This window comes from Molossus molossus, unplaced genomic scaffold (genome assembly GCF_014108415.1).
Source record: "Molossus molossus isolate mMolMol1 unplaced genomic scaffold, mMolMol1.p scaffold_m16_p_2, whole genome shotgun sequence".
Classification (NCBI taxonomy): domain Eukaryota; kingdom Metazoa; phylum Chordata; class Mammalia; order Chiroptera; family Molossidae; genus Molossus; species Molossus molossus.
This window is the reverse complement of record NW_023425355.1, coordinates 136,175,474-136,292,740: the sequence shown is the minus strand read 5'-3', so window position 1 is coordinate 136,292,740 and position 117,267 is coordinate 136,175,474. Positions and strand designations below refer to the sequence as shown.

General features: G+C 38.7%; 1 protein-coding gene and 1 pseudogene across 1 annotated transcript; both read right to left on the bottom strand.

Moving 5' to 3' along the window:
• Positions 1-28,286: 28,286 nt before the first annotated feature.
• On the bottom strand, positions 28,287-28,892 carry LOC118635549 (annotated as a pseudogene).
• An 11,443-nt stretch (positions 28,893-40,335) lies between these two features.
• Positions 40,336-115,705, bottom strand: SCML2 (Scm polycomb group protein like 2). The gene is made up of 14 exons (XM_036271058.1): positions 115,663-115,705; positions 112,217-112,282; positions 107,537-107,607; positions 106,207-106,441; positions 103,858-103,946; positions 94,042-94,285; positions 77,506-77,714; positions 72,879-72,999; positions 61,811-62,014; positions 53,425-53,607; positions 46,541-46,654; positions 45,217-45,462; positions 41,553-41,704; positions 40,336-40,476 (listed from the first exon to the last, which is right to left on the bottom strand). The coding sequence occupies exons 1-14, from the start codon at positions 115,682-115,684 to the stop codon at positions 40,336-40,338; spliced, it is 2,097 nt and encodes a 698-aa protein (XP_036126951.1). The 5' UTR covers positions 115,685-115,705.
• Positions 115,706-117,267: the final 1,562 nt, after the last annotated feature.

Sequence of the window (117,267 nt, the reverse complement as noted above, 5' to 3'; positions counted from 1 at the left end):
ATTGGGGGCCACTTCTAGTTCAAAGAGACCCTGGAGTATATAATTATATGTCTGAACTTTCTGTAGATGAAAACAAATGTCTCTAAAAGGATGACTTTTAGCTAGAAAATACCTTATTTTCAAGGGCAATAAGAGCATTGCTCTGAGTGACTGAAAGTCTTGCAAGGCAAAAGTATTATCGAAGACCACTCAGAAACAGAGGAAAGTTTGTTGCTGGTGGATGCGGAGATGTCTCATCAGTATTCCGGGCCCTGGGTAGATATTTGGGAGTGGGGTCTGGAAAGGAAGACAAAGTCATTGCTTGTTAGTTTAGCACAGTGGTTCTCACCTGGGGGTGATCATAGTCCCCAGGGAACTTGTGGCAATACCTGGAGATACCTTGGGTTGTCACAGCAGGGGGAGAAGGTGCTATTGGCACCTGGTGGGTAGCATCCAACAATGCGCAGGATAGCACCCCCCAGAGAGAACAATCCAGCCCAAATGCCACTAGTGCCGAGACTGAGAACCCATTTATGCCATTTCTTGATGGGCAGACACGATGCACCTGGAAGGAGGGAACAGCACACTGCTCTCCTGGAACAGCCTAAAGTCATTCACACATGTGAAGAACTGTGAGTGTGCATTTCAAACAGACTTGCTAGGTGCTACCTCACACTTGTGTCTGAAACTGTGCTGGCGAGAGACTGATCATAGCATGCCTGCTTTTAAACTTAAAGCTCTTTCTTTCGCTTCTTGCAATTAGTATGTATCCAGCTGTTACTATGAACATGAACAGGAGGAAAAGCAGTTGCGAGACTGTTCTTTTATTACCAGGCCCTCTGTGTATAGGATTACAGCTTTAGCTGGTCCTGTACCATACACCCAGAATGGCTTTTCTTTTTCCTGTGTTGTTAAAATTTCTTTTTCCAAGTGGGACACGATGGTAAATAACCAAATAACTGTTTCTCGTCAGGCTAATTAGTCGGTTCTTTTGCCCCAGCCAGATTCCATCCTTTCAGCTTCTACATGGTGCAGTCTTTTTCCATTTTTACTCCCATTGTGGGTTTCCTGAGCATGGCCCGTGTGTTCTAGTTTCAAATACAACCAACACAAATGTGCCTAAGGACTAGCATTTCCCATCCACCCGAGATATATTCTCACCATGTTTGCGGTTGTTTCTGCTGCCCCTACAGCATTAGGCAGTTCTACACCGGCCAGCAGAGCCCCTGGATTCACAAGAGTACTGGCAAGAGCTGCTTCGCCCCTGGCTTTGAGGGAACGGAATTCTCCATTTGCCCTTTAGAAGCAAGTGCTTAAAGCTGAGTAACATACAGGTGGAAAGGAAGGCATTGGTAGGCTGTAATTACATTATAAAACCACATATTTCTCTTTGTTGTATCTGGCAATGCCCCCCCCCTTTTTAATTCTTATCTGAGGATACTTTTCCCATTGATTTTCAGACAGAGTGGGAGGGGGAGAGAGAGAGAAAAACATTGATGTGAGAGAGACACATCAATTGGTTGCCTCCTGCACCACCCCAACCAGGGCCAGGGATCAAATTGCAACTGAGGTACATGCCCTTGACTGGAATCGAACCTGTGACCCTTTGGTCTGTGGGCTGACTTTCTAACCACTGAGCCAAACCGGCCAGGGCATGCCCTTTTCTCTTCAGATGTCAGCTCTAGTTGGGTGAGAAATGTTGGCTCCACAGCCAACGATGGGTGTTGAGTCACTGTGGGCTATCCCCCAGCCCTGGGATGGATTTCTGTAACAGGCCTTTCCCACCCACCCCAGCTTCACCCATCCATGGTCCTTGCCATTTATCTCTAGGGGCCTCTGGGGAGCGGCTATTGAGGTGGGGGCCAGGTATAGCATTGGAAGACTTGCCCAAGGTTGTGCTACTACGGCAGTGACATCCTCTGCCTGCCCCCATCCTCTGCCTGACCCCATCCTCTGCCTGCCCCCATCTTCTGCCTGCCCTCCTTCCAAGCCTTTGATGGAAACTAGAATGCGCTTGGCTACATGCAGCCCAGGTAACTAGGAGAAGGGCAAAGGGCTTGCTGTGACCAGAGTGATCCTAGGGTTCCCTGATGGTTCATGCTTCCACCTCAGTAAGAAGTTTGCAGCCTTTCACACAAACCTTAAATAAAAACCATCAGCCTGGAACTATGGTGCCTGGTCTGAGGCACGAGATCCCCACAGGACTCACAGAGTGGGTCATTGGCAAACTCTCAGGCCCCATCATTTTTCTGCTTAGTGCAGGCAGCTGTGGTGACTCTTATGTCCCTGCCCCTTACAACTATCTCCAGCTAACCCACTTGTAGGTTTCAGCCATTCTCGATTTCCATCAAGCTTTTTTTCATGACTTAATAATTTATCATCTCTACACACACACACACACACACACACACACACACAATGTTTGGACCAACTAACCTAAAGAACAGCCTTTCACATACCCAGTGAGGGCATGGAAGGTCTGCATCTCTTTCCCATATCTTACCCTATGCATCTCTTCCATTGGGCTGTTTCTGAGTTGTATCCTTCTATATATTTATATTTATATATACAGTATATATATTTATTACTATAATAAAAAGTAATAGTAAGTAAAAAGAAAGAAAGAAAGGAAGAAAGAAAGGAAGAAAGAAAGGAAGAAAGAAAGGAAGGAAGGAAGGAAGGAAGGAAGGAAGGAAGGAAGGAAAGAAAGAAAGAAAGAAAGAAAGAAAGAAAGAAAGAAAGAAAGAAAGAAAGAAAGAAAGAAAGAAAGAACAGCCTTTCAGAGTCATTTAGAAAATAGGATTAGTCCCCAGGAATGTTGACATTTGCTCAGACTTGTCAAGATGGCTTCAGCTGGCTTCAGTTCAGAAATGATAAAAAATTAGAATAAGTTACAAAGATCCATATTTGGGGGTACTGATCTTGCTTATAAAGTAAAAACTAGTTTATCTAGAGGAAAAAAGAAAGATTTAAAGAGGATACAGTTCATGTCCTAAACAAGGAAGTCCTTGACAGTGAGTAGAAAATTCTAAAATGAAGTAAAAAATTTACTTATATTCAAAGGAAAAACTCTCATACTTTAAGCATGAAAAAAATATGTTCTCAATGATGAAAACTCCAAACAAAAGGAAGGGAAGGGAAGGGAAGGGAAGGGAAGGGAAGGGAAGGGAAGGAAGGGAAGGGAAGGGAAGGGAAGGGAAGGGAAGGGAAGGGAAGGGAAGGGAAGGGAAGGGAAGGGAAGGGAAGGGAAGGGAGGAAGGAAGGAAAGAGAAAGGCAGCCAGCTATTGACAGAGCATGTCAATATGTTAATAAATAATCATAATTAATAGAAAACAGGAAAGGATTTAGAGTCCATTTTACAATTGAGGAAATTGAGACTCAGAAGAGTTTTCTGCTTTCAGTTTTTAAGCATCAACAACTCAAAAGTATGTCCTTTGTGATGATTCTTAAATATTGGGTTTGAAGCCCAATGAACCCACAGGAATTTGAATCCTTTGGGGGCAAAAACCAGTATAAATTAGTGAAGAGTATGAATTACAGATTTTTTTCAATTATTTTCAAGACCATTCCAGTTAACTGGAATGCCCAGAGCACTTGGCACAATGGTAAAGGGGAGATTTCGAGCTGAAGGATAGGGATGCCAAGCCTCTAAAAGCCACACTCAAAAGCTGCTAAGCTGAAAACTTGAACAGCAGGGAAAAAAGCATTAGAAGTCATTCTGGCCGACTTTACTCCTCATTAAATAAAAAGGGCAATTTTCCAGAACAGCTCACTATCACCAGGTCAAATAACTGACCTCCCACATCAACGAAACAAAATAGGGTGTGTTTGAGGTCCTTAGGGTGCCATTTTAATAAATTGGTATTTTATTTTAATTAATATATTGGTTTATTTTATAGCAGTAGTATATATGAGTGCTTGAAATAACTAGTTCCAAAATATTACAAATAATTCATCTGCAACTGTTGTTAAACCAGGGGATTTCTAAGCAAAGTGAGATTTTAGCTATGCCCTGCTGAAATTATGAACAAATTCAAGTTAAAAGAAATGAACTGTTGAGGTTTACTATATAATCCCAATTAGTAGATTATTTTCCACCCAACTATAGTCTATACATTCAAACAAAAGTGTAGGCTCACTCTGCTGATAAAGATGATAAAGGTCACCTGGATACTGTCCTCCCTCTGTTAAATATTTTTTTTAATATTTTTTATTGATTTTTTAGAGAGAGAGGAAGGGAGAAAGAGATAGAAACATCGATGTGAGAGAGAAATATTCATCCGCTGCCTCCTGAACGCCCCCTACTGGGGATCGAGCCTGCAACCCGGGCATGTGCCCTGACCGGAAATCGCACCCCTGGACCTCTCAGTCCGTGGGACAACACTCAATCCACTGAGCCACACTGACCGGGCACTAAATATTTCTTAAATATAAGGTTTGATAACCCAGTCTACTAGTAAGAATGTAAAGAACCAATTTACATTGATAGCACCATGCTGTCATTCCCAAATGATATTGGGAAATTTGGTTTTAGTTATAATTATTTCAAATAAGGAACTTAAAGAGTTTCTTTTTCAATGCATAAACTTTCATTAGCACACATTTCAAGCCATATTAAGAAAGGCCACGATGAGCAGACAAAATTCTTTGAGAGCAGGGACTGAATCTTAATTCATCTCAAAGTTTCTCCACCTCAGCACTATTGACATTTGGGACTGATAGAGCTGTAATTTTAATGCAGAGAAAGGTTTCTCAACCTCAGCACCCCAGACATTTTGAGCTGGATCATTCTTTGGCGGGGGGGGGGGGGGGGCTGTCCTGTGCACTGTGGGATGTTTAGCAGTATCTCTGGTCTCTACTCACTAGATAGATACCAGTAGCACTCCTCCACTGCCTGATTGTGAATAAAGATCTCTCCAGACATTGACAACAGTCCCCTGGGGAGCAAAGTCACCCCTGGTTAAGAACCACTGTTTCATCTCCAGGTTCTCTTTTACACCTAGCACATAACAGGAGCTCAAACTTCTTTGAAGACTGAATTTAATTAAGAAACAATCAGGAAGAGAGATCTGTAGCTGTGGTCTCTGGTGCTCCTGACATATTTTCTGGTTTACTACCATGAGGCTGATATGATCAGGAAAATATTATTTATAACCTCCAATCATCTATCTAAAGGGCTATCACTCGTCTAGCATGTGACAGTGCTCTCCAGAAGCTTCTCCCTAGTAAATGGGGTTCAGCAGGACAACATTTCACAGAAAGAGCAGGTGCTCGCCTGTTCTGAAAGGATGCCTCATTATTGTACCAACACCATGAAACTGGAATAACCATTGTTCAAAACTCACCCCGTGATGACTGTTTATGTATTATTTCCAAGGGCAGCGTAACCCAGGAATTTACAAACATTGCCAGGAAGTTGGGTGTTTTTTCCCCCTCATGTTTTACCTAAATCCTCTTGCTGTAATCAAGCCCAGTTTTTTGTTTGTCCTTAATGGAAACATAGGCCAAATCCCATCCTTTTAGTAGTTCCCTATTTTAAACACTAGATCTTTCCGCAGCCTCCTTCCCTAGGACTCAAGAGTCCCATCTCTTCTCATGCCCTCTGAGCTCCTACTTTATAATCGTCTTGTCATCTTGGTTGCTCTTTCCCCAATTTCTCCATTTACTCGATAGAGTTAAGAATCCCAGGTAGGTGATGATACTGGTCTAAAGTTGATAGTGATGATGGTTGTATGACTCTGTGAATATACTTAAAAAAACCATTGAATTGTACACTTTACATGGGTGAATTAATTGTATATGTGAATTATATCTCAATAAAGCTGTTACCTTTTTTAAAAAATAATAAAAGAACCCCAGATAGAAAATGAGAATTGACTGTGGGTTCCAGCAAAGCCTGCTGGAACTGAATAGTTACTTCCCATCTTTGATCAGTTATATCTCTGTTAGCATATTCTCACTTCCCATTGGGCCCCCCATCTTTGATTAGTTATATGCCTGTTAATACATCCTTACTTCCCTTTGGACCCTACCTATCTAACTTTCCCAGGCTTCTCTTTATAGTCCAAACTTTGCTTGGAACATCACCCCCCCATGTCTCATTTTTTAGAATCTGGAATCTCTTCCTCCAAGTGGTTTGCCCTGAACAGGCCTTCCTGGACCTTCAGTTTGGTCCTCATCATTTCTCTACCAGGGTCAAACTATATTTGGCTATAGGCATCTTAATTTGAACAAAATCACATGAATGACCAGTGTATAAAAATGTCACAGAACAGTAGCTGCTCTGGTCTGAATCCTACTTGATTGCCCCCTTGTCCTACAGGGCTTGTATGCATGCTTGTCAAAAGCTACTGCACAATGGTGGCACCGTACATGCCCCAGCAATGAAGCTTTTGCCATCCCGCTCAACATCTTCATCAGGACTCTGGATACCAGGGCAGTGTGCCTTCTACTGTCTTATCTTACATCTTCTCCAGGCATAGAGGGTGCATTCAGGGCACATATTATCTAATGACCTCTGAACTCAGAATTAGGTGAGCAGGTTCCCAACCATCATTCCTTCCTCCAGAAGTGGGGCTTGGTCCCAGGGCAGACAAACAATCAAGGATCCAAGCACTATCCTCACAAAACCAACACTGAGCCCCTAATTACAGGATGACAGCTGGCATCAGTCCTCAAGGTGGCCACAATGGCAATGGAGACTATTGACATACCCTGGGGAATTCAGTCTTCCTGGAGGCAAAGCCAGCACACAGTGTTAACAGGTTGTTGTTGTTATTGTTAAGAAATGATGTTTTTTAATGCAGCTTTATGATTTCAAGTACCTTACTAATGGAAACCAGCTAATATAGTCTTGTCTGGCAGAAGTCCTTGGCGAAATGGTGGTGACACAGGAATAACGTTATTTGTAAAGAGGTTATCAACTCTTTATAAGTGAATGGGTACTCCCACGGTACTTGAGGCTGGATGAGAACAGTCTGTTTTCTTTGTGTAGCTGGGGAATGTGACTAGGCAGGCAGTGGGAGAGCCAGGGTAATTCTTTAAGATCTGAGACCTTTTATTGCAACTGTTTTCAATGGGAATCTTTTCAAAATACATTAAGCATCTCAGCAGAGAAAACCTTTCCTTGAATCTGTCAATACTATGGGCATTGGTGGCTGGGCTGGAATGATATGATGCCCTCCAGGCTGTTAAGGGAAAGAGTTGTTGTCTCTAGCTGGTGTTAGCTCTCCTGTCCCCAGTGCCCACTCCACACTGCTGCCTCTCTTCTTTTTCATTTTTAAAAAAATCTTTTCCAATTGTGTCCCTTCTCAGCTTCCAGGACAGCAAGACATGCCTGGATAGCCATCACTGGCCAATTGGCTGTCATTCATAACCAAACCCAGAGCATGAAGTGGTACACACTCCCCTGACAAGTGCCTCCTCACCACCCTGCAAGGCTCAGCTCCAGTGCCACCTCTGGGAAGATCCTCCCCAGCTCCTTTCCTCCACAGGCTTCTCTGACCCCACAGCGGGGCAGTGGCACTGCTAGGAAAGGCCTCTCCCATCTTACTGAGGAAGTCTCCAGTGCTTTGGCTCTAAGCTCCCTGAGACAGGCCCCTGTAGAAGTGATTGCTGTGTCCTCAGTTTTTGGCCCACAGTGCAGAGTAGCTGGGAAAGTGTCAACAATTGCTTATTGAATTGAAGCACAGTGTCTTCTTTACTCTCATATATCACTTCTCGGCTGTACTGGCCCTTGCTCCAAGCTCAGCCACTGTCAGGGCCTTCTGCCTTAGACTCTTCTAGATGCTTGTCAAGGTGATTTGTGTAAGACCCAGACAGACATGACAGTGTTTTAGAAATTTCACTTATAGCACACCTGTCCTATTTATTTACTTCTTAAACCCTTTCCTTGTTGCTATCATGAAGGTCAAAATCCAGCAGAGCCCATTTGAGCCTTGCAAATTTCTAAATTAAAGAAATTTTAATGAATGCTTTACTGGAGCTTCTTTCTTTCTCCCTCCTTTCTTTCTTTTTCTTTTTTGAAAACTCCCAGAAGTGCTGCTTCTCTTTAATTTTACAAGTTACATTCTCTACTCAGGGAGCCATTGTTAGCTCTCAGGCCTCATCTTCCTGACCCCCCAGAGATGCAGTGTACTGTCCCTTCTCTCCCTCCTTAGCTCTCCTGGCTCATTTCTCTTTGCTTTTTCTGCCTCATCACCTCCTCCTTTCGCACCTCTGTCTCTTTCTCTCTCCATAGGAGTCTTTCCATAGCAGACAGTGCCTCAGGCATATATTTCTCATTCCATGTGCTCTCCTACAGTGACCTCATCTGCTGTCTTAGTTGTTTCCAATATCTTTATTATGTTTATTTCCCTCTATCTCCAGCCCTAATTCCCTACCCTTCCTCTCTTCAGACTCATCATCCCTAAAACTGAACTCAGCATCTTCCTTCCTCACCCATGCCCTGGATCCAGCCATCTGGCACATTCTCTCCTCTTCCCTCTTCCAGTTTGCCCAAGCAAAAAATCTAGAACTTCTCCCTTGCTTTCCCCTCCCACATCCCCCATCTTTCCGACTTTGCCTCCTTGATAGTCTTCAAGTCCATCATTCCTTTCCTCCACACTTACTGTTCTTGACCCAACTCATATCATCCTCTGCCTAGACTTTTAAAATGGCCTCCAAACTGGGTGGGCACCATGCCTTCATTTTAGCCCCCTGCCTCCCGAATCTGCCTTTTATCCTTCAACCAAAATTGTTTTTTTATTAATTAATTTATTTTTGTTACAGATGTTTCTTCCCCCCTCCCCCATATACCCTCTTCCTGATCCACACCCCAGCATTGCTATCTATATCCATTGGTTATGCATACATGCATATAAGTTCTTTGATTTATCTCATCCCCCCCCCCCCCCCCCCCCGTTGAGGTTTGTCAGTCTGAACCGTACTCCTTTCTATGTCTCTGGGTCTATTTTGTTCATCAGCTTATTTTGTTCATTATATTCCACAATTAAGTGAGATCATGTGATATTTGTCTTTCTCTGATTGGTTCTTATTTTGCTTAGCGTAATACTCTCCAGGTCCCTCCATGTGGTCTCAAAGGATAAGAGATCTTTCTTTCTTACAGCTACATAGTATTCCATTGTGTAAATGTACCACAGCTTTTTTATCCATTCATCTACTGATTGACACTTGGGCTGTTTCCAGATCTTAGCAATTGTAAATAGTGCTGCTATGAACACAGGGGTACATATATTCTTTCTGGTTAGTGTTTCGGGCTTCTTAGAGTACATTCCTAGAAGTCCACCAGAATTGTTTTGATAAAAGCCAAGTCTTACCATGTCATTCTGCTGCATAAAAGCTTTTGGTGTTGGATATATCCCATATACTGCATAGGCCTTCCATGTCAAGCCTTCTGAGATCAGGCCCCAGACCACCTCTGTGGCTGTAACCCTGCTTTACCCCCATGTGTAAGCTCCAAGAATACAAAAGGTTAATAGTTGCCAGCACAAGTCTCTGTGGTTCTACCTTTGAGTACTCCTCCACATCTTACTCTGGGTGATTCTTTAAGATTTAGCTCAAAACAACACCTCCTTCATAAAGTTCTCCATGACTGTTCCAACATAAGCCAAGAGCCATCTCTTGCCCTCTCATGGTGACATGTGTATACTTATATCATCTTGTTCACCATTCAATTGGAAGTATGTCTCTGTCCACCACCTCACTATGCCATAAAGTCCTATAGGGCCAAGGTCAAAGCCATGGCATTTCACATCCCTAGCACAGTGGTTGGCATTTACAGGGCCCTTGATAAATGTGTGTGGACTGAACTGAGCCCATGGGGAAAGTGCAAGTATGCCCCTCTTAGCCAGACCAGTGCAGCACATGGAAATACAGACACACAAAACAGAAAATATCTGGAATTTATAATTCACTTTGAAAAAAAGGATATACTGTCCTGGACATTGTGGCTCAGCGGTTAGAGCATTGGTCCACGGACCAAAGGGTTGTGTGTTCGATTCCCAGTCAAGGGCATGTACCTTGGTTGCAGTTCCACCCCTGGTCCTGGTCAGAATTGTGCTGGAGTCAACCAATCAATGTGTCTCACACTGATGTTTCTGTCTTTCTCTCTCCCCCTCACTTACCCCCTTCCACTCTCTATAAAGCAATGGAAAAAATATCCTCAGATGAGGATTAACAACAACAGCAAAAAGATATATTGATTGGTTCTTTTAAGTCATAGAGTTCACTATGCTTGAAAACAAGATGTATTCTTCAAAAGTGGTGTCTACATTCATATAAATATACTTAGAAAATAAAGCCAGTAATAGTCAAAATCTCATTGGTGGTATACAAAGAAAAATTTTTTGCATGTACTTTCAGAGTTTGTGGATTTATTTATCTTACATGCATGGATTATACATACATAGATGATAAAATATGCACAAAAATCAAAAATTTAAAAATGAAACAAATATAGAGGTTCAATATTTTCTTTTTGTGCCTCAGTTCATCATCTTATGTATCCCACTGTGTTATAATGAAAAAAGGATAGTCTAACTCTTTCAACTGATGGAATGAACCTTTAAATCCTCGTATAGATCCAGGCATCCTTCTGTCTTGAAATGTGGAAAATACCTAAGCACAAGACATTTCTGTGTCAGAACTAAGAATAGTGTGTGTCACTGCACCAAAGTGGCTAGGGACCCAGGGTAGAAGTTAGGAGTTGTTGGCTTTGAAGCTACAGAATCTGGGTCACTCCTACCTTCACTCCTTTCTAGCTGTGTGACTTTGGGCAAGTCACTTAACCTCTTTGCCCCATTTCTTCATCTGTAAAATGGGGGTAATAAAATATCTGTGAGTACGTGAGTTAGTATATTTGAGGCACCAAGGATAGAGTGCTCAATTAATTAGTTTGTATTATACTTTGTTTACAAATAGTAATAGAGAGCAAGGCCAATAAAAGTCATAGAAATTTCTGATTTTACAAAGTCTTTAATTTCAGCTAGGATATATATTTTTTTATTTTATTTTTGCTACAGATGTTTCTCCTTTTTTACCCCATTGACACCCACCTCCCCATCTCCACCACCCCATCCCCGGCTTTGTTGTCCATGTCCATTGGTTATGCGTACCTGCATATAAGTTCTGTGGTTTATCTCTTCCCTCCCCCCACGACCCCCTCTTCTGAGGGTTGTTAGTCTGTACCCTACTTCCACGTCTCTGGGTCTACCCTGTTCCTCAGACTGTTATGTTCATTATATTCCACAAATAAGTGAGATCATGTGGTATTTGTCTATTTCTATTGGATTATTTTGCTTAGGATAATACTTTCCAGGTCCCTCCAGGTCGTCTCAAAGGATAAGAGATCTTTCTTTCTTACAGCTGTGTAGTACTCCATTGTGTATATGTACCACCACTTTTTTATCCATTCATCTACTGATGGACACTTGGGCTAGTTCCAGATCTTAGCTATTGTAAATAGTGCTGCCATGAACATGGGGATGCATATATTCTTTCTGATTGGTGTTTCAGGCTTCTTAGGGTATATTCCTAGAAGTGGGATCACTGGGTCAAATGGAAGTTTAATTTTTAATTTTTTGAGGAAACACCATATTGTTTTCCATAGTGGCTGCACCAGTCTGCATTCCCACCAGCAGTGTTCTAGAGTCCCCCTTTCTCCACACCCTCGCCAACACTTGTTTGATGATTTGTTGATGGCTGCCATTCTGACAGGTGTGAGGTGACACCTCATTGTTGTTTTAATTTGCATCTCTCTGATGATTAGTGATGTTGAGCATTTCTTCATATGTCTCTTGGCCATTTGTATGTCCTGTTTGGAGAAGTGTCTTTTCAGCTCCTCTGCCCTTTTTTTTTTTTTTTTATCCTCACCCGAGAACATTTTTCCATTTTTTGTTCAGGTAGAGTGGGAGGGAGAGAGAGGAACAGAGAGAGAGAGAGAGAAACATCGATGTGAAAGGGACACATCGAGTGGCTGCCACCTGCACGACCAACCAGGGCCAGGGACAAACTACAACCGAAGTACGTGCCCTTAGCAGGAACCGAACCCGGGTCTCTCAGGACCGCAGGCCGATGCTCTAACCGCTGAGCCAAACCGGCCAGGGCCCTCTGCCCATTTTTAATTGGGGTCTTTGTCTTCCTTTTGTTGAGTTATATGAGTACTCTATATATTTTGGAAATTAACCCCTAATCTGATGTATCATTGGCAATTATGCTCTCCCATACAGTGGGTTGCCTTTCTATTTTGATGGTAGTTTCTTTTGCTGTGCAGAAGCTTTTTAGTTTGATGTGGTTCCATGTGTTCATTTTCTCCTTTGTTTCTGTTGCCTTAGGGGATGTATCAATGAAAATTCTGCTGCATATGATATCCAAAATTTTGTTGCCTACATTTTCTTCTAGAATTTTTATGGATTCACGGGTCACATTTAAGTCTTTTATCCATTTTGAGTTTATTTTTATGTATGGTGTAAGTTGATGGTCTAGTTTCATTTTTTGCATGTAACTGTTCAATTTTCCCAACACCATTTTAAAGAGGCTGTCTTTACTCCATTGTATGTTCTTGCTTCCTTTGTCAAATATTAATTGAGCATAATGTCTTGGGTCCATTTCTGGGTTCTCTGTTCTGTTCCACTGGTCTATATGCCTATTATTGTGCCAGTACCAGGCTGTTTTAATTACAGTAGCTTTGTAGTATAACCTGATATCTGGTATTGTGATCCCACCTACTTTGTCCTTCTTTTTCAAGATTTCAGCTAGGATATTTTCAGATTGTGCTTTGTTCCACAAAAGTGGGTTTCTAGCCAGGGACTTTCATGCCTTCCTCCAGACTAATAATTAATAGTTGAAGCAACATAAATGTCATCTCATGTTCCTTTCTTTTGGCCTGAGAGAAGAGTTCATCACTTGGCCATCAGCAAGAATATGGACTAGATAGAAAAGGAGAAAAGCATGGACTGGGATTAAAACATCGCAAAGGCAAGATTGGCCACAGACCCAAACTGGTGCCTGTTCTTAAACCTCACTCTGCTTTTGGCCCTGGACTGTTTTGCTCAGTGGTTAGAGCATCAGCCCACAGACCAAAGGGTTGCAGATTTGATTCCCAGTCAACGAAGGCAACCAATCAATATGTCTCTCTCACACTGATGTTTCTGTTTCTCTCTCTCTCTCTCTCTCTTTCTCTCTCTCCCTTCCTCCCTCCCTCCCACTCTAACAGTCAATGGAGAATATCCTCAGGTGATGATTAGTAACAACAACAATAACAAACAAACAAACAAAAAAACCTCACTCTGCTTTGGATTCCCTATCTGTGAAACCATTACACAGCTGCCTGTCTTGTGGGGACTGATGATATAATGCACATGTTGAGGGCACACATGGGCCACCATTTCCTTCCTTTCCTGCAGTGGATAGGCCTTCAGGGTGAGCATGGGGCTCTGAGGGGGCTCCCAGAGAAAGGTTTGTGCAGAGGCCACCACCCAGCCCACAGCCTATTGAAGGCCATGCTCCAGGAGCAGCTCTATAGTGGCCTCATGGGGATGTGCAGCACCAGAAGCCTACAACTTGGTGAGCAGGGCAATTGGGCTTTCCTCAGAGTTAAACATATAAAGCTGTACTCCTTTTTTTTTATCCTCACCTGAGGACATTTTTTTTTTTTTTTTTTGCATTTATCTTCAGACAGAGCAGGACGGAGAGAGGAAGGGAGAGAGAGAAACATAGACATGAGAGAGACACATCAACTGGTTGCCACCCACATGACCCCAACCGGGGCTGGGGACAAACTGCAACCAAGGTATGTGCCCTTAGCAGGAATTGAACCCGGGACTCTCTGGTCCGCAGGCCAACGCTCTAACCGCTGAGCCAAACCAGCCAGGGCTGTACTCCTATTTATCAAACCCATCTTATTGCTCAGCTGATGTGGCTCAGTGGATTGAGTGTCATTCCATGCACCAAGAGGTCACTGGTTTGATTCCCAGTCAGAACACATGCTTGGGTTGCATGCTCAATCCCAAGTAGGGGGCATGCAGTAGACAACTGATCGATGTTTTTCTCTCTCTCTCTCTCTCTAAAAAAAATCAATGAAAACATCTTTTTAAAACCTGTCTTAAAATATCTGATGTCTGAGAGCAGATAAACCTTTATTTGAATGAGAAATATCAATTCATATTACAAGAGATAATAGCAGTTTCTTCTTTCAATGACAGAGCTTTCTTAAGTGCCCTTTAAACATGATCTATCATGTGGGCAACCTCTCAGGAACAAAGCTACCAGATAAATTGGGGCCAATTGGCCCTGGCCGGTTTGGCTCAGCGGTTAGAGCATCGGCCTGCGGTCCGGAGAGACCCGGGTTCGGTTCCCGCTAAGGGCACGTACCTCGGTTGCAGTTTGTCCCCGGCCCTGGTTGGTCGTGCGGGTGGCAGCCACTCGATGTGTCCCTTTCACGTCGATGTTTCTCTCTCTCTGTCTCTTCCTCTCGCTCCCTCCCACTCTATCTGTACAAAAAATGGAAAAATGTCCTCGGGTGAGGATAAAATAAATAAATAAATAAATAAATAAATAAATAAATAAATAAATAAATAAATAAATAAATAAATAAATAAATAAATAAATAAATTGGGGCCAATTGTATTTGAAATAAGTGCAGAAAAGGGTTTGTGAGGTAAGCACAGAAAAGGAATCCTTTGTTCACACCATGTAAGAGCTGCTGACCTCTCCACCACCAGAAAGGGAGCCTTTGTAGCAAAAGAATTTTCAGAAACTCAGAAGAGCCACTGCTTCTCCATCAGGATGCTGGAGGAGAAACCACCCTGTACCCAATCCTTCTGAGGTGGGGAAACAGAGCCCTCTGCTGGCAGCTACAGGGACAACCACAAGGCACTCCTGCACATAGTGGTCCTAATCCAGGTACCTGAGTGGTGATCTTGGTCTTTGTTGAAAGCTAGTCTGTGAGCATCTTATATCTTGGGAAAATCCAGATTGAAAATCCTCAAGGGTCCAAGTTTTCAGAAAGGATCTTCCTTTCCATTTAGTAACAGAAAACTATGTTCCAGCAAAGCCGGCGAGAGAGGCTCAGGGCCCAGGCCTTTCCAGATTCCCTTACAGGCTAACATATAAGCTGGGGGAGGGGGTGGGGCACACGCTGTAGTGTATGCAGCTAAAGCGACAACCTCGATTTGGAGGGGACAAGAGAAATAGAGCAGGGTAAGGTTGGTGGGGTTCTTGGGGTGAACAGAGAGAAAGACAGAAAGTGCTGTCCCTGAAGGAGCTGGAAGAGGAGAGGCTGGCTGGCTGGGAAATACAAAGCCCAGACTCCAGACACTGTACCCAAAGGAGGGCAGGCAAAGGGCCCAGCAGTGTTACCACTAGCATTGGTCAGTCTTCTATATGCCTGTTCCCCACCCTGGCTGCACCCAGAATCATCAGGGAAGCTACAAGAACTCCTGGTGCTCAGGACAGGGCCCCAGAGACTCCCATGTCACTGGTCAGGGGGGTGAGTGCTGGACTTGAAAGGTTCCAGAGGATTCTCACGGGCAACAGGCTGAGGTGCACTGCTCTGACACCATGCAGGGTCAGTCACAGGATCGTCACACTTCATTCTCACACCACCTGGGCAGGTTTATGTTACCAAGCTGGTTTATGTGCAGCAGAAGTGAGCAGGCCAGACCCACAGTGTAGGCAAAAAGAGCGTATGAAGTGACTTTAAAGCAACCTGTAGTACCGCCACCACCTCACACAAGACACAGGACAGACACAACCTCATAGAACAGCATCAACCCTTACTGCATGTCCTTGACTGCATGACATACACTGATGGTTTTTGTTCCACTCCAAAACCCAGGGGCTGGATTTCACAAGGCACCGCCAATTGCCAGTGCCCTTGTGAAATGCTGGGGGCTGCAGAAGCCAGGTGTGAAGCTCCACACTTGACTAAGACCTGTGTTCTTGATGTCCACACACACACACACACAGAAGCCACAATGGGCTTGTTGGCTCAAGGCCTTAGAACACTTCTCAGGGGAGGGGCCGAGAACTCAGGAGCAAGTTTGAGGAACATGTTTTCTTTGTAAGACACAGAAAGGCCCAGAAGAGGCAGCGTCCTAGGGGTGGTGAGACTGGATCCCATTGGCTCATTAACACCCAGAGAGGTGTGCATACATGTATGTGTCTCAGTGAGTGTCTGTGTGTATGTGGTGGGGGGGGATCAATGTGTGTGTGAGAGACAGAAGAGACAGAAGAGAAAGGAAACTGGAAAGGAGACCAGACCAGACATAAAAGCGACCACCTCCCATTGTTATGTTATCTACAGTAAATATGTGGCCTCGGAGAGGTACATCTGACTGACAGAGGCTGGTCTGTCTCCCAAGCCCAGTCCCGGCCTGTGGACGCTAAGGAAGCCTAGGAGGGAAGGCGGCCCAGATCTGGGAGCAGGTGTCAATGTGTGTGCCCCAGGCTGACACCTCGTCCCACCCCATGGGACTACAATGGCTGCCAGGTACAGAACTGGGGAACCTGTCCTCATTAACCTTCTTTACAGTGGTGACGTGAGTCCTATGTCATTTCCTGGCCCCTAGGAGCCTGGGTTAAGGGGGACATCCACACCCCATCACCATTCACACCCAAAGGAGTGTCCACAGGACACAAGGCCTTCCCTGCTGGGCCCAGAACTTTGCTTCTGAGGAGCACAGCAAGTCTGCATTCTGAAATCCAGGTCACAGGTGGCCCAGGCTTCTGGTTGCCTCCCCATGTCCTTAATCTGACATTTTTCTTGTTGTTATTACAGACGTTTCTCCTTTTTCCCCCATTGATACCCTCCTCCGAATCCCCCCCTCCTCCAGCATTATTGTCTATGTCCATGGTTATACATATGTGCATATAAGTTCTATGTTAACCTGACATTTTTTAATGTGGAGAAAGCAAATGAGAGAAACAGTTATTAATGGGCTCTGCCTGAAAGTTCATCTAAGCCCTCTGCAAAAAGCTGGGCTTCCCAGACCTCAGGCAATCTTTTGTTTGTTTGTTTGTTTGTTTGTGTTACAGATGTTTCTCATTTTTCCTCTATTGACACCCTCCTCCCCTTCCCCCCTGGCCCATCCCCAGCTTTGTTGACTATGTTCATTGGTCATGCATACATGCATGTAACTTCTATGGTTTATCTCTTCTCCCCCAAACTCCCCTTCTCTGAGGCTTGTCAGTCTATGTCTCTGAGTTAATTTTGTTCATCAGTTTGTTTAGTTAATTATATTCCACGAATAAGTGAGATCATGTGATAGTTGTCTTTCTCTGCTTTGCTTGTTTCGCTTAGCATAATACTCTCCAGGTCCTTCCATACCATCTCAAAGGATAAGAGATCTTTCTTTCTTATAGCTGCATAGCATTCCATTGTGTACATGTACCACAGCTTTTTTAAAGGAGCTGCTGCTACAAGTTGAAAGAGAAAGGTGGTGGCACTTGACTGTTTGCTGGCTGTAATTGACCCAACAACCTGGGCCACCCTCAGAGAGTCACCTCCTCTTCTGAGAACAGTTCAGAAAAAGGTAGAATGAAATCGCTGAAGTCATCCCCAAGGGAAATACCTGGGTGGATTACATGGAGGGGAATGTGCAGAGTGGGTGACAGGTACTATTCGCTGAGAGCTCTCCTCCCCACACCCAGTGGCTGCCAGAATGATCTGTCCAGGATGCAGGTCTGGCTGAGTGGGCACCTCCAACCCCATTTATAACCCTGTCATTGCTTCCCACAGCCTTTGGGGGCCCGTCCAAAGCTGACAGGGACTTCCTGTTCCAGACCTTGTTCAGCTCTCCAAGATCATAGTGAGTGCCCAGCCCTTGTGTTTCAATCGCTCTCAACACTGTGGTTTCCCAAATGCCTCAAGAGTTCACAGCCTGGCAGTGACCTGGAGTGCAGGGAATCTGTTGTCCTCTAAGTGTGGCCCCAAGTGCTCCCGTGGTCAGCTGAGCATGGAGTAGTGCCAGGATGAAGGATTTGAACCTGAACCAAGATGGACTTGAGGAAATGCTCACAGGCAGAGCCAATATTATTCTTAGAAATTTGGGGTTAACACTACCATGCAGATATATACAGGGCCATTCAAAATCCAAGTTCCTAGGCCACAGAGCTGAGCTCTTCTGCTGGCAGCACATAGGTCAGATTAGGCCTGCAAGCACCTGTTGTTTGGATGATGTTTTCATATACTTAAGCCTACATTTTAAAACTTGGGAGATTTTACATATACATCTGCATTTCTACGCCTGGCCAGGTAGCTCACTTGGTTAGAGCATCATCCCGATACAACAAGGTTGTGGGTTTGAATGCCGGCAAGGGCACATACAAGAAATACAAGAAGCAACCAATGAATACATAAATACGTGGAACAAGTCAATGTTTTTTCCCTCTCTTTTTCTCTCAAAAATCAATCAATAAATTCTCTTAAAAATATTTATTTCTACTTACTTCTGAAAAATTAGAAGATCCATAACATAAGATTCAAAATGTTGCAGGGCAACAAATGCAAGGATTACTACCCTCCTTAGGAGCAGCAGATGGGCTCCAGCCAGACACAGCCCCTCCAGTCACCTGTGCACACCTAAGCACTACACCCAGCCAGCTTCTCAGTTTGATCACCAACTTGGTCCAACCCCAAAGCATGTCTGCAGTCATTTTAGCTGGAAAATAATGTTGAAAGCCTTGTGGTAGAGACAATGCTATGCGTTCACCAAATCTTCCATTTCCTCCTCCTCTTCCTGGGAAAACCATCTAAATAACTAGTTTGCACTTAAGCAGGGCCACATGGCTAGTTCTACCAGTGGTCTGAGTAGAAGTATCACAGGTCACCTCTGGGCTGAAGCAACAAAGAGAGTCTTGGAGATCATGTGATTCATGGGCAGGGCTGCACAAAAGCAGCAGCAGCTATGGAGAATCAGATTTTACCTGGGAGAAAAGCAAAGCCAGTGAGGTTTCAGGGTTGGTTTGTTATGCAGCATAGCATAGTTTATCCTGACCAATACAAGCACAGTGACCAAAACCACATTCTAGTCATGCAGTTTACTTATTATATCGTAAGAAAGCTTAAATCCTCTGCATGACTGTCATGAGTGTATACATTTAGCAGATAATACAGACATTTGACAATGCCTAGAGTGGAACTCAGTGCTGATTGCAACCATTACCCATGCTGGCCAGAGCTTCTCTACAGTCCCCTGATGGAGGGAGGCTCATATGTCACTGACTGACTCAGCAATTCAGGAAGGGATTCTATCAGGGTGCTGTTTTCCAACCAGAGTTATGTCTTGTGTACCCACTTTTTCTAACATAAGCATTGCTATTGATTTTGCCAGCATCCATGCTAACTTTTGGAATACACTGACACCTAAGTTAATAAGCAAGATGCAACATTACAAACCAGAAACCCTCACTCAATGAATATTTCCAAATGGTGACACTCATGCTGATTATTCATCACAGATATATTTCCATATAAACAAGAGATCTATACTCATGTATGAGAAAAGCAAACAACAAAATATGTTTAAATTAATAACAGGGAAACAAGAAAAAGAATAAATATCCACGTATATGCAGAACTTCCCCGTAAAGATTATGCAGGAACTCCTAGGCTTCGTTGGAGCTGACCTCATTCAGTCACACACAAGCATTGAAAGACAGGTGAAAACAAGACCCAGGTACTTCATCAGAGAAAAGATCTAAAAATAACCACCAGAGCAGGTTGCACATATCAAATATTTCATGCACCAAGAAGAAACTTTGCATATTTTCCTTTTCAAGGAAGAGACTTCACTCCTTCAAAATTTCACTGGGACTTTGGGCAAAGATTTTCACAGTTCAGATTTGAGAGATCAGCACTTTGAACAGCAAACAGATAACAAGCTGGCAACAGACAGCTTTTCACCAGATTTTGTGGAGGGAGGGTACCAAGAGGAGAATGGCTTGGCAGTGAGATTGGGAAAACAGAATAATAATCAAGAAAAACATAATGCCTTTAATTGAAAACTGGGCAGATGCAGCCCTGGCCGGTTTGGCTCAGCAGTTAGAGCGTCGGCCTGCGGTTCAGAGAGACACGGGTTCGGTTCCCGCTAAGGGCGCGTACCTGGCTGCAGTTTGTCCCCAGCCCTGGTTGGTCGTGTGGGTGGCAACGACTCGATGTGTCCCTTTCACGTCGATGTTTCTCTCTCTCTCTCTCCTTCCACTCTATCTGAACAAAATATCAAAAAATGTCCTCGGGTGAGGATTAAAAAAAAAAAAAAAAAAAAAAACTGGGCAGATGCAGAAAACATTGTTTTCATATAAATTGCTGTATAACAAAAAATATTTGTTATCTCACATTTTTTGTGGGTCAGGAACTTAGGGGTGACTTAGAGGTTTCCTCTACTTCAAGGTCTCTCATGAGGTTGCAGTCGAACTGTCAGGTGAGGCAGTGATCTCCACTGAAGGCTCTATGTGTGATGGAGTGGGAATTCACATCCCTGCTCACTCACAAAGTTGTTGGCCTCAGATGTCCAAGGGCTGCCATATGATGTGGCAGCTGCCTTCCTGAGAGGATGCCTAAGATAGAAGCCACAGTCTTTTCGATCTGATCTCAGAATTGATATCTCATCACTTCTGTACTCTGTTCAATAGAAGGCAGTTAGGAAGTGCAGCCTAAACTCAGTGGAAGGGAGGTACACAAGGGTGTGGGGACCAGGGAACAGGGATCATGGGGACATCTTCACTAGTGAGGAGAAAGGAGCTGCTTTAAATATTTATAATGGGATTTATGAGTTTAATGAGGTGGGAGAAAGGCCTGTGTATAGAAAAGGCCTGAGTAAAGATGAGTTGGCTGATATGAGGTGTGTGGGCCAGGACACAGCAAGAAAAGAGATTAGCCAGGTAGGGGAGAAGAGTATTAGAGTTCTGAGGGCCACTATTTAAATATGCATTCAGTCAACATAAAATTTATTTTAGATTCATGGTATATAACATCCTGGGGAAGAGAGGAATTATTGACCATGAATACAGGTAACTAGTGTCTATAAAATGATGTAGCAAGAGATGATGCCAAAGGGATTGGCAAAATCTGCTCTGTGATAGAGAAGGAAGCAACAGAACCTGGTGTGTGTGTGTGTGTGTGTGTGTGTGTGTGTGTGTGTGTGTAGAAACAGAAAGGGGGTAGAGAGATTTGATACCTACTTTATGCTGTGTGTTGAGATGTTCAAAGCGACTGAAGTAAATATCACCCTTCTTTCCCCTGCTCCCAGGTTGTGAAATGTTGGTAAATAAAAGATTGAAGATGGAGGCTAAAATAACATCTTCCTCATACTAGACCTAAGTTGGAAGGCATAGCTCAGAGTGATAGGCCAAGGAGCTGGCAGGTGGATTCCAGTGTTAACTGGACTCATCCACCCAGGAATCCCACCCTGCCCGCAGTCTTTCTCCTGGGAGGAAAAGGCAGAGCTGACAGATGTAGCCAGTTATTCTTCCCAAAATCACCAATTAGAAAAATCCCCCACTTCCCAAGTGAAGAAGTGAACAAAATGGGGACAGAGGCCAGTAATGAAGCTGCCTCCACTGTTAGGGGAAAATGATGACCCTACCCCAGGACACTGTGTGGAGCCATCCATACTGATGGCCGTGATCCTCCACAGAAAGGGAAACAGGGACAAGACTGCACAGCTAGTGAACTGCTAGTAACTCCAGAAGCCATGCTGCAATTGATCCGAAGAACAAACTGAAAATCTTCCTTAACATCAAGCCACTCAGCTGCCTTCCTGGGCTCCCGTATAATGGGGTGAGCTGTGGAAAAGACAGTAGCAGGGACTGAGGGGAGAACAAAGCAGGAATAAAGGAGCGCACACTTTCAGCCCTGGCCCTGTCAAGCTGCTTCCTCAGCTGCATCTCCCTGAATTCTCACACCGCTAGGGGAATGGGTGATCCCTAGACTCCGAGAACTAAAGCAGTGGGACCAGTCACACAGACAGAAACTGGCCCATAGGGTTTGTGTATCTAAGCCCATGTCCCTTGGTACATCTTTCTATCTCAGACCTCTTTGTAACTAACCTGGAAAGACTCTGATGCTCTTGCACCCAGGAGATGCTCCAAAAAGAGACAAGGAAAGTGGCCAGGGTGGCTCAGGAGGCTCCTGGCCTGAGGACATGGGGCTTCAGCACAGCCAGTGGCCTACACAGACCCCCACGCCAGGGCCCTCGCCATGGAGCTTAGAAGGTCACCTTCTATAATGTCATCCTCTCCCGTTAAATTCAGATTTTGTAGTGATTTTAAGTGCGTGTACTGACCTTCCGTCCTAGATTCCTCCTCCCTGGTTTCCCAGGGCCGAGCCCCACTGGCTGCTGCCCCACTACGTGCATGTGCCCAGGATGGCTCCAGAAGCCTCAGAAACATCCCATCCAGCTCCAGGACTCATTCCATCGCCAAGAGAGGCTGATGACCACTGGACCCTCGCCCTGACCGGCCCAAGACTTCCACCCAGAGCAGATCAAGCCTCCTCCTTCTGCTGAGCCTGAAGCTAGCACAAGTGAAGTCCATCTCAGCCAGTCCTCCAGCCTCTAATCTCCTTCTAGAGAAGTTGTCCTCCGAACATCTTTACTCCAGCCCGGCTCCTCTTCCTTCCTGCTGGTGTAAAGCAGCGAATTTCAACCAAGGTGCCACAAGAAATTTTAAAACATGCAATACCTGACTGTTTACTCAGGGGCACTGGCCTCTTTTCCCTTCGATTGCCAAATAAAAAAAAAAATTACAACAGGCAATACAATTTCCGTCTGGTGTGAATGAATCAAAATTATACCTATTTTTGTCAGATCAGCAAAAAATATATTTTTTGTTGTGCCACAGAATTCTAGTAATTAGTTTGTGTGCCATGACATAAAATTAGTTGACAATTGCTGGTGTAAACAGAAGGGCTTCTTGACTTAGGGTGGTGAGCACACAATACATTACACAGATGATGTATTATAGAATTATACCCCTGAAAATGATATAATTTTATTAACCAATGTCACCCCAATTAACTCAATTTTAAATAAATTAAAAAATAAATTTCAGACCATCAAGGATAAAGTGAACATTTCAGAGAAAATATAAGTTTTCTCCAGTAACAAGAAGTAGATAGACATATTTCTTGTCACCAATAAAATATGATAGGGAAAAGAGAGAGAGAGAAGGGCTCCTTGAGCCAGAGGCCAAGCCCTCTGTCTACACACCAGAAGCCCCAGGTCCGTTCCCCTGACCAGAGCTCAAGAGCAGGGCCAACCTACCCCAAAGGAGAACAAAACTTGTGGCTAAAGACTTACTGCATCCCTTTAGCTATGATTGTTCTTCCTTGGCCACCAAAACATTCCAGTTGCTGGAGGAAAGATGTGACAGTGTGATTTTCGAATCTCTCTCATCCCTTCTGTACTCCATTCACACCTCTGCTGGACTCACTTCCGAAATATCAAAATTACCCACAAGGCCCGGCCGGTGTGGCTCAGTGGTTGAGCGTCAACCCATGTACCAAGAGGTCGTTGGTTCAATTCCTGGTCAGGACACATGCTCAGGTTGTGGGCCTGATCCCCAGTGGGGGACATGCAGGAGGCGGCCAATCATTGTTTTCTCTCATCAATGTTTCTATCTCTCTCTCCCTCTCCCTTCCACTCTCTCTAAAATCAATTTTAAAAATTACCCACAAGATTTTCTCTCTGTGCAATTCTTATTCTAATTTTGGGACACAAAATCATGTCCAACCTAACCTGGAGAGGCTTTCAAAGAGACAGGTCAAGGGCACTGTAGCACCTGCTCTGGGGAGGGGAGTAGAGAAGAGTCTCCTGCTCTAGGGTGAGGGTGGTAGCACGTGCTCTGGGCGGGCTGGGGGCTGGGTGGTAGACAAGGGGGCTTGGGTTGGGGCCAGCATCCAGGTATTGGATGGCACCGGTGCAGGGTTGGGGCTGGATAGGGGTCTCTGGCCCAGCACAGTGGGGGTGGGGCAGGATATGTGCTGGGTTGGGGACAGTGGCCTGGCACAGGGAGGGGTATTGAGGTGGGTTGGGGACTAGGTTGGGGACAGGCAGTGGGGGGAAGTGTAGGGAAGTAGGCTGGGTTGAGGGCAGAGTTGGGCACTGGGGGGGTGCCTGTGCCAGGGTGGGGGCTGGGTGGTGGGTCGCAGCATAGAGGGGGGGGGGACACCGGCTGGCACCTGGAAGGTGGGGAATGGGGGCTGTGCAAGGGGGAAATGCTGAGGCTTTACTGCCAGAGTACTTGGTTGGACAAAATTGGAGCAATCTGCTCCCTCCAGTTGGGAAAATAAACCAAAGAGAGAGAAAAAGAAACAGGTCAGAAACCAAAAATAATTGAAAACAAATTTTAATATTCATTTGCCTTTACATTACATTGAAGGGGCCACCAGTTACAAATTCCTCCTAACTCTTCTCAAGTTCCTGTCCTTTACAGCCCATCCACCGCGGCCCAGCCTCCCATGCTATGAACCTACTGACAAAACTCAGCCTTATCACATTGTCTACCTTACAGTTTTCACCCACCACTTAAGCTTCAACTGTTATCTTTACATGAATGATGATGAAATATATGTGAGACAGAGAATGCTGGTTTTCTACAAAGTCAGGCCTCCTATTTTGAGATTAAGAGCCTTTTGTCTAGCATAGGGCCTCCTAGCTAAAGACTCCCCAGAGGCTAGGAGTGGCTGTATGCCAATGTGAATGGAATGGCAGGTGTCAGAGCAACCGCACTGAGCCAAGAGATGGAAGCCACATGCCTAGGAAAGCAGAACAAGATGGAGGAGTGTGGATCCCTGATAACATGGAACACCTTCTACTATCAACATGGCAACAAGAGAGAAATATGTTTCCATCTTTGTGAAGCTCCTGGGATGTGGGGTCTCTTTGTTAGAGCACCCAAACCCATATACTACCTACTACAAAAACAAGTGAAGGAGAGAGGAGGAAGGCGTGTTACCACTCTGTGTTTTCCTTCCTTGCGACTCCCATCCCGCCAGGTTTGTTTTAATCATCCTAGGCCAGGGATTGCAGGTTTCAACTGGCGTGCCGCAAGAATTTTTAAAACCTGCAATACCTGACTATTGGATCAGGGGCACTGACCTCTTTTTTGTTAGATTGTCAAATTAAAAACTGACAACAGCTAACACAACCATAGCAGTACAATGTGAATGAACCAAAATTATACCCATTTTTTGTCAGACTGGCAAAAAATATATTTTTGGTGTGCCTCAGAAGTTTAGTAATTAGTTGATGAGTGCCATGAGATGAAAAAGGTTGAAAATTGCCGTCCTAGGCCATTGAAAAAGTGGGAGGGTTAACACAGGCAGCTAGGGGCTCAAGCAGGTGTCCTGATGATTTGCAGCACTAGGTGGAAAATCCACAATCCTGACAAGACTTCTGGGGTGGGGAGATGGCTTGGCTTCCATGCTGCTTGTCAAAGGGGTCACACATCTTATTCTGTAGGCTCTATTCTGTCCCGCTCCTCCAGGCCCACTCCCCCTCCTTCCTCCATGCCACTGACACTCTCTAGGCTCCCATTGGCAAGATGTCACATTAAACCAGATGACTGGTTGGGGATTTTAGCATTTTTAATTTTCTTCAGACACACTGTTCTCCAATGATTCCTTCTTTCTTCCTATAGCTCCAATGCCTGGCAGTATATATGTAAAACCAACCAGAAGATTATCTAAAGGTCAAATGGCAATTTATGGCACTAACTCTCAAACTTATGGAAAGGCCTGGGATGAATTGGGTACCAAAAAATCAAGTTAAATTGGATTCCAGGAATACAACTCAGTCAAAAAATTCTTGGGCCTTACCTTGTGCTAGGTGCCAATCTGGAGTCAGGGAACAGCAGGAAACAAGCTAGTGAGACTCGCTGCCCTTATGAAGAATTCATTCTAGCGGGGATGACATCTAATGTACAAATAAACACAATGTCAGGAAGTACATCAGCTATATTTCACCATATTTTTTTGAGCTACAGTACTAAGTCCCCAAAACCCAGTAGGTTACAACCACACACCTCGACATCCAGCTCACATACTCCATAAGAAGTGACGGGATGGTTTGGCCCAGCCCCATATGCCATCCTGCTCCAGAATCCAGTCTGAAGGAGCAGACCCAATTTGGCACACACTGTGTTCATAGTACAGGGGAATGGATGAGAGAGATGATAAAGAAGTCATTGTGAAGCTCCTACTGGGACCTTATGTGCTTCAGGTCCGTTTACATCCCATGGGCCAAAACAAGGTTCAAGGCCAACAAAGGGGTGGGCACTAGATTTTGCCTTCACGGAGGAACTGCAAGGCCCATGGCAATGGAGGGGATGCAAAATCCTTTTACAGGGAAGGGAGGAGTCTAGGACTGGAAACATAACATAACCAACCCCAAGCTTAAGTACTATGATGAAAATAAAGCAGGGAGAGTGGATTAGAAGAGATAGGTGTATGAGGGTAATTGGGGTAGGGAGTGTAACAGGGAAGTTGAAAAATTTCAAAGAAGTATTAATGTGTTATGTTTTGTTATTAGGATCATAGTGTGTGATCAAGACTGCTAGCTACTTACCAGATATCCACTTCCCCATCTTCCTGGGCACACAAACTTTTCTAGTCACCATTATAGTCTGGTATGGCTATGTAACAGAGCCTATCAAAGGAATGGGAAGAGCCCAGCCAGTATGGCTCAGTGGTTGATCATCGACCCATGCACCAAGAGGTCACTGGTTTGATTCGTGATCAGGGCACATGCCCAGATTTTGAGCCCAGTCCCCAGTGGGGGGCATGCAGGAGGCAGCCAATCGATGTTCTCTCTCATCAATGTTTCTATTTCTCTCTCCTTTTCCCTTCCTCTCTTTCTTAAAAAAAAAAAAAAAAAAAAAATCAATAAAGAAAAAAAAAAAAAAAAGGAATGTGAAGAGAAGTGTGCCATGACCTCTACTACCTGGACTCAAAGATCTCAAGGCCCCAGAAGAAGGTGGAGCCACATGATGGAAGGAGCCTGGGTTCCCAAATCAACACATACAAGTGGGACATCTGCTTGGGATTGTGAGCAAGAAATACGCTTCTATTGCATTGAAGACAGAATACATTTGGGGTCTATTAGTGCCAGCAGCCTAGGGTATTCTAAGACACCATGTTACCTTCCTAAAAACCCATACATGGCAGATACTTTACTTGCAGCACTTCAACAAGAAGAAAACTTGGAAGAGGGTGTCGCGCAAAACTTCCAATTCCAAAACCAACTCTAGCTCCTCATGTAACTGTGATATCAACTGCTAATGTAGTGGCAAGGACTAATTAGGGCACCTAAATCAAAGGCCATGCTCTTAGAAAGTGGGCAAACTATCAAGGTTACAACAGGAAATTCATGACGTATAGAAATCCACCTCATAGTGCCATCATTCACCGTAATGTCAATTTAAGTGGACTCTCTGGGAGGGAGAGGCTTGCGAACACGGGGAACAGGGTATATTGGCAAAAATGAACTTGGAGGGGCTTTTCGGGTATATGTAAGAGACATGCTTGTGTCTATAAAAGTCCTCTCAGGCTGATCCAGAGAATGAGGGGGCTCTCGGGGAGGGAAATGCAAACCAGGGACCACCTTCGGAATGCGTGGCAGACAGTGTTCCCTCCACTCCCTCCGATGTTCCCTCTCTTGTCCACCTTGATGGAATTGAGCACCTCTCCCCAGTGAGTGCAGACCCAGCTTGAGCTTGCCCATGCTTCCCACTGCACAAGAGGCAACTCTGGTGTTATGGGACCGGGACCACCCTTCCCTGGTTTTAGGAGTGCTATTATCCCTGAGGGGAGATACTTAAGACATAAGGGGTAAAAGGGAAAAGAAATGAATCCCTTTGTCTGAAAAGCAAACAAAATTAGAGAAATAATAACCAGAATAAACAAATTAAGAGACAGTAATAAGAACTTTGGAAAAACCAGGCCTGATACATGTTGGTATTCACCAGATGGCTCAAGAGGAAAAGAGGCAGCTTTTGGGGTGGCGTGTTAATGATGCAATTAGGGTCTTCTCTTTCCGACAATTGATTCTTCTGGAAAAGCACTGAGATTATGCCATAAACTGACGAATTTTAGAAACATCTGTATTTTCATTCAACAGAATGACAGCCCCGCCACACTGTGCAGTCTATCCTAGTATCTGTTTCTTCAGTTCTTTTTTTAAATATACAAAATATTTTATATTATTGAACTAGGAACAGCTGACATTCGTGCTGTCTGTAAAACTTTGGAATCATGTAGTTGATTTGTTAAATCTAGTCCATGCCAGCTTACAAAAAGCAGAAAAAGATTTTAGGTAGCTTCATTCTTTGATGCCTCATCAAAATTTTCTGAGAGATCTCGAACATGAACATCCTCCTCATTGATGCCTTCTGGTTTTGGTGCTTTGCTATCCTACACTTGCTGGGGGAACTGTTCAGCTAACTTCCTAAGACTTGTTAGGCTGTCAGCACCAGACTGACTTAATATTCCAGGAAGCATTTCTGTGACCGGTAATTGCAAAAGTGTTAGCAGAAAGGGAAGCTTGGACTTTGGGATTATTGAAATGAATAACTGTTCCATCATCTTTAATCATGTTTACCTCTTCAATGCCAGCTATATTATTCACAGCCATTTTTAGAGAACTCTGAAGTTTTTTGTTATCAATTATAGCTGTTTTATGTACCAACTTATTTCTGTGAGTTGTCCCCTTGCCCACATATGGACCTGAGCCTGAAGTTTGGCTAACTTTTCTTGATTTTCATGTTGTTGATAAATCTGAAGCAGGGAGTTGTCCTCCAGCGGCAGCACATGGCAAGAGCAAGATGGCTGCTGCCTTTCCTTCAGTTCTTCACAATGTTTCGATGTGCCTTCCAATAGTATTTGCTGACCAAGGAATGCATTTTCACTTGAAACCATATTATTTTATACATATATAAAAGTAATATATATATATTAAGTAATATATGAATATATATTATATAATATATATATATATATATATATATATATATATATATTACTTCAACCTTGTTTTCTTTTTTTAACCACAGCAGGTGGAACAAGTGTTTCTCAGTGGTAAGCAGCTTGACTGTTTTCAGCTAATATTAAGAAATCTTGTGGAAGATGTCTATAAATATTTATCATTAATTTCGTGAAACTCTGTATAGACAGAATTTGCTTGAATTTAGACATCTCCAAAAAATAAATAAATAAGGAGCTTTGTCTTCATATTGTGAATACTTACTTTTATTAAACTGTTTATTTTAATAATTTTCAAACATACATAAGATTACAAAAGTTTGTATAAGGCTCTTCCAAATATTCACCACCTGGCGTACACAAGTAACAACACAGGGCTAATTCCATTCCATCTACACCTCATTGCTTGCTGGATTCTTTCAAGATAATCCCAGATACTATTTCATGTGTAAAACTTCAGCATACATTTCTAAGAGATAAGAGCACCCCACTTTCAAAACATAATTATATAATACTATGAGTGCCACTGTCATAAAGGAATAACTCTTTAATATCATCTAATATCCACTGGATGATTATCTTTCCTGGATTCTGTCATAAATACCTTTTTACTGTTGACTTCCTGTAATCAGGATCTAAACAAGGTCCAAGCATAGCACTTGGCTGACATGTCTTTAAGACTGTGTTAATCTACAGTCACTCCAGCTTGTTCTCTTTTTCCCTTGCTGCATGCAAGGAAATTGTTAAATGTCTTGTTAACTGTGATGCCATCATCCTAGTTAGCATTGCCGGCAAGGCTTTTTACTTATCATGGGGGATAGACTTTCACGTTTCAAAGTCTTGATAATTGCGAATCTTGAGCAAACCCCTTAGATTGCTTTTGTTTTCATTTGTACCCTGGTTCTTATAAAGCTCAGATCAGTTCAGCCATTTTCTTGTGGTTCACTTGGGCTCACGTTATTAGTTCTTAGTTCTCAGTTTCTTTGCTTTGATCTTTGTAAATGGCCTGAGTTCTGCTTCTGAGTTAATTTTTTATGCATCTTAAGTCACCCATTATTATCACATCTTAACATTTGTGAAATTGGTTCTATGTTAAAACTGATGGTGATAGTTTAATAGGTGTCATACTTCTTTCCTATTTGGCTCATAAAACAATGTCACATCTCACAATCAAAGAAGTTTTACATTTGGTTAAATATACTAGTTTATTTAAACCAGGGAAAAATAAAGGCCCCTCCCTGTGGAACTTCTACTCTTCCCTCCGAACAGTGGGCAGGACAACATTCCGAGGAAGGTCTGCCAGCCAGGGTTTGAGTAGGGACACACGAGCCATTCTAAGTCTTCACAACAGAAGTGGTTAAATAAAGAACAAGAAGCTCACCTAGCTGCAGCAAGGCGGGAGGTGGGGGGCAAACCTAGGGAAGAAGTTTCCAGAGATCCATGAATGCAAGGGTTACAGGGAATCTCCCTCACTGGATTCAGCTTCCCGCATAACTGAAGTGGGTGAATCTTAAGACCACACCCGGAGGACTGGCAAAACCCACACCTGCCTTCTGCTGACATACAAAGGCCTGTCCTGAGCAGCCAGCAGAGGAAAATTGTTTCTCCTTACCTTCCTCCTTTCCACTCGTGGTAGAACTGAACCAACCCCACTGGTAAGGGAGTGTGGGAAATGCTATGTCCAGGCTTTCTACCTGTAAACACAAAGGACAACTTGGGCCAGGGTGGTCATGATTATCACCACCACCAGTACTGCGAAACACTTTACATTAGTCAATCCATACATTAAATGACAAAGAGCTTAACTTCTCTCATCTCACATAAATCTAACATGCAACATATTCAAGTTGCTCCCAATGGACTGACTTCTGTCCTCATGGAGTATGACTTCCTCCCCACACACACATCAAGGTACTTGAGTAGTCCAGGCCTCCCAGGCAGGTGGAGTGGGGAGGCGGAAGGTGGAGCCGGGTCTGCAAGGCCATAACCTTCCCTTGGCTGCCCCCTTGCCTCTGAGGGGTTATTTCTCCCAATGAATGGGCTTAATTTAGCACTTTAGTTCTTCAGCTGAAGAGCAGGACACAGAGTGACTGAAGTATTATGACACTTACCACTCAGTCACTTGGAGCTGGTGCACATGAATCCTAAGTAGCCTGAGGCTCTTCTTTCCATGAATGTTGAATCACCTCAATGATGCTCTAGGCAGCTTGAGGGAAGAAGCTGGGCCCTTTAGGTCTTAAGGATCTCCCCTCAGTGATGATAGCACCCCTAAAGCCAAGGGAGGTGGTCCCATAACATCAGAGTTGCCTGCCATGTAGCAGGGACTATGGGCAAGCTCAAACTGAGTCTACTCACTGGGGAGAAGTGTTTTCAAGGTTCAATTCCATCAAGCTGCTGGACAAGACCAGAAACATCAAGAGGGAATGGAAGAACAATGTCCGCCGTGCATTCTGAAGGTGGGCCCTAGTTTGAGTTTCCTTCTCCTAGAGCCCATCATGCATGCCCTGGTTCAGCCTCAGGGACTTATAGATATAAGCAAGTCCCAGCATCGTGCTGTAGAAACAGCCCCCGAAATGTAAACGCATTTCATTTCCTCAGCTAACTGTGAGTATAATCCCTTCTGCATGTTAAAAAAGCAACGCTTTTCCTCCCAATTTCATTGTTCCCAGTTGTAATGTTGAATTTTTAATTCCTAATATTACAGAAGGGCATGGCTTTTTCATGCTTACAGAGGCAGCTGGGTTTTAAATCTGGGAAATTCTTCTCTGGAATATGGCCTATAAGACACTACAACCACCAGAAATCACACAAAACAAATGCTGGATGTCCCAGAGGACTTCAGAACTTGAGTTCCACAACTCTGCTGAACTGAGTATCCAAGAAGGACTGAGAGGCAAAACTAGAGGAAAGATTATTTTTAAAGCTTGGCAAGTACATAGGAAGCTAACATAAGATGCTATTCTGCGCACTAATAATTTACAAATCAGACATTGAAGAACAAGTAGTTCTGAATCACTCAAGTCTCAGACAGCAAATGGACACCCTAGTCCAGTCACTGGAGCATCATCCCCAAAGCCGGTTACGGCTCTATCGCCTCCAGTGAACTACAGGACAGGCTGCTGAGAAGCAACAGCAGGAAGTTTCTGGGTTCCTGGGCACCAAGCAGCAGCTCCTAGGGCAGGTGGGCTGAGCAGTGAGATACTGAAGTCGATTCAACCTCAACCCTGTAAGCTGGGAGAGGTGAAGTCACAGAGGTAGTATGGCTTCTGGCCCATGGTGGTAAAGGAGCTGCCAGAATTGCCAGCCAGACAGATAAACTCAGATGGGATGGTGTCTAGGGGCAGGGGCATTTTCTAGCATGCTCACTTCATCATTACATTGCAAGTAACAAAGGGTTTGAGCAAAGATAGGACTCATTGATTTAACTTCTCACTGTTCCCCTAGGTTCTCATTTAAGGCCCCTACAAGAGACCAGCCCTTTGCCCCTAGGAATCTGTTCATCCACAGAATGAGGTCAAGTGTTAAAACTCAAGTATTTGGAGGAGAGGAAAAATGGCGGCGGAGTGAACGGAAGCTACACAGACCGTCTCCCAGAACCAAACTGGAATTACAACTATAACACAGACAAATCGACGAGAAAAACAAACAGAAAAGCAGCTTGCGAGGACCATATAACGAGGGACACTGACTCGATCCCGGTAGGCTTGCGAAGGCGCGAGACAGGGGCTGGGAGCCCACGGTCAGCAGCTGGGCAGCGGCCTCAGCTGGGAGCAGCGCCCTCGGGTCACACTCCCAGGCGGCTCCACAGCGCAGAGCCGGACAGAGGCTGAAACAGCCACAGCCACTCACCTTGGGCTCCGGCAGAGGGAGGGCAGACAGTACTGGAGCTGTGTCGGGACGATCGGGATCTGGAGGGCACTCAGAGCTTTGGCTGAGTGCAGCCACGCAGGACGGTGGGCATATTGCTTCTTCCCGGGGCTCTGAGAGGGGCGGCAGCCCCTCCCTCGGAGATCCAACCCCACCCTGTGGGTCATTGAAGTGCTAATTGAGGCTCACTAACAACCAGCATCTGCCCCACCCTCGGGAAATCCCCTTGTGCTAAGCACCTGAGGGAGCTTTTCAATCAACTGACAACCCAAAACTCATCAAGTAACCTAGACTGCTAGCCTCCAGGCAAAAAGCTAGAGGATAACAGTACCTTTCCTGGGCTGGCAACTTTAACCAGGAAAGTAAGACTTGACAGTGGTGTTCAACGTGGGTCCTCCCTCGCTCATCTAAACACAGGAGAGGGAGCCACAAACAGCAGAACACCAACACCCACAGGGAAAACTTGACAGGCTCCAAAGCCCACGGTGATAGCCAAAATGGTGAAACACAGAAACAGAAGCCAAATGAAAGAGCAAGAGACCTCCACCGAAGATGAGATCAATGTGGAGCAATTAGGCATGTTAACAGAGCTAGAATTCAGAGCCATGATCTCGAGGAAGCTGAACAGCATGAGTAAGGACATAGAGACACTGAAAATAAGCCAATTGGAAATTAAAAACCAACAAGAAGAGATAAAAAATGACATATCAGAAATGAAAAACATATTGGAAGGTTTAAAAAGCAGAGTAGGGGAAGCTGAGGACTGGATCAGTGAATTAGAAGACAGGGTAGAAAAAATCAACCAATCAGAAAAACAAAAGGAAAAAACTATTAAAAAACAGGAAGACAGCTTAAGAGAACTATGGGACAACTGGAAACGTAATAATATTTGCATCATAGGAGTCCCCGAAGAAGAAGAAAATGAGCAAGGGATAGAGAATATATTCAAACAAATAGAGAAAACTTCCCTAATTTGGTGAAGGAAGAAGGCATTCAAGTTCAAGAAGCACAGAGAGTCCCAAGTAAGAAGAACCCAAACAGGCCCACACCAAGACACATAGTAATTAAAATGCCACAAATTAAAGACAAAGAGAGAATCCTAAAAGCAGCAAGAGATAAGCAACAGGTTACCTACAAAGGGAACCCCATAAGGCTCTCAGCTGACTTCTCACAAGAAACACTACAGGCCAGAAGAGAATGGCATGAAGTAATCAAAGTCATGAAAAACAAGAATCTGAATCCCAGACTACTCTACCCAGCAAGGCTATCATTCAAAATAGAAGATCAAATAAAGAGCTTCCCAGATAAAAAAAAAAAAGGCTAAGGGAATACATTAGCACCAAACCAGCACTGCAAGAAATGTTAAAAGGACTGCTGTAATTAGCAGTAGAAATGGGAAGAAAAATAGAACCACACTAAACAAAAATGGCAATAAATAAGTACATATCAATAATCACCTTAAATGTAAATGGATTGAATGCTCCCATAAAAAGACACAGAGTAGCTGATTGGATAAGAAAGCATGACTCATCTATATGTTGTTTACAAGAGACCCACCTCTCAACAAAAAACTCACATAGGTTGAAAGTGAAGGGATGGAAAAAAATTTTTCCAAGCAAATGGAAAGCAAAAAAAAGCTGGGGTAGCAATTCTCATATCTGATAAAATAGATTTCAAAATGAAGACCATAACTAGAGACAAAGACGGCCACTACATAATATTGAAAGGATCTATCCAACAGGAAGATATAAGCTTGATAAACATATATGCACCCAATATAGGAGCACCAAAATATATTAAAAATCTTCTGGAGGACTTCCAAGGAGAAACTGACAACAATACAATCATAGCAGGGGACTTCAACACCCCGTTGACAGCACTGGATAGATCCTCTAGGCAAAAAATTAGCAAGGAAACAGACTCTAAATGAAGCACTAGACCAAATGGATTTAATAGATATCTACAGAGAATTACACCCCAAAACTACAGAATACACATTCTTCTCAAGTGCACATGGGACATTCTCAAAGATAGACCACATGATAGGACACAAACTAAATCTCTACAAGTTCAAGAAGATTGAAATCATATCAAGCATCTTCTCAGATCACAATGGCATGAAACTAGAAATCAATTGCAACAAGAACATGCAAAGACATTTCAACACATGGAGGCTAAATAGTATGTTATTAAACAATGAATGGGTCACCGAGGAGATCAAGGAAGAAATTAAAAACTTCCTGGAAACCAATGAAAATGAACACACAACAACACAAAATCTATGGGATGCAGCGAAAGCAGTTCTGAGAGGGAAGTTCATAGCACTACAGGCCTACCTCAAAAAACAAGAAAAATTTCTAATTGACTGTCTAACCTCACAACTTAAAGAACTAGAAAGCAAACAAAAAGAACACCCCAGAGCAAGTAGAAGGAAGGAAATAGTAAAGATCAGAGCAGAAATAAATGACATAGAGACCAAAAAAAAAATTCAAAGGATCAATGAAACAAAGAGCTGGTTTTTCGAAAGGATAAACAAGATTGATGGACCCTTAGCTAGACTCACCAAGAAACAGAGAGAGAGAACCCAAATACACAAAATCAGAAATGAAAGAGGAGAAGTAACAACCAACACCACGGAAATACAAAAGATCATTAACAACTACTACGAACAACGATATGGCAACAAATTCGACAATCTAAGTGAAATGGACAAATTTCTAGAAACACACAGTCTTCCAAAACTTTTCCCGGAGAGATAGAAAACTTGAACAGACCAATAACAACTAAGGAAATTGAAGAGGTAATCAAGACTCTCACAGCAAACAAAAGCCCAGGCCCAGATGGCTTCACGGGGGAGTTTTACCGAACATTCAAAAAAGAACTAACACCCATTCTCCTCAAACTATTTCAAAAAATTCAAGAAGAAGGAAGACTTCCAAACACGTTCTATGAGGCCAGCATAATTCTAATTCCAAAACCAGAAAAAGACACTACGAAGAAAGAAAACTACAGGCCAATATCCCTGATGAACATAGACGCCAAAATCCTGAACAAAATATTAGCAAATCGGATCCAGAAATACATCAAAAAAATTATTCACCATGACCAAGTGGGATTCATTCCAGGGATGCAAGGCTGGTACAATATTCACAAATCAATAAACGTGATACACCACATAAACAAAATGAAGAATAAAAACCACATGATCATATCAATAGATGCTGAAAAAGCATTCGACAAAATCCAGCATCCATTTCTGATAAAAACGCTCAGCAATGTAGGAATACAGGGATCATATCTCGACATAATAAAGGCCATATATGAAAGACCTACAGCCAACATCATACTCAATGGACAGAAACTAAAAACATTTCCATTAAGAACAGGAACAAGCCCTGGCCAGTTTGGCTCAGCGGTTAGAGCGTCGGCCTGCGGTCCAGAGAGACCCGGGTTCGGTTCCCGCTAAGGGCATGTACCTCGGTTGCAGTTTGTCCCCGGCCCTGGTTGGTCGTGTGGGTGGCAGCCACTCGATGTGTCCCTTTCACATCGATGTTTCCCTCTCTCTCTCTTCCTCTCTCTCCCTCCCACTCTGTCTGTACAAATAAAAAAAATGGAAAATTGTCCTCGGATGAGGATAAAAAAAAAAAAAAAAGAACAGGAACAAGACAGGGATGTCCACTTTTGCCACTCTTATTTAACATTGTACTGGAAGTCTTAGCCACAGCAATCAGACATGAAGAAAAAATAAAAGGGATCCAAATTGGAAAGGAGGAAGTGAAACTGTCATTATTTGCAGATGACATGATATTATACATAGAAAACCCTAAAGACTCCATCAAAAATCTACTAGACTTAATAAATGAATTTGGCAAAGTAGCAGGATACAAAATTAATGTCAAGAAATCGACGGCATTCTTGTACACCAGTGATGAACTCACAGAAAGAGAAACTGAAAAATCAATCCCATTTACCATCGCGCCAAAAAAATTACGATACCTAGGAATAAACTTAACCAAAGAAGTAAAGGACCTATTTGCAGAAAACTACAGGTCATTGAAAAAAGAAATAGAGCAAGATATCAAAAAGTGGAAGCACATACCCTGTTCATGGATTGGAAGAATTAACATCATTAAAATGTCCATACTACCCAAAGCAATCTATAGATTCAATGCAATCCCTATCAAAATACCAACGACATAGAACTAGAACAAATACTACAAAAGTTCATATGGAACCAAAAAAGACCCCGAATAGCCACAGCAATCTTGAAAAAAAAGAACAAAGTAGGTGGGATCACAATACCAGATATCAGGTTATACTACAAAGCGGCTGTAACCAAAACAGCCTGGTACTGGCACAAGAACAGGCATATAGACCAGTGGAACAGAACTGAAAACCCAGAAATGGACCCAAGGCAATACGCTCAATTAATATTTGACAAAGGTGGCAAGAGCATACAGTGGAGTAAAGACAGCCTCTTTAATAAATGGTGTTGGGAAAACTGGACAGCTACATGCAAAGAAATGAAACTAGACCATCAACGTACACCATACACAAAAATAAACTCAAAATGGATAAAAGACTTAAACGTGACCCGTGAATCCATAAAAATTCTAGAAGAAAATGTAGGCAACAAAATTTCAGACATCATACGGAGCAAAATTTTCACTGATACATCACCTAAGGCAACAGAAATAAAGGAGAAAATGAACACATGGGACTACAGCAAACTAAAAAGCTTCTGCACAGCAAAAGAAACAATCATCAAAATGGAAAGGCAACCCACTGTATGGGAGAACATCATTGCCAATGATGTATCAGATAAGGGGTTAATATCCAATATATAGAGAGTGCTCATACAACTCAACAAAAGGAAGACAAAGAACCCAATTAAAAAATGGGCAGAGGAGCTGAATAGACACCTCTCCAAACAGGACATACAAATGGCCAAAAGACATATGAAGAAATGCTCAACATCACTAATCATCAGAGAGATGCAACTTAAAACAACAATGAGGTATCACCTCACACTTGTCAGAATGGCCGCCATCAACAAATCATCAAACAACAAGTGTTGGCGAGGGTGTGGAGAAAAGGGGACTCTAATACACTGCTGGTGGGAATGCAGACTGGTGCAGCCGCTATGGAAAACAATATGGTGCTACCTCAAAAAATTAAAAATTGAACTTCCATTTGACCCAGTGATCCCACTGCTGGGAATATACCCTAAGAAGCCTGAAACACCAATCAGGAAGAATATATGTACCCCCATGTTCATAGCAGCACTATTTACAATAGCTAAGATCTGGAAACAGCCCAAGTGTCCACCAGTAGACGAATGGATAAAAAAGCAGTGGTACATATACACAATGGAGTACTATGCAGCGGTAAGAAAGAAAGATCTCTTATCCTTTGAGACGACATGGAGGGACCTGGAAAGTATTATCCTAAGTGAAAGAAGCCAAGCAGAAAAAGACAAATACCACATGATCTCACTTATATACGGAATATAATGAACATAACAGTCTGAGGAATACAGTAGACCCAGAAACATGGAAGTAGGGCACAGACTGACATCCCTCAGAAGATGGGGTGGGGGGTGGGGGGGTGGGAAGTGATAAACCACAGAACTTATATGCATGTATGCATGACCAATGGACATGGACAACTAAGCCTGGGACGGGGTGGAGTTGGGGTGGGGTGGGGGGTGCCAATGGGGTAAAAAGGTAAAATATCTGTAACAAAAAATAAATTTAAAAATTCATTAAAAAAATAATAAAATGTGGTGGAAAAATAGCAAAAAAAAAAAAAAACTCAAGTATTTGGATATAAAAAAAACACAAACTTACTAGAGTGCTTCTTTTTCAATATTACCAACATAAACAAAAATGTAATGAGGTGAAAGCAAAGCACAACTGAGGCTTTGACACTAGTTTTTGCAGTTATTTAACTTTATTATATTTTTTTTAAATCTGAGAACTGTAAAAACATAGTATTTGTATAAACACCTGAGGACTGTTCAAATGGACACAGCATCTTCACTCAAACAATTTGAGAGAAGACCAAATTTAAATTAAAATGTTATCTTACAAAACAAAAGAAATAACATAGGTGAAATCACCCTTTAAATAGTTGCATTCTTGTATAAAGTACATTTGGTTTATTAAAAAATAAAATGTACATTCTTGCCCCTGGTGTATATTTCATTGGCATTTTCAATAAGTGGCTAATACTTTTAGCACAGATTCTTATAGCTTATAAACATTACTCCAAAGTTATACAAAATAATAACAATAAACATATAGCACCATTTCCCCCTGAAAGTTCTATTTTAAAATTAAAGCCCAAAACCGATTAAGTCAGAATTAATGCATCTTTCAAAATTTAGCAGAATAAATGGCTCAGAACTAAGCAAATTAACTCGAAACATTGCATAGGACAAAGAACTTCCCTGTATGGAAACCAATCTATGAATTGTTTCTTTTCCCCTGAAGACTAAGCTGAGAGGTACTAGTGATAGCAAACAATGCATATATTTTTTTACAGAATAAAAACGTCTAATTATATAAATAGTTTATCAATACATCTGTGGCAGTGTAAAGTGCCATATTAAATTCAAAAAGAACAGATTTAGTTCTTTGTACACGTACAGGTATAGAATAATATATAAATACGGTATAGTATCCATATGAGGAATAAACAGACAATAAAATATATATCTTTTAAAATTTTGGGCACAGTTGTCTTCAAATAGAGATGTGAGAAATGAATGCCTACTTATGTTAAGTTTTAAAACAATAGTTATTCCATTGAAAAGAATTAATCAGACTCCATCCAACCTACCCTTGTAGTATATCTCCTGCATAAAACAACTATTCTATCTAGACTATAACTGTTTGAAATTTATCAAAAACTGATAAGAACACTTCATGAAAGTTTATAAGCTTTCTTTTTTTCTTTAAATATGAACAAATACAACACATAGAGAAATAATAACAAAAGGAAAATAAGTTACATGGCTATTCCCTTTCTAGAAACTGGTAGAACACACATAGAACACTGCTATAACAGACATACAATATTTGAGAAAGAGATGATATCTGCTGTTGTATCTTTAAATTCTCTTCTAAGGAAAACTTCTCATAGATTTCATTAGAGAACTTAATCCCTGATAACTTCCCCTTTGGGATTTAGCTGTTTTGGTTCTATACATAAACATTAACAGAAATCAAAGGTGTTTCTGTTTCCTACATGAAGTATACTTGTAAACTTTATGATAAAATAATAAACTATAAAATAATAAAAGGACATAAAGAAGTTGCCAATTTGAATATACGAATTCTATTACATAAAATGGTATTTAAAGAAGTAGACTAGACTGTAATGTAGCTCTGCAATTCTGCATATACAATCTTTTCAGAAACTGTCTAGAAAACTAGAACTGCTAAGACAATAAAAATACTTTTAGATTAATAAGTTATCAGAACAACTGAGAATTATGGCTAATCTAAACTTATACATTTTTAAAATTGTGTTTCCCTTCTTTAAGTTTTTCAATGTAGTAACATAACTTTAGAGCTGGCCCCAACTTCAGTCCCATATACTTCATTACAACATCACTTTTGAGTAGTAGCAGAGCCTTCCCATCAATTTCCTACAGAGAGAAAGAAATTATAATAATTAATAATGTTTTCATATTTTGTCAAAAGTCATTTATATATAAGAACATGTAAAAGAGAGCAGCTGTACATTCCCAATATATATTCTCTGAATACACATTTATTCCCTGGTAACTATTTAAAATATAATTTATAGAGTAAAGCATCATTTGACAATTTTTAAATTCACTTCAAATTTTAAGAAAAAGGATATTTAACCCAGTATCTTTTTTAAAAAATGGCCTAAGCATCAAACTATCTAATTGTAAATAGTGTGTGTTGAATAAAATACTACATTATCTGTGGCAAAGGTCGGAAACCTGTAAGCGGTAGAAATGAATTTCAGACGATCATTAACTTTCTTAGAAAGGCTGGGAATATGAGTATGTCAGTATCAACGCAAGCTGTAAATGTGGTATACAGTGTTGTATTTATTTTGAAAGCTAATCGGTTAGTTATAATAAGTAATTTTCTTACAATATTGAAAAGGATACATCAGATATTTGGTCACAAATATGATTTATTAGAAAATATTATAAACATATTATCTAATAGACATAAGGCATCCTCCTAAAATTCTTTATTGCCTTAATTAACCACTTTATATCACAGAAGCATATTTGGTATTCATGAGTTCTTAGTTAAAATAAAGCTGCACTTAATCTTATACAGTTGCTGAATTCATTGGGCATCATAACAAGATGGACACCCTGTTACAGCTTGTGGTCACCCCCTCCTACTCATGGTCCTGGGGCTGAGCAGGGAGCAGGTGGGGAGGAGGATCCTTGTAGATGTCGTTACAAAGGAGAAGATACCTGAGTGAGTGACCATGTTGAATCATCTTCTCTTGAGAACTTGAAGACTTGTAGTATTTTAGGTACTCGGGTACCCATTTAAAGCACAGATCCAGCCTCTACCACTTAAGGATCTAACTTTGAGCAAAGTAACCTTTCTCACATATGGAAAAATCAGTTGATAGGGCTCCCCACCATCCACACTAATCAGCATCCAACTGAAGAGCCTGCACAGAGGTCATTCAAAGGCAGGAAAACCGGATCAAAAGATACATTACATGTTGCCTGAAGAGGTCGGCGAGGGGGCCTGATATCTGAGGATCTTTATGTTTCATAAACTGTATCACTTCATCCACACACCAGGTTGAAGGGTCCTTAGAGAAGCCTTGCTTCAGGACACTGGGGTCAGGTACAGCTATATAACTTGGAGCTTCAATGGGGGGAAAAAAGACAAATCATACTTGACCTGATCATTACCCTGAAAGAAGAGATGTTAGGTACGGAGTAATGGTCTCATTCCTGGAACGATCTGCTAGGTACCCCGGCAAGGACCCAGGACTCCAAGTGTAAAATCCAGTGAAAGCTTAGATAAAGATGACGTGAGGATGGGTACCCACAAGCATCCCATCTGACTGCCCACGAACAACAAAAGCAGCTTCAGAAGTTATTGTAAAGCTTCAAAGTTCATAAAACAGGCTGAGCAATCCGAGGTCTCTTTGGCCACAGGCAAATACAGCAAAAAATCTGTTGGTTGGGTTAAATTAGGTTAATCTAAGCTAACCTACCACTCTTTACAAGTATTTCAATGAATTTCTCTCAATATTTCTCCTCTTGGTCTGTCTAGATTAGGTTTATTTTACTAGCTAAATACAATGAAAATTTCCCAATTTTAGTTTTATAATGGCTTAAAATTTATTAACTTTAATCAATGAATTTCAATAACCCCCATTATCTTTGAGAAGAATCGAATTCGTTCTTTTACTAAATCTCTCCCATGTATTCAATATGGATATTTTTAGCATTGCTTTATTTAAATTCCTGTCTCTCAAGGCTCAAACAATTATCTGAATTTTGAAGAAAACAAGATTATTTTCTGCTTAGCTAGGTCAGAAGTTACTTTAATATTATATTGAGATATTTATTATTGAATACCTTTCAAGTTTAATTGCACAATAATAAATTTTTGGTTGGTTTATATGTTGAAAAAATAAGTAACTGAGACACGAAACAATTGAAGTACTCATACCTCAAAAAGTTTTAGCTGTGATATTCAGTAAGTCATGCTGAAATTTCTCTATGACTAGACAAGTATTCATTTTCTCAGCCAGACCACTCAACTCTCTATAGTGTGTGATAACAAAAGTGTTTTTTTTATTTTATTTTTAATTGAATTTATTGGGGTGACATTGGTTAATAAAATTATACAGGTTTCAGGTATACAATACATCATCTATATATCGTGTAATTTGCTAGGAAGATTTATATTATGTCTCTAACAAAGAACCATCAATACAAATTTTATCTTTGTTTTTTTGCATGAATTATCCAAAGGTGTACCTTTTCTTTCCTATTATCTGGACTCTGGCTATTTCAGAACATTTTGAGTATTTACTGAGGGGGAGGGCAAAGAAAACAAGATAAAAGAACTTACAATGGTCAATTTTTTATGTGTAGCTTAGAATTTTTTTTTTTTCAATATTGCAATTTTGAGATGAAATAAAAGCCCTTTACTAAAATATATCTTCCTCTTCCACTTGTCAGAGATTAAAATGTTGGTCACATCTACCAAGAAATGCTACTGGACTGAATCAACCGAGGTAAAAATGATGATGGTGTATGCAATGACTAAGGTATTCTAATAACTTAGAAAGGTTTTTAACTCAAGACAGACTCAATTTAACATAAACTTATTGGCAAGGCGACTCATACCACTAAATTAACTTATGTCTTGTGGTATTTTCTAGTTTCTTGTCACAGTCTCTGGTATAGTTATGTCCTTTTTTTCCCATTTACAATTTACTAGTTCTTCCAGTGTTCCAGAGTGATAAGGGAGTTTCTTTTTTTTTTTTTTTTTTTATCCTCACCCGAGGACATTTTTTTGATATTTTGTTCAGATAGAGTGGGAGGGAGAGAGAGAGAGAGAAACATCGATGTGAAAGGGACACATCGAGTGGTCGCCACCCACACGACCCAACCGGGGCCAGGGACAAACTGCAACCGAGGTATGTGCCCTTAGCGGGAACCGAACCCGGGTCTCTCCAGACCACAGGTTGACGCTCTAACCGCTGAGCCAAACCGGCCAGGGCTGATAAGGGAGTTTCAATGATCTTACATGATGAATGGAACAAAAGATGGACTTATACTGAACAAATGTCTGGATTGAATTAGACTATTGTAGTTTTCCGGTCTACTGGTAATGAGAGGCAGTTTTCCAAACAGGCGATCTAGTAGTTCAGAGGCAGAATATAGTTACATACTTTTTGTTGTTGTCTATTTCTGTTTTGTTTCTTTATTTTGTTTTTTTTTAGATTCCACATGTAAGTGAAATCATACGGTATTTGTCTTTCTCTGTCTGACTTGTTTCACTTAGCATAATACCCTCTAGGTCCATCCATGTTATTGCAAATGGTAAGATTACATTCTTTTTTATGGCAAGTAATACTCCATTATATATATGTAAACTTGAATAACATATAACTAGTTTTACAGATTACTACAGATGAACTATAAGTAAAGATATGATTTCTAGTATACAAATGTAATATTATATTAAAATAAAACAATCTATTTTTACTCTATTACGGGAAAATAATTAGGCCCATATGTTCAAAACAATCAGAGAAGGTTGCAAACATTACATTAGTGTTATTCAAATAATTACATGAAACAAACTAACTATGTAAAAAATAAAGTCCAGCCATGCTTTTCTCCTGAATAGCTGTGTTTTCTATAGATTAGAATATCAGTAAATATTTCTGAAATAAATAAAGTGAAAGTGATTTGACTTTTATCCCCAACAATGTTATTGAATTTCTTTCCTATAATAAAAATCAATAATTTATTTCATTCAAATAATGGGGCAGGGAAGGAGGTTGTGTGAGCATCACCATCAATCCAAAGGGCTGGAACTTAGCTTTAAGTAACAGTTCCAATACCTTAAAGAAAAGAATAATAATGATACCTCTAGACAGTTTCCAAGTGAAATGCTTACCTATTCTCTGGAGATGTGAGCAGCACAGTGGTTAAGAGTATGACCCTGGAGCCAGAGTGCCTGAGGTCAAGCACTGGCCCAGCCACTTTCACCTGTCAAGTGACTACTCAGATTTTTCACCTAAAAATGTTTACCAGCACCCTTCATCTCAAGAAATTATTAAAAAGATATAATGTATAATGGCTATGCAAAATATCATGTGCCCGGCACATAATGTCAGATAGTGATGAAGATAATGATTTTTATTTCTATTAAGTAACTACTAGTAAGTAATATTATAACTATTATTCTTTCCACTCCTAGGAAGACCAGCAGGTAGCCTTCTCAAGTCCCAATACAGGCTACTTGGGCATGGTGGTGCTAGGAACACATTTGGAAGTAAGATACTCAGCATTAAAGGCAGCCTTCTAGAGCCTTTTACTAAGAAGGCCTGTCTTCAAAAGCTCATATCCTATGAAATACCTAAAAATTAGAGTACACTACTCCTTTATAGAATAAACATCTATCTTCAGACTCTCTGCAAACATCACTCTGAAAGTAGAGACAATCTACACAAAGGCAATCTTTAGCATCTGTAATGGCTTGGCCCTGACAATGATGTGGAGATGACCCGACCTCCACAATTTGGCACTTTCTTCAGTGTGATACACTCTCAGTGGATGTTATTGAACATGAAAACCTTAAGGGGAAAGAGAAACACACTGATTTAAAATCACTGTTTTTAAATATACCTTCACTGCTGTTCTGCGTTTGGAATTCATTGGGACTGCTCTCGGTAGGTAATGCAGACACCAGTGCTGAAGTTGAGGAGACTGGCACACCTTCAGAAAAATTCTTGGAGACTGTAGCATCGGTGCTGATAGTATCTCCACTGGCAGGATTCAAAGAACTTTCTGGATTTAGTAATGAATCCTTGGACTCTTCAGGAAGCTTCTCCTCTCTGGGCATGCCAGTTCCCTCAGAAGGCAATAGTTCTTCTACCAAAAAAAAGACAAAGGCAATTATCTTCAACATACTTATACTTCAAATACTATTAAAAAGTAAAAAAATCTCCTAATCTCCAACAACAATTCACTTAAGTCATGCTATACTAAACCAAAAACTTTTAACACAAAGTATGTGGTCATGCCCTTCTTGGTGTTTACAGTAATGGACACTGTCTTGAAATCCAAATTTATTCTATGACATCACCTACAGTTCTCATGGCAACCATCCCTTGCCACCAAGGCTGTAAACACCTCACTAAAGCATTCATCTTTAGAAATGCCATTCTTCACAACTATTTGTTATAATATGATCACACAGTTGATTTCAAAAATTCACTTAGTACTTGGGCACTTAAAACTTTCACTGGAGAAACTGACAGATCTCAGAGGGAAGAGGCTTGTGGGGGACTGGAAGAAGGCTGGGGAGATAGGGGCTGGGAAAGGGGAGTAAAAGGGGGTAAAGGGGGACATCTATAAGAGTGTCAGCAATTTTTAAAAAGAACCAAAAATAAATAAAACTAATTGACAAATTCAGTCAAGTTGCAGGATATTAAATAAAAAAAACAAACAAACATTAAGTTGCAATGGTTTTAAAAAAACATATGGTGATTGCCAGAGGGAAGGGGGGTGGGGGAAAGTAGAAGAAGGGAAATGGGGGATGGAAGAAGACTTGACTTGGAGTGGTAAACATATAATGCAATACACAGAAGATGTATTATAGAATTATATATCTGAAACATATATAATTTTATTAACCAATAAATTTAATTAAAAAAACTTTCACTGGAGAAAGGTACTATGTTTTTCTACTCTTTTTATAAGCTTTTGGCAGTATAAAGTGGAATGAAAAAATTTACTGTACTTGTTTGTTTTTAATCTAAGGAGAAACAACAACTGTGCCCTTCTGAAGGGAATGAAGTACTCAACAAAGCTGCCAAAGTAATAGCCTAATTGCCAAAATGATTTAGGCAAATATACCCCCTACCCCCAACACCACCATCCAAGAGCATACATAAGTGGTATAGAATGATTTTTCTTCATAATCTTGGAACATATAAATACTATTTACCTTGAAAGGCATGCATCTCTGTTTTGGGGAGCTTAGGAGAGACAGGAGCAACATCAGATAGAGGTTGCTCAGAAGGTCTCTTGCTGGTTTGTTTTTCGGTTACATCTTCCTCCACTGTTTTCAAAAAAGATGTCAGTTATAACTAAAATATTCTATCATTTCCATATCATAAGCATAAAGCACTTGTTTCTAAATAATTTTCCTTCTATGACTTCATCAACAATTTATCAATTATTTGTTTATGAATAACATGTTCATTTCATCCTATTAAATATTACAGTGACATCATATTCAAGAGTTTAAAGCATTATGTCTAGGCTCTATTTATTCTAGGGCCATCAAATATCTCTAAATATCTCAGGAGGCAGTGAGGCAACCAATTATAATGGGTCTAAAAAGGCCTGGGAAAATTGTTCCCATGAGCAAGAAAAGTTAAGAATTCATAGTAGTTAAGGAGAATATAGGGTACAATGAACACCCCATTTTATCAGCAATAATCCTGGCCTACAGCAAATGTTACAACAAAGCTATCGCTTATTTTTCATTCAACCAAATGCATTTCTAGCTAAAGGACCACTCTTTAAGGCATGATCATGACAGTAAAGACAACTCAAATTATCAATTATACTCTAAATATTAATCAATATCTTGATTTAACCTCCAACTACAAGGAAAAATAAAGTATAATATAAATATAAAAAGTCTGATAATAAACCTCAAGAGAGAAGAAACACTGCAATGAGAAAGTACCAAGGTCAAACTTCATCTGGTTCAAAATGGCTGGAGGCCAAGGCATATCTCTCAAAATCATCTGATGAGCAACTTTTAGCTATCTAGTCACTGACAGACTAACAAATCTAAGAGAGCTATTACCACTTGATTTTATTTTTAATCGTGAACTATAAAACCAACAGGTAAAACTATTTTGGTGAATGACAAGTGTTTCTACAATTAGAACATTTAAATTATAAGAAAAGAAATAACTGACTTTTTCCATACCCATTTAATGATAAAGAAAATTTAAAAACAAGTATAATTCTCTATAGCTGTTTCTTTATCTCTGAATCTTAGCAATATCAGAAAAAGTATTTACTTATCTTTTACTTGTAATGTTCTAATGCTTTCTGTATGAAAAGTTTATGAACTGGTGTATGGTCTACTATCTGGTACTGATACAAACATAAAATGGACTCCTGATTTCTGCTTCTGGGTATTATACTAAGCTCAGGCATAAAACTGTTCCTGCAAAGATAACTAGAAAAAGCCAGATAATTTTTAAAAAATACTTCAAAAGGTCGTCATAGAGAGGCACTTCCAGGGTGACTGATTAAAGACTTGTGAAAATCCACACCCTCATAAAAATAATGAAAACATTAGCAAAATCAATTTTTCAAAACTCTGGATATTAACTAAGGGATTACAACAATCCAAAAAGCATATATTCAAGAAAAAATGGCTGAAACTCAGAACAGCAAAGCCTGTTGCATTTTAGCTTTCCTAATATCATCCTCTTCATCCTAATTTTGTAGCAGACTTGCAAACACCTGCACAACTATAGTAGCTATGAAAACCAGTAGCCTAGCAATCACTGGAGAGGACACAATGGGTTTGTAGCTCTCCAACAGCCCCAGCACCAGAGAACTGTCACTATTTGAACACTCTTGCAGATAACTGAACAACTCTGATCTCAGGATTTCTTTTATTTGACCTGAACCTGCTCTGTCTGAACAGCCCTATCTCCAAGGCATTGGTTAAAAAAAATAACCATTCGCAATTATTTAACATTACAGCTGCCTGAGGCAGCAGTACCAGTTGTGGCAGATAAGGTAACCAAAAAGCCTGAAAGGAAAAACTGGAGAATAAGATGTCCATTAGGGTGAAAAGCACTGAGATATTCCTGGGAATCTAGATGAACCTACACATGCTCAAAGTAGAGAGAAGGCCCTAATATTTGATTTCTTACTGGCCTTGAGACTCTGCACAAAGCAGATTTGTAAACTGCCTCCTGGAGTGTTGAAGGAAAGTCCCAACACTCACACACAAAACCCCTTGGCAAAGGCTGGGAGACACAGTTCCAGACATTTAAGGAAATCCCTGTCCAATCATTAGCTGACTACTAAGCTAACTGAGCAGACTTCAGTAGCCGTACATGACTAAATTAGCCCAGGAAAAGTCATTAAATTAGTCCAGGAAAGTCACTAAACAAACAGCACCTGGAACAATAAACCCTATAGATGGGGAGTAAATCTAATTATCAGAGTTGCTGCATTATGTAATTTTAAAATGCCCAGTTTTCAATTAAAAAATTAGGAGACATGCAAAGATAAAAAAAAAAAAAAAGTATGGCCCATATTCAGGAGAAAAAGGTCAATAGAAACTGCCTCTGAGGAAGCCCAGACACTGGACTTACTAGACAAAGACTTTAAATAAGCTATTTTGTATATGTTCAAAAAAACATATCAAAAATCATTAAAATATTTAAAAAACCGTCTAAAGAATTAAAGAAAGGTATGAGAACAATGTCTCACCAAATAGAGACTATCAATAAAACAATAAGTAGTGAAAAGAAATTTGGGACTTTTATAAAAGTGTAATAAATGAAATGAAAAAGTTCACTAGAGGAGCTAAACAGGAAGTTTGAATTAGTAGAAGAAATAAAAAATTTAAAGAAAGGTCAATTGAGAGTATATAGTTTGATGAATTAAAAAAATAATGAGGAAAAATGAACAGATGTCAGAGATCTATGGTACACCATCAAACATAACAAAATAATGGTAGAATCCCAGAAAGAAAGGAGAGAAAGGGGCAGGAAGAATATTTGAAGAAATAATAGGCCCTGGTCAAGGAGCTCAATTTGTTGGAGTGTCGTCCTGATGCGCCTGGTCAGGGCACATACAAGAATCAACCAATGAGACCTGGCCAGTGTGGTTCAGCAGTTAGAGCATTGGCCTGCACACTGAAGGGTCATGGGTTTGATTCCCAGTCAAGGGCACATAACTGAGTTGCAGTTTCAATACCCAACCCCAGTCAGGGTCATGTGGGAGGCACTCAATCGATATGTCTCTTTCACACAGATGTTTCTCTCTCTCTCCCCCTCCTTCCCTTCTACTCTGTCTAAAAAAATAATCAATGGAAAAATAACCTTGGGTGAGGACTAACAAAAATAATCAACCAATGAATGCATAAATAAGTGGAACAACAACTCTATCTCTCTCTCTCTCCCCCTTTCTCTCTCTCTCTCTCTCTAAATCAATAAATAAAACTTAAAGGACAAATAATGGCTAAAAGCTTCTAATTTGATGAAAAATATTAACCAGCATATCAAAAAAGCTCAACAATATCCAACAAAAATCAATTCAAAGATATTCACACCTAGAAAAAACACAAACTGTCGCCCGGCTGGTATGGCTCAGTGATTGAGCATCGACCCATGCATCAAGAGGTCGCTGGTTTGATTCCCGGTCAGGGCACATGCCCAGGTTGTGGGCCCAGCCCAATCCCCAGTGGGGGACATGCTGGAGGTGGCCAATCAATGTTCTCTCGGCAATGTTTCTATCTCTTTCTCCCTCTCTCTTCCTCTCTAAAAAAAATAATAATAATAATGATAAAGAAAAAAAAACACAAACTGTCAAAAGCCAAAGAAAAAAAATATTTTTGAAGTCAACAAGAGAAGGCAAATCATCACATACAAGAAAGCCTCAATATGATTAGCAACTAACTACAAACTACAGAAGGAAATGGGATGACATATCCAAATTGCTGAAACAAAAAGATGGTCAACCAAGAATTTTGTATTCAGCAAAACTAACCTTTAAAAAATACAGGGGGAAATAAGAAATTCTCCATAAACAGAAACTGAGACTCTTCTTGTAAGCAGTCTGAGGTGACATCTGAAAACATTTTGCTATTCACCTGATCCAGAAAACCCCACAAAATCATGCAAATTAAGAAGTTCAAATCTTCTAAGAATCCTTGTGAAACTACTCAAGCAATCAAGGATACATATATCCAAAGACCCACCAAGTACCTAAAGGACGTCACTTTACAAGAAGCAATGTATACCATTCTATCGTTACAACAGTGGAGTTGGTAGGAGTGTCCAGGTCAAACAGTGGGGCTGGATGCAGGATCGGTGGTCCAAAGAGTGCTGAATTTTTGCTGAACAGGCTTTATTTTACTTTATTTTTTACTTTATTTATTTTTGTTACAAATGTTTCTCCTTTTCCCCCCATTGGAACATGCTTTAAAATGCAGAGAATAATGTTGAACCTAAGGGTTTAGCTCTAGATCTCTAGCCACTGAGAATATCCAGGTGAAAAAATCTCCCAAGATGTGACACAGAAATCACAGATATCATGGGCATACATGAGCTCTCCCTGCCACACGGAGATGATACTTACTGAAAAAGAACAAATTGTTCCTAAACCAGAAGAGGAGGTTGTAAAGAAATAAAAGATCTTCCAGAAGAAACAAAAACTAATGGCCCAGGAGTAAATTCAGCATCAAATAAATTCTAATAAAAGTTTTAAAAAACAGAGAATTCCTGAATTGCAGAGCTACAGTACAAGAATTACTAAAGGGACCTAGACTCCTTTAATTTGAAATTAAATGACACTAGACAGCCCTGGCCCACCAACAGAAGGGTCATGGGTTCAATCCCAGTCAAGGGTATGTACTTGAGTTGCAGGTTCATGCAGGAGGCAACCAATTGATATGTGTTTCTCACATCGATCTCTCTCTCTCCCTTCCTCCCTCCCTCCCTTCTACTCTCTCTAAAAATCAATAGAAAAAACATCCTCGAGTGAGGTTCACAAGAACATAAAAATAAATAAAAGACACTAGACAGTACAAAAGTCCCCTCTTACCTGAGGGGAATACATTCCAAGACCCCCAGTGGATAACTGAAACCATGGACAGTATCAAACTCTATATATACAATGATTTCTCCTATACATACATGATAAAGTATGTATAGGAAAAGTATACAAACTATGATAAAGTTTAATCTATGAATTAGGCACAGTAAGAGATGAACAACAATGACTTAATAAAATAGAACAATTTTAACATACTACAATAAAAGTTATGTGAATATGGTCTCTCTCTCAAAATACCTTATTGTTCTGTACTCACCCTTCTTCTTCTTGTGATGATATAAGATGATGCAATGCCTACGTGATGCGATGAAGTGAGCAGAATGACGTAGGCACTGTGACGTAGCATTAGGCTACTATGACTTACTTGAACACACACAAGCACTGCAATACCATGACAGTAGAGCTAATAACCAAGATGGCTACTAAGTGACTAATGAGCAGGTAGTATATACACTGGATAAAGAGATGATTTGTGCCCCAGGTGAGTCAGAGCGAGATTTCATTATGCTACACAGAATGATTTGCAATTTAAAACTTAAGAATTATTTATTTCTGGAATTTTTATTTTAATATTTTTGGACTGCAGTTGACCATGGGTAACTGAACCATGGATAAGGAGGCTGTATTGATAGTTTATGAAATCATATATAAGTAAAGATACCTTTAACTACTGTATAAAGTAAAACATCTGTTGTGCCAAAAAAAAAAAAAACGAAATGAAAATTCAAATTAGTTCAATGACCTAAATAAGACAGCTATAAAATTCCTAGGAAACAACATAGAAGTAAATCTTTGTGAACTTGTATTGAAGGAATGTTTCCTTAGATGTGACACCAAAAGTACAAGAAACAATAGAAAAAAATAAATAAATTGGACTTCATCAAAATTAAACACATTTTTACTTCAAAGGACACCATCAAGAAAGTGAAAAGACAATCTACAGAATGAAAGAAAATACAGGGTGGAGCAAAAGTAGGTTTACAGTAATGAGTATGAGAAACAGCATTTATTCTTTTATTATTATTTATTATTGTATTATTTTCCATATGAACAACTATAAACCTACTTTTTCTCCTCCCAGTATATGTGAACCATATATCTGATATGGAACTTGCATACAGGATATATAAAGAATTGTTTGTATATTAATTACACATATATATAACAAGAATATATACTATACAAATATACATATATAATAAATATAAATATATATAATAAAGAATAAACCTAACTGAAAATGGGCAAATGAGTAGAATAGATATTTCTCCAAAGAAGATATACAAATAGCCAATAAGCACATAAAAAGATGTTCAACATGCAAATCAAACCACAATGAGATACCTTTCAGGTTTTGATTCACAAGTTCATACAATAAGAAATTACTTTCTCACTTTAATTTTTTTTTCTTCATTGATTTTAGAGAGGAAGGGAGAAGGAGAGAGAGAAACATTGATAAGAGAGAACATCAATTGGCTGCCTCGGGGATGGGGCCCACAACCTGGGCCTGTGCCCTGACCAGGAATTGAACTGGCGACCTCTCGGTGCATGGGTCAAGGCTCAACCACTGAGCCACACCGGCAGGGCTACTTTCTCACATTAAATGAACAAAAACAACTATGTATTATCCATGTCTAATTACCACTGTAGATAAAATGTTTACTCTGAGGAGGACACAAGGAAAAACTGAATTAAAGAAGATTATTGAGTCAATGATAAATTGTAATATAAAACAGAAGCACAGCCCTGGCCAGTGTGACTCAGTGGATTGAGCATCCTCCCATGGACTGAGAGGTCCCAGTTCGATTCTCAGTCAGGGCACACGCCCAGGGTTGTGGGCTTGATCCCCAGTAGGGGGCGAGCATGAGGCAGCTGATAGATGTTTCTCTCTCACACTGATATTTCTATCTCTTTCACCCTTCCTTCCCCTCTCTCTCTCTAAAAATCAATGAAAACGTTTTTTTTTTTAAATAGAAGCATAGTATAACATTTTACATGTTCTCTTACCTGGTTTATTTTTATCATCCTCTGCAGTACTATGAGTATTACCTCTGTTAGCACTAAAAGGCTGACTACTCAAAAGGTTACCACACTGCAGGCTGTGGCACATGTTTTCAAGAAAGCGAAGAGCAAATGATGCACTGTTCACTGGAGGGAGTTGGATGGAATGAGTTTCCCCATCAAAGAAGGCTATTGAAAATAATTATGTCATAGTTACATCACAGAAAGATGAGAACTACAATACCAAAAAAGCCATCAATTTAGGAAATGCAATATAACTCTAATTTGTGGGGTTTTGTAATTTACAAAGGAATAATCTTAAATTATAAAAGTTCCTCTCATTAAAACACAATGGCCTGTATTTGTAAAATTATTATCATTATAAAAAGGGGACAGGACATCTGTAAAACTCTCAACAATAAACATTAAAAAATATTCATAAAGTAAACAAGAGAAACCCACTGATCTATGACAATACTTTCTACTATTTCAAACAGTCCATGGATACAAATGTGGTAGTATCTGGTCACAAAATCATGAAAGCTGTATTATGCTCTCTTAATAACTTCGAGTCATATTTTTATTTAGAGCTTCTTATAAATCAGTTTGTTTTCTAAAAAAAATTAAAATGTATTATCAACCAAGGTGCTTGGTATATAGTAAGCTTAACAAAGCATGTAAAAGGAAAAAAAAATCTGTATCTTTTATCTCAATTTATAGTATTACTCTGATATTGTGTATTTTAAAAGTAAAGTTAAACTTTCCAAACTGGGTTAAAAGTCTATAAACTATTATAAATATTCTCTTATATCAATATTATCAACAATTAATAAACTAGAAACATAAAATGATCTACATATTATAAAATGTTTGCCTTCTAAAAACTGAAAATCAAATTAGGAAAAACTCTGATAAAAAATTAGATGAGAGAAGATGGTGGTGAGCAGGACCGGAGGGAGGGTGAGTGTGGGAAAGAGTGAGCTAGTGTGTGAGAGTGTGAGTGGACGTGAGGGTGGATGATCAAACTCCTGCAGTGCAGAGACGTGGAGCAGAAGGTTCCTGTGCTGTGGACGGGAGCAGCCGGCAAGCATGGTAAGTTGCTCTTCAGGGTGCTTCTCCCTGCGCCGAGAGGAGGTCCCACCATTTTGGAAGATCCCGGATCTTCCCTGGGAGGAAGCAGTGGGAGCGGCTAGGGCCCAGCAACCTCAGCACACCAGCGCACCTGGCACCATTGGACCAGTGGACACTCTGTGTCACCACACCAGTACACAGTAGTGGAGCTCCCAAGGTGCCAGTCCCGGAAGCCACTGACAGCCGGGAACCCAGCACCATCCCCCACAGTAGCAGCCCGATCAGAGTTGAGATATACCCCCAGCAACAGAGGCTGGAGAGCAGACATCCATCCCCAGGCAACAGAGAAGCACAGACCACCAGCTGAGACCCATCCCCAAAAACTACAGCAAAAGCTGAGCAGTTGAGCCCCATGGGGCAGCAGCACTCCCCAGCTACCAGCGGCAGGACCTGGGGCTCCACAGAGGCCTGTGTGGTCCAGCAGCTCACAAGAGCAGTGGGAAGCCAGAGCCCCAAAGGGACTGGTGCGATCCAGCTGCCCTTGGGTCTTGCAGGGTGCTGAGACACCAGAGAAGCCTGTGAGAACCAGCAGCCCACACGATAGGCTTAGAGGATGTGAAAATGGAGGCAGAGTGAATGGAACCTACACAGACGATCTCCCAGGACCAAATGGGAATTACAACTAAAAAAAGACAAATCCTCAGAATAATGCAACAGAACAGAAGGACAGGACAGGACCATATAACCAGAGACACTGGTAGGATCTGCGGAGGTACGAGAGGGTGGCGGGCTGGGAGCACACGGACAGCAGCAGTCTTAGCTGTGAGCAGTGCCCTTGGGGAATAAAGACCAAGCCCGCTCCACAGCTCAGAGAACATGGACAGAGCACTAAAATAGCCACAGCCACTCACCTGAAGGAGGGCAAACTGGGCTAGAACTCTGTGGGGACACCCGGGATTTGGAGGGCACTCAGAGTTTTTGCTGAGTTGCAGCCACAAAGGACGGTGGCCAGTGTGCTCCTTTACAGAGCTATGATTCAGCCTTTCCCAGGTGAGGCAAAGAAATGAAAATCGAGGCTAATTAACAACCAGCATCTATCCTCTGCAAATCCTCTTATGCAGAACACCAGGGCTACATTCCAAGGCACTATGTAAATGAGACTACTAGCCTCCAGGAAAAAGCTAGAGGATATATGAACCTTTCCTGGGCTTGCAAATCTACCCAGGAAAGTAAGACTTGACAGTGGTGTTTAATGTGGGCCCACCCAGGCTCATCCAAACCCGGTTGAGGGAGCCACAAACAGTAGAACACCAACACCCACAGGGAAAATTTGGCAGGCTCCCAAATCCACTGAGATAGCCAAAATGGTGAAACAAAGAAACAAATCCCAAAGGAAAGAACAAGAGAACTTATCCAAGATGAGATAAATGAAATGCAGTAAAGCAAATTATCAGAGGTAGAGATCAGAGCCATGATCTTGAGGAAGCTCAACAGCATGAGTGAGGACATCAGCACCATGAGTAAAGATATAGAAACATTGAAAACCAACCAAGTGGAAATGAAGAATGAATAGCAGAAATAAAGAACACATTGGGGGGGAAACAGTGGGAGAAAAAGGAGAAACATCTGTAACAAAAATTAATTAATAATAATAAGAAAAAAAAGACGGACAACAACAACAGAAAAGAACACACTGGAAGGACTAGCAAGCAGAGTAGAGGAAGCTGAGGACCGGATCAGTGAATTAGAAAACAGGGTAGAAAAATCAATGAATCAAAAAACCAAAAGGAAAAAAAAAAAAAAAAAACAATTAAAAAACAGGAAGATAGCTTAAGAGAACTGTGGGACAACTGGAAATGTAATAACATTTGCATCATAGGAGTCCCCGAAGAGGAAGAAAGTGGGCAAGGGATAGAGAATATATTTGAAGAAATAGTGACAGAAAACGTTCCTAACTTGGTGAAGGAAGACAGCATTCAAGTTCAAGAAGCACAGAGAGCCCCAAGTAAGAAGAACCAAAACAGGCCCACACCAAGACACATAATAATTAAAATGCCCAAAATTAAAGACAAAGAGAGAATCCTAAAGGCAGCAAGAGATAAGCAACAGGTTACCTACAAAGAAAACCCCATAAGGCTCTCAGCTGACTTCTCAACAGAAACACTACAGGCCAGAAAGGAGTAGCATGAAGTAATCAAGTTCATGAAAAACAAGGATCTCAATCCAAGACTACTCTATCCACCAAGGCTATCATTCAAAATAGAAGGTCAAATAAGGAGATTTCCAGACCAAAAAAAAAAAAAAAAAATCTGAAAGGAATATATTAACAACAAGCACACACTGCAAGATATGCTCAAAGAACTGCTGTAATTAGTAGACAAAACAGGAAGAAAGGTAGAACCACACTAAACAAAAATGGCAATAAATAAGTACATATCAATTATCCCTTAAATGTGAATGGTTTGAATGCTCCAATAAAAAGAAACAGAGTAGCTGACTGGATAAGAAATCATGACTCACATATATGTTGTTTACAAGAGACCCACCTCACAACAAACAACTCACATAGGTTGAAAGTGAAGGGATGGAAAAAAATCTTTCAAGCAAACGAAAAAGAAAAAAAAAAGATGGGGTAGCAATACTCATATCTGATAAAATAGATTTCACAATGAAGGCCATAACTAGAGACAAAGTGGCCACTACATAATATTGAAAGGATCTATCCAACACGAAGATATAACCTTGGTAAACATATATGCACCCAATATCGGAGCACCAACATGTATTAAAAATCTTCTTGCCCTGTCAGGTTTGGATCAGCAGTTAAAGCGTCGGCCTGCAGTCCAGAGATAACCGGTTCGGTTCCCGCTAAGAGCGTGTACCTCAGTTGAAGTTTGGCCCTGGCCCTGGTTGGTCGTGCAGGTGGCAGCCACTCGATGTGTCCCTTTCACGTCGATGTTTTTCTCTCTCTCTACCTCCCACGCTATCTGAACAAAAAATGGAAAAAAAGTGTCCTCGAGTGAGGATGAAAAAAAATAATAAAATAAAACTAATAAAAATCTTCTGGAGGACTTCAAAGGACAAATCAACAGCAATACAATCATAGCAGGGGACTTCAACACCCCGCTGACACCATTGGATAGCTCCTCTAGACAAAAAATTAACAAGGAAACACAGACTCTAAATGAAGTGCTAGATTAAATGCATTTCATAGATATCTACAGAGAATTACATCCCAAAACTGCAGAATTCACATTCTTCTCAAGTGCACATGGGAAATTCTCAAAGATAGACCACATGTGAGGGCACAAATTAAGTCTCTACAAGTTCAAGAAGATTGAAATCATATCAAGCATCTTCTCAGATCACAGTGGCATGAAACTGGAAATCAATGACAACAAAAACATGCAAAGACATTTGAAAACATGGAGGCTAAATAGCATGTTATTTTAAACAATGAACGTGTTACCAGGGAGATCAAGGAAGAAATTAAAAACTTCCTGGAAACCAATGAAAATAAACATACAACAACACATAATCTGTGGGACGCAGCGAAAGCAGTTCTGAGAGGGAAGTTCATAGCACTACAGGCCTACCTCAAGAAACAAGAAAAAATTCTAATAGAGTATCTAACCTCACAACTTAAAGAACTAGAAAGCAAACAAAGAGAAAACCCCAGAGAAAGTAGAAGGAAGGAAATAGTAAAGATCAGAACAGAAATAAATGACATGGAGACCAAAAAACAATTCAAAGGATCAATGAAACAAAGAGTTGGTTCTTTGAAAAGATAAACAAGATTGATGGACCCTTAGCTAGACTCACCAAGAAACAAAGAGAGAGAACCCAAATACACAAAATCAGTAATGAAAGAGGAGAAATGATCATTGACAACACAGAAATACAAAGGATTGTTAACAAATATTATGAACAATTATACAGCAACAAATTCGACAGTCTAAGCGAAATGGACAAATTACTAGAAACATATAGAGTCCCAAAACTGAACCAGGAAGAGGTAGAAAACTTGAACAGACCAATAACAATTAAGAAAACTGAAGAGGTAATCAAGACTCTCCCAGCAAACAAAAGCACAGGACCAAACAGCTTCACGGGAGAACTTTACCGAACATTCAAAGAAGAACTAATACCCATTCTCCTCAAATTATTTCAAAAAATTCAAGAAGGAAGACTTCCAAACTCATTTTATGAGGCCAGCATAATTCTCATTCCAAAACCAGAAAAAGACACTACAAACAAAGCAAACTACAGGCCAATATCCCTGATGAACAAAGATGCCAAAATCCTGAACAAAATACTAGCAAATTGAATTCAGCAACACATTAAAAAAATTATTCACCATGACCAAGTGGGATTCATCCCAGGGAGGCAAGGCTGGTACAATATTCGCAAATCGATAAATGTGATACACTACATAAACAAAATGAAAGATAAAAATCATAAGATCATATCAATAGACGCTGAAAAAGCAATTGACAAAATCCAGCACCCATTTCTGATAAAAACACTTGGCAATCTGGGAATAGAGGGATCATATCTCGACATAATAGAGGACATATATGAAAGACCTACAGCCAATATCATACTCAATGGGCAAAAATTAAAAGCATTTCCCTTAAGAACAGGAACAAGAGAAGGATGCCCACTTCCGCCATTCTTATTTAACATAGTACTGGAAGTCTTAGCCACAGCAATCAGACAGGAAGAAAAAATAAAAGGGATCCAAAATGGAAAGGAGGAAGTGAAACTGTCATTATTTGCAGATGACATGATACTATATGTAGATAACCCCAAAGACTGCATCAAAAATTTACTAGACTTAATAAATGAATTTGGCAAAGTGGCAGGATACAAAGTTAATGTCAAGAAATTGACGGCATTCTCAAACAGAGAAAGACAAGTATCATATGATCTCACTTATTTGTGGAATATAATGAACGTAACAGTCTGAGGAATGGGGTAGTCCCAGAGACGTGGAAGTGGGGTACAGACTGAAAATCCCCGGGAGAGGGGATGGTGGGGGAGAGATAAACCACAGAACTTATATGCATGTATGCATGAACAATGGACATGGACAACAAAGCTGGGGACAGGGCAGGGAGGTAGGGGGAGGGGGTAATCAGTGGGGGAAAAAAGGAGAAACATCTGTAACAAAAATTTATTAATAATAAATAAATAAAATAAATTTATGACATTCTTATACACCAATAATGAACTCACAGAAAGAGAAACTAAAAAAGCAATCCCATTTACCATTGCAGCAAAAAAAAATTGATACCTAGGAATAAACTTAACCAAAGAAGTAAAGGACCTATTCACAGAAAACTACAGGTCATTGAAAAAAGAAATAGAGGAAGATATAAAAAAGTGGAAGCACATACCTTGTTCATGAATTGCAAGAATTCACATCATTAAAATGTCCATATTACCCAAAGCAATCTACAGATTCAATGCAATCCCCATCAAAATACCAACAACATACTTCACAGAACTAGAACAAATACTTCAAAAGTTCATATGGAACCAAAAAAGACCCCAAATAGCCACAGCAATCTTGAAAAAGAAGAACAAAGTTGGAGGGAGCACATTACCAGATTTCAGGTTATACTACAAAGCCACCATAATCAAAACAGCCTGGTACTGGCACTAGAACAGCCATATAGACCAGTGGAACAGAACAGAGAACCCAGAAATAGACCCAAGACAATATGTTCCATTAATATTTGACAAAGGGGGCAAGAGCATACAGTAAAGACAGCCTCTTTAATAAATGGTGTTGGGAAAACTGGACAGCTACATACAGAAAAATGAAACTAGACCATCAACTTACACCATACACAAGAATAAACTCAAAATGGATAAAAGCCTTAAATGTGACTCATGAATCCATAAAAATCCTAGAAGAAAATGTAGGCAACAAAATTTCAGACATCATACGCAGCAGAATTTTCTCAGATACATCACCTAAGGCAACAGAAACAAAGGAGAAAATGAACACATGGGACCACATCAAACTCAAAAGCTTCTGCACAGCAAAGAAACCACCACCAAAATGGAAAGGTAACCCAATCTACAGGAAAGCATAATTGCCAATGATACATCAGATAAGGGGTTAATCTCCAAAATATATAGAGTGCTCATACAACTCAACAAAAGGAAGACAAAGAACCCAATTTAAAAATGGCCAGTGGAACTAAATAGACACCTTTCCAAACAGGATGTAACAAATGGCCAAGAGACATATGAAGAAATGCTCAACATCACTAATCATCAGAGAGATGCAAATTAAAACAACAATGAGCCCTGGCCGGTTTGGCTCAGCAGTTGGAGCGTTGGCCTGCGGTTCAGAGAGACGCAGGTTCGGTTCCCGCTAAGGGCACATACCTCGGTTGCAGTTTGTCCCCAGCCCTGGTTGGTCATGCGGGTGGCAGCCACTCGATGTGTCCCTTCACATCGATGTTTCTCTCTCTCTCTCTCTCCCTCCCGCTCTATCTGAACAAAAAATGGAAAAATGTCCTCGGGTGAGGATAAAGAAAAAAACAACAACAACAACAATGAGGTGTCACCTCACACCTGTCAGAATAACCGCCATCAAGAAATCATCAAACAAGTGTTGGCGAGGGTGTGGAGAAAAGGGGACTCTAGTGCACTGCTGGTGGGAATGCAGACTGCTGCAGCCACTATGGAAAACAATATGGTGTTAACTCAAAAAATTAAAAATTGAACTGCCATTTGACCCAGTGGTCCCACTTCTAGGAATATACCCTGAGAAGCCTGAAACACCAATCAGAAAGAATGTATGTACCCTTAGGTTCGTAGCAGCACTATTTAAAATAGCTAAGATCTGGAAACAGCCCCAATTTCCATCAGTAGATGAATGGATAAAAACGCTGTGGTACACGTACACAATGGAGTACTATACAGCTGTAAGAAAGAAAGATCTCTTATCCTTTGAGACAACATGGAGGGACCTGGAAAGTATTATCCTAAGTGAAACAAGCCAAACAGAGAAAGACAAGTATCATATGATCTCACTTATTTGTGGAATATAATGAACATAACAGTCTGAGGAATGGAGTAATCCCAGAGATGTGGAAGGTGGGTAAAGACTGACAATCCCCAGAAGAGGAAGTTGGGGGGGAGATAAACCACCTAACTTATATGCATGTATGCATGAACAATGGACATGGACAATAAAGCTGGGGACAGGGCGGGGAGGGAAGAGGAGGGGGAATCAGTGGGGGGAAAAGGAGAAACATCTGTAACAAAAATAAATTAATTAAAAAAAATTAGATGAGCATACCAGTTATCACTTCTCCTCCACGATTATCTGGCTTAAGGGCTCCAAAAACAGTCTTACTTTCAATGGCACAATCCACACAGGCCTGCACAATCCGCCGGAGTACCACATTCACAGGGCCTGGGCCAAAATGGTCAGGCAACTGCTGGATTTTCTTCTGATCCAAGTGTGGGCCACAGTCTCCATGTTTGTTTATATAGACACAGACTTGAGGAAAAAATGTGTATACAGATATAACAAACAAAATTGGTTTTAAAAATCATGAATATATAGTCAATCAATATCCCACAAGCCACAATTTACTCAAGAGAACTTAAATATAGTTAATATCAATGATCATTTATTCTACCTAAAAATATGTATCTAAATATATTTTTACATCTGTGTAAAGATATTACACCTAGAAATAAATAATCTAAATGCTTATTCAATTTTCTAGAATTGCGCCCATACTGATTATAATAAAAACTACAGAACAATTTATCATACATTCCCACATTATATAACATGATATAAAGACAGATGAATATTTTTACCTTTTAACAGCACACACAGTATAGAAACTTTTCTCAAGACTGGTCATGTTAAGATAGACAGTCCAGAAATAAACCCATGCCTAATATGGTCAATTAATCTATGACAAAGGAGGCAAGAATATATAATGTGGTAAAGACAGTTTAATTTAATAAATGGTGTTGAGAAAACTGGACAGTGTAAAAAAATGAAAATAAATCACTCTCTTACACCATATACAAGAACAAAATAAAAATGGGTTAAAGACTTAAAATGTAAGACACAAAGCCATAAAATTACTAGACAAAAACATAGGCCGTAAACTCTTAACATTGCCCTTATTAATATTTTTTCCTGATGTATCTCCTCAAAGGAAGAAAAAATAAACAAATGGGACTACATCAAACTAAAAAGTGTTTCCACAGCAAAAGACATCCTACTGAATGGAAGAAGATATTCATCAATGAGACATCCGATAATGGGTTAAAATCCAAAATGTATAAAGAACTTATACAGAGTGACATCAGAGGAATGGCTGTATGAGAGATCCCCTTGGTCTCTCCCCTTGAAGTTTCAACAATTTGAACAGCTATAATTCAACAAAGGATTCCTTGCTCAATGCACAAACATGTCTGAGAGATCTATGCATTGAAACATCTGAAGGTGGGCAAGTGGGAAAAAAACAGGGAAGCAAGAAGGGAGAAGAGCCTAGAGGAGACACAGACACAGCCCTGCAACTGGAAACTCACTATAAGGCTCAGCCTGGAGAGGGGAAGAATCAGGTTGTGACTCCCTTCAGCCAGGGAGAGGCAAAGTGATTTAGTGAACATTCCTGTAAGAGTGGGAAGTACAAGCTGCGGCTGAGCTCAATGACCTTGGCAAGGATAAAGTATACAGGTGCGGCCACAGTTGTCTGGCAATTGGCATTCATAACAGAGAAACAAAGCCAAGGAGCCTGGCCACCCTCCCTTAACTTCTCAGAGCTCACCTCTGCTCACCCTTCAGGTTCAGTTGCAGAGCACATTATCTGCAAACCCGAGAACTGGTACTACAGAAACACTTTTCCCGGAGTGAAGGGCATACCCTGTGACTGACTGTGACTAATCTCAGGGTTGGGTGCAGGTCCAGGGGGAACACCACAGAGGTCCGTTGGTCACCACTGCTGGAAGGTCAAAGCAACAAAAGAGGTATCTGGGTTTCCCCAGCTCACCCCACCCCCATACATTGGTGACTGCACTGCTAAGGGAGTCTGGCTTCGGGGGACAGCACTGGGATTTCACAGGATCCATAGCCCACCTCATTACCCTGAGGGGTTGGCCGGCAGGGACCAGAGCAACCTGATCACAAGAAAGCCACACAACTTCCCCAGGGAACACAGGCCATTTTCCACCAACCAGCAGAGATCTGAAATGCCAGAGCAGTCCAAGAGAGAGAGAGAGAAACTTGTAATTCAGCACCACCTTCTAAAAAAACATAGAAAGGCTTCTTCTTATCAATGTACTAGAGCAGTGATTTTCAACCTTTTTCATCTCATGGCACATATAAACTAATTACTAAATTCTGCATCACACCAAAAAATATATTATATTTTTTGCCAATCTGACAAAAATATAGGTATAATTTTGATTCATTTACACCACATGGCTATTGTACTGACTGTTGTCATTTTTTAATTTGCCAATCTAAGGGAAAAGCAGTCAGTGGACCCTGACTAAATAGTCAGGTATTGCATGTTTTAAAAATTCTTACAGCACACCAGGACACTGGTTTAAAATTGCTGTACTAAAGAAGGACCACTCAACATAGTTACTTAAACAGAGCAGGAATAGATCAAATACCACGAATAACCAAGTAACAAGGCAGCTGAGATAGAAAAATATATATATATATCTCCAGAAAATTAAAACATAAAGACATGGAAATGTGTGATTTAAATGACAGAGAATTTAAGATTGCAGTTCTGGTAATGGCGGGTGTGGTCCAGTTGGTTGGAGCATCGTCCAATACACAGAAAGGTGGTGGGTTTGATTCCTGGTCAGAGCACATACCCAGGTTGCAGGTTCGATCCCTGGTCAGGGCACATTTGGGAGGCAACTGATTGATGTTTCTCTCTCACATCACTTCTTCTCTCTCTCTCTAAAATCAACTTCAAAACCTCAATTTAAAAAAAGATTGCAGTTCTGAAAAAAACTCAATGTGATGTAAGAAAACACAGATAGGCAATTTAATGAAATCAGAAACAAAATCAATGAATAAAACAAAAGCAAGTACATTACCAAAGAGATTGAAAATTTTAAAAAGGACCAAATAGAAATTCTGGAGATGGAAAATTCAATAAAAGAGAAAGAATTAACTAGCAAGCACAGGAAATAGAGCTGAGCAGATGGAGGAAAGAATCAAGGATATCAAAGATAGAAATATAGAAATGACACAGAGAGAGAAGAAAGATTTGAGCATGAAAAAAAAAAAAAAAAACATAAAAAAAATAGCCCTGACTGGTTTGGCTCAGCGGTTAGAGCGTCGGCCTGCAGTCCAGAGAGACCCGGGTTCGGTTTCCGCTAAGGGCACATACCTCGGTTGCAGTTTGTCCCTGGCCCTGGTTGGGTCGTGTGGGTGGCAACCACCCGATGTGTCCCTTTCACATCAATGTTTCTCTCTCTCTCTCTCTCTCTCTCTCTCTCTCTCTCTCTCTCTCTCTCTCTCTCCCTCCCTCCCTCCCTCCCACTCTATCTGAACAAAATATTGAAAAATGTCCTCAGGTGAGGATAAAAAAAAAAAAAAACTCTATGAGAACTATCTGACTCAATCAGAAAGCATAGTATAAGAATAACAGGTATACCAGAAGAAGGGATAAAGGAACAGAAAGCCTATTCAAACAAATAGTTGATGAGAACTTACCAAAACCTATGGGAAGTGCTAGATACTTGAATCTAAGAAGCAAACAGAACATCTAATTTTCTCAATCTAAAAAGGCCTTATCCAAGGCAGATTGTGTTAAAACTGTCAAAAATTAATGACAAACAAAGAATTCTCATGGCAGTCAGGAAAAAGAAGAAAGTAACCTATAAAGGAAAGCCCATTAGGTTATCATCAGACTTCTTCTCAGAAACTCTACAAGCCAGAAGAGAGTGGAACCAACATTCAAACTACTGAAGGAGAGAAATTACCAGTCAAGAATAATGTATCCAGCATTATCCTTTAGACATCAAGAAAAAAATAAATAGTTTTCCAGACATACAAAAGCTGAGGGAATCTATCACCAAAACACCTCCATTGCAGGAAACCCTCAATGAAGTTATTCTACCTAAAACAAAAACTAAAATGGTCACAAAACTATGAGTAACATCACCAAAAAACTTACAAAATAAATATAGATAATTTGTGACAACAAAAATATAAAAGAGGAGGGGATGAATGTCTGAATTTGCAAACAGGGATGGAGATTAGATACATTCAAAAGAAAAATAATCACTGTATATATTAAACTTTCTTTTCACACACACACACACACAAAACTGAGACATATAACTTAAAAAAGGAGCTAACAGAGGAAAACAGTATGGAATATCAACAAACAGAAACAACAGACAGAAACACGAAGGAAAAGACCAATGGAGGCACAGAGCTACCAGAAAACAAAGGATAAAATGGCTATAGGAAAACCTCATACATCAATAATTACCCTAAATGTAAACTGACTGAATTCACCAATAAAAAGGCAAAGAGTAACAGATTGGATCAATAAAAAAAAAAAAAAAAAAAAAAAAAAAAAAAACAACTACTATATGCTGCTGCTTTCAGGAGACACAGCTAAGCTGCAAAGACAAAGACAGACTCAAAGTGAAATGGTGGAAAATGATTCTCTAAGCAAATAGGATCCACAGAAAAGCAGGTATAGCTATACTTATATCTGACAAAATAGATTTCAAGATAACAAACATAAAAAGAGACAAAGATGGACATTATAGAATGATAAAGGGGACACTATATCAAGAACACATAACACACTGGACAGGTACATGCAAAAAAAAAAAAAAAAAGAAACTAGACCACCAACTTACACCATGCTCAAGAATAAACACAAAATAGATAAAGGACTTAAATGTAAGTCATGAAAACATAAAAATCTTAGAAGAAAACATAGGCAATACAATCTCAGACATCTCTTGTAGCAATACTTTTGCCAATATAACTTCTTAGGCAAGGAAAACAAAGGGAAAAAATAAACAAGTGGAACTACATAAAACTGAACAACTTTTGCACAGCAAAAGAGAATATCAAATGAAAGGAAATCCACTGACTGGGAGAACATATTTGCCAATGATACATCTCAGAAGGGGTTAATTTTCAAAATAAACAAAGAGCTTACACAACAACACCAGGAAGATAAACAACCCAATTAAAAAATGGGCAAATCAGTCAGAGAAAGACAAGTATCATATTATCTCACTTATTTGTGGAATATAATGAACAAAATAAGCTGATGAACAAAACAGATAGAGACATGGAAGTAGGGAACAGACTGACAAATTTCAGAAGGAAGGGCAGTGGTGGGGGGAAAAGAGATAAACCAAAGAACTTAAATGCACGACCAATGGGCACTAAGAACAGTGCAGTGAAGGTGGAGTAGGAGGTGGGGCAGGAGCGGGTAGAAGAGTGTCAATGGGGAAAAAAAGGAGGGACATCTGTAATACTTTCAACAAAAAAGATTAAATTTAAAAAAAAATTAAATGGAACTGCCTTTTGACCCAGTGATCCCACTTTTGGGAATATAACCTAAGAAACCCAAAACACTAATACAAAAGAATATATGCACCTCTATGCTCACTGCAGCATTATTTACAATAGCCAAGACTTGGAAACAGTCCAAGTGCCCATCAGTAGAAGAGTGGATAAAAAAGTTGTGGTTCTTTTATACAATGGAATAACACACAACCACAACATAGAGTAAAAATATCTTACCTTTGGCAACAATATGGATAAACCTGGAGATTTTTATGCTAAGTGAAATATGCCAGTCAGAGAAAGACAAATACCATGTGATCTCACTTGTATGTGGAATCAACTGAACAAGATAAAATGACAAACAAAATAGAAACAGAGGCATGGATAAATGTAACAGATTGAGAGCTGTAAGAGGGGAGGGGTGTTGGGGGACTGGATAAAGTACGGTGAAGGAATTAACCAAAAAAAACCTAGATAAAAAAATAAAACAGATAGGCACAGACAACAGTGTGGTGACAACCAGAGAAAAAGGGCAATGGAGGCTAGGTGGATGTTGGCAAGAGGAGTAGGGGTAATGGTGATGGAAAGAGACTTTGCTTGGGGCAGTGGATGCATGATGGAATGTGCAGATGTTTTATTGAATTGTACCCTTAAATCCTGTATGGTTTTGTGAACCAATGTCACCACAATAAATTCAACTTAAAAAAAGACGACACAATATTTCTCAATACATATGTGCCCAATCAGGAAGCACCAAAATATATAAAGAAACTACTAACAGAACTGAAGAAACTGACAAAAACACAATCATAGTAGGGGACCTAAACACTCCTTTGACAGCTCTAGATAAAACACCCAAACAGAAAATCAATAAAGAAATAATGCCTTTAATTACATATTACACCAAACAGACATAATTGATTTTTACAGAACCTTCCATCCCAGAACATCAGATTATACATTCTTCTCCAGTGCAAATGGAACATTCTGAAGGATAGACCATATGTTGGGACACAAAACTAGCCTCAACAAATTTAAGAAGACTGAAATCATATCAAGCATATTCTCTGACCACAATGCTTTGAAATTAAAAATAAAGTGCATAAAGGAAGAAAAAACAAACCCACAAGTAGATGATTAAACAACATACTACTAAAAATTGGCTGTTTCAAGGAAGAAATAAAAGGTGAGATTAAAAAATATAGAGAGCCCTGGACAGTTTACTCAGTGGTTAGAGCAATGGCCTGCAGACTGAAGGGTTGCAGGTTTGATTACTAGCCCCAGTCAGGGTCATAGAGAAGGCAACCAATCAATGTCTCTCTTTCTCTCTCTCTCTCTCTCTCTCTCTCTCTCTCTCCCTCCCACCCTCCCTCCCTCCCTCCCTCAGTGCCTCCTTCCCATTCTCGCTAAAAAGAAACTCAATGGAAAAGTATCCTCAGGTGAGGATTAACAACAACAACAACTACCCTGCTCACATCACTGGCTAGATCCTCTAGACAAAAAATTAACAAGGACACACAGACTCTAAATGATGCACCAAATCAAATGGACTCAATAGATATCTACAGAGAATTACACCCCAATATTTACATTCTTATCAAGTGCACATGGGACATTCTCAAAAACAGACATGTTAGGACAGAAACAAAGTCTCTATAAGTTCAAGAAGACTGAAATCATATGAAGCATCTTCTCAGATCACAATGGCATGAAACTAGAAATTAATTACAACAAAAACACACAAAAACATTCAAACATATGGAGACTAAATAGCATGTTATTAAGCAATCAATGGGTTACCAAGGAGATCAAGGAAGATATTAAAAAATTCCTGAAAACCAATGAAAATGAACACACAACAACACAAAATCTATGGGATGCAGCAAAAGCAGTCCTAACAGAGAAGTTCAGAGCACTACAGGCCTACCTCAAGAAACAAGAAAAATTTCTAATTGACTATCTAACATTATAATTTAAAGAATTAGAAAGTATACAAAAAGAAAAACCCAGAGCAAGTAGAAGAAAAGAAATAATAAAGGTCAGAGCAAAAATAAATGACTTAGACACTAAAAAAAAAAAAGAAAACAAAAGAAAACAAAAGAAAACAAAAGAAAAGAAATTCAAAAGATCAGTGAAACAAAGAGCTGGTTCTTTGGAAAGATAAACAACATGGATGGCCCTTAACGAGACTCACCAAGGAACAAAGAGAAGACCCAAATAAATAAAGTCAAAAATGAAGGAGGAGAACTAACAACTGACACCACAGAAATACAAAGGATCATTTAAAAATACTATGAATAATTATACACCAACAAATTGGACAATCTAGGTGAAATGGACAAATTTCTAGAATCACACACTCTCCCAAAACTGAACCAGGAAGGGATAGAAAACTTGAACAGACCAATAACAACTAAGGAAATTGAAGATGTAATCAAGAAACTCCCAGCAGACAAAAGTCCAGGCCCAGACAACTTCACAGGGGATATATACCAAACAGTCAAAGAACTAACAGCCATTCTCCTGAAACTATTAAAAAAAATTCAAGAAGAAGGAAGACTTCCAAACTCGTTTTATGAGGCCAGCAGAATTCTAATTCCAAAACCAGATAAAGACACTACAAAGAAAGAAAACTACAGGCCAATATCCCTGATGAAAATAGATGCTGAAATCCTGAAAAAAGTATTAGTAAATCAAATCCAGCAATACATCAAAAAAATTATTCACCATGAGCAAGTGGGATTTATCCCAGGGATGCAAGGCTGGTACAATATTTGCAAATCAAATAAATGTGATACACCACATAAACAAAATGAAAGATAAAAACCATGTGATCATATCAATAGATGCGGAAAAAGCATTTGGCAAAATCCAGCACCCATTTCTGATAAAAATGCTCAGCTGGGAATAGAGGAATCATATCTCAACATAATAAAGACCACATATGGCCCCACTGGTGTGTCTCAGTTGTTGAGCAACGCCCCACGCACCAAGAGGTCACTGGTTTGCCCGGCCAGTGTGGCTCAATGGTTAAGCAATGACCCATTCACCAAGAGGTCACCAGTTCGATTCCCGGCCATGGCACATGTCCAGGTTGTGGGACAAATCCACAATGGGGGGCATGCAGGAGACAGCCAATCGGTGTTCTCTCTCATTGATGTTTCTGTCTCTCTCCTCCCTTTCTCTCTCTCTAAAAAAAAAAAAAAAAAATTAAATAAAGACCATATATGAAAAACCTACAGTCAACATCATACTCAATGGGCAAAAATTAAAAGCATTTCCCTTAAGAACAGAAATAAGACAGGGATGCCCACTTTTGCCACTCTTATTTAACATAGTACTGGAAGTCTTAACCACAGCAATTAGAGATGAAGAAAAAATAAAAGGGATCCTAATTGGAAAGGAGGAAGTGAAACTGTCATTATTTGCAGATGACATGATATTGTACATAGAAAACCCTAAAGACTCCATAGAAGATCTACTATATTTGCCTGGCCAGTGTGGTTCACTGGTTGAGTGTCGACCCATGCACTAAAAGGTCACTGGTTCGATTCATGGTCAGGGCACATGCCCAGGTTGTGGGCGTGATCCCCTGGGGGGGGGCATGCAGGAGGTGGCCAATCAGAGTTCTCTCTCATCAATGTTTCTATCTCCCTACCCTTCCTCTCTCTCTCTCTAAAATCAATAAAGAAAAAAACATTTTTAAATCTACTAATTTAATAAATGATCTGGCAAAGTAGGAGGTGGAGGCATATACCTTATTCATGTATTGGAAGACCTAACAACATTAAAATATCCATACTACCCAAAGCAATCTATAGATTCAATGCAATCCCTATTAAAATACCAACAAAATATTTCACAGAACTAGAACAAATACTCCAAAAGTTTATACAGAACCAAAAAAGATCCCAAATAGCCACAGCAATATTGAAAAAGAAGAACAAACTACAAAGAATCACAATACCGGATATCAGGTTATATTACAAAGCCATTGTAACCAAAACAGTCTGGTACTGGCACAAAAACAGGTATGTAGATCAATGGAACACAACAGAGAACCCAGAAATTGACCCAAGACATTATGCTCAATTAATATTTGACAAAGGTGGCAAGAGCACACAATGGAGTAAACACAGCCTCTTTAATAAATGGTGTTGGGAAAATTGGACAGCTACATGCAAAAAAATAAAACTAGACCACCAACTTACACCATACACAAGAATAAACTCAAAATGAATAAAAGGCTTAAATGTGACACATGAATCCATAAAAATCCTAGAAGATAATGTACACAATTTCAGACATCATATACAGCAGAATTTTCACTGATAAAACGCCTAAGGCAAGAGAAACAACGGAAAAAAATAATGCATGGGATTACATCAAACTAAAAAGCTTCTGCACAGCAAAAGAAACAAGCATCAAAATGAAAAGGGAACCCCTTTATATGGGAGAGCATAACTGCCAACGATACATCAGTTAAGGAGTTCATTTCCAAAATACATAGAGTACTCATACAACTCAACAAAAGGAAGACAAAGAACCCAATTTAAAAATGGGCAGAAGACCTAAATAGATACCTCTCCAAACAGGACACACTAATGGCCAAGAGACATATGAAAAAATGCTCAACGTCACTAATCATCACAGAGATGTAAATTAAAATGACTATGAGGTATCACCTCACACCTGCCAGAATGGCTGCCATCAACAAATCATCTAACAACAAGTGCTGGCCAGAGTGTGGAGAAAAGGGGACTCTAGTACACTGCTGGTGGGAATGCAGACTGGTGCAGCCACTTTAGAAAACACTATGGGCCCTGGCCGGTTTGGCTCAGCGGTTAGAGCATCAGCCTGCGGTCCAGAGAGACCCGGGTTCGGTTCTGCTAAGGGCGCGTACCTCGGTTGCATTATGTCCCCAGCCCTGGTTGGTCGTGCGGGTGGCAGCCACTCGATGTGTCCCTTTAGCGTCGATGTCTCTCTCTCTCTCTCTCTCTCTCTCTATCTCTCTCTCTCTCTCTTCCTCTCCCTCCCTCCCACTCTATCTGAACAAAAAATGGAAAAATGTCCTCGGGTGAGGATAAAAAAAAAAAAAAAGAAAACACTATGGTGTTACCTCAAAAAAGTAAAAACTGAATTGCCATTTGACCCAGTGATCCCACGTCTAACCCTAAGAAGCCTGAAACACCAATCAGAAAGAATATATGTACCCCCATGTTCATAGCAGCACTGTTTACAATAGCTAAGATCTGGAAACAGCCCAAGAGTCCATCAGTAGACAAATGGATAACAAAGCTGTGGTACATATACACAATGGAGAATATGCAGCTGTAAGAAAGAAAGATCTCTTATCCTTTGAGACGACATGGAGGGACCTGGAAAGTATTATCCTAAGCGAAACAAGCCAAACAGAGAAAGACAAGTATCATATGATCTCACTTATTTGTGGAATATAATGAACATAACAGTCTGAGGAATGGGGTAGTCCCAGAGACGTGGAAGGGGGGTACAGACTGACAATCCCCAGAACAGGGGGTGGTGGGGGAGAGATAAACCACAGAACTTATATGCATGTATGCATGAACAAAGGTCATGGACAACAAAGCTGGGGACAGGGTGGGGAGGGAGAGGGGAGGGGGGAATCAATGGGGGGAAAAGGAGAAACATCTGTAACAAAAATTAATTAATTAATTTTTAAAAAAAGAAAAATGCGTAAATACATATTTATTATCTTTTTTCCTATTGTTTTACTTCCAGGACTTCAAAGATACTAAAAATAATACAGAATAAAAGATTAGTAATTTTACAGTCTTTTAAAATACTAATTTACCTGTCGACATCACTATTTTAGATGACCCAGGACTGGGATCCTTATATTCAACACCACGGCCTCTGGTCAGCATCCTTACAGAAGTTGAAGATGTGGAACACACAACAGGAATAGATTTTTCCTGTTTTAAAATAAAATCAAAAACACAATATACATTATCTTTTAAAACATTCCTAGATAAGGAGGTCAGAAAATTATTGACATAACTGGTCCACAAATGATCGTTGCCAGAAGTCCTCAGGGTTGGAAACCCCTGTGTGTGTGTCAAACTGCAGTACTTTCCACACTCTGCTTGCTCCTCAGAGGGGCCCATGATCCGGTCAGGTGAGGAAGAGAGAGACCAAGAGGCTGAGATTCTCAGTGCTACCCCTGCTCCAACTGGTCACACCTTAGTCAAATTAGTTCACTCTGTAAAATGTGTTTTATTTTTTGAAGTCACCTGTTTTTTCACACTGCTAAAGAAAAGTCTGTAAATCTAATCCAGCAATACATCAAATGTGGGTGAGGGACCTCAACAAGACAGAGGTATCTTTAGAAAGCACTCACTCATCTGGTTTTTAAGGTATCTAGTCTGCATTTTTCCATATTACATATGATAATTCTGACATTACAAGTAGCTTGTATACAAAATTAGGCCTATTGTATATAAGAACCAAATGTACTCTGGGGCATTATTAAACATCACTAATGCTTTATTTTATATCAACTCTTGAGGTTTTCTTGGAGCTATTTCAAATATGGTTCTCCAATATCAGAGAAGAGGCTCTTGTGCCTAGAAAAAGTAATTATAGAAATATTTAAAAGGCAGGAATAAAGGAGGAAAAAATACGATTAGCATTCAATGTTGCTGGATTATTCTTTATTTGTTTAAATTAATGACTGTCATTTGGATTCACAGCATTCTAGTAAACCATGTTAATTTTAAAGTATTAAATTACAATTACTGTGTTGATATTTCTTGTTCTTTCAATATTTTAAAAATCTGAAATCTGAATTCTTTGACTTAAAACATACCAAAATAGTATGTTTGCATTGCCATGATAAATAAACGTACATTTATTTTGAAAATGTGTTTCTATACCTATGGAATCCTTTAAGAGGGGGATGAAAATAGCTGACAAAGGAAAGAGTTTATTGCAAGAATAATTCTTACTTTAGTTCAAAGACTTTCTAAATAACTGAACTATGACATGGCAGTATTGAAACAGGGAAATAAGTAACTATGAGAATTTTAACTTTTCATAATGAAATAATGAAACTGGAGAAGAGGAAAGGGAATTGAAATACTTCCTTTGAAACAAAAATTAGTTTATTATCCAAAAATGATAGTATCTGTCCCTTGACCCTCCCTGCCACTATATAAACAATCTCTTCAAAATTGTCAAATTGACATGGGAATTATTTCAAAATAAAGAAATCAAGAGAAAATTTTTGGAGTTATCTTCTATCATCACCATTACACCAACTAATCATAAAGACTTTTTCAGAAGCTTGAAAATATGCATTTTCAAGTGACACCCTTGATCCATTTTGACTTTTAAAATGCATTTAAAATATTATTTCCCTTTAAATTTCATTAACTTTTCTTATTTTTATATAATTTATTTTTAACTTGATCTAATAATTTACATTAGAATAATCTTATTTGATTTTTCAATGTTTCTAATTTTATCTTTAAAATATATTCGGTTTTACTGACTTTTTATTTTATAAATTTTGAATGCTTTTAAAAATAAAAATATCAGTATTAATATAAGTATTTTAAATTAAAATGGTATTGTCATTTTGCTCCATACTGTAAACAGTTGAAAACAAAAATGTTTCTATCTACTGGTGTCAAATGGCTGAACTCAGAAATGTTTAAGATAATACTCCTAAAATTTAATTCGGTTCTAATAGATCTAGGAAGGTTATATGTCTTTATATTTACAGTGTATCTCTTATCGACAGGATTTATTTTGGTCTTTTAAAAAATCAATTATGACCCTAGCCAGTTTGGCTCAGCAGTTGGAGCATCGGCCCATGGTCCAAAGAGTCATGGGTTCAGTTCCAGTCTGGGGCATGTATTTCAGTTGCGGTTCAGTCCCTGGCCCTGGTCGCGGTCGTGCAGGAGGCAACCAATCAATGTGTCTCTCTCTTACAACAATGCCCCCCCTTCCCTTCCTCCGTCCTTCCCACTCTATCTGAAGGTAAATGGAAAAATATCCTTGGGTGAGGATTTAAAACAAAAAAATCAATTTTGATAAGCTCTGTCTTTTTTTAATTGAATTTATTGGGGTGGCATTGGGTCACAAAACCATACAGGTTTCAAATGTACAACTCAATAAAACATCATCTGCATATAGCACCATCCACCCATTGCCCCAAACAAAGTCTCTTTCTATCCCCATTCTCCCCACACTCCCCCCACCATATTGCCTACCTCCTCCTACCCTCCACACCCCTTCCCCTCTGGCTATCACCACACTGTTGTCTGTGTCTATATGATATATATTTTTATGCTTAATCCCTTCATCTTCTTTTTTTTTTTTTTTTCATCCTCACCCGAGGACATTTTTCCATTTTTTGTTCAGTGTGGAAAGGGGGGGGGGGGAGAGAGAGAGAGAGAGAAACATTGATGTGAAAGGGACACATCGAGTGGCCGCCTCCCACAGGGCCCAACCAGAGCCAGGGACAAACCGCAACTGAGGTATGTGCCCTTAGCAGGAACCAAACTAGGGTCTCTCTGGACCACAGGCTGACACTCTAACCGCCGAGCCAAACTGGCCAGGGCCCTTCACCTTCTTAAACTCTGTCTTTTAATTAGAGAGTTTAGTTCACTAATTTTTTTTAAATTAATCCTCATCTGAGGATATTTTTTCAACTGATTTGTTTAGAAAGAGTGGAAGGAAGAGAGAAATGGAGGGAGGGAGGGGGGAGAGACAGACAGACAGACAGAGACAGAGACATACACCTCAACTGGTTGCCTCCTGCACATGCCCCAACTGGGGTAGGGGACCAAATTTGCAACCCAGGAACATGTCCTTAACTGGGAATCAAACCCACAACCCTTCCATGTGCGGGCCAATGCTCTAACCACTGAGCTACACTGGCCAGGGCTAAAGTAATTATTAATATGTTTATGTCTGGGTCTAGCATTTTCTATTTGTCTCCTCTGTGTTTTGCTCCTCTATTCCTCCTTCTTATTTTTTTATTATTACTTAAATATGCCTTAGAACTCCATTTTAATTTTCCCAATAGCTTTTTAAGTAATGCTTCTTTGCATTTGTGTTTTTATAATATATCCTGGGGATTACAATGTCCAATCCATATAAAATTAATACTGTACTACTTAACATAAAATGTTGAAGTCATGCATTGACACAAATCCACGTCCCCCAGCTCAAGACTTTATACTATAATTGTTTTATATATTACATCCATGTATGTTATAAACCCCACAAAACTATAATTATTGCTTTAAACACATTATAAAGAAACTAAAGAAAAATGTCAAAAAGAAAGTCATTTGCATTTGCCCAGAGATAACTTCCTTTAGCATTTCTTATAGTGCTTGTCTGCCAGTGATGAATTCTCTAAGTATGCTTTATCTAAAAATGTAATCTTTTAGTTCCCTTTCATTCTTGATGGGTATTTTTGCCAGATATAGAATTCTGTATAACACTCCCTCCTCTTGTGTGTACTTCTCCCCCTGCTTCCAGAGTCTGTCAGTTTCCATTCACTCACCAGCATCTTCAGGTATCTGCTTTTTCTATTCTTTCCAAGTTTTAGAGTTGCTTTCTTTGAGGGATTTGGTTAAATAGAATATAGCTCTAGCATTATTAAATTGACCACATTGATTTCGTCAATCCTCCAGTTTATTGAGGTGTAATTTATATACAGTAAAATTCACCTCACGCTGATTTTTAAAATATACTAAGTTTTATTTTATTTTTTCCTTTACTGATATTTAGAGGGAGGGGAAGGGAGAGGAAAAAAGAGACAGAAAGAAACATCAATGAGGGAGAGCATCAACTGGCCACCTCCTGCATGCCTCCCACTGGGGATTGGGCCCACAACCTGGGCATGTGCCCTGACCAGGAATCGAACTGGCGACCTCTTGGTGCATGGGTCGACACTCAACTACTGTGCCGCACTGGCCGGGCTAAAATATACTGAGTTTTAAATAAACTGTCCTGACTGTAAATACACACATGCAATACTTTCAAAGTAGTTTTTGGAGTGATTTTCCAGTTTAATTGCTCTCTGAATTTATTAGCGAATATTAATACAGCAGAGGGGACAAAAGCTCACATATATTCCCTAGCCCTCTCCATCTGCCTCTGGCCCCTCCTCAGAACACAACATCAAGCATCTCCAGTGGCCACTCTGCTCTGGACTCGCAGTCGGAGTGCCAACTAATCTCAATGTGGTTTTGAAGAGGTCAAACACTATACCATGTTTTAAGTTTACCCAAGAAAATAAATACCAATCTCAATGGCTATGTAGGCCTTAAAGAGCCATATATATATTCTTAGTAAATTCCTAAAGGGCTTCATCATACTCTTAGTAAATCCTAAACTATATGTTATAAATAATGAGGGACTACAGAGACCTATAATACACATTAGTAGGAGATACAACTAACCTTTTTTTGGACTTTTTTCTTTGGTGTGACCTTTTTAGTAGAACTTTCCTTCTTGGGGACTGGAGTACGTCCAGTTGGTTTAGTCCGTCCTGGTTTCTTGGTCTGCTGTGTTGGTAATGCTACAACAAGTTTCTTTGCAGACTGCATTGACTGCTGGGTTTCTTTGGAATGGGAAGACTTCCTTTTTGTTGTGGTCTTTGTAGTGGAAACTGAGTGGAAAAAAACATAACACAAAAATAAAGTTAAATGACATAATTAAGGTATTGTTTACATATGCCTCAAAATAAATTAAAATCAATCTTTAAAAACATTCCAAAAGTTATTCACTGAAAACCACTTAAAGGTATCATTTAAAATGAAGTTTTAGGTATTTAAGATTTCTTATTATCAGAAAATAATCCAATTCTCCAGAAAAAATAAAGAGGCTTTTATAAGAGGAGCCAGAAACTTTAAAGTTAGCAGTGTGAAAATTTCTATTTACCTTTTGGCTGCTTTTCATATTTTTAGCTCTTAGCACAGAAAAGAGTTTCTCCTTCAGAAAATACTATCCAATTATACCATACGCAGGAATCACTTTGCCCATCAATATAGAAAAACATAAAGGAACTACCGATGGCTCCTGCTTCATCTTTCAGAGGCAGGGGAATCCCCTGCACTTGATTTTTTAATGGCTAAGGCACATTATGTTCTTATATGTATATCTAATAACAAAGCTTCATATACTACAATCTAGACTCTATATTAACATTGTCATAGAAGGACCACCACCAAACAAAGTGATTTATATCTACTAGTTACTTGGTAGCTCAATCCAGACAGTTTTAATATTTCAAATGACAATTATCTGCCACGTTACTTTAGTCTATGTCCACAATTAAACAGATATTTTAATATTAATACCCTAATAACTTCATTACAAAAAATGAATTTTATACATAATAATAAGTACTAATGTCAAGCAAAAATATTTATACGATGAGCTGTATAAGTAAAACATTTATACATCTATGCAAAAATCAACTACTTTTATCGAGAGCTTCATTTTACAGCTTAAAACCAATCTACCGCTTTGCTCCTCCCATATGCAAAGACTATGTGTAGGTCTGCCCGATCTTTGATGAAGAATACCACATCTTCTCTGTAGCCTTTTTATCTACCTTCTATTACTTACCATGCCAAAAAGATAGAACAGTTTTCTCTCAGCTGTCCTGGCAAATGAAGAACCACTTAATTGCCACCATCAGTTCCCCCCTTATTTAGAGTAATTCATCTACTTACAACACACTCTTCTTACCTCTTTACCATCATCTACCTCAATCTCCATGCTCACTTCCACTTTCTTCAATAACTCAAGTAACCAAATTCACATGATTTCTTCTTACAGTCTCCCTATCATCATCTTTAGGAATTTAACCATCATCCTTGTCATACTTCATCATCCTGACCTCATCATTGAAGATTTCAGCTCCTCCCTAAAATGGTTATACTTAGCAATTTCTGGAACTCTTCTATCTCCAAGATAACCAACTTTGCCCCCTTTCTCTATCTCCAACTTCCTTACCTGTCATCTTTGCTTCATACCAACTGACCATGCTTTTCTTTTTTCTTTTCCTCATCTGAGGACATGTTTATTGATTTTAGAGAGGGAGGGAGAGAGAGAGAGGGAGGGAGGAAGAGAGAGGGAGGGAGGGGGGTGAAGAGAGAGAGAGAAAAACATACATTGATGTGAGAAACATTGATTGGTTGCCTATTATACCCGCCCCAACCAGGGATTGAACCCACAACCTTTTGTTGTACAAGGTGATGCTCCAACCAACTGAGATACCCAGCCAGGGCCTAACCGTACTTTTCATTCTCTTTATGAGATCTAGCTACAAGCCCTCTCCATTTCAACCCAATCTATTAGCTTTCTTCTGGCTTTACTCCTTATCAACCTGCACCCAACTGTCCACCTCCACCAACACCCCTCTAACTAGTATCACTTACTTTATTACCCTTTAATCTTTGACTATGTCCTGCATGTCAGCTCCCACCTCTAAATCACACTAGAAATAATTTTCTCTGGTCCTGAGCTATAAGGGCCAACAACCTTTTTCTATAAAGGATCAGAGAGTAAATATTTTAGGTTATAAAGGCCATATATACAATCTCTGTCAGATTCTTTTTTGTTCGTCTTTTTAAACCCTTTGCGAATATAAAAACTGTTCTTAGCTCACACGCTACATGGGCTAGAGGTGGCCCTTGGGTTGTAGTTTGCCAGCTCCTACTAGAGAACATTAGAATATTATTGATGATTATACAATCCATGCTAACTTCAAATGGGGTGTCACTGATCTCCAAGTATACTTCCATGAAAGAATGATTTTCCCTGTTTAAGTTCCCATCTCCCTCTCACCCTATTCCATTCAGCAAACAACCTTACTTTCTACTACATAAGAAGGTTAAAGGCTATCTTTTGGGAGTGATCATAATCATCTCATTTCTTCACCTTAAAATACTTTTATTTTCATTCATTCTCATCTCTTCCCCTTGTATCAAATGAAAAGTTTTATATCTACTCTTCTAAGTCTGATAACTCCTAATAAATATATTCTATAGTTCTTCTTGGACATTATGGTTTCAATTATCTCCTCTATCTTCATGGTATTCCATTACTTGAGCCCCAACTCCTTGCTCTTGTGTAACACTCACATGTCCTTTATTGTGAAGTTACCTCCTCTAGTTTCTGGTATACTTTTAAGCCCTTGCATGAATCCTCCTTCTACTTCCTACCAAAATACCAAGAAAAATCACTTATAATTGATACTTCAATTTCCTTATTATTATGTTCCTTTGTCCCCTGCAATAACTGTTTCTTCTCCCAAACATATTGTAAAGATGTTACTTCTAAGGTTACTAATGACCCATTCCTAGTTACTAAAGCCATATAAATCCTTACCTCACGACAGCCTATTCATCTCCACAGTTCTGGTCCAAGCTGACTTAGCAGAACATAATCATAAAAGCATCTCTACTGTGCAAGCAGTTGACTGTCAGAGACACACAGTATTTCATTCATAGTAGCAGAGGCACTCTCTGTCCTGGCCTGACACTGCCCACATCTCAATCCTGCCTCACATAGATAGGTCTCTGCCTATCACTCTTCCTTTTATCATGGCTTAAAGATTTCTCTACAATACTGGTTTTTCACCTTCTCACTTTCCTACTGTGCCCAAAAGAAGCATAAAAGTCCTTTTTAAGCCCCCCTTCATTTAAAAAGATTTATTTGTTTTACAACTAATCACTACAATGGAAAAGATGGTAAACACTGGAAAAGTTACAAAGGAAAACAAGGTCTCTAATTTTTATTAGTAGCTGTCCTGGTTTTTATGGAAATGAGACTTGCCTTTTCATCTTTTAACCCTCTGGACCATGCACCAAGTTACCCATTCTAACCTGCTCAGTTCCCTGCTGAGTTATCAAACAGCGGTGGTATAGTAGGCATGGTCAGACTCCAATAGCGTAAACAAGTCCAGCCCTGTTGCCTAAACTCCTCACTGTCCTTCCTGAGTCTCCTTGATGACCCAGATAGGTTTCCTTCTCAATACTAAGAAACGTAGTTTTACAGTATTAAAAAATACCTTAAACATATAATAAAAAGTAACTCCCAGAGAGAAATAAATCATTCACTCAAAAAAGTAAAGATCTGCTTTTGGAGTCTGATAAAACATCCCAATTTGAGAAGTGGTGCTAAGTCTTTTCCAGCAGTCTTTAAAAGAATGATGTCTGGACAACTAAACCAAAACCAAATATACTGAAAGAATCTGAAGCTTTGATCCACTGCCCTCACCCCCTTTTCAAAACAGGGCTTAGACAGCTAAAATAAACAGATTAATGAAGAGAGAAAAAAACTCTTCATAAACATTATAAAACATACTGTGATTTGCACAGAATATTCTATCTTAAGGTTATTGAAAAATTGTAAAAATGTTACGGGAAAGAAATTCCCAAACACAATTGAAAGGTTAACGGATAGCTCTCTAACTTAAAATACAAAAGTCCAGTTAAGTTGTTTATCTCCATACCTAAATGACAGTGCCTCTTTTCTTGACATCCATGCTAAATTAAAATAAGAAAATCTAATTTAGTAGAAGTTACATGGTTTCCCTACCCTGTTTCATAAAAATTGAAAAACAAGCTAGAAATCAGTTAGAATTTAGAAGGGCTTTAATTTCAGAGTGTTTTTAAAAATATGCTTGTTTTCTACTTGCCAATCATAGATGCTTTATACACTACTCTCTTCCACTTCATGGGGGTGCTTCCCATGAAGATTTTTTTTTTCCACAATTCCTACTCATAGCTACTCACTTCAAAAGAACCAACATTTTGGTCATAATAATATTAAAGAAGATGACCATTTCAAAATTGTTTACATGAAAAGAAGCAACTTAAGTTGTTCCAACTAATATCATCTAACAATACTGAGTCTTTAAAAGACATTCAGTTTTTAAACCATAGCATTTTTTCTTATTGAATGACTTTTATAGAGTGACTTCCATTGTGTTAAGAACAATCATAACAGTCACTGCTATAATTTCCACAAAACACATTAAATGTATTGACATGATATTTAATTGTAAAATATGTTATACACATTACTGTGTCATAAAAATACTTTTACTAAGTCTCATGTAATACCAGTAAAATTATGTTATATTCCTCAAAGCTACAGAAAAAAATCTGGCACCACTTTTTATTACAAACTGTAGGTTTAAATGATCAAGTCTAACTTAAAATAGGGTTGTTCCTTTTTTTATTTAAACCATTTTTATGGTGGAAATAACCAAAGACTGACTCTCCCCTTGTATCATAAAACAATTTTTAGAAGTGACTAATCAAATAATAGCACTAACAATTTCAATAAGTAGTATTTATAAAACAGAATTTTTGAGGTAACAGAAATGACTAGGATGTTTAGTATACAAAAGCTGACAAAGCAGACAATGAATTTCTTTAACCACACTTCAACTACAATATAAAGAAACTTTGGGATTAATCCTACCTTTGAAAATATTCCAGAGAAACAAATTATTGCTGCATTTACCATTAAGGTGATTTAGGTTCCACTCAACAGCCTTCTCCTTTACCAGGAATAAAACTGCCTTTCTGAAGAAAGCACGTCAACAACAAAGCCCATGTTGCCTGAGCAAGCCTGAATTTCTAGCAAATGGGGATGAAGTTATTTGCATTTGTTGGTTTAAGGGGGTGGGGGTGGGAGGAGGGGACTAAGAGGACTGCTAAAGTAATTCTCATATTGTCTGTGGGCCCTATAGACAGTGGTCATCAGTCACCTGTTCAAACTTCCTTCTCTCCTGCCTTCAGAGAAGAACCAAAGGTTACCCTGGGTCAGAGAATTTGGAAAGAAATGAAAAGATGTAAAATCTAACTGCCAACCCATTGCGTATGTAGACAAAGTTATCTCCACTGGACCATATGTCCTAAAAACCAAGACATTTTAATAGTCTCAAGAGAACTTGTTAAAATATATCATAGAACAGAAACAAGAAAGAAGCTCCAGGTTCTGCTTGCAATTATTGCAGTATTTAACTGAAACACTTAAAACAGAGAAAGGGCATTTGTTTTTTGTTTTTAAGATACTTCTTTGCATCATAATGACTGTCTCATTTGCACAAGCAAATCATTTGTTCCAAGCTGTTCCTATGAAAAATAAAATATCAGCTGTTTTAAATTTCACGGCTCTTGAGTGAATAATTTGGGTTGATAACATTTCTAACTATTTCATTTATACCAAACAAGAAAAGTATTAAACAAGCTAACTATATTAGTCCGTATTTTATTATAAGCTACATTAAGAGTAAAAATCTAAAACACTTGAGTGTTTATTCAGAAGCTTTCTGGTGGGATTGACACACCTTGAACTTTTTACAGCCTTACTTATATGTACTTCTGTTACTTTGATCCCCACTATAACAGAGAAAGGAAAAGTGCTGCTTTATATGGATTTTACTGAACTTACACAATTATATTTTTTAAAAAGGAAAAAAAGTTAGTAAAGATATGTCCTAAACACTATAAAATCATAATTTTAAAATTTAGAAAGAAGTAAAGTACAAGATATAGAAACCACATACTCCTCTGCACACATCTGAACAACAAACCAAAACAGCCATAATTTCTGGGTTTTTTGGTTGTTTTGTTTATAATGAGAATGAAGTGGGGGTGGGGAGGAGAATAACTTCTTGTTTACTCAATGGAGGCTTTGAAATATTTCTCAAAAGACTAACTTTGAAACAGTTCCAAAAAATGTTACATGGAAAGGGCTTTACAAAATAAAGATTACTATGTAAATTGGCTAGTGAAGTTTTTTAAAAGATCGAAAGTTTATATTTTAAAACCCACTCCCTTATATTTAAGAAAAAAAATGTAGCATACACATATACACATATGCGCAAGCATAACATAAAATAAACTAGCATTCAAAGAAGCTAACAGTGCCCAAGATAATTATATTTAAAATCTATTTAAAATTTTTGAATAAAGTTTCTATTCATACAATTTATGTCTGAATTAGCAGCAAAACAAATCTAATACACCAGAGCTAACAAATATTCATTTTCAAAAATATTTTACAAAGTTGTGAAGGAAATGCCATGTTACCATTGAGTTCCACTTATAAATTAAAGCTGTTTCTGTGAGAGGCCAGAGGGATAATGAGGGACCTAATAAAATGAAGGATTTAATCAAGAAGAGTTAAGATGATCAGTGATAACCTATGGTGCCACTATGCAGGAATGCTTGGCTACACCTTCCTGATTGTAGATCTTCCCCTCTTCCACAGTTCCCTTTGGACCATAAGAATTCCTCTATACCCTTGGGATTCTGCAACTTTATACTCAAAGCATCTGGAAGTTTGCTGCCCTCATTCTTGGTTTGTATGGTCATAATTGTTTAAAGAATTAAGCTACAAGATGACAGACACTTCACACCAGTGTGGGTCATTAATATACAATCGATGATGCATAAATCTGAAGCTAAGTTAAATAAAACCAGTTAAGTACAAAGTTTAATTTATATTCTTAACTATAAAAGTATTTAGGTACCTTTAAAGCCAGGAAGAATGGTTTAAAATGTAGCATCTTAAAATTTTTTTAATATTCTACAATATTAGAAAAAAATTGATACTAGAGCAATTTTTTTAAATCCTCTACTTCTCATAGCCCATAGACACAGACAATAATGTGGTGAAGGCCTAGAGGGGACATAGAGGGAGGCAAAGAAGGGTAAATAGGGGACATCTGTAATGAGTCAACTATTTTTTTAAATCCTGCTTCTGAATTTCTCCAATTTCTCAAAATATGAAAAACTTACATTTATTGTGCTCATAAATAAAATTATAAAAATAAAATTTGAAAAGAAATAAACTAAAACAAAAATAATAAATAAAATTATAGAAACACAATAGTAAATTATTTGTTTATAAACTTTCCTAAATAAAGATAGAAAAAAATAAAAGTTTTTTCAAAAATCACACATAGCCGTTAAAATAATGGTAGTCCCAGTTCTGACTCTAACTTGCTGGATTCTAAAGTTTGCTCCTTCGAAGCTGGGGACAGAGCAGGGAGGAAGGGGGAAGGGAGAATCAGTGGGGGGAGGAGGAGAAACATCTGTAAAAAAAAATAAATTAATTAAAAAAATGTTTGCTCCTTCATGTATTAATTTGGACTTTAATGAGATGACTGGCTGTAAATTCCTATAACTGTATATGCCGACTTAAAGGGCATTTCTAAATATCATCATTTTTTAGAGAGAACTAAGATATAAGATACAAGTGAGGGGCAAGTTGAAACAGAAAACAGTAAGATCAAATAAATTCTTCACGAAGAAAATCTACAATGGGACTTGTTTTAGTTCACTTGACTCAGGACATAGCAACACACACACTTCTTTCCTCTTTCTCACCAGACACTCCGTATAGGTCTCCAGAATAAAATATGATGAGCTGTGACAGTACCAACCAGAAGCAAGGGGCTTTGGAGGATTGTAGAGTCATAACAAGAACCAAGAAAGGAAAACCTAAATAAACAAGGGAGAGAAAAGAGCCACACAGCTTGCTGAATTTTCTATCCAAGGTATGCTTCTCAGTAGATTTTTCTACTATTCATTAGCCTGATAAGAACTTGGCTGTTTCTGATTACAGAAGTGTTAACACAGGGGGAAATATTTTGTTTTTTAAAAAAGTTTTAAAGTAAATTAAACTTTATTACTATTTTTTAAAATATAATGTCAAATCAAATTAGCATTCATGGATGCCTTACTACATTTCTTTTTTTTAAGAGAGAGAGGAAAGGAGAAGGAGAGAGGGATAGAAACATCCATGAGAGAGAACATCGACTTGCCACCTCTTGCCCCCCACTGGGGATCTTAGCCCACAACCTGGACGTGTGCCCTGACCGGGAATCGAACCAGTGACCTCTTGGTGCATGGGTCAATGCTCAACCACTGAGCCACACTGGCCAGGCCTTACTACATTTCTTTAAGAAACTATGTAAGTGAACTAATCTTCCTTAGTCATTAATTATTTGAAAAAGTTTTAAGTGATATATGCTAAAACTAATGTTGAAAAAGCAATTATATAAAGGTTGAAAAACAAATATTTCCAGTGTTTAAGAAATATTTACAATTAATAAAAATAGATTTTTTTAATTTATGAAAATCAATTAATTTGTACCTTTTGAAATCTCTAACTCTAAGGCCCTTAAATTATTTAATATTCAAGTCAATAAATTTAATGTTTCTGTATGTTTTTAAAGACCATGAATAACATCAAAAAGCAAATGACTGAAAAAAATTATTTTTTTACTTTTATGACAAAGGGTTGATTTGTGCAATAAATAAGGCACTCAAATCAATAAGGAAAGGAACACAAAAGAAAAAAGTGGGAAACAAAATTAGCAAGAAAATTTTAAAGGAATATTAATGGAAATATATGGAAAGAAAAAGATTCAACCTCACTAGTAATATAAAATATAAAATTTTTAAATTAACATTTTTCAATTAGCAAAAATAACAAGATAATTCCCAAAGCTGAAGAATGAAGGGAAAAAAAATAATATGTCCACTCACCTTTGAGGGGAGTGGAAATGGACATACCTTCTGAAAGACAATCTGTCAGCCTTAGAAACATACCCCCTAACTCAACAAACTTATCCTATGGAAATAGAGAGGTATGCAAATATGTATTTATCATATCATCTAGTTTAATATCATAAATCTAGAAACATTCTAAATGTCAATCAAAATAGAAGTTTGGTTAAATAAATTATGGTATAGCCATATCATGGAATACATAGAAATAAAATTGAATTTGTAGGTATATATTTTACATGGGAATACAGTCACAATACATTATGTAAAAGTAGACAGGGAAGCAGAATATGCCATAAAATTCTGTTTCAAACTAAAATTATTAATTTATTTTACAGTACAAATATAGCATATATTGTTTTTTTCTTTAAAAGCCAGATAAAAGCAAAAGATAGAATTACCACTTCCTTTATCACCCTATACCCCTTTCCAGAAATAATCACTATTACACATTTGATACATATAACCTTTCAGTTCTTTTCTATGTATTTATATACAGATATCTATAGTTAAGTATAAAAATACATATTTATTTTCTTTTGACTTAATGGTATACTCTGTATTTGGGGGGATTGGTTTTTTCACTTAATACATTTTGGAGAGCTTTCTTTCTTAGTAACAGGAACAATTTCATTCTTCTAAATTTGTTCTATATTATTCTAAAGAATACTATACCATAACTTATTTTAACATTTATATATTGATTTGGCCATGTATGTGTGTTCTAAAGGTATATATGTAAGACAAAAAGAAAAAAAAAGCAATATAAGTCAAATATAAACCAAACTATTTGCCATGGTTATCTCTGCATGCTTTTCTCATTTATTTTGCTCTGAGTACTTACTACGTTTTCTATCAGAAAAAAAGTTGTTATATTAAAATAAAAAATAATTTTATAATATTTTGCTTTCAAGAATATATCACATTATATCTAAGAAATTATACTCTTATATGATAGCTGCCATTTAATGAATGATGTATTGGCTAAAATAAATGTTTTCTCTACTCAAAAAGAGTATTTCACCTTGTGAAAGTATACTACTAACCCTATTAATCTATCTGTAATTAATAAGCAATGTTTGAAAAAATCAAAATGAATCATATCTTCAATGCCTTTAGGTGAGTATCACCTAACTATTTTTAACCACACTTTCCCCAGAATCCTAAGGTTCTTCTGGGGACTTCCACAAATCTTTACAAAACAGAATGTGGTACCAGTGGGCACATCTTTGTTTCTACTCTACAGCTTCCAAATTCTACTTTAACATGGTTTACATTATCTGTATTAAAAAAGTAGTCATGATTCGTGCTTGACAACATCAAATTACTTGTGCCATTTAAAATTCTTAATAATGATAAAACAGTTCAGATATAATAGCAAACATTTTTAAAATTTTACACTGAAAGTACACAACATATCATTTGAGGTATATGTGTGGTTTTGCTAAGATATTAAGATTCAAAGGAACCCACACCTAGCAGTATCAGAGTGAAACTGCAAAACAGCAAAGATGACATAATAAATTAGAGTAGCTGGAGAAAAAAATGACGGATTACAATCAGAGGGGGAAAAAAATGACTGACAGCTGAATTCTCAACAGCAATGAAAACCAAAAGGCAAAAGAGTATCTTCAATGTACTGAAAGAAAATAGCTGTCAACCTAGAATTCTACACCCAAAGAAAATGGCTTTCAAGGAAGGAGTTAAAATAATGACCTATTCAGATGAACATAAACTGACAGAGTGTGTCACTAGCAGACCCTCACCAAAGGAAATTCTGAAGGATCTAACTCAAGCAGAAGAAAATTAACCCCAGATGAAAGGTTTGAGATGCTAAGAATGAATAAAGAGCAAAGAACATGTTGAATATGTCGGTGAATCTCAACAAATACGGACTGTATAAACAATAATAATAGCTTATACGATGACAAAAAGATATAATTAATATATATAACAGTAACAACATGAATTGGAAGGGGGTACATGGGTAGGATATTCTGAATTTATTTTATTGCCTCAGTGCATAATAAATATATTAATTCATTTCAGACTTCCATTAAGTTAAGAAGCAATATTAAAAAACAGAAAATAAAATAATTTTTTTTTTAAAAATTAAAAACAAACAAAAAAAAAGAACAGTAAATACAGTGAAGGATGGGTAGAAGATAGAAGTCAATTTAGGACACTGAGAAAAAGTATAATAAATGCAAGAGAGTCACTAGGTTGGTTCCCTCAACAACAGGAAAGGAAAGATTTTAAGAAGTATTCAACACTATCAAATATAGCATAAAAGTTAAGAGGAGAGCTCATTAGTGGTCTTCCAGAAAAGAAGGGGGAGTGGAAATGAAATGAGAAGAAAATAATCCAAAAAAAAGGAAAATAAAGAAATAGCAGAACAAATAAAAAACATAAAAATAAGGTGGCATATTAAAAACCAAATATATCAGTAATTACTATAAATATAAATAGATTAAAAGTTCCAGATAAAAGACAGGTTGGCTGAGTGACCAAGAAGTTCAAAATACAACTATTTGCAAGAGATGCATCTTTTTACATAAGAATAGAATAAAGTTTGAACATTAGAAAAAGAGAGTAAGAGAGAACAAGAACACCAACCACACAAAAGCTGGTATAGCTACATTAATATAAGTTACCATAAAGAGAGTTACTACAGAAGATTCAACTGACCAGGAAATTATAACAGTTCAAAATCTGTACACATCTGATAATGTAGTCATTAAACAGATAAAGTATAAAGTAAATACTGGAAGAACTACAAGGAAAAAACAGACTCATAATTATAATGGAACCTACAGGGGGAAAACAGTTCGAGTAACAGCAAACTTCTCATCAGAAACCATGGAGGCCAAAAGAAAGCTGCACAACAGTTTTCAAGTACTCAAAGAAAAGAACTGTCAATTTAGAATTCTATCTCCAGCAACTATCCCTCAAGGATTATGGGAAAATAAACAAGTTTTCATTGGATGAAGAAAAACTAAGAATTTGCTGGCAGCAAATTCTTAGAATGAGTAAAAGAAGTTCTCTAACAAGAAGAAAATGATAAAAGAAGGAATCTTTGAAAATTAGGAGGGAATAAAAAACTGAAAGGGCAAAAATGTAGGTAAATATAATAGACTTTCCTTCTCCTCTTGAGTTTTCTAAATTATGCTTAATAATTGAACCAAACATAGATAGCACTGCCTAAATGCCACTGTTCACAATAAATGCAGAGAAAGCATTTAAGACATATTATAGATGGTGGAGGGTAAACAGACATAAATCAAGGTAAAGTCTCTAAATTTCCCTTTAACTGGTGAAATGTCTAGTGGGGCAAAGAACAGAACAGGCAGATCTCAGAAAGTACTGGTGAAGCCACATTTAAAAGCAGAAAACAACACTTTGCATCTCCTGTTTACTCCTCAACTCTCTAAAATCTGGTTTTTCATATAATTCTAGTAACCACACTTTTACTTAAGACCACTAATGAGCTCTCCTCTTGACTTTTAGTCTGCATTTGATAGTGTTGAATACCTAACTCCTTAAAATCTTTCCTCTTCTGTTGTCGGGGTAACCAACCTATTGACTCTCTTACATTTATGTACACTTTTTCTCAGTGTCCTAAATTGACTTTTGTCTTCCACTCATCCCTCATTTTTGTGTTTCTCAAAGTTTGGGCCTCCAACCATGTGCAATGGAAACACCTGAGCTCCACTTTGGACTTACTGATTCAGAACCCAGGGATTTGAGTTCCAGATCATCAACCTTGTAACAAGCTCCCCAGGGTGGTTCAATTGTGAGAATTATTGTTTTAAAAGTTGATCCATGAGGTCCTATCTTGGTCCTCTTCTACCTCTACCTGTTACACATGCACAATTAAAACCACATCCAAGTCTGGCTGGTGTGGCTCAGTAGATTGAGTGTCGTCCCATGGATTGAGAGGTCCCAGTTTGATTCCCAATCAGGGTACATGCCTGGGTTTCGGTCTCAATCCCCAGGTGTGTGTGTGGGGGGGGGAGGCGTGCAGGACACAGCTGATTAGTGTTTCTCACATCAATGTTTCTATCTCTCTCCCCCTTCCTCTCTCTCTAAAAAAATCAATAAAAACTTATTTTAAAAAAACACCCAAAACTTCCACTATTTACATTGACCAAGACTTAGTCTCATGACCACATCTAACTATGCTAAAGAGGTTGAAAATATAGTTTTTATATTAGGTAGCCAAACTGTATTACTTACAAAAAATGGGAGACCAGATACTAGAGGACAACAGCATTCTTGGCCACACATTCTAAAGTCACCTTGTCCCAAACTGAACTCATCAGTTATCAGAATAAACTGTATAATTTTAACTTTTGTGAGGTGTCCACTCTACCTTTATCTCCATTCTTCCTGAAAAACTCCTTCTCCTCTCTTAATAGTCATGTCATGTGTCTTTTCGTGAAGCTTTCCTTTACCCAACCACCTCTCCCTCCAGCCTAAACAGACTGGACCTCTTTGAGCCACCTTCATATCTAACATACATCTCTATTTTTACATTGCTAATTCTGTATCATATTTTTAAATTATTTTATTAATTTCTGTTACAGATGTTTCTCCTTTTTCCCCCATTGACACCCTCCTCTGCATCCCCCCAACCCCATCCCCAGCTTTGTTGTCTATGTCCACTGGTCATGTACACATGCATATAAGTTCTGTGGTTTATCTCTTCCCCCACAATACCCCTCCTCTGAGGTTTGTCAATCTGTACCCCACCTCTATGTCTCTGGGTCAATTTTGTTCATCAGTTTAATTTAGTTCATTATATTCCACAAATAAGTGAGATCATGTGATATTTGTCTTTTTCTGCTTGGCTTGTTTCGCTTAGCATAATATTCTCCAGGTCCCCCCATGTCATCTCAAAGGATAAGAGATCTTTCTTTCTTACAACTGCATAGTATTCCATTGTGTACATGTACCACAGCTTTTTTATCCACTCATCTACTGATGGACACTTGGGTTGTTTCCAGATCTTAGCTATTGTAAATAGTGCTGCTCTGAACATAGGGGTACATGTATTCTTTCTGATTGGTGTTTCAGGCTTCTTAGGCTATATTCATAGATGTGAAATCACTGGGTCAAATGGCAGTTCAATTTTTAACTTTTTGAGGTAACACGATAGTGTTTTCCATAGTGGCTGCACCAGTCTGCATTCCCACCAGCAGTGTATTATAGAGTCCCCTTTTCTCCACACCCTCACCAACACTTGTTGTTTCATGATTTGTTAATGGTGGCCATTCTGACAGGTGTGAGGTGATACCTCATAGTTGTTTTAATTTGCATCTCTCTGATGATTAGTGACATTGAGGGAGAGAAAGAGAGAAACATCAACATGAAAGGGACACATCGAGTGGTTGCCACTGCATGACCCAACTAGGGTCAGGGACAAACTGCAACCGAGGTATGTGCCCCTAGCGGAAACCAAACCCAGGTCTCTCTGGACCGCAGGCCAATGCTCTAACCACTGAGCCAAACAGGCCAGGGCCCTCTGCCCATTTTTTTAATTGGGTTGTCTTCCGTTTGTTGAGTTGTATGAGCACTCTATATATTTTGGAAATTAACCACTTGTCTGATGCATCATTGGCAATTATGGTAGGTTCCCTTTCCATTTTGATGGTTGTTTCTTTTGCTGTGTAGAAGCTTTTTAGTTTGATATAGTCCCATGTGTTCATTTTTTCCTTTGTTTCTCTTGTCTTAGGTGTTGTTTCTCTTGCCTTAGGTGTTGGTATCATATTTTTAAATCTACCCCTCTATTCATCCCTCTCCCAATATAAAGCAAACTTCTGGAGGGCAGAGACTATGTCTCATTTATCTTAGCATGTGCATACAGATCTGTTATCATACTAAATTTTACAAAAATCATTAATCGATCATTAATGTCTGCTTCCTAAAATTATGGCAGTAAGGAACTGGTAAGAGATACCTAATAAAAAGAACATGATGGTATGTAGTATTGTAGTATGAGATGTGTTCAAGTCCCAAATTACAAAGAGTCTAACAGCAGTTACAAGAAGAACAGTCCCCTCTTATCTGTGGTTTCACTTTCCATGGCTTCAGTTACACATGGTCAACTCCAGTCCAAAAATATTAAGTAGAAAATTCCAGAAATAAACAATTCATAAGTTTTAAATCACATGCCATTCTAAATAGCATGATAAAATCTGACACCATCCTACTCCAACACACCCAGGATGTGAATCATCCCTTTGTCCAGCATCTCCACCTATTAGTTACTTAGTAGCCATCTTAGTTATCAGATCGACTGTCATGGTATCACAGTGTTTGTGTTCAAGTAATCCTTATTTTACTTAATAATAGCTCCAAAGTGCAAGAGTAGTGATGCTGTCAATTCAGATACGCCAAAGAGAAGTCCTTAAGCATATGCATGTACAGGAAAGAAACAGTATATATAGGGTTGAGCACTATCCAAGGTTTTAGATATCCACTGGGGGTTTTGTAACATGTGTCCTGCACTTAGGAAAGGACTATTGTAATATAGCTATATGTGCTTACCTGTACTGCCCTCCTCCACATAGCTTACCTACTCATTTTCTACACCCATTTTTCTTTTTCTGATAAAAATAAATTTAGTGAGGCAAATGTTAAGTATGTTTACATTTGATTCCACTAATGAAGTCTACATTTAACTTAGGCCAATGAATGAGTTATGTGCATGAACCCCTCTTAAACCTCAGCAGTTATTCCAGCACAGAAAACCAGGTTAGGTATGTCTAAGCCCTTGGAAGAATTACCAAAGAAATCTAATGTTTTGATTACCTTTTTGTGAAAGAAAATATCTAGAAAATCATAGTATTCAACTTATGAAACACAGCATCACAACTGATAAACTCATGACTAAAATAACATACTAATCCACGATGGCTTCCATAGTCAAAATGTTCAAGTGTATAGATTTTACTTAAGACTATCAAAGTATCAATTTAACTTGTAAAATGACCAAAAATCATGTAAAACATGCATGTAATAGTTGCTAAGCCCAACCTTTTAAAATTTATCTTCTATATATAAACAACGGAATACCATGTATAATTTAAAATTAAATATCAACTATAAAGGAAGTTGAGTACCCCAAAGTGCTTATAGCAGCAAGGCTTCAATGGTCCAAGTATGGCCTCCAGCTTTGCCCATATCTCCAGTGTTGACTGTCAATTCAGACTATGATACTGGGTTGGCCCTCAAGAATTCTAATCACAGTCTTCATCTCCAGTTCTCTATCCTGGATAGTACCCTCGCTGTTCTGCCTATAGCTCCAGTAGGTGAAGTGCTAAACTCAATGCCAATAGTAGTCAGATATAACTTCAATAAAATAAAAGATGTAGTTACTTATTATCTTACCACGAGTTCCTGGTGGTTGTAATACATCTCCTGCCAAACGACACCACCCAACTGGGAAAATATCCCGGCAATAGTATTTGCACCAATAATCAAAAGCTCCACTCCAGCCATCGAATGTGATATGAACTTCATCTCCTCTAACACCTCCAATAGTTGCAGGACAGATCATGTCCGGATTCTTTTTGTCTACAGCTTCAAGTTTCATCCCCACTTGAAAGTTATTTAGAGGCGGCTTTGGTGGTTCCTATCAAAACATTAAAAATGTTTTCATTGTTTAGATGTATTAAGAAACATTTGTTCAACTGTATTCTTACAACTTTAAGCAACCAAAAATTGAGCTCCATGTATATAAATAAAATACAAGAAGAAAAACAGTTCTTACAGATCTCTCAAACTCTGCTCTACATCTCACTTACTCTGGAGCAGAGCCAAGAACCTAGAAGAAAACAAAACCAGCCTGACAGCAATTCAGCCATTCATTCATTCATTTAAGAAATATGTATTATATACTATGTACCAAGAATTCAGGATTCACTGGTAAACAAAAAATATCAAAGATCCCTGCTCTGGTGGAGCTTAAATTCTAGTTGTGGGGGTAATAGGGTTGGGGATTGAGTGGGGGTAAGGGGAAAAGCAATCAACAACCAATTTTACAAGAGGGAATCAAACCAATAAATATGTAAATTGTAGGGTATGTTGAAAGGTGTAAGTCCAAAAAGAAGAAACAATAACAGATAGTATGCAAAATTAAACTCAGAGTATAAAATGCAGACACAAGAACATGAAAGTCATATATACAGTCTGAGGTCATTTATGATATCCAATCCAGTAAAAAAGTATTACTTAAGTTTCAAAAGTTAAAGCATGCAAATGCTAACAGGATTCTTAGAAAGCCCAAGTGCTATGTTGAAAGCAGTATCTTTTCTTTCCATTTGCATTTTATCCTAGTAAATGGCACCATCAACAACAACCCAGTCTTCCAAGCCAGAAGCCTGGAAATAGTCCTAGACCAGTGGATCTCAGCCCAACTGAACATCAGACTCACTTGAGGGCCACATCACCAAAGTATTAAACTGGTCTGGGGTGAGGCCCAGGCATCAGCACCTTTTAATTCCCCAGGTGATTCTAATGTGCGTCAAAGGCTGAGAACCACTGCCTGAAAAGCATCCTTCTCCCTAAATATTTGCATTCAAAGACTACAACCTGCCAGTTCTACCCTCTAGATGTCTACAAAAATAACATTAAAAGCTGACCTTCAATTAGTTAGTATATGCCAGGCACTGTTTTCCATATATTAATTTAATTCTCACAACACCCTATAAAGTCAGTGAAATTGTTATCCTCATTTTACAGATGATAAAACTTGTGCACAAATAACTAAGAACCACAATATCAGAGCTAGATTTTAAACCTAGGCAACCAACTCCTTGGAACACCCTACCCCATCATCTGCCTGGTCAACTCCAATTCATTCACTTCCAAATCCCAGCTTTTTTGGCCTCTTAAGGCTTCCCTGACTAACTCCTGCCCACTCCTAGGCCCACCTAAAACAGGCACTTTTGCCTTCAATTGTGAAACTACCGTTGGAATGTGTTCACTCCTCTATGAGACAAACAGATTCTCAAAAGCATATACTACATCTTATTCATGTTATTTCCAGCACAGGACCCAATAGCAATCAGTTAAAAAAAAAAATTAATGAACCAAGGAATCATCTCAAGAACAGTAAATAAACTCTCAACTAATTCTTTCACCAAGATATAATTTAAGAAACATATCTGGTAGGTTGGTTCCTTTTTTAAATGTCCCCTTTAAACCCATCTCATTATCCCATATTTTTCCACTGTTATCCTTTCCAGCAGTTTTCAACCTGTGGGTCGTGACCCCTTTGGGGGTCGAATGGTCCTTTCACAGGGGTTGACTAAGACCATAGGAAAACACATATTTCCGATGGTCTTAGGAACCGAGACACCGCTCCTCTATCCGTCTCCAGGCGAGTCTGCCCACATGCAGATACACCCACATACAACATGAGGAATTGTATTAAAGGGTCGCAGCATTAGGAAGGTTGAGAACCACTGCTTTACACCCTTGCAATCTGAAAGTTCATTGATTATTGGCCCTCAAAGTCCTTTTACTTACACATTCTTAATTTGGTTCTTTAAACCCACCCTGAAAGTTAGCAGAACAAAAGTTAGCTTGATCAAAGTATTTAATAACTAAACAATAAGAAACTAGAGTTACATCCTGCCACTAAATATCAACTGTCTACTACAAAATGTGGGGGTAAAGGGGAACATATTTGACAAAGGATAACCTTGGTAGTTGATAAATTTGTGCTGGACAATCACAGAATGCAGAAAACATTCAAGGTACACATAAGGATCCCAGGAATTTAAACTGTCATATGACAGAGTAAGATAAGACTTTCTGTAGCAAAGCAAACTAAATTCAAATGGCAAAACATTCTTCTGCTATTTATTTTCTGAAGATTTTCATACTGTTTATTAATTCTTCTAAATTTCATGAATTTACTTTTCAAATTTACTTACATCAGTATACCCATACAAACGTTAACAGAAACTCTGCAAGAAAACAAAGCTTTATTTTTTAATTGAATTTGAGAGAGGAAGGGAGAGGGGGAGAGAGAAACACCGATGTGAGAGCAAACATCAATTGGCTGCCTTTGCATGCCCCTCACCAGGAATCCAGCCCGCAACTGGGACATGTGCCCTGACCAGGACTCAAACCAGCAACCTTCTGGTGCACAGGACAACGTGCAACCAACTGAGCCATACTGGCCAGGGCACAAATCTTTATTTGGGGGGCGGGGGGAACTGCTATTTTTGTATAACACAGTAAATGAAAGTGCTTTATCTCAAAATAAGGTACCTCCAGATTTAGATAGTTGGCAAAATGGTTCCCTCTGCTGTCCACAAAAGGTAATGATATTTATATCATTATATCAAAGCATATATCAAAAGATATATCATGTACTATATCAAAGCACATTTAATTGTTTTTAAAGAATGTGCTTTGTTGACATCAATTCCTAAGTGACTTCCTAAACATAAAAATATAATTTGCAAAAGCAATAGTAAAATAAGGGATCATTGTCTTTTCTTTTACTGAAAAAAAAAAAAGATTCTGTTCAAGAAGGTATTTAGTAAAGAATGCTCTTTGAACTTCCTTCCTCGCTTACTCACAATATGGTTCTCCTTAAAGGATATTTCTTCCCAAATCCCACCAACTCTAAAGCCAATCTCAGCGTTACATGTATTATCTCTATGCTTAGAATATTCTTACCCTTATAACCTCAGGATTCATTCTCTTCCTTTCTTCAGATTTTCACTCAAACGGCACCTTCTCAGCAAGACCTTCCTGACTAACTTATCTAAAATCTCACCCTCCCTTATCCTTAGCATACATAACTATGAAACATGATATATACATACTTTATACATTTAGCATGGTTTATTCTACATTTCCCCAACTAGAAGTTAAGCTTCATAAGGGCAGGAGGTTTTTTTTTTTATTCTTTTGTTTACAGCTTTATTCCCAGAGTCTATCTCTGATCATAAACACCTATCCTTAACTTCTACTTCCTTACTTTTAATCAATTACTTCTTTGACCTGAAGAATTCTAGTCCTTTAACCTTCATTTATTCATTTACACATATTTACTAACTACTACATGCCACACATTACTGAAGGTTTTTGATATATATTAACTGACAAAACCCCATCCTTGTAGTAATCACAAACTAGTAAAGAGAAAGATGAGAAACATGATAAAATAAGTAAAATATATTCTATGTTAGAAATAAGTACTATGCAAAAGAAGAGAGTAGAGAAGAGAAAGGGAGAGCCAAAGAACATTGTAGGGGAGGGGTTGTGCGATTTAAATAGGGTAATCAGGACAACCACCATACAGAAGCTGATATTAAAGAGAAAACTGAAAGAGACGATTATTAACCATGAAGTTATCTAGAAGAAGAGTGTTCCAGGCAGAGAGAGCAGCCAAGGCCCAAAGCAGATGTGTCTAAAATGTTCGAAAACAAAGAAGCAAGTATGGCTAAAATGTAGTATGCAAGTATGAAAGTAGTAGGAAATGAGGTCAGAGAAAGAATTAAGGGTCATATCATGTAGAGCTGTGGAGGCCACCATAAGGACTCTGGCTTAACTTGGAAATGGAGAGTCCCTGGAGGATTTTGAGCAAAGGACTGATATAATCTTACCTTTGTTTTCAAAGGAATAGTCTGGTTGCTGTGTTGACTATAGACTGTAAGGTTATAAATAGAGAGACCACTGAGGAGTCTACAGCAGTAATCCATGTGAGAGATAAAGGTAGCTTGTACCAGTCTGATAGCAATGGAGATGGTAAGAAGTGGTTGGATTTTGAATATATTTTGATGGTAGAGCCAAATGATTTCCTTATGGACTGGATATAGTATGTGAAAGAAATAATCACCACGGTTTCTGGCTCAAGGAAGGAACTAGGATAGTTGCCACTCCCTGAAATGGGAAAGGCTTCAAGAGGGGCAATTTGACATGTCTATTTGACATCCAAGTGGGAATGTTGAGTAGGTAGGCTGGATATACAAGTCTGAGTTGGGGGCAAAAGGTCTGGATTGGAAACACAAACTTGAAAGTCATCTGCATATAAACTGTATTTAAAGACAGGAGTTAGATGAGAGCACCAAGAAACTAATCAAGATCAGTTTCTCAACCTTGGTACTTGGGGCCAGAACAGTCTGCTGTGGGGGCTGTTCTATGCATTGTAGGATGTTTAGCAGCATCCCTGGTCTCTTCCCATTAGATGTAGGTAGCACTCATACACACAGTTATAACAACCAAAATTGTCCCAAGATATTGCCAATGTCCCTTGAGGGCAAAGTGCTCCCCTTCCCAGTTGAGAACCACTGATATAGATAAAGAAGAGGAACAAACACTAACATTCTATCATACTTTTTCAATTCCAGGTTACAGAGCATCATGTCATTACTTTCTTATCAGTACCCAAAACCAACTATCCCCTTGTGCTTGTTCTGTTATCTCCAAATCTTAGTTCAATATCATAATCCACTTTACCTTATATACTTAGTTTCTGAGCACTGCTGGAGAAAAGTCTCACATGCTTATTACACATAGTGCCACACATATTTAGTCTTCATCTTTAGTTGAACCCTACAAAATACTGTCATGTGTCCCTAGGCTGTTACCTCTTGCATTCCATACAGAAGCTATTCCAAACCTTTACCATTCACCTTAAGGCTAATAATGTATCCTCATTATATATTTATTATTTTATTTGTTAACTGACATTCCCCCCAACCAGAGAATAAGCTCTCCACCTCAGTGTTAGAACACAGTAGACATTTGGTTTATATATGAATCCTCCCCTCTAGCCTTTGTCAGTTTCCTATTTCACAGAGTAATAAACTGAGGCCACCAGCAATGAGCTCTATCAATATTCTACCCACACAATTACAAATTTAACTATATCTATGGACACTGTTCTTGCTAATGTAACTGATAAAATTCCTACCCACCAAATAGTAAAGAATCAGCTTTCCCCTTAACTGACCTTTATTAAGTACCTAGTATGAATACTTATACATTATATAAGTGAGTGGGTATTTCTCAGAGTTCTAACATGGACACTCCTCTCTTCTTCTTTATATTCTGAACTAGCTCATTCATTCATACTCAAGGCTTCTATCACTACCATTTAAACTAAAAACTCCCAAATCTACATACCCAAGCAAAACCTTGTTTCTAAATTCTAAACACTTTACTTCCAACAGTTTGGTGGTAGTCATCCTTCCTCAAATTTCTCAGAGGCACCCTAAAATGTGCAAAACAAAAACTCACCTTCTCCCTCTATATGTATTCATCTTTCTGTACTTTCCAACCTTTCTTCATTCATTTAACAAATATGTATGTACTAGGACCAATGACAGGCACTGAGACTACAGAGACATGTTAACTGTTCAAAGGGAACTCAGTCTAAGAAGGCAGAGACAGTGAAAATAATGATATAACCCAATACCTACAAAGATTGAGATACGCACAAAGTGCTACAGAAGAATAAAAATGGAAAGGGGGGACCCTGGCCGGTTTGGCTCAGTGATTAGAGCATCGGCCTGTGGTCCAGAGAGACCTGGGTTCGATTCCCGCTAAGGGCATGTACCTCGGTTGCAGTTTGTCCCCGGCCCTGGTTGGGTAGTGCAGGTGGCAGCCACTCGATGTGTCTCTTTCACCTCAATGTTTCTCTCTCTCTCTCTCTCTCTTCTCCTCTCTCTCCCTCCCACTCTATCTGAACAAAAAATGGAAAAAAATGTCCTCGGGTGAGGATTAAAAAAAAAAAAAACGAAAAGGGGGAATTAGGGAAGGTATCTTGAAGGATCTAATACCTTATTTGAACCTTAAAAAAAAAAGGAGTTAATCAGATAACTGGCTTTGAAAAGAAACATGGTATCAGGAGGCTATTACAAGCAATTTAGAGTGTAAAATTCAAAGCAAGAAGTGGCAGCCATAAACCAGACCATACGGTACCTTAAAGGCCATGTTAACAAACTTCATCCTGAGTGCAACTAGGAACTTCAAAAGAGTTTCAAGCAGGGGAATGATGTGGTAAGGCTTCTGTGTAGGGTATTTCTAGCAGTTGTGTGGAAAGGTGAAGATCAGAGGCAGTTATATAACAGTCCAGGCAAGAGGAAAGTTTGTACAAGGGGCAACGGTGGTAAGGTTAGAAAGAAGAGACACAACAAAGAAATAATTAGGAAACTAAGTGGGTGGGCCTTTATAATTATTTGGCTATCCAGAAGCCAGGGCCAAAGAAAAGTGAGGATTTAAAACAGCTTCTGGCCAAGTTTCAAACATGGCTGAAAAGAGCACCCACAAATCAGTAAGAGTAAGAAAAGAAATCCAATAGAAAAACAGGAAAAGGTAATAGGCAATTCACAGAAGAATAAAAGGCCATTAAACACATTTTAAAAATTTCAGTGGTAATCAGTTCAATGAAAATTATAACAAAGGGACACCATCCCTATCCCCAACTCCCAAAATAAGATTAACACAATTTTAAACGATTTATCATATACAATGTTAGTGAATAAGTGGGAATACAAACATATCCATACACCAGTAGTGGAGCTTAGCTTAGAACACCCTTTTGGAATGCAATTTGACAGTAAACATCAACACTTAAAGCATACATTCCTGTTGAACCAGCAATTCTACTTCTTTTTTAATTTTTTTTCATTATTGAATTTTAGAGAGAGAGAGATAGAAGCATCGATGAGACAGAACATTGATTAGCCGACTCCTGCACGGCCCCCTCAGGGATCGGGCTCACAATCTGGGCATGTGTCCTGAGAACTGAACTGGCGACCTCTTGGTGCATGGGTCAATGCTCAACCACTGAGCCACATTTCTAAGAATGTAGCTCTGTACAAGAATGCTCACTGTAGATGATTTAAACAAGAATATGGGAAGCACCTAAACATCTATCCACAGATTACCTGAAGTATATATGAAATGAAATGGAAAGATTTCCAAAATATACATAATTTAGGGGAAAAACTAAATCACAGAACAATGTATACAATATATTCTAATTTATGTTAAAAAATAAAAGTCCACATATGTTTGTGAATGCACAGAAAAGGTCTGGAAGAACACAAATAAAACTTCAATTTGGAAAGAAGAGTAGAATAGAGGAATGAACGGAATAAAGGGATACTCATTTTTCACTCCAGCCAAATGTATAGTTTGATTTTTTTGCCCCCACAGAAACGGGAACTATTTTTATAATTTTAAAAATAAAAAAACAATGCATATGACACATGGCTTATGACTAGCTGATAAAACAATCTGATAAGTAAAATAGATTCAGTGGCTTTTCTAAAGCCACAGCCCAAGCTAATAGGTGTTTAATAAAAACTACTGTTAAACATCTCCTGTAATTAACTATTCTCCCATGTGCTTTACACATTGCCCAAAGGACTTGCATTTGCCTGTGTTCCTTGCTCATAGGTCAGCCCACTTTTAGCATTCATGCTGCTCAAAGCTGCACTCAAAGAATGGTTTTGTTGTTGTGGCAATGCAGGAGTCATATTTCTTTAAAGAACGGTTTACTGATTTTTAGAGAGAGAGAAACGTCAATGTGAGAAAGGAACATTGATCATCTGCCTCTTGCATGCCAAAACCCAGGCACGTACCCTTGACCAGGAATCAAAACAGCAACCTCCAGTGCACGGGATGACAATTAACTAAGCCACACTGGCCAGGGCACAGAAGTCATATTAATTGATGTGTCACATCCTTATGTCCTTAATCTTCTTCAAAAGTTGTTTAAAACTACAATCAATGTTATCATTCCTGATGTCAATAGTTGTAATAAAATTTAAGTGACTGAGAAAACAATTAGGACAACAGGTGAGAAAGAAATATTTTTGACCCATAATTTAACTAAAACTTGGCTTTTATTGTTTCTTAACATAGTGTACTCTTTTCAACAATTTCTCAAGAGCATAAATTATTTTTGGAATTTTCCCTTTGTTATATAACAAGTATTTCCTTATAACAAATTCTTTCTGATGACTGTTTTTAACATTCTTTTACTTCTGAAACCAATCTCTCCGAGTAACCTTCAAGTGGTTTTTTTGGCCCATCATCATTTTCTCCAATATCAAAGGGATGACTAACATAGCTAAGTGAGAGGAAGCTTCACTTCTAAAGGTAAATAAAAAATACCAATGAACATCTGCTTCCAGTAGAGTACCCCTTTCATATCTAAGGTCAAGAGAGAGGGTACTAATTCATTTTGACTAGTGAATAATTATAACTGAACTTTATTTATTTATTTTTTTGGTAGATCCTCACCTGAGGATATTTTTCCATTGATTTTTAGAGAGTAAAAGGGGGTGGGGGGAGGTGGGGAGAGAGAAAGAGAAACACTGATGCCAGACATTTGATGTGCTGCTTCCCCCACACGCCCCAACAGAGGCGAGGGATAGAACCTGCAACCCAGGCACATGCCCCTGACTGGGAATTGAACCCAAGACCCTTCAGTGCATGTCAAATGCTCTAACCATTGAGAAACACAGGCCAGGGCTAATTGAGGGGTTTTTTTTGTTGTTGTTGTTTTTCATGACTTGCTGTTATGGGCTGAACTGTGTGCTCCCATCTACAAGTCAAAGAGAAAGGCCTCAAAAAAACCAAGCCTGATGACACCTTGACCTCAAACTTTACACAGCTTTGAAAAAATAAATTTCTGTTGTTTAAGCTGCTGTTATGGGCTTACTGTGTCCTCCCAAAATTCATAAATTGAAGAAGCCCTAACCCCTAATATGACTATTTAGGGATAAGGCCTTTAAGAAGGTAATTAAGGTTAAGTGAGGTCATAAGGGTGGGGCCCTAATCCAATAGAAATGTTGTCATTATTAGGAGAAATCAGAGATTCCTCTCCCTCTGTGCATGTACAGAGAAGAGGCCATGTGAATACACAACAAAAAAGGCAGCTATCTGTAAGCTGAGGAGAGAGGCCTCACCAGACACCAACCTTGATGGCACTTTAATCTTGCACTACTGGACTCCAGAACTGTGAAAAAATTATTTTCTTTTGCTTAAGCCACCAGGTCTGTGGTATTTTGTTATGACAGCCCTAGCAAATCAATACACTTGCCAATCCAGTAATTTAAAACGCATTTTTGCTTCTTCATGTTAGAGAAGACAAAGTATTTAAATGCCCAATTAAACCAATAAAACTACAGCCCAGCTGATGGAAGCTCTTTATAAATTCTTTCTTACCTCCTTGAAGAATGTTGCAGGTGCCAGTTCAGATCCATCCAGTGTTCGCAAAAGGAACATTGGCCAGGATGATGAATTCATCTGGTACCCTATTTTAAAAATTAAATTAGATATCATGAAAATGTCTCCCTATGATATTACAGCAAGTTGGTATTAAAAATAGCTTTCACGTACTATTCTCCAGAGAATGACTTTCTTATCCAGGAACTCAGGAAATGGGCAAGAGGAACAGTTGCACTCTCCAATCAGTGCTACCATGCCCACTATATTATCTGGCAACAATGCTACAGGGCAGGTAGAAACTCTCATTTTAAAGACGCCACTAGCTAGAGTTCACCAACATACACATATATGTTGGGAATGGGCCATAACACTCAGGTGATCCAAACCGGAACCCAGGAGAGCTTCCATTTCCCACCAACAACCACATAAGCAGGACAAAGACTGCAAAATACTTCCAGACCTTCTTTTTCCCCTGCCTCCCTTCCACTTTCTCTAAAATTCAATGGAAAAAATATTGTGTGAGGATTAACCAAAAAATAATAATAATAATAATCTATGATGTTAAGAAGTCTGGGCAGCGGTTATCTTTGGGAAGATGGTGGTATGACTGGCGTGGGGCTTCTAGGATGCTAATAGTCTATTTCTTGATTTAGGTGGTGATTATACAGGTGTGTTCATTTATAAGATGTATACCTATGATTTGTACACTTTTCTGTTTGCATGTTAAAATTTTTAAAAATCCTTTAAATAATAAACTCTAAGGTTTAAATAAATAAACCTATTTTTAAAAGAAAAACTAAACAAGTCGTTTTATATTAAAATGGAAACCAAACTATTCAAAAGCACCTAATGAGCAAATTGGCCGAAATTGTGTATTTTTATATGTACTGTGAAAACATACATTAATCAGCGTGTATTATTATATATTTTATATTTTTAGTTAATAAAATAAACTCTAAAAGTAATTTGAAAAGTACTTGAAATGCTGGCAATCACAATAGCTAAATTTCCTTCAAACAAAATTTTTAAAAAATATTATCATATTATTAAATGAGAAAATCCAAACAGGAAAGCACTAAGCCTCAGGTTTACACTTACATCTCATACAAAATTCTGTATGATTTCTGAAATGTTATAAAGTAAACAACAAAAAACATGAATGATATGAAAAGAAGGCAAAAAGCAGAAAACACACATACCCTTAAACATCTCCTTGGAATAACACATCTCTGATTAGTTTTTCAAAATATTTTAAGCCAAATTAGTAATAATTAACAATTAGAGCAAGAACAGTATAAAAAGATATCACTAAAAATTATTAATATATTACATTTTGATTCTCATAATTTTTCACTAGATTTTTAAAAATCAATTTTCTCATTGTGCTTTACAATAGGGAATCTTCATTTTAAGCACTGTAAAGAAACAAATAAAAAACAAAACCCGCCCTGGTTGGTGTGGTTCAGTTGGTTGAATGTCACCTTGTGCACCGAAAGGTCCCCAGTTCGATTCCCCGTCAAGGCACATATCTAGGTTTCTGGTGTGTATAGAAGCAACCAATCGATGTTGCTATCTCACGTTGATGTTTCTCTCTCTCCCTCCCTCTCTCTCTAAAATCAACAAAAACCCATTTTTTAAAAACCCACCATTCACTCAGAATGCAGAAATGATAAACAAAAGCATTTATTTTCTATAGAATATCATGGTACACCTAAGTAATAAAGAAAAATTTTGCCCAAAATTAGAGTCACACACTTTTTACCTTTTACAAACTTGGTCAAAATGGAGAGCTTTTGTGCTTAAAAACCTTTGCCAGTAAATTCCATCCATCTCCTCCTTTTCAATAACCTAAAGGTACTGACTCCTACCTGTCTCACTGGGATTTCTTCCCATTACAGATGGAATGGAATTCCCAAATTTGCATTTGGAACCTGAATGTGGAATCCCCTATGCTCACCCCCATACCAAAAATGCTGAAGGGCTCAGTGGACAATATTGAGAGGAAGTGACTTGCATCAAATGCTACAAACTATTCCCCCAGAAGGGTTTCTGAACCTGCATGTGTAATCTAGAAGAGCGGTTTTTGACATTTCAAGTTTGAAGACAGCATGAGTCCTTCCCTGGAGTGGGAAACCTTTAGCACACATAAACCAAATGTGTACTTAGTGAAACTCTCTAACATATGGTACTGATGAGTTCCTTTCTCATACATTCTCCACAGTAACCACCTGACCATCCATTTGCAAGAATGCCCAGGAGAACAGATTTTTAAATGGCCATTACAATTATTTCTATTGAATATTACATTAGTAAGAATATGTTCTTTTAAAAACTATTTATCCTTACCCAGCGGAGGCTGAAGTAAGTCTCCTTGCTGTTCACATGTCCCAACAGGCTGTATGTCTGCAGAATCGACAAGTCTCCAGAAATCATTTTTATTATCACTACCATCAAGGCGTAAACGTAACCTGGCACCAGTAACTCTGATGATCGTAGCAATACATGTTGAAGTCGTATTGCGAGGGTCACGGGCTTCCAATTTCATACCAACTTTAAATTCATTAGTTGGTGGAATCTTGGACTACACACATACACACAAATACAATTTTGTTAAAATGCATCAACTACAAGAAAAACAAATGGTCAGTTATATTACCAGAATACTTGAGGAGCGTTTTAAGTAACAACCACAGCAGATGGTGAGCTAAGTTAAGAACCATAAGGGTCAAGAAAGGGATCTTCAAACCCTCTCCTTTGGCTTGACATGCAGCATTAAAACACTGCCAACTGCTGGTTTTACTCATTTGCCCACTTCCAGGCAACCCAAACACAGTCTCTAAAATGTAAACTGAGTGACTTTCTAAAATAAGAATCTGATTAGGCCACTCCCCTTGAAATAAATCAACTGGTAGCTCACTACTGCTTAAGATAAAAGCTCAGGCCCTGGCCAGTTTGGCTCAGCGGTTAGAGCATCAGCCCGCAGATCAGAGTCCCAGGTTTGATTCCGGCCAAGGGCACATACCTTGGTTGCAGTTAGTCCCCAGTACCCGGCCCCAGTTGGGGTCATGTGGGAGGCAACCAATCAATGTCTCTCTCTCACATCAAAGTTTCTTTCTCTCTCTCTCTCTCTCTCTCTTCCTCTCTCCCTCCCTCCCACTCTATCTGAAGTTAAATAGAAAAATATCCTCGGGTGAGGATTAAAATAAAGCTCTGTACAATTTAAAAGCCCCCACACCTGTAACCTCATTCCTACACTATCGCCTCTACCCACTTTGTGCTCCCACCACGCCATGCCATCCCCACACTCAGGTTCTTTTACATCCATGTGTCTTTGTTTTGGATGTTTTCTCAACCTGGAATATTCTTCCTCTCATTCCAACCATCTCAAATAGTACCTCTTCTGTGAGCCCTCCCAATACAGAGTTATCGCACTCCTTATAGTTAATTATTTAGATGTCTGTCTTTCCCTCCAGGTGGACAATCATAAGGGCTTAGCATACCTAACACTGAGGAAATTCTTAAGGAATGAATGCAAAGAGACCATCTGGCTCTTAAATGGCACTACCACAATCCCACCATCTCCTCACACCACCTGAGCCTAAAAATCACATAGACACCCTTCAACAAGTTAATAGTTTACATTAACATATTCAATAGCTACAGAATTTTGGCATACCTGTTTGAAAAATTCTGCAGGAGCACTTAAAGATCCAGTCTCTTGCAAGTAACTGTCCCAATGGAAATCATCTGGAAATAAATATACAACATAGTTTTTTTTTTTTTAATATATACAGTATTTGTACTAACTTTCAAGAATAAAATGGGTTTTAGTTCCTTATCTCTTTAAAAAAATACTTTCTCAGAGCAGATTCAAACTTCCTGATCTACATTTGAATACCAGCATAGAAATAAAAAATAAGACAACTTTCTGATAATAATGTCTCTGGCACAAATTACAAGCCAGATTTTCTCAATGTAATAAGGACTACAGCACAGTGATTCTAAAAATGTGGATTCTAGAAACAACTAAAGGACATTTTACAGAGTAATAGCAAATTGTACTCATCTGTCTCTACTATAAATATACTCAAGATGTGTTTTTAGCATTTCATCCTATTTATGTGATAGTGTTTCTTTGTTTTTCATGAAGAGCAAAGGTGTTTAGGTGTGTGGTCTAACAAAGTTTATGGGAAGAAAAAATCTGAGAACCAGAGTTGTTTCTCAATTGACTAGCTGATCTCCACCCCAGTGTCAAGAATATGATGGCAGAATAAAGCAGTAAACCAGTCATCGGTACAGTCACTGATATGGATTACTTAAAACAATTAACATTTTCTATACACTCTTGCTGTCACTTTCCTCTCTCTTAGTCTTCATGATATATTATAATGCTAGAGGAAAAGGTCAGAAAGCAGTACTCTGCCTGGCTTGAACAGTTCAATTTACTGTGCCAGTCACATGCAAAGACACTGAGAAAATGACTTGATAGCTGTATTAAAGGTACTATTAATTCATACTCAGTTTAATTCTCATCCACCATGAGGTTTTTCCATACTCTCATTTAATTTCCTCCCTATAAAAACATTGGTTTTGACATTTTCCCTTCCTGGGGGAATTTAAATTACTAACCTCTTATATATCCTTTAAAGGATTTAACACACTGAAACACACATACAAACAAAGTGCTGATAAATGTTTAACAACCAGCTTTTTGGAAAATACAAACAAACAAAAAGCCTACTGGTAGTATTTGCAGATTTCTAGAATATAAATATTACCACCATAGCTGATTTCAAGGTGCCAAAGTGAAGTCACTAACCACAAAGTTGGAAAGAGAGGTACACAAATGGCTCTCCCAAGCTGGTGTGAACCAGCTTTGGCATATCATGAATACATGCATGTGCATTTATACATACATGTGCAAATATTATGTGTCATACATAACACTGTACACCTTGTTTTTTAACTTAAAAATAAATCTAAGAGATTGTTCTATTAAAAACAATAATGTGTTTAAGCCCGCTTCAGATGATGTAAAGTGAGTGCTACCACACAGAATGTCAGGCTCTGCTTCTTTAGTGCTATGTGACCCTGAGCAAGTCATTTAATTTTCTTAGCCTCAGTTCCTTCTCCTATAAAATGGGGAATTTAAAAAATATGGTACAAGATATTATTCTGAGAATCAAGTGAAGTAGCATATATAAGTCACTCAATAAACAGTATATAATGCCTGGCCAATGTAGCTCAGTAGATTGATTGTCGTCCCATGGACTGAGAGGTCCCGGTTGGATTTCTAGTCAGGGCACATGCCTGGGTTGCGGACTCGATCCCCAGTAGGGGAAGTGCTGAAGGCAGCCAATCGATGTTTCTCTCTCCCACAGATGTTTCTATCTCTCTCTTCCTTCCTCTCTCTCTAAAAATAATCAATAAAAACATTATTTAAAAAATAAATAGCCATGGCCGATTTGGCTCAGAGATTAGAGCATCGGCCCATGGACCAGAGAGTCCCAGGTTCAGTTCCCGCTAAGGGCACATACCTTGGTTGCAGTTTGTCCCCCGCCCTGGTTGGGGTCGTGTGGGTGGCAACCAGTGAATGAGTCTCTCTAACATTGATGTTTCTCTCTCTCCCTCGCACTCTATCTGAAGATAAATACAAAAATGTCCTCTGGTGAAGATAAAAAATAAATTAAATAAATAAATAAATAGTATATTATAATAAAACTAAATGTCATAGTTATGCCAAAATTTATAAATGCTGAATAGCTTTTTCAAAAGTGAAAACCGAGATCAATGGTTCCAAAATTAAACTAACCAGAATATTTCAGTGACCTCCTAAGCACTGACACAACAATCAGGAGACCCAAGATTCTAACTGAAGCTCTACCAACATATGGTCTTGGAGAACATTAAAAAAAAAAAAAAAGGGACAAAACAAAACATGGCCGGGCCAGTGTGGCTCAGTTAGTTGAGCATCGTTCCATGCACCAAGAGGTCACCAGTTCAATTCCCAGTCAGGGCACATGCCTGGGTTTCGGGTTTGATCCTAATAGGGAGTGTGCAGGAGGCAGACAATCAATGTTTCTTTCTCATCAATGTTTCTCTTTCTCTCTCCCTCTCCCTTCCCCTCTCTCTAAGAAAAAAAATCAATAAAACATATTTTTTAAAAACATGAACTGGGTGGTGGGGGGGATATGGCTAGGATGTCATTAAGGAATTAACATCCCAGGAAGAAAAGAGTGTAAGTTGAAAATAATGACTGGGAACTAATATACCTCAAAGAACTCTTCTATAAACTGGTTACATTTGTAAAATTTTTCAATGACATTTGCAAACACTTAATCCACCTCTCTAACACAAATTTTTAATACTCTATGACCATTTGTGTCTGAATGGGCTTTAATTTAAGCTAGCAAATCCTCTACACTGGTGCACTGTATAATATGATCATTTTCTATTATATCACTAGCTAATGACCATATATAGGATTTAATCATTGGAACTCTATTTTCTTTCTATTCATAATGCAAAAATTTTAGTTTGGAGAACTGTTCATCTTGGTTGCCCGTGTACTAAGACTCTACTAATAACATAGGGGAAACACACATAGGTACTGGAGATACGGCAGTTAATAAAATAGACAAAAGTCATGGCTCTCTTGGAGCTTACCTTCTAACAGTCACTCACTGGTTTCTAAAATAAGATGTTAAGATCAGGGCCCTAAGAAACATCTGCAGATGTCTATCAATTTGATTAAGTAACCTCATTTTTTAAATAAAAATTTTGAGAACTTTGAAAAGTTACTAGTTCCAACCTTCAAGAGTATATTTTTTAAATTTCCTTTTTATGAAATTTTCAGAATAGGCAAATATATAGAGACAAAAAGTAGGTAAGTGGTTGCCTAGAGCTGGGAGGGGAGAGGCATTGGGAGGAAACGGAGAGTAATTGCTAAATGGTTACAGGATTTCTTTTTAGGGTGATAAAATGTTCTAAAATTGATTGTGGTGATGTCTGCACAACTCTGTAAATATACTGAGAACCACTGAATTGTATACTTTAAATGGATGAATTGTATGTATGTGAATTATGTCTCAACAAAACCATTATATTTTTTAAAACAGATGGACAGGAATGTGTAGGGATGAGAAAGAACATTCTAACCTAATGGCCTCCATTTTCTTGGAGGGTTTTAGAGGTTGGAGGGAAGAGCTGAAGGACAAATAAGGGCAATGGGAAAAATAAGGAAGGCCCAGTATTGACAGAGAATGATTCAATGAGGATTACCTCTATAGGCAATCTTCCTGTGGATATGAAAGTCATATATGAACTACTACAAGAGTGGGGCTGGCAGGTCAGGTACAATAGAAAGACAAAGGAAAGGGCAAGAGGTTTGCTGAAAATCTCTGATAAACACAATAAGTTTGCTATTATTTTTATTCAGCCTTTTGTGTGCATATGACTTATTTTCTCATTTTTCTTAAGAGCAGGCGCTACAAGTCAGATGTACCTCCTGAGTCTTTGATGCGGTGCTATACACATGCTGTTTACCATAAGAAATTAATTCAGTGTTAATAAATAAAATTAAAATTTACTGAACATGTATAATATACCTAGGAATTATATTAGGTGCTTTACATTCATTTTTAAAATTTAAATCACAAGAATCCCATGAGGTAAGTAGTAGTATCATTGTGCTACAGAGAAGAAAAAATATAAAAACTATTTAGTAATTTGCCCAAGGTCATGAGGCCAATAAAGAATGGGGTCAGCCCTAACTGGGTGGCTCAGTTGGTTGGAGCACCATCCCATACACCAAGAGGTCTTGGTTCAATTGCCGGTCAGCGTACAAATCTAGGTTGTGGTTTGGATCCCCAGTCAGGGTACATACAGAAGGCAACTGATCGATTGATGTTTCTCTCTCTCACTTCCTTTCTCTCTCTAAAATCAATAAACATATCCTCAGGTGAGGATTTTAAAAATGAGGCCAGGATTCTAGAACATGTCTGTCTTTTGACCTTCAAAACGACTTTCACATTGACTCCAACATTAGAATGTTTTTTTTAATTAAATAATCAAGTTATTTTAAATTAGTAATACATGGTAATTAATAACTAGATATCTTTAATTTGGTAATATTTGCATTGAAATGCATTGTTATCTTTTTACTTAATCTCATACCAATTTATCTCTAAGTATAACCAAAGTAAATTTTTCAAAATAAAAAACAATTTTTGACCTTTCTTATTGTTTAGATTTTATATTTACAGTTTGCTGTACAGAGACTATATAAAAAGCAGTAAGAGTTCATATCAACACTGAGTGAGGAAAATATGTTGTATTGAACTACTTTAAAACCTACCACCTTGCACAGATGTGCCTGACTGAGTAGTTTTCTCCTGATTCTCCTTCTTGACATTCATTGAATCTAAAAAAGAAGAAAACAGTAAACAATGCCAGAAGACCACAGCAACAGTCTGAAAGAGCACTCAGAAAAACTACAAACTAAAATTATTTCCTAATAGGAACCAGTTCTAACTTTATAATTAATAGTCTCACTTTTTGCATAAGACTTTACTTCCTAACATACTATGTACCTTATAATTTGCTCATTTATTTTGTTCATTGTATGTCTCACTCAAATATAACCTCCAAAAGGGCAGGACTTTATTTTATTTTGTCTGTTTTGTTCACTGCTGTATTCTCACTGCCTAGAACAGGACCTGGCATTGCAATAACATCCTCAAGGATTTGCTAAATGAATGAATGAATAAACCAAAACAAGCTGAGCTGATTGATAAAATATTCAAATTAACGTGCCTCAGAAATAAAATAGATGTTTTTGAGAGTTTAAACCATAACAAGGAGCCTGGCCAGTGTGGCTCAGTGGATTGAGCTTCGTCCCATGGACTGAGAGGTCCCAGTCTGATTCCTAGTCAGGGCATATGCCCTGGTTTGGGGCTCAATCCCCAACAGGGGGCGGGCAGGAGGCAGCTAATAGCTCTCTCACACATCAATGTTTCTATCTCTCTCTCCCATCCAAGTACTAACCAGGCCTGACCCTGCTGAGCTTCCAAGATCAGATGAGATGGGACACGTTCAGGGTGGTATGGCTGTAGACTTATCTCTCTCTCTAAAAAATCAGCAAGGACTATTTTAAAAAAATAACAAGGAATCTAGAATATAATTCAATGGACTAGGCAAAGTCTGTGCCAAGCTGAGGAGCTCGAACAGTGCTTGAACTTGTTACTTCACCAAATCTATTATTTCATCCACATATATTACAATATGTACCTTTTAAAGATACATAATTTTTTTCTCTTTTCTTTTTTTCCTCTATTTTTTATTTTTATTTATTTTTTAATTTAATTATTTTATTTTTGTTACAGATGTTTCTCCTTTTCCCCCCACTGATACCCCTCCCTACCCTACATAATTTTTTAAAAAAATTAATCATTATACTGTTATGCTGAAAAATTAGGCATAATTCCTTAACATCATCAAATAAGCAGTCAGTGTTCATATTTCCCCAATTGTCTTAATTATTTTAAGGGTGTCTGTTTGAATCAGGACATGAATAAAGTCCATACATAGCAATAGTTGTTATGTCTCTTAAGTCTTTTGATCTATAGGCTCCTTTTTTTTCTTTGTCTCCTTTCCCATAGCAATATTTTGCTGATGATACCAGTTTAGTTTTCCAACCTGGATTCTGCTGACTACTTCTTCATTGCACCAATTCTGCTGGTCCTTAAAACTTCTCTAAACTGGTATTGGTATTTTTATGAAGAGCTTAATCAGATTCAGATTTTGCTTTTTTGGGGGGGTGGGGAGGCAGAAGATGACTTCATACGTGGTGTGTGTACTTCTCACAGGCTCCTAATTAATATCTAGTTCTTTCTCTTTTTTTTTTTTTTTTTGTGATATGACCAGCCTTGGACGGCTATTGCCTAGATCCATTAGTTCACTAGTGATTGCAAAATGGAGGTATTCTAATTTTATCATCCTGTATTTAGTAGTCAGAAAAATTCTATAGAGAGAAACCTCCCTCTTCAACCATTCAGTTACCCTGAGGTACAGATCATATAGAGAAATCACAATCAATGCTTTCTTTTTACTTTCTAGTTTTCAAAATGAGTTGGATCCCTAGCATTCTCCACAAATGACCAATAATTTTTCTTTTTTAGGATCATTATGAACTCAAAGATTTAACCATACTTGATGTGTTTCCATCTACTGCTGTTTTACCCTTATTGATGCGTGAACCATCAAGTGACAAGCTTCTTAAAGAAGGACCTAAGAGTGATGCCAGGTGTACCATTTACGGTAACAGATCTACTTTCTGCTTATAGCTGAATAACCTTCAAGATACATGAACACTTGAGGGGAATATATGGGAGGCTTTCTATTTAAATTAATTTGGCTAGTAAAAAGAAACTATATTTTTATATTTACTAAATAGTTCTCCAAAAGATTTTCTAATAGGAAAGAAAGTAAAACTGTAAAGGTATGGTTCCTGCTCTAGAGAAGCTAAAACTCTAGTTACAGAGACTACGCTAAACTAATACATTTGATAAAATTGTGACCAGCAGAGGATAGCATTCAGCATTCAGTCTGAGAAAAGGTCATGAGAGACACAGGACTTAAATTGGTTCTTGAAGGAAAAACAAAATTTAGGATGGCAAAGGGGTGAAATATGTATTATGGGAAAGAAAATACAACACAAAACAGAGTGCAAATGAGTGTGACATATTCATATGATAGTGAGCAGCCTTCTTATTACTGCAAGTAAGGATGGAGTATTTTTTAATCACTCATATTACAGTTAGATGATTTGGATTCTGAATTTGGCATTGTCACAGACCATTGTATAACCTGTTCACTTAACCTCCCTGAGTGTCAGTTTTCTCATTTCTAAAACTAGGAAGGGAAGACAAAACTACCTTTAATAGCACTTCAGTTCTAAAATTCCAATTCTAAGCACTTAACATCTCCCATAACATTTATTTATTTATTTATTTTTATTCCCAATGTCAGTATTTCAACATTTATTTTTTTAAGTTTTACTGTATTTATTTATTTTGTAATTTATTTTTGTTACAGATGTTTCTCCTTTTTCGCCCACTGATTCTCCCTCCCCCTCCCTCCCTGCCCCGTCCCCAGCTTTGTTGTCCACATCCATTGTTCATGCATACATACAAGTTCTGTGGTTTATCTCTCCCCCACCACCCCCTCTTCTGGGGATCGTCACTCTGTACCCCACTTCCACATCTCTGGGACTACCCCATTCCTCAGACTGTTATGTTCATTATATTCCACAAATAAGTGAGATCATATGATACTTGCCTTTCTCTGCTTGGCTTGTTTCACTTAGGATAATACTTTCCAGGTCCCTCCATGTCGTTTCAAAGGATAAGAGATCTTTCTTACAGCTGTGTAGTACTCCATTGTGTATATGTACCACAGCTTTTTTATCCATTCGTTTATTTTTAAAAAGGCTTTTACAAAACGTCAGTCTACAAGAAGATACTCATTCCAAATGAATAACAAAGAGTATTATCATGTCCCACCAGTGTGGCTCAGCGGTTGAACATCAACCCATGCACCAAGAGGATGCTGATTCAATTCCCAGTCAGGACACATGCCTAGGTTGTGGGCCCAATCCCCAGTGGGGGGCATGTGGGAAGCGGCCAATCGATGTTCTTGCTCATTGATGTTTCTATCTCTCTTTCTCTCTCTCTCTCTAAAATCAATAAAGGCAAAAAAAATTTTTTTTAGAAGTATTATCATTTTTAGATAAGTAAATTTTACCTCCACTCGCAGTTCGCCCCATGGTATCCCTTTCTGGTGTTCTTTCCTACAAAGAGAAAAATCAATTAATGCCTCTTTTCAGTGCATTCCGAAAGGGTAGTATTATTAGAAACTGGCTATAGATTTAGATCATTTTAATATCTTTCCCTTGAAGAAAAATTATACATCTTAGTAGTTGCTAAGGGCTGGGGGAATAGGGACAGTGGAGTGACTGCTAATGGGTATGGGTAAGGTTATGGAAATGTTCTGGAATTAGATAGTGGTGATGGATGCACAACATTGTGAATACACTAAAAAACACTAAATTGTGTATTTTAAAAGGGTGAATTTTATGGTTAAATGAATTTTAAGAAGCGGATGGTAAGTTGATAGAGTTGGGATTCAAACTGAGGCCTACCCCAAAAGCCCATGTATATGCATTTTACTGAGAAGTAAAAGAATCATGACTGTGTTGGTGAAACCTGTAAGAACTGCAAAAGTCAAGTCTAACAAAACAATTACTTGTTAGAAGGTCTGTGTATTTCAGAACCACTAATTCATCCATTAATCCAAACTTTTCCTGCATGTCCTGGTTATGACAGTTACTTTACAACAAAGATAAACAATACACTGTCCTTATCCTCCAACAGCTCCACCTAGTCAGAAATAAGCATGTGAACTAAACACAATGTAAGCGCTATAAAAGAGGTATGTACACTGAAATACTTAATACGGCATAAGGATATCTACCTCCAATCACTCTGTGTGCCTGTAGTCAGAACATGATGTGTTATAATGGAGGATAATCTGTTATTTAAAAGAAGCCTATGGAGAATACACCATTAAGCCACCCAAAATACCTTCTACGCTTCTGATTCAACAGACTTACACTCAACCATCACCTCCCCTAAACTTGTTCCTTCTGACATTTTTGTTTCTCTTCCTAACACCAGTACTTTTCCAGCTATTTGGCCTTAAAACTGTAGACATGACTAAATGTGTAAGGTTCTCTTCTTTCACTCACACATTCAATTAGTGGCCAATATACACTTTCATTTCCCTTTCCCTTGCCACTACCTAGTTTATACCCTATTAGCTCCCTCCTGGTCTAATACCCTAGCCCCTTAACTCATCTCAACACACGGTCTTTCCCCACCTCAACCTACCCAATACATAATGTCAGGTAGAGTCTAAGTTGTTCTCTGTCCAAATCACCTTCCTGCTTCAATAATTTCATTGACTACTGACCTGAACAAAAAAATCTTCCGTGGGACATATTTAAGGCCCCTCACAATTTCAAAGCCACCTGAGATCTACCACCTTTAGCTATCCTGTATTCTATCTGCATGAGATACCTTTCTTGTGCTTCTTGAAATCCTATATAACCTTTAAGGCCTAACATAAATACAACCTCCTTCTTGAAGCCTTTCTTGTTTCTCTCTACATCACTACCATCTATTTCCAGGTGTTCGTCATTTGTTTAACAAATATTTACAAAATTCTTATTATGTGCTTGGTGCTGTGTGGACAGAAGGTACACAGTCTACTAAAAAAGAGCTAGAAATTAAATCGAAAAACATTTTAACAAGTAATCACCAAACAAAGCAGAATAAAATGCAGACTTTA

Bases quoted from the DNA above. Each gene is read 5' to 3' on its own strand.
- SCML2 (XM_036271058.1), bottom strand. From the start codon at position 115,684: ATGGGGCGAACTGCGAGTGGAG. The intron at 103,947-106,206 runs GTAAGGATAAAT...TTTTTAAAATAG, and splicing joins CTTACTTCAGCCTCCGCTGG to GGTACCAGATGAATTCATCA. The intron at 77,715-94,041 runs GTAAGATAATAA...TTTTCCACTCAG, and splicing joins ACAACCACCAGGAACTCGTG to TTTCCACTACAAAGACCACA.